The 144179-nt window shown below is 40.6% G+C and overlaps 1 protein-coding gene and 1 long non-coding RNA gene across 2 annotated transcripts; both read right to left on the bottom strand.

The window, feature by feature from the left end:
* Positions 1-54666: 54666 nt before the first annotated feature.
* LOC149119200 (protein FAM170A-like) lies at positions 54667-68878 on the bottom strand. The gene is made up of 4 exons (XM_089325296.1): positions 68773-68878; positions 58828-58968; positions 57248-57388; positions 54667-55832 (listed from the first exon to the last, which is right to left on the bottom strand). The coding sequence occupies exons 1-4, from the start codon at positions 68876-68878 to the stop codon at positions 55150-55152; spliced, it is 1071 nt and encodes a 356-aa protein (XP_089181422.1). The 3' UTR covers positions 54667-55149.
* Positions 68879-74633: 5755 nt separating this feature from the next.
* Positions 74634-108095, bottom strand: LOC149119201 (uncharacterized). Its single transcript, XR_016228643.1, has 3 exons — positions 107955-108095; positions 75506-75604; positions 74634-74708 (listed from the first exon to the last, which is right to left on the bottom strand). It is a non-coding gene; the product is annotated as an uncharacterized LOC149119201 (long non-coding RNA).
* Positions 108096-144179: the final 36084 nt, after the last annotated feature.

Raw genomic sequence — 144179 nt, forward strand, 5'->3', positions numbered from 1 at the left:
AAAGAAAGACCTAAATGAAAGATCTCTGTGAGTGAGATCCCAGTGGAAAGACAGGTCATCAAAGAAGGAGGTACCTTTCTCTGAAGGGAAGAGAGAACTTCCACTCTGACTTCAACCTTGTCTAAATATGATCAGAGTCAGTGAACTCAAAAGGCTTCCATAGCCTTGGCAACTCATGACAAGAGCCTAGGGTGATTACTGATGCCATAAACAAGAGTGTCAATTTGTTAAGTCAACAACAGGAGTCACTGTGCACTTACTCCTCATGTAGGATCTCTGTCCTAAATGTGCTGTATATTGTGATTTAATGCCATAACTAGTACTTAAACAGTATTTTTCACTTTATGTTTCTGTGTGGGTACAAACTGTTGAAATCTTTACTTAAGGTATGCTAAACTGATCTTCTGTATATAAAGAGAATAGAAAATTAATCTTGATGTGAATGGAAGGGGGGAGGGAGAGGGAAAGGGGACGGTTGCGGGTGGGAGGGAAGTTATGAGAGGGGAAGCCATTGTAATCCATAATCTGTACTTTGGAAATTTATATTCATTAAATAAAAGTTAAAAAAAAGATTTTATTTTCACAAGAGAGATTTTCTATCCTGTTCAGTCAGGATTTCTGTAGTTCAAGAATTTGTCTTTGAGAACTTCTAGATGATCTTATCATAAATTGTTTGAAATCCATATCTTGCTTTCTTTCTATCTCATCATCTTCATAATCTTGAACCTGGGTTCTAGTCCCGGTATGGTGTTGGATTCTATCTCTTTCACTTCTCTTCCTATCCAGCTCTCTGCTGTGGCCTGGGAAGGCAGTGGAGGATGGCCCAAGTCCTCAAAAAAAAAAAAAAAAAAGAATAATTCAAGACCAATTGAAAGTAATTGTTGTGAAAATTTGAAAATTCGGTATGTTCTTCTCTCTGAAAATTGTCCTTTTTTTATGGACAGGCAGAGTGGACAGGGAGAGAGATAGACAGAGAGAAAGGTCTTCCTTTTCTGTTGGTTTACTTCCTAATGGCCGCTTGGCCTACTGTGCTGATCTGAAGCCAGGAGCCAGGTGCTTCCTCCTGGTCTCCCATGCGGGTGTAGGGCCCAAGGACTTGAGCCATCCTGCACTGCATTCCTGGGTCACAGCAGAGAGCTGGACTGGAGGAGGAGCAGCCAGGACAGAATCTAGCGCCCCAACTGGGACTAAAACCTGGTTTGCTGGCGTCGCATGTGGAGGATCAGCCTATTGAGCCACAGAGCTGGCCAAGTTGTTGTCTTAATCTGTAGATTTTTAAAGGATTATTCCAATGAAAAGCAAAAAAAAAAATTATCAGATGGTACAAATGATACCTCTTGGTGAGGTGTGTTAGAAAAGAAAGAGTTTTTGTATTAAAAAGGCACTATTTCTAAATATTTTTGTCCTACAGGAGAATGGATATAATACCCTAGACCATAAAACAGAAAAAAAGATGGGAAAAATTCTTGTGTGAAGAAGGCAAAGAGCGTTTATGTAAAATATGTCTTATAAGATTTGTGTGTTAAAAGGGCTATAATTATTAAAATATCTTAATATTTTCTAAAAAATAATATTAATACCAAATGCACACTGACATGAAATTAAAATACAATCATTTTTAAAATACATCGTATGCTTGTAAATATTTATAAATAGTCTTGATAGTATACAGTTAGTCTTATGGATACAAATTTAACTGAAAACTCTGCTATGTGAAAAGTAAGAATGGGAATGGGAGAGGGAGGAAGCAAGGTGGGAGCATGAGTGGGAGGAAGGTAGAAGGAGAAGAATCACCATGTTCCTAAGTTGGTATATATTAAATGCATGGTTTGTATTAAATAAAACTTAAAATAATGAAAGAAAGAATTAGAAAAAGACTTTAAAGAAAATCACAGCATTTTCTTTTAAATAGTTTTTTGTTAAATAGTGACAGTCAATTTTCTTGCCAGCTCAAGTAATGTATCGTTTTTACTCAAATGATTTCAAGTTTGAAATGATTTCATGTACTAACTCCTCTTTTTTATTATTATTTTGAAATATTTTTATTTTTTATTTGACAGGTAGAATTACTGACAGTGAGAGAGAGACAGAGAGAAAGGTCTTCCTTCCTTTGGTTCACTCCTCAAATTGCCACCATGGCCAGTGATGTGCCAATCCGAAGCCAGGAGCCAGGAGCTTCGGATCAGCTCAGCCCCAGCCATGGTGGCCATCTGGGGAGTGAACCAGCAGTTGGAAAACCTCAATCTCTCTCTCTCTACCTCTCTCTAGCTCTACTCTCAAATTAATAAATAAAATCTTAAAAGAAGAAAAGACAGATGATAGGAGGAGGAATGACTCATATTGCATACTCTTGAGAGTGGTTTGACGCCACCTCTCTCAACCTTCATCTGGAAAGTGAGTTGAATTCATTCAACAAGCCTATAACAATCATGTGAAAAGAACCTATGAGACATAAATGCAAGCTGCAGTAAGGGTTCAACAGTCTTCTTAAAGGAACGTCCCCTATTAGAAGACTTAGGAACATGGCTAGCACTGTGGCTCACTTGGCTAATTCTCCAACTGCAGCAACTGCACCCCAGGTTCTAGTCCCAGATGGGGCACTAGATTCTGTCCCGGTTGCTTCTCTTTCAGTCCAGCTCTCTACTGTGGCCCAGTAGTACAGTGGAGGATGGCCCAAGTGCTTGGGCCCTGCACACGCATGGGAGACCAGGAGAAATCATCTGGCTCCTGGCTTTGGATCGGCGCAGCGCACTGGCCATAGTGGCCATTTTGGGGGTGAGCCCATGGAAAAGGAAGACCTTTCACTCTGTCTCTGTCTCTCTCACTGTATAACTCTGTCAAAAAAAAAAAAAAAAAGAAGATGATGCAGGAACTTGTCAGCAAGGATTAGTGGTCACAGCAATAGCATAGATTATGATTCAAATCATGATTGGTGTACTGCTTACCAAAATGGAAGGGATTTCTTGTGCAACGTAAAATCTAACTTGTATGTTCCAACATGTCTTAGCTTCCCAATTGGAAACTGCATATGCACATTAGGCAGAGATATTGGGAATCCAGAGTGGACATTTGCAGCACAGTAAGTAAGAAGGGGAAAGTGATGCAATGTTTAGGCCCTCTGTGTCCCAAGGAAATGTGAACATTTTATGCATTATGTCTACTGCCTTGAATTTAGCATTGAATTCCAGGAACCTATACCTGTTTTGATAGTGAACTACTATAAATTATAAAGAAACCAATGGATAAATTCACTGTGAAAAATAAGCTTTCAGAAAAAATTATTCACAATTTTACCAAATCCCAGATGAATTTGTAGCTGATGTCTATTTGATCTTCACCAACTATGACAGGCTTCATTAAATGAGGACAGTTTTTCAAGTTTATGCAGACACACAAGTAATTAATGAGAGAGTGACTCAGAAGTAAAGCAATCAGGGAAAGCTGTTGCATTGAAATTTGAAGATAAAATCACAGAGGTCTCCTCAGACAGGATACCCAACCCATGCCAGAGTTTGAGTAGGAACAACATGATGGGTGAGGTACCTGAGGACTCTAACGTAAGCCCAGGACACATAATTAAAAGAAAGTAAATGAAAAACCAGAAAACATTTATTATAGTGTTGCTAAATATCATTCCATATAGCTTTTACACAGTTAGATGGGAATGCTCAGAAAATACATTCTTGTCAAGAGAGAAGGAGAGAAATGTGTTTGAAACTTTAAAACAAAGCAGAAGTGAAATGATCTCATGATATATGTTACTAATGAGGATGGTTCTCCAGATGGAAATGGCAAATGTTGATGATTATATGATATTGATTGGTGTTTGATACTGGATGTGCGAGTAAATAATTTGGACTTATTTTGCTTGATAAATGGCGCTTTTGTAATAGATGCACGCTAAAATAGATTTTTGTCTCCATCTTCACACACATAAATATTGGGTTATTTTATAGTTAAAAGCTTATGCCCCTCAGATTCAATTTTAATGTCAGACCAGATGTTCACTGGAATCTGATTCTTTCTATTTTTACTTTTTTTATGTTTTATTTGTTTATTTTACAGGTAGTTACAGACAGTGAAAGAGAGAGACAGAAAGAAAGGTCTTCCTTCCATTGGTTCACTCCCCAAATGGCCACTAAGGCCAGAGCTGTGCCGATCCGAAGCCAGGAGCCAGGTGCTTCTTCCTGGTCTCCCATGCGGGTGCAGGGGCCCAAGCACCTGGGCCACCCTCCACTTCCCTCCCGGGGCACAGCAGAGAGCTGGATCAGAAGAGGAGCTGCTAGGACTAGAACCAGCACCCATAGGGGATGCTGGCGCTGCAGTTGGAGGTTAATCTTCCACTATGACGCCAGCCCCCCCTTTTTACATTTTAATAGTATTATTGGGCCTTAATTTTTAAACAGACTTAAAGATCTCAATCGTATATATTTTTTAACTTTTGCAATAATATATTTAGAATTTACTGTATAAGGCAGACTTTAAAGAGGATGTTCAACAAATAAAAAGCAAGACCATTTTTCTTTTTTTTTAACTTTTATTTAATGCATATAAATTTCCAAAGTACGATTTATGGATTACAATGGCTTCCCCCCATACTGTCCTTCCCACCCACAACCCTCCCCTTTCCCACTCCCTCTCCCCTTCCATTCACATCAAGATTCATTTTTGATTATCTTAATATACAGAAGATCAGCTTAGCATACATTAAGTAAAGATTTCAACAGTTTGCTCCCACACAGAAACATAAAGTGAAAAATAATAGATGATTTTTTAAGTGATGATGAAATTAAATCAGACCTATTGTCATGTTTAATCCCAGTGAGAGTCAAGTTGGGAATTGATAATTTCTTCTTTTTTTTTAACAGAAGATCAGTTTAGTATACATTAAGTAAAGATTTCAACAGTTTTCAGCCCCATAGAAACACAAAGTGAATATATTGTTTGAGTACTCGTGATAGCATCAAGCCTCAATGAACAGCACATTAAGGACAGAGATCCTACATGAGGAGTAAGTGCACAGTGACTGCTGTTGTTGACTTTACCAATTGACACTCCTGTTTATGGCCTCAGTAATCTCCCTATGCTCCAGTCATGAGTTTCCAAGGCTATGGAAGCCCCTTGAGTTCTCCGACTCTTATCTTGTTTAGACAAGGTTATAGTCAAAGTGGAGGTTCTCTCCTCCCTTCAGAGAAGACCCGTTCTTTCCACTGGGATCTCACTCACAGACATCTTTCATTTAGGTGTTTTTTTTTTTTTTTTTGCCAGAGTGTCTTGGCTTCCCATGCCTGAAAGAGAGAGGGTTTTTCAGCCAGATCTGCATGCCTTTAGGGCTGATTCTGAGGCCAGAGTGCTGTTTAGGACATCCGCCATTCTATGAGTCTGCTGAGTATCTCACTTCCCATGTTGGATCACTCTCCCCTTTATTTATTCTATCGGTTAGTGTTAGCAGGTACTAGACTTGTTTATGCACTCCCTTTGACTCTTAGTCCTTTCATTATGATCAATTGTGAACTGAAATTGATCACTTGGAATAGTGAGTTGGCAATGGTACATGCCTCTTTGATGGGATTAAATTGGAGTCCCCTGGTATGTTTCTAACTCTACCATTTGGGCAAGTCAGCCTGAGCATGTCCCAAATTGTATATCTCTTCCCTCTCTTATCCCCACTCTTATGTTTAACAGGGATCACATTTCAGTTAAATTTCAACACTTAAGAATAACTGTGTATTAATTACAGAATTAAACCAGTCATATTAAGTAGAACAGACAGAAAAAACTACTAAGAGGGATAATGTATTAAGTTGTTCATTAACAGTCAGGGCTATGCTGATCAAGTCACCGTTTGTCATAGTGTCCATTTCACTTCAACAGGTTTCCTTTTTGGTGTTCAGTCAGTTGTCACCAATCAGGGAGAACATAAGGTATTTGTCCCTTTGGGACTGGCTTACTTCACTCAGCATGATGTGTTCCAGATTCCTCCATTTTGGTGCAAATGACTGGATTTCGTTGTTTCTTACTGCGGTATAGTATTCTAAAGAGTACATATCCCATAATTTCTTTATCCAATCTACCACTGATGGGCATTTAGGTTGGTTCCAGGTCTTGACTCGAGGAGGAGGCAAGATGGCGGAATAGGTAGGGAGCACACTGATAGTCCGGGGAGAGACAGTTTAATAAAAGTGGAGATACTGCAGGTTCAAGGAAGAGTAGGGGAGGAAACAGCAGAGGAAACTCTTCCGGAACACGTGATTCACAGTGGACCTGCGTGGAGAGCGTGGGAGCCCACAGTTTGGGACACCAGCGGAGACTCAACACACCAGCGCTGGAACGTGAGGTGAGCCAAACCTCAATATCCCGAGCCACCGGCAGGCAAGTGGAGAGAGGAGACTAGAGGGAATCACCCCGGGGGGGAAAGTTCACCAGGCTAACTGGAAGAGAGAGAGAGAGAGAGAAAAAAAGGTGACTGGATAAAGTCCATTTTTCTATAGAAATATACACAGGGGATATAAACAGTAACAAACACAAAAATGTTTGAGTTCTACCAGGCATATAAAGGGGAACTAATTTCAATTCCTCTCAGGTTATTCAAAACAATTGAAATGGAGAGAATACTCCGACACTCTTTCTATGAAGCCTGCATCACTTTAATTCCTAAACCAAAAAAAAAAAAATACAACAGAGAAAGAGAGCTCTAAACCAATATTCCTGATGAACATAGATATCAAAAATCCTCACAATATATTGGATAACTGATTCCAAGAAAACATCAGAGAGAACATTGACCCAAAGTGGGATTTATCCCTGGTATGCACTGATGTTTCAACATTCACCAATCAATCACACATTTAACACACTAAAAAACAAAAACCAGTGCACCCAAATGAATCAAAGACCTAAATTTATGATCCAATACCAACAAATTACTAGAGAATATTGGGAAACTCTGCAAGACATTGCCACAGGAAATGACTTCTTGGAAAACACCCTAGGCAATTGAAATCACAATTAATTAACTGGTAATTAAATTACCTTGAGTTCAGAAATGGGTGCACAAAAAATGATTATCTCATTATGTGCAGAGAAAGCAGCATCTGATAAAATACAAAATTCATTCATGATAACAACCTTAAGCAAAATGGATATAAAAGGGATATTCCTAGTGCAATCAAGGCAATTTATAACAAAACAACAGCCAACCTCTTGAGTAACAGGGAAAGACTGGAAGCATCCCCACTAAGATAAGGACCCAGACAAGGATGTCCAGTCTCACTATTGCTACTCAATACATTAATGGAAATATTACCCAGAGCCATTAGAAAAAAAGAAGTTAAATGATACAAATTGGAAAGGAGTATGTCCAAGTATCTCAATTTGCAGATGACATGATAATATAGATAAACACTCCCTTAGGAAACTATGGGGACTTATAAAAGATTGGGATAAATTGCGGATGTCCAATTAACACTCCAAAATCAATAGCCTTCGAATACACAGCCAATGCCATGGCTGAGAAAGAACGTCTAAGATCAACCTAACTCACAAAAGCCACAAAAAAAAGATTATTGGAGTAAATTTAAACAGGGATGACAAGGATCTCTGTGATGACAATTACAAAGCACTAAAGAAAGAAACAGAGCAAGATACAATAAAATGCAAAAACCTTCCATATTCATGGATTGGCAGAATCAATATCTTCAAAACACCCATACTACCAAAAGCAATTTACAGAACCAATGCAATCTTGATGAAAATACAAAGGATATTCTTCTCAGATCTAGAACAATTGCTAAAATTAACATACAAGAGACCCTGAGTCACTAAAGACATCTCACACAGCAAAAAACAAACCCAGAGGCACCACAATACCACATTTCAGGCATCCTACAAGACAGTAATAATCAAAATAGCCAGGCATCTGCAGAAACAGATTTGTAGAACAATGGGGCGTAACAGAGACTCCAGAAATAAATCCACATAGCTCTTTGACAAAAGAGCTAAAATCAAACCCTTCACTAAGGGTAGTCTCTTCGAAAAAGGTGTCTGGAAATTGGATCTCTGCATGCAGAAGTATGAAACAAGACCCTCTAACTTACCTCTTACAAAAAATCCACTCCAAATGAATCAAAGACCTAAATTTATGATCCAATACCAACAAATTACTAGAGAATATTGGGAAACTCTGCAAGACATTGCCACAGGAAATGACTTCTTGGAAAACACCCTACATGCACAGGCATTTGAAATCACAATTAATTAACTGGTAATTAAATTACCTTGAGTTCAGAAATGGGTGCACTGCAAAAGAAACATTCAGCAAAGTGAAGAGAAAACCAAAATAGTAGAACAAATTATTTGTAAACTATGCAGTTGACAAAGCATTGATACTCAGAATCTGTAAAGAGCTCAAGAAACTCAATAACCACAAAACAAACATCCCAGTTATGATTTAGGCAAAAGACATGAACGCACATTTTTCAAGAAAGGAAATTCAATTGTCCCACACATAACTGAGAAAAGGCTCTGGATTTCTTCCCATCCCAGGGAATGCAAATCAAAATCACAGTGAGGTTTCATCTCACCCCAGTCAGCATAGCTGTCATGCAGGAACAAATATCAATAAACAGTGATGAGGATGTTGGGAAAAGTATACACTAATCCACTCTTGGTGGGAATGTAAACTGGTGCAGCCACTATGGAGAGTCCTGAGTAATCTGAATATAGACCTACATATGACCCAACCATCCACACCTGAGAATTTATCGATATGAATAGAAATCATTACATGAAACAGTGATCTGTATGTGTGTCTGTATAATATAATATAATATAATATAATATAATATAATATAATATAATATAATATAATATAATATACAAATATAATATACAAACATATACATTTATATACATATATATAATTTTTACACAGTGGTAAATAAACGTATGAAAACCTGTCACTTGCAGCAAAATGGATGCAAATGTAAATCACTAACACAATCACAACAGTTCATGAAATAAGCCAGTCCCAAATGGCCACATGCCATATGTTCTCCCTGATCTGTGGTAACTAATACAGCACCTAAAATGTAATCTAAAATTGACAGTTTGTGACACAAGGAATTTTAACAGCCTTTGTCTTGCCTGTTGAGGAACAGTGCTTTTTTATTTCCCTTTGTATTATTTGTTTAACCCACAAGTTAACAGAGGGTTAATCTTACAAGTATAAGTTTAACTGAAAATAAGTGTTTGTGAAAAATAAGAACAGGGGTAGGAAAAAGAGGAACAGAAGGGTGGGAGCATGAGATTGAGAAAAGGTGGGGTGGGAAAGCATCATTAAGTTCCTGAATCTGTGTATGGAACACAAGAACACGTGTAGCATATGTAAAATTATTGTAAAACTTAAGTATTCACAAAGGCACAGAAATCCTGAGTAGGATAATAACAAATGATAGAATTGTACAAGTAAGAGTTTCCCAAAAAGGAAAATAACCAAAATATTTCTGAACATTCAGATGTCAAGAATTATCCAGGCATAGATCCAAGAAATTCTGCCAGCCATTTTCAAGCTAAATGCAAAGAAAAGTATTCTTACACATTTCATAGTTTTGTTTTTCAAAATAATTACCAACAAGACAGCCAGATAAATTATCTCCAGAGAACAAAAAATTAAAAAATAACTAATTTACTTGATTTCCATTGTATCTTTTGAGATACTATACAGCAGTCAAAAACAACGAAACCCAGTCATTTGCAACAAGATGGAGGAATTTGAAAAACATCATGCTGAGTGAATTAAGCCAGTCCCAAAGGGACAAATATCATATGTTCTCCCTGATTGGTGACAATTACCTGAGCACCAAAGGGGAAATTGTTGAAGTGAAATGGACACTATGAGAAACAGTGACGTGATCAGCTCTTGTCCTGATGGTTGATATACAATGTAATACTTTATCCGTTTTAGTATTTTTTTGTTCTAGTTCCATTGGTTGAACTCTGTAATTAACACACAATTATTCTTAGGTGTTTAAATTTTAACTGAAAAGTGATCCCTGTTAGGAATTTGGAAAACATTATGTTGAGTGAAGTAAGCCAATCCCAAAGGGACAAATACCACTTTTTCTCCTGGATAGGTGACAACTAACTGAGCACCGAAAAGGAAACCTGTTAAAGTGAAATGAACACTATGAGAAACGGTGACTTGATCATCCCTCACCCTGACTGTTGATGAGCAACTTGATATGTTATGCCTCTTAGTATTTTTTTGTTTGTTCTACTTAATACTTTTGGTTGAATACTGTAATCAATACACAATTCTTCTTAAGTGCTGAAACTTAACTGAAAAGTGATCACTGTTAACTATAAGAGTGGGAATAAGAGAGGGAAGAGATGTGCAATTTGGGACATGCTCAAGCTGACTTACCTCAAACGGTAGGGTTAGAAACATACCAGGGGATTCCAATTCAATCCCATCAAGGTGGCATGTCCCAGTGCCATCTCACTAGTCCCAGTGATCAATTTCTGTTCACAACTGATCGTAATGATAGGACTAAGAACCAATGGGATCACATAAACAAGAATAGTGTCTGCAAATACTAGCTGATAGAATCAAAAAGGGAGAGAACGATCCAACATGGGAAGTGAGATACACAGCAGACCCATAGAATGGCAGATGTCCTAAACAGCACTCTGGCCTCAGAATCAGCCCTTAAGGAATGCAGCTCTGGCTGAAAAGCCCATGAGAGTATTTCAGGCATGGAAACCCAAGACACTCTGGGGGGGCAAAAAAAAAAATACCTAAATGAAAGATCTTCGCGAGTGAGATCCCAGTGGAAAGAATGGGTCATCAAAGAAGGAGGTACCTTTCTCTGAAGGGAGGAGAGAACTTCCACTTTGATCATGGCCTTGTCTAAAAATTATCAGAGTCAGTGAACTCAGGGGGCTTCCATAGCCTTGGCAGCTCATGACAAGAGCCTAGAGTGATTACTGAGGCCATAAACAAGAGTGTCAATTTGTTAAGTCAACGACAGGAGTCACTGTGCACTTACTCCTCATGTAGTATCTTTGTCCTTAGTGTGCTGTACATTGAGATTTAATGCTATAACTAGTACTCAAACAGTATTTTTCACTTTATGTTTCTGTGTGGGAGCAAACTGTTGAAATCTTTACTTAATGTATGCTAAACTGATCTTCTGTATATAAAGAGAATCGAAAATGAATCTTGATGTGATTGGAATTGGAGAGGGAGTGGGAAAGGGGAGGGTTGTGGGTGGGAGGGACGTTATGGGGGGGAAGCCATTGTAATCCATATTCTGTACTTTGGAAATTTATATTCATTAAATAAAAGTTAAAAAAAGAGAAATTTGAAAATTTGTACTGCTGTCATACATATATGTATAATCAATATCCATTATCATCTGTGAACATGACTGGGAAAATATACATGAGTTGAAAGCATATAAAATGCAATTTATATATTTTATAAAAATAAGTAAGTATAATACATAAACTTTTATATAAAATAAATTAGTAACCATAATACACACATGTTACATATGAAAGACAGTATAAAAACAATATTTTTGACTGGTGGAAAATAATCTCTCAATGATGAAAAAAGTAATGAATAGCAAAGGAAAGAAAGCTGTATACATGATGGAAAACAGACATTGGCTGAATAAAATATTTGATAAAGTTACTTTGAAAATGATTATAGATGACAAAAATAATAAAAACAAAAGGTGATAAATGGAGTTTACATACTATATTTCACCAATCAAGTTATAGTCAGTAATGGTTGTGAGTCGACATAATATATAGAAAGAAATTATATGGAGCCTAAGAATTATATGGAGATAGAACATAGTGAGCTGGAAAATTGTACACAGTTTCTGTCTCTAACCCTGCACCTTAATTCCATTCTCGTACAAGCCAAATCATATATCTACTTTACTAAGATACACCCAAGGTTCCTTCAGAGCTAGAATGCCATGATGACCACAAGTAGCTTAGGATAATGGAAAGATGCAAAATCACTTCCCTAGAGGACATCATATGCAGTAAATGCTACCCAAATTGCATCCTATTGGTAGATTAAATTAGGGCACTACTGCCTACCCCAAATAGGGACCATTGAATAGAGAAGTACTCTTTGTTACATCATTTTTTGTTTGTTTTCTCTTTGTCTAATCATAGTTCTCTTTATGGCCCTGTCATAAGAAGTCTTTCTCCTCATAGATTTGTCTGCCCTCATGCCTGAATATATATTAATTCTATGCTATAAATAATCCTCCTCTCATAACTATACTTTACTTAATATCTTGTATTCTTACCTCATATGGGAACAAGAGCTGGCAGACACATTCCTACAGAAGTAACTCAAAACCCTAAAAGAAACAGCATATATCAAGCACGATCATACAAGAGGGAACTTTAGTAATAAATGTTTTTTTTAAAGAAACAAAAAAGAGAAAGTTTAGGTGAAAGCAAAGAACACATAACACAAGCCGATGAGAGTATTTTAGGCATGGAGAGCCAAGACACTCTGGAAAAACAAAAGAGGACCTAAATGAAAGATCTCTGTAAGTAAGATCCCAGTAGAAAGAATGGGACATCAAAGAAGGAGGTACCTTTCTCCAAGGGAAGAGAAATTCCGCCTGGACTATGGCCTTGTCAAAATAAGCTCAAAGTCAGCGAGCTCAGAGGTCTTCCATGGCCTTGGCAACTAGAGCCTAGGGAGATTGCTGACACCTTCAACAAGAGCGTCAATTTGTTAAGTCAACAACAGGAGTCACTGTGCACCTACTCCTCATGTAGGATCTCTGTCCTTGATATGTAGTTCAATGTGAATTAATGATATGACTAGTGCTCAAACAGTATTTTGAACTTTGTGTTCTGTGTGGGGGCAAACTGATGAAATCTTTACTTAATATATGCCAAATTGATCTTCTGCATAAAAAGATAATTGAAAAGGAATCTTGATGTGAATGGAATGGGAGAGGGAGCGGGAGATGGGAGGGTTGTGGGTGGGAGGGAAGCTATGTGGGGAAGCCATTGTAATACATAACCTGTATTTTGGAATTTTGTATCTACTAAATAAAAGTTAAAAAAAAAAAACAAAGATACTGTAATGAGATGTCTGAGGGGATTTTATAACCTCAAACTACTGGAACTATCTTTATATAGAGATGTAATCATTTATACTGAGGTAGTCTTTCCTTTATTTCAACTCATTGAGTGCCTGTTGTTTGGGGATGTGGAAGGAAGGCTGACATAAAAATATTTTGATCAAAAGAGGTGACAAAATTAAGACCAATTGTAGAACATAAAAATATGTTAATTACTCTGCTTTGATCAATGGACATTGTATATATTTTTGAAATATCACAAATAAATACAATTATGATGAGCCAATCAAATTTTTAAAAAAGGTTTAGAGGTGAAAATGCTAACCTTTTTGACCATCACACATTTAATTCCTGTATGAAACTATAACACTATACCTCATGAAATGTATAATTAAAATACTAAAATTTAAGAACAATTTTCAAGTTTAAAAAAAAAAGATCTTCACCACGACAGTTGTAGTAAAGCTCTCCTCAGTAACATATAAAGAAAAGAGCTTAAAATGTGCGCAAGAGAGAAGACAGATAACATTCAGAGGAAAGCCAATTACACTCGCTTGGGACTTCTCATCACAAACCCTTCAGGCAAGGAGAGAATGGAGAGACATACTCCAAGTCCTAAGAGAAAACATATTGTCAACACAGGTTACTATATGCTGCAAAACTCTCACTTATGAATGAAGGAGAAATGGGGCCAGCGTCGTGGCTCACTAGGCTAATACTCTGCCTTGCAGCGCAGGCACAAAGGGTTCTAGTCCCAGTCGGGGTGCCGGATTGTGTCCTGGTTGTCCCTCTCCCAGGCCAGCTCTCTGCTGTGGCCAGGGAGTGCAGTGGAGGATGACCCAGTGCTTGGGCCCTGCACCCTGTGGGAGACAAAGATAAGCACCTGGCTCCTGCCATGGGATCAGCGTGGTGCACCAGCCAGAGCGCACCGGCCACAGCGGCCATGGAGGGATAACCAATGGCAACGGAAAACCTTTCTCTCTGTCTCTCTCTCTCTCACTGTCCACGCTGCCCATCAAATAAAAATTGAAAAAAAAATTTTTAAACTTTTATTTGATGAATATAAATTTCCAAAGTACAGAATATGGATTACAATGGCTTCCCCCCCATAACGTCCCTCCCACCCACAACCCTCCCCTTTCCCACTCCCTCTCCAATTCCAATCACATCAAGATTCATTTTCGATTCTCTTTATATACAGAAGATCAGTTTAGCATACATTAAGTAAAGATTTCAACAGTTTGCTCCCACACAGAAACATAAAGTGAAAAATACTGTTTGAGTACTAGTTATAGCATTAAATCTCAATGTACAGCACACTAAGGACAAAGATCCTACATGAGGAGTAAGTGCACAGTGACTCCTGTCGTTGACTTAACAAATTGACACTCTTGTTTATGGCCTCAGTAATCACTCTAGGCTCTTGTCATGAGCTGCCAAGGCTATGGAAGCCCCCTGAGTTCACTGACTCTGATCATATTTAGACAAGGTTGAAGTCAGAGTGGAAGTTCTCTCTTCCCTTCAGAGAAAGGTACCTCCTTCTTTGATGACCCATTCTTTCCACTGGGATCTCACTCGCGGAGATCTTTCATTTAGGTTTTTTTTTTGCCCCTCCAGAGTGTCTTGGGTTTCCATGCCTGAAATACTCTCATGGGCTTTTCAGCCAGAGCTGCATTCCTTAAGGGCTGATTCTGAGGCCAGAGTGCTGTTTAGGACATCTGCCATTCTATGGGTCTGCTGTGTATCTCACTTCCCATGTTGGATCGTTCTCTCCCTTTTTGATTCTATCAGCTAGTATTTGCAGACACTATTCTTGTTTATGTGATCCCATTGGTTCTTAGTCCTATCATTACGATCAGTTGTGAACAGAAATTGATCACTGGGACTAGTGAGATGGCACTGGGACATGCCACCTTGATGGGATTGAATTGGAATCCCCTGGTATGTTTCTAACCCTACCGTTTGAGGTAAGTCAGCTTGAGCATGTCCCAAATTGCACATCTCTTCCCTCTCTTATTCCCACTCTTATAGTTAACAGTGATCATTTTTCAGTTAAGTTTCAGCACTTAAGAAGAATTGTGTATTGATTACAGTATTCAACCAAAAGTATTAAGTAGAACAAACAAAAAAATACTAAGAGGCATAACATATCAAGTTGCTCATCAACAGTCAGGGTGAGGGATGATCAAGTCACCGTTTCTCATAGTGTTCATTTCACTTTAACAGGTTTCCTTTTTGGTGCTCAGTTAGTTGTCACCTATCCAGGAGAAAAAGTGGTATTTGTCCCTTTGGGATTGGCTTACTTCACTCAACATAATGTTTTCCAAATTCCTAACAGGGATCACTTTTCAGTTAAAATTTAAACACCTAAGAATAATTGTGTGTTAATTACAGAGTTCAACCAATGGAACTAGAACAAAAAAATACTAAAACGGATAAAGTATTACATTGTACATCAACCGTCAGGACAAGAGCTGATCACGTCACTGTTTCTCATAGTGTCCATTTCATTTCAACAAGTTTCCCCTTTGGTGCTCAGTTATTTGTCTTGAATGAAGGAGAAATGAGGATTTACCACAACAAACAGAAATTGAAAGAATTCATAACTACTTACCCGACCCTACAAAAGATGCTCAAGGATGTCCTACACAGAGAAATACAGAAATGGGAATATCACTGCAAAAGTAGATGAACACAGAAAATGAATCATGTAAAGTAAAACTGAAATCCAAAATACATAAACAGAACTATTTATGGGGGCCGGAGCTGTGGCTCACTTGGCTATTCCTGTGCTTGCGGTGCCAGCATCACATAGGGGTGCTGGGTTCTAGTCCCAGTTGCTCTTCTTCCAGTCCAGCTCTCTGCTGTGGCCAGGAGGGCAGTGGAGGATAACCCAACTTCTTGGGCCCCTGTACCCACATAGGAGACCAGGAAGAAGCACCTGGCTCCTGGCTTCAGATCAGCGCAGCACCAGCCATAGCGGCCATTTGGGGGTGAACCAACGGAAGGAAGACCTCTCTCTCTCTCTCTCTCTCTCTCTCTCTCTCTCTCTCTCTTCTATGACTCTACCTGTCAAATAAAGAAATAAATATAAAAATAAAATAAAATACAACTATCTATGGAAACCTGGCAGGGAAATGTCGGTACTTAACAATAGTCACACTGAATGTGAATGGTCTCAACTCCCCAGTTAAAAGACATAGATTGGCTAGATGGATTAAAAAAGGAAACCCATCTATTTGCTGCCTACAAGAAAAACACCTTACCAACAAAGATGCAAGCAGACTGAATGTGAAGAGATGGAAAAATATAATCCATGCTAACAGAAACAGAAAGAGTTGGGGTGGCCATCCTAATATCAGACCAAATAGACTTTAGCACAAAAACAATTAAAAGAGACAAAGAATGGCACCATATAATGATTAAAAGGCCAATTCAACAGAAAGATGGGATATTGAATTTGTATATGCACATAATTGCAGGGCACCTTGCTATTTAAAGGAACTGTTAATGTCTTTAAAGTGAAAAAAAGACTCAAATACAGTAGTAATGCAGGACTTCAAAAACCCGCTTTCAGCAATGGGCACATCAACAAGACAGAAAATCAACAAGCAAATGCAGAGTTAATTAACACTTTAGACTTAACTAACAGACCTAGCAGAGATCTGCAGAACCTTACACCACACAGCCACAGAGCACACATTTTTCTCTGGTACATGGTACATGGGACTTTCTTTAGGATTGACATCATGCTAGGCCAAATTTTGTGTTAATAAATATAATAGGTTTGAAATAGTAAAAGAATTCAAATCTTGAAGACTCTTATCCTTGCAGCAAGTATTAATCTTTGAAGAGAGTTAGCTTCTGTTAAAAAGCACTTAAAAAACCAAAGTCAGGTTAGAATGCTTTACTAGGGCTATAATGAAATCTTAAAAAAAAAAGCAGATTAACCAATTTCACCTTATCAAGTTCTTTTTTTTGACAAGCAGAGTGGACAGTGAGAGAGAGAGACCGAGAAAAAGGTCTTCCTTTGCCATTGGTTCACCCTCCAATGGCTGCCACGGCCGGTGCACTGCGCTGATCCGATTGCAGGAGCCAGGTACTTATCCTGGTCTCCCATGTGGGTGCAGGGCCCAAGCACTTGGGTCATCCTCCACTGCACTCCCTGGCCACAGCAGAGAGCTGGCCTGCAAGAGGGGCAACCAGGACAGAATACAGCACCCCACCCGGGACTGGAACCTGGTGTGCCCGCATCGCAAGGTGGAGGACTAGCCTAGTGAGCCGCGGCGCCGGCCTCACCTTATCAATTTCAAAACCAAATAAAGACTAGAAACTTAAACAGGTCATAAAAGATACCAAGAATCTTATAACAATCAATTTTATGGTTTTGATACATTAGTAGAATTTTCTGGAATGTCACTGGTATTAGTAAAATATAAACTAAAATCATGTAATCATATAAAACATTGACTTATTTTATCCTGGCTTATAAATTGTTAAGCTTCAAATACACTTATTAACATTAACATGCACATATGGAACATAATTATCAATTTATCGGTGATATCACTGATATATAGGCTGGAGTTTTAAGATCTAGCAATGTTATTGCATGTGCAAAATCACAGAATACCTGAGTAAAAGAAAAATATAATCTTCAATTTCCATTGTCTTCTTTGAGGTTATTTCAAAACATAGCATGATCTGTCTCAATTACAAGCTTATTATTTCATTATCGCAAGAGCATTCATACTCATGATGGACTCTGCCAGCTTCAACAATGAAGACTTAGTTAAGCTCATGTCTGTTTCTTCAAAGCTCCCAGCATTGACGTTCAATTCTTCTCTCCAAAAGTGCATCTCTAGATTCTATGAGATTGCAAGTTAAGACAAACCTTTTTTAGACTGGTGGGAGCAGCAATGTTGAAAAAAATTAATGGACTGAGGAGAATGCAAGAAGTGAAAGTATACAAAGCAGTGGTAATTTAGTCACAGAGACTGACAAGATCAAGCTGCTCTTTTGTGATTTGAAGAACTGAATGGGTTGTGAAGGTATTCCATGGGATAGGAAATATGGAAGTAGGTCTCGAGTTAGGAGTAGAATGTGAATGCAATTCTGGAAGCATGGAGTTTTGTTGGGGAGGTTCTAAAGAAGGAGAGAAAGGACATGGGAGCTCTTTCTCTGAAAAGCACTGCCAGTGCATTACAATGTGCTTCTTTTATTGACAAGGGTTGCATTAGTCCTTTGTATAGCACATGATTATGAATTGCGTTATTAGATATGCATGTCTGCTATAGAGCTGCGTTGGACTCAATGCTCTTCTTGTTAGCAAGGCATTTATTATCCTCAATCTGCTCCTACACAGCACCTGGTGTTCAGGAAGATTGGTCCCCACTGAGAGTGCTTCTGCAGAAACACTGTTCCACGCAGCCCCCTTTTTTATCAGTAACCATTAGTAATAGGTGGGTTTTTGGAAACAGGGAAAACAGTCTGTACAAGCATTAGTCAAAGACAGTATGCACTGATGAAGCAGGATTTCAAGCTCAATGAGGCCACCCGCATGGGAGACCAGGAGGATGCACCCGGCTCCTGGCTTCGGATCGGCGAGCGTGCCGGCCCTACTGGCCACTTGGGTGGTGAACCAATGGAAAAAGGAAGACCTTTTTCTATGTCTCTCCCTCTCACTGTCCAACTTTGCCTATAAAAAAAGGAAGAAGACAACACACTAACAACAACAAGTTCCATGTCAGTTGAGGCACTGTAAGTATCAAAGGAATCTCTGGGGTTTCTTCTTGATGTTTTTGTTGAGTCAATTGCTGAGCTGAGTCGACTAGTGACTTGATGTCTCCCCAAGTAACTGGTGGTATTTCAGGGCAAAGAAGGTCTGTGACGCCGAGATGTTTTCTCTCCCTCCTCCAACCTGAGGCAAAACTGAGACATGGAGTACTGAAGGCCTTGAAGCCAACTCATGATGCCACGCAGGGTGAATGCAATGGGCAGGAATCCGCACAGGTCCTGTAGGAGACAGACCAGAAGACATCCCCTCACTGCCACATTAGTAGTGGTTCTGGTACTTCCCAAGGCAGAGCAGGAGGTCCTTTATTATATTCTAATGGGCACGAGGCAGAAATATTTTCTCACCGGAGCATCAGCTGCCTCAAAAGTGCTTGAAGGGTCGCATAAATGATTAAGTGTAACTAAAAGAATAGACATTGTTTGATTAAACCCCAGGGTGTTTATCCCTTCCTTTGTTGTTAAAGGGTTTTAAGGGTACAATGTGCATGCTCTACAATAGGTGGCATTATAAGGGATACCATGCGTGAATTTGATGTCCAACAAACGACAGAAGCTGGAAAAGGGCAGGTGAAGTGTATGCAGGAGCATTATCAGGTTTCAATTGGCTAGGCTTACCCATGATAGCCGTTGACATGAGCAGGTGGTTAATAACATGGCAAGAAGATTTACCCTTCAGGTGGATGGCCCGTGTACCAGTGATGACGTGTAGGCAAGGAAAAGGTTTTAGCGATGGACAGTGAGAAACACCCGTTTGCCAAAGGTCATTAGCTTGCTGTCCACGTGATTAGCTGCACAAAATAATGTGGGATTTGCACTCTGCGCACAGTTGGAGATAACCAGTACACGCCTCTGGGAGAAGTATGTGAAACTGTTAATAGAAAGATTTTGGAGACTGATGGAAAATCCATGACTTTGTAAGGATCTCTGAAAAGAGCAGCAACATAAAGAGCGTGATTAACTTCTGATAATATGCTGGGAAGGGGGTGTGTGACTGCAACTATGTGCCACAAATAATGGAGGATGGTGTTTAATCAATAACGTCTGCAGTGAGGAAAAGACTGAGTAAATTAAGGCAAGTTCTATTGTAATACGAGCATAAGGCAGGTGGAGAAGTAAATTAGTGACATAATGACAAATGGTGATCAAATTTGAAGGCTGAATATTGCATAGACATAGTTAACAGTATCACAGCTAATCTGATACGTTGTATTGTTTTGGGGAGGGAAGTTTTATTTATTTATTTATTTTTATAAATAATTATACCACTAGATGGAGAACCGTCAAAAAAGACTGTCAAAGTTTGAGGAAGAGGGTTTTAGAGGTCATGGCATGGAAAGAAACAGGAAGAACAGATAGCAGGGTTAAGTGGAGGCCCTTGAGCAGGTTATATAAAAGTTAATCCACTGAATCCATTAGAGTAATCTAATAAAATAATTGAGATTGGAGTAAATGTTCACGATCCTGTTTTGAGAATGTGAGGTAGATGTTGATCAGGTCGAGACCCAGAGCATTAAGTGATCAGTTAATCACCTTTTGCATTTAAGTCAGCAACAGCTTATACAGAAGGTTAAACATTACGAGGAGGAGTGTGAGACAGGTAGAGCCATTGCATTAACATGTTTTTTTGGAAGCTTGAGCTATCAAGTCTACTGTTGGCTTTATTGGAATGGGCAGTAAAGCCAGTTGTAAAACAATCTTTGCAGGCATCCATAAAATCCATAAAATATGACATAGGGCGATATTACTAGCACCCACAGAAGATTGCATCTCTGGTGAAACAGAAATAGTGTCAGTGGATGGATCTTACCCTTCAAGGCTTCAAAAAGTGTCTGTAATTGTTATGTAGTCAGTCTGAAGAATGGATAAGCCCAACTAAGATGTCCTTTCTCTCTCCCTGCCTTCAAGAACTCCTATAACCCGAATGTTGGGTTTTCTAATAGTATCCTGAGATTCCCAACCGTATTTTTTAGATTTCTAATTTCCTCTTCTTTTCTCTGGTTTGACTGTACACTTTCCTGTGCTCTGTCTTCCAAGCCCCACATTCTTTCATCTACCTCACTGATTCTGTTTTTAAGGCCTCAAATGTGCTTTTCATTTGTTCTATTCATTCTTCAGTTCACTGTGTTTCTCAATATCTCATTTTCATGTTCTACTAAATTCCTCGTTCCATTTCGATTCCTCATTAAGATTTCATTTTTACAAGTGAGATTTTCTGTCTTGTTCTGTATTGATTCCTGTAGTTTTTGGTAACTTCTAAATGGTCTTCTCATAAATTTTTAAATCCATATATTGCAATCTTCTGCCTCATCATGTTCATAATCTTGTATTGGAGTGTCATGTTCATTTGGGAGTGTCATAATGTCTTCTTTGTTCTTGGCTCCTCGGTTTCTGCATTGGTTGTTTGGCATTGTGGAGATATCCTTTGGTTTCTTCTTCATTTGTTGTTGTGGTTGTTGGTTGTTGTGCATTCTCTCCTTGTGCTATTACTCTAGATTAAGTGGAATGTCTGCTTTTGGTGAATCTCTAGAGGCTTGTGGTGGGTGTGGCCAGAGATCTCAGCTCAGTTCTTCAGGTTAAGGGTGTGCCAAATGTGACACACTCAGATTTGGCATGGTAAATCTTCTCTTCCACTTTTTTTTAATCAGAAGGGAAGTGATTCTGAACAGCTGAGCTATTCTCCTCGATGGGGATCCGTGTCTGAGCGCTAGCCCCAGTGGGTATAATATTCATCTTCTCTGTCCCAAGGACCACGCAAAGGATCTATGCAGTCCTCAGCGTAAGCTCAGATTCCCCTGCAATGTCTCTCACTGGGTAGCCAAGGCTACCAAATTTGTGGTGTTTCACACTGAGATACTCACGTCCCAGACACCGTGAGTTCTCCCACACACCCTCAAAACTTTTTTTCACAGTTCTGGTTCATAAGCTCCACACAGTCACTATGTCTTAACTTCCTGTTATTACTCCTAACCAGATTCAAGTTTTTCTGTTTGGATGAGGGCAGGCACCCCCCAAGCTGGCGCAGCTGTTACGTATGTCCAAAATGGCATCTGTCGATTATCTCGCATGCCTTTGTAAGGAGTGTGGAGAGAGACAATCATGTCCATACTGTCTCTTTCTTGTTTTGCTCTCCTCTAATTAGGCTGGTGTACTTTCCTTCACGGGGCTTCAGGCCTCCTTCCCACTAGGCTCTTCCTGCCGCTTTTCCAGCAGTGCCTCAGGCTACTGCAGTTTCACCTCACCTCTCTTTACAGCACTGGTGTGGAGGAGAAGATTCTCAGCAGGTGGGCTCCCGAGCCATGGGCACCCCTGTCCTCCACGTAGGTCCACCGTGTCCCTCTAATTCTGGAAGAGTTCCCTCTGCAGTTTTTTCCCTAACTCTTCCCTGAGACTTCACTACCTCCACTTTTATTAAACTATCTTTTCCTGGACTATCAGTGAGCTCCCTCCCTATTCTGTCATCTTGGAGCCACTCCCATTTGGGTAACTTTTTACCTATCCAATTAAAATATGAATTAACAACAAAGTTATAGTCCATGCCAGAAATCTGTGAAGAGAGAGGTTAGAGTGAGGATGCTTAAAGTAGCAGTGATGAAATTGCCCTCTTCTCACTCACTTTCTGTCCCCAATGTCTCTGTTTTAACATTTCCACTCATATTTATTACGTTGGTTATTAACCTTTAGAAACTTTTACTTTTATTACTGTTAGGATGAATATTTTTGTTTTATTAGATGGCTTGATCTATGTGGTGTCTCTTGTGTTTCTATATGAATTTTAGTGATTTTCTGGATCTGTGAAGAATGCCATTGATAGTTTGATTGGGATCATACTGAATCTATAAATTGCTTTTAGTAATATGGCACTTTGGTGATGCTGATTACATTAACATGGAATATTTTTTCACTTGAAAGTCTTGAATTTTTTTAATATTTTGCAATTTTTCATCATAGAGGTCTTTGGTATCATTGATCAAATTTGATCAAATACAGCATTCTTTCATGATGAAAACCATTCATAAATTGTGTCTAGAAGGAGTATGCTTTTTTTTTGACAGGCAGACTGGACAGTGAGAGAGACAGAGAGAAAGGTCTTCCTTTCCCATTGCTTCACCCCACAATGGCCGCTCTGGCCAGTGTGCTACAGCCAGCGCACCATGCTGATCCGAAGCCAGGAGCCAGGTGCTTCTCCTGGTCTTCCATGCGGGTGCAGGACCCAAGGACTTGGGCCATCCTCCACTGCACTTCCAGGCCACAGCAGAGAGCTGGCCTGGAAGAGGGGCAACCGGTACAGAATCCAGCGCCCCGATGGGACTAGAACCCGGTGTGCCAGCGCCGCAATGCGGAGGATTAGTCCAGTGAGCTGTGGCGCCGGCCTAGAAGAAGTTCTATTACTAATTTTTTGAATTCTGTTTCTGGCCTTCACTAGTCCCTTCATCTTCACATTTAATAGTGAAATGTTGCTATGTTTCTTGGGGTGGAGGGTCATGATGTATTTGTTATTCTTGTTTCTTGAATTTCTGAATTTATTTCTAGGCATCCGTGGAGATAATTTTCTTCTAGCAATTGCTAGCCCAGACGTCGCCAACCCAGGCTTATGCCACGCTCTCACCCCAGCGATATCACCATGGGTTGCTGCAGTCCGGTCTCACTTCCCTCTTCAAGCGGCTTTCTGCTCAGGCTCTTGACTGCTGCAGTTGTGTGTCTTGTTGGTGTTCATGCTGCATGATCATACCCTACACACAGGTCCCTGGTGTTCCTCTTCCTCTTGTGGCAATTCCAGTGCAGATTACTCTCCAATTCTCCTCTGAGAGTGTACTTCCTTCCCTCTACCTCTCGCTCTGCCTCTCTTTCTCCCTCTCATGTTTCTTTTTACCTGTAGCCTAGCTTAGTTTGTCATTCTGTAATCCATCATCTTGGAATCTCCCCAGAAATACTAAAATATGCATGGAAACACAAAAGACTTCAAGTAGCCAAATCAATCTTGAGCAAAAGAGAATAGCTTGAATGGATCACACTATCCAACTTCAAAATATGCTACAAAGTTTAGTAAGCAAAACCACATGGACATAGATAATAGCCAATGCATGAGAGAAAACAAGATTCAGGAAACAATGGAAAATAAATCTATATCAACAACAAGCTTTTATTTTATTTTATTTAATGAACATAAATTTCCAAAGTAAAGCTTATGGATTACAATAGCTTCACCCCCCACCCTGTAACTTCTCTCCCACCCACAACACTCCCCTCTCCCACTCCCTCCCCCTTCCACTCACGTCAAGATTAATTTTCAACTATCTTTATATACATAGGATCAATTTAGCATATATTAAGTAAAAATTTCAACAGTTTGCACCCACACAGAAACACAAAGTGTAAAATACTATTTGAGTACTAGTTATAGCATTAATTAAACACCTACGAGTAATTGTGTATTAATTTTTAATTGTGTATTAATTAGTTTTCAATAGAACATAAAATATACTAAAAGGGTAAAGTATTAAGTTCATTTTTTTTCTTTTTTTATTTGTTATATAGTTATATTTTTATTTGATAAATGTGAATTTACAAAGTGCAACTTTTGTATTGTTGTGGCTCCCCCACAACCTCCCTCCCTCCTGTGGCCCTCCCCTCTCCCACTGCCTCTCCCATCCCGCCCTTCATTGAGTTTCATTTTCAATTACCTTCATATACTGAAGATCAACTTAGTATATACTAAGCAAGGATTTCAACAGGCTGCACTCACACAACCGCACAAGGTATAGGGTATTGTTCGATTAGTATTGTTGTTTTAAGTTTCATAGTAAAACACATTAAGGGCAGAGATCCCACGTGGGGAGCATGTACCCAGTGACTCCCGTTGTTGATTTAACAATTGGCACTCTTATTTATGACGTCAGCAATCACCAGAGAGTCTTGCTATGAGCTGTCTAGGCTATGGAAGCCCCCTGAGTTCACCGACTCTGAACTTCATTAGTCAAGGCCGTATCACAGTGGAGGTTCCTTCCTCCCTTCAGAGGAAGGTGCTTCTCTCCTTGATGGCCTGTTCCTTCTGCTGGGGACTTGTTCACCAGGAACTTTCATTTAGATTCTTTTTTGCCACCGTGTCATGGCTTTCCATGCCTGTGGACCTTTTAGCGAGATCCGAATGTCCCAAGGTTGATTCTGAGGCAGGAGTGCTGCCATTCTTTGAGTCTGCTGTGTGTCCTGTTTCTCCCGCAAGATCATTCTCTCCCTTTTAATTCTACACTTCATTATTTGCTTACACTGGTCTTATTTGTGAAATCTCATTGATGTATACGCTATCTTTTTGATCGGTTGTGTATTTATATTTATCACTTTACCAAGTGCACTGGCATTTACCAAGTGCTGCCTCCTTGGTAAGATTGAGTTGAAAACCCCTAGCACATTTCTAGTTCCACCATTGGAGGTAAGTCTGTGTGAGCATGTGCCGACAACAACAAGCTTTTATAAACATGCTAAGATCACATAATGGAGGCCGGCGCCGTGGCTCACTAGGCTAATCCTCTGCATTGCGGCGCCGGCACACCAGGTTCTAGTCCCAGTCAGGGTGCCAGATTCTGTCCCGGTTGCCCCTCTTCCAGGCCAGCTCTCTGCTGTGGCCAGGGAGTGCAGTGGAGGATGACCCAAGTGCTTGGGCCCTGCACCCCATGGGAGACCAGGATAAGTACCTGGCTCCTGCCATCGGATCAGCGCGGTGCGCTGGCCATAGCGTGCCTGCCGTGGCGGCCATTGGAGGGTTAACCAACGGCAAAAGGAAGACCTTTCTCTCTGTCTCTCTCTCTCACTGTCCACTGTGGCTGTCAAAAAATGAAAACAAAAGATCACATAATGGAGAAAATACAAACTCATGATGGTGCTGGACATATCAACACATTGCAGAATGACATTAGGCACTTGTCTCACAGTATACAAACAATAAAATAGATTACATACTTAAGTGGAAGATGTAAAAGTAAAAAAAAATTGAGAAGAAAAGAAAAAGTAAGGCACAGTGATTTAACTGCCATGTAAGTTGTCCAAATCTCATATCAGTGTGGCAGTTCAAGTTCTGGCTACTCTTCTGATTCAGCTTCCTGGTAATTTACCTGGTAAGGCAGTACTTAGGTCTCTGCCAACCATTAGGGATCCCTTGTCTATCCCCCCTCACCGTGCCTTCAAGTAAATATGTATCTTTATATAATCAAAGGGAATATCTAGAATTTCATCTGAAGAAGAATTTTATTTTGGTTTTAAACCCTAAAAGTACACGCGAAAACACTTATTGACAAGTAGGCTATACAAACTTAAACATGTTAACTTGCTGAAAGATGTACTACTTATATCTGCATAACTAAACCTCGGGTTCTTCTAACGGGATGATTTACTGTGATGTTCAGTAACTATTCAAAGCAGAGTGGTGAAGACTTTCATGTCTGACTCAGAACTTTGAAAGGCACACTATTTGGCAGGGCACAAGCCTGCTCTAGGAGAATTTTCAGTCATATCATCAAAGACTAAATAGAAAACATCTTTCATCTCTCTAAAACGTGGTTTTAGTGTCTACTATTCATCAACAGACTTGAAAAATATATTATTTCTTTATTTAATTCTAAAGAAATACATATGCAAATAAAATATGTTACCAGTGGTTCTTGCCTATCATTTCATTCAAATTCGAATCTGGGATAGATGGATTTAAATTCATTATTTACAAGTTAATTATTATGATTGTCTTATAAACTCATTCAAATTCCTGTTCTTTTTTCCAATAGATTATTTATGAAAATACATTCAGAAATGAATTTCTCATAATACAAGGAAAACGATAATTCAGATAAAATGTCTTTCAAGTTTATTGAGGGTCACATGAGTGCAGTCCCAGGTTTTGAAGGATTTTTGCTACACCATTGAAAACATTTTAGTTCAAACTATCCAATTTATTATATTTAAAATGAAAAATTACTTTACACATTGAATTATATCCTAATAAACATCAAGAAAGGTATATCTGTCAGACCACAACTCTCTTGTCTATTCAATAAGGGAACTGCAATTTTGCCATTATTTTTCCTTTTACATATACTTTAAATTTTTATTTAGAAAGTGAATATATACTAATGAACTAAAGCTCCTAGGATCACTAAATATAATGGAACAAGGGCAGGATGTCATTTGTTTTCCAAATATTATAAGGATTTGGCCACAATCTATAGAAAAGGCAACTTGTACACTCTATTGGCAGCAACTTAAATTAGTTCAGCCATTGTGGAGAAGAGTATGCAAGTTTTCAAGAAAGTACAACTGAGACTTTTATATAATGCAGTTCTTCAGCTACTGGGTATACATAACACAAAGAGAGTGAAATCAGTAGAAGCAAACATGCACTCTCATGTTTATTTCATTATCACAATAGCCAAGAAACAGAAACAGACGGTCTATCAACAGGTGTATAGGTAACTAAATATGCATCAACTGGTGGATAGTTAGCTATAAAATGGATGAAACTTGGTCATCTGCCACAATGTAGACTGAACTAGAGGTCATTGTGTAAAGAGAAGCAAGACACAGAAAAATAATTCTTGATCCTATGTTAAATAAAAAAAAAGATTTCCTACAAGTTGAGAGTGTAATAATGCTTTTTAAAGATCTATTTTATTATTTGAAAGTGCCAAGCAACACAGAAGGGGTACAAGTGATGAAGAAAAGGAGAGGGGATGGAGAAAAGAGAGAAGGAGACACACAACATAACCCGATGGTTCACTCTCCAAATAGCTGCAAACTCGAGATCTGGTCTGGTATAAAGCCAGGAGCCAGGGACATCATCCTGGTCTTCTACATGGGTAGAAGTATTCCAATACTGTCTGCCACAGTGGCTATACCATTTTACATTCCCACCAGTAGTGGATTAGGGTAAATTTTCTCCGCATCCCCGCCAGCATTTGCTGTTTGTTGATTTCTGTATGAAAACCATTTGAACAGGGATGTTGTGAAACATATTGTGGTTCTGATTTGCATCTCCCTGATGGCTGGTGATCCTGAGCAGTTTTTCTTGTGTCTGTTAGCCATTTGGATTTCCACTTTTGGAGAAACTGCCTGTTTAAATCCTCCTCCCATTTCTTTACTAACCCAGTGGGTTGTGTTGTTTATGTTGGGGGTTTTGATCTCTTTAGTTATCCTGGTTATTAATCCTTTAACAGCGGCCGGCGCCGCGGCTCACTAGGCTAATCCTCCACCTAGCGGCGCCGGCACACCGGGTTCTAGTCCCGGTCGGGGCGCCGGATTCTGTCCCGGTTGCCCCTCTTCCAGGCCAGCTTCCTGCTGTGGCCAGAAAGTACAGTGGAGCATGACCCAAGTGCTTGGGCCCTGCACCCCATGGGAGACCAGGATAAGCACCTGGCTCCTGGCTCCTGCCATCGGATCAGCGTGGTGAGCCGGCCGTAGCGCGCCAGCTGCGGCAGCCATTGGAGGGTGAACCAACGGCAAAGGAAGACCTTTCTCTCTGTCTCTCTCTCTCACTGTCCACTCTGCCTGTCAAAAAAAAATCCTTTATCAGTTGCATAGTTTGCAAACAATTTCTTCCACACTGTCAGTTGTCTCATCATGTTGCTTAGAGTTTCTTTTGCACTGCAGAAGCTTCTCAACTTGATGCAATCCCTTTGCCAATTTTGGCTCGGATTGGCTGTGCCACTGGGTCTTTTCCAGGAACTCATTGTCTATGTCTATGCCTCTGTAGGGTTCCCCCAATATTCTCTAATAATTAGATGGTGTCATAGATTATATGGATGTCATAGATTTAGATCTTGTGTTCATTTTGAGTGGATTTTTCTGTAAAGGTGGAAGGCAGGCATCTTGCTTCATAATGCTGCATATGAAGAACCAGGTTCCCAGCACGATTTGTTGAGGTGACTCTCCTGGATTTTAGCTCCTTTCTCAAATGTAAGTTGGTTAAAGATGTGTGGATTGATTTCTGGCATTTATATTTTATTCCATCAGTCTATGCCTCTGTTTTTGAATCAGTTGCAGGCTGTTTTGACTATAACTGCTGTATAGTATTTTTTTTTATTTTTTTATTTTTATTTATTTTTTTATTTATTTTTTTTTTGACAGGCAGAGTGGACAGTGAGAGAGAGAGACAGAGAGAAAGGTCTTCCTTTGCCATTGGTTCACCCTCCAATGGCCGCTGCGGCTGGCGCGCTGCGGCCGGCGCACCGCGCTGATCCGATGGCAGGAGCCAGGAGCCAGGTGCTTTTCCTGGTCTCCCATGGGGTGCAGGGCCCAAGCACCTGGGCCATCCTCCACTGCACTCCCTGGCCACAGCAGAGGGCTGGCCTGGAAGAGGGGCAACTGGGACAGAATCCGGCGCCCCGACCGGGACTAGAACCTGGTGTGCCGGCGCCGCTAGGTGGAGGATTAGCCTAGTGAGCCGCGGCGCCGGCCAACTGCTGTATAGTATGTCTTGAAATCTGCTATTGTGATGGCTGAAGCTATCTTTTTTGTTATATAATATTGCTGTAGCTTTGTGGGGTCTCTGCTTTTCCACATGAATTCCAGCATTAATTTTTCTTATCTGAGAATTTTCATCGGTATGGCATTGAATCTATAAACTGCTTCCAGCATTGTGGAATTCTTGATGATATGGATTATTCTATTCCAAGAAGATGGAAGTGTTTTTTGTGAATCTTCCATTTTCCTTTAGTGTTTTGTAATTCTCGTTGTATAAATCTCTGACATCTTGGTTAAATTTATTTAAAGTTATTTTTGAATGGGATTCATCTTAGAAGTTCTTTCTCAGCCATGTCATTATATGAATAGACAAAGGCTATTAAGTTTGTGTTGTTCATTTTATATTCTACCACTTTACCAAACCCTGCTATGAGTTCCAATATCTTTTTTTGGAGTCCTTTGGATGCATTAAATATAGATAGAATCATGTCATCTCCAAACAGGGATAATTTGGCATACTCCCTCCCAATTTGTATCCTTTGATTTGTTTTTCTTCCATAAGGACCTGCATAGGACATCCAGGACTCTGTTTGGCTCAACTGGCTAGAATTTTGTTGACGATTTTTGTGTCTACATCCATTAGGGAAATCTGGTCTGTAATTCTCTTTCTCTGTTGCATCTTTTTCAGGTGTAGGAATTAAGATGATGCGAGTTGCATAGAAGGCGTCTGGGAGGATTCCCTGCCTTTCAGTTGTATTGAATATCTTGAAAAGAACTGGAGTTAGGTCTTCTTTAAATGTCTGGTAGAATTCAGCAGTGAAGCCATTCCATTCAGCCCTGGGCTTTTCTGTGTGTGGATGAGCTTTATTACTGATTCGGTTTTCATCTTGGTTTATTGGTCTGTTTAGGTTTTCTGTCTTCATGGCTAAATTTAGGCAGATAAAACATGTCCAGGAATCTAACCAACTGTCTACACTTCCCAACTTATTGACAGACAGCTCTTTCTAATAATTTCTGGTAATTTTTGTTATCGGTGGAAACTACTGTTACATTTCCCTTTTCAACTCAGATTTTATTGATTTTGATATTTTTCTTCTTTTATTGGGTAGTTGGGCCAATGGTGTGTCAATTTTCTTTGCTTTTTCAAAAAAAAAAAAACAACAGTTTTGTTGATCTTTTGTATTTTGTGTTTCTTCTTTTAATTCATATCTAACCTTAACTATTTTCTCCTACAAGATTTATGTTTGGTTTGTTTTTGTCTTCTAGGTCTTTGAGATGTATTGATAACTCATTTACTTGGTGCCATTCCAATTTCTTGATATAGGCACCAATTGCTATATATGCATTCTATGATTTCAATGCTGATTTTTGAATTTGCTGGGACATGCCTTATGGCCTAGATGTGGCGAATCCTAGAGAAAGTCCCATGCACTGGTGAGAAGAATGTGTATTCTGCAGCTGCAGGATGAAAAGTTCTGTAGGTACCTGTTAGGTCCATTTAGTCTAAAATGTTAATTAACTCTTGTTTCCTTGCTGATTTTCTGTTTGGTTGATCTTCCCAATGCTGAATGTGGGGTACTGTATAATTTTATTATTGTATTGGAGTCAACGTCTCCCTTTAGATCCATTGATACTTCTTTTTTAAACTTTTATTTAATAAATCTAAATTTCCAAAGTACAACTTGTGAATTATAGCGGCTTATCCCCCCATAAGATCACGCTCACCCACAACCATCCCATCTCCCAATCCCTCTCTCATCCCATTCATATCAAGACTCATTTTCAATTATCTTTATACACAGAAGAAGATCAATTTAGTATATACTAAGTAAACACTTCAACAGTTTGCAGCCACACAGAAACACAACGTATAACATACTATTTGAGTACTTTATAGTTGTGCCTTTAATTCACATAGTACAACACATTAAGGACAGAGATCCTACATGGGGAGTAAGTGCACAGTGACTCCTGTTGTTGATTTACAACTGACACTCTTATTGATGACATCAGTAATCACCTGAGGCTCCTGTCATGAGCTGCCAAGGCTATGGAAGCCTCTTGAGGTCACCACCTCCGAGCTTATTTGCACAAGGCCAAAGTCAAAGTGGAAGTTCTCTCTTCCCTTTGGAGAAAGGTATCTCCTTCTTTGATGGCCTGTTCTTTCTGCTGGCATCTCATTCACAGAGATCTTTCATTTAGGTCATTTTTTTCCTAGAGTGTCTTGGCTTTCCATGCCTGAAATAATCTCATAGGATTTTTAGCCAGATGCAAATGCCTTAAGTCTGATTCTGAGGCCAGAGTGATGATTAGGACATCCACGAGTCTGCTGTGTGTCCTGCTTCCCATGTTGGAGCATTCTCTCCTTTTTAGTTCTATCAGTTAGTATTAGCAGACACTAGTCTTGTTTACGTGATACCTCCCTTTGACTCTTTTTTTTTGGACAGGCAGAGTTAGAGTGAGAGAGAGAAACAGAGAGACAATTATAGACAATGATAGAGAGACAGAGAGAAATATTTCCTTCTCTTGGTTCACTCCACTAATAGCCACTACAACTGGCACTGCACTGATCCAAATCCCAGTCTCCCATGTGGGTACAGGGACCCAAGCACTTGGACCATCCTCCACTGCCCTCCTGGGCCACAGCAGAGAGCTGGACTGGAAAAGGAACAACTGAGAATAATACCCAGTGCCCCAACTGAGACTGGAACCGGAGGTGCCGGCGCTGTAGGTGGAGGATTATTCAAGTAAACCACGGCGCTGGCCCCCGTTTGACTCTTAATCCTATCCTTGTGATCAATTATGAAGTGAAACTGATCATTGGACTAGTGAGATGGCATTGGTACATGCCACCTTGATGGGATTGAATTGGAATCCCCTGGAACATTTCTAAATCTCCCATTAGGCGTAAGTCAGAATGAGCATGTGCTGAATTGTACATCTCCTTCCTCTCTTATTCCCACTCTTATATTTAGCAGGAATCACTTTCAGTTAAATTTTTTTTGAGCTTTCTTTTTTTTATCTTTTATTTAATTTCATTTTATTTTAATTTTATTTAATTTAATTTTATTTTAATTTTATTTAATTTAATATTTAAATTAAAAAAATAATATTTTATTTAATTTAATTTTATTTTAATTTTATTTAATTTAATAAAAATTTCCAAAGTACGACTCATGGGTTACAATGGCTTCCCCCCCCTTACCGTCACTCCCACCCACAACCCTCCCCTTTCCCACTCCCTCTCCCCTTCCATTCACATCAAGATTCATTTTCGATTATCTTAATATACAGAAGATCAGCTTAGTATACCTTAAGTGAGGATTTCAACAGTTTACTCCCACACAGAAACATAAAGTGAAATTTAATAGATGATTTTTTTTAAATGATGATGAAATCAGATCAGACCTATTTTCATGTTTAATCCCAGTGAGAATCAAGTTGGGAATTGATAATTTCTTCTTTTTTTTTACAGAAGATTAGTTTAGTGTACATTAAGTAAAGATTTCAACCCTTTGCACCCCCATAGAAACACAAAGTGAAATATACTGTTTGAGTACTCGTTATAGCATTAAGCCTCACTATACAGCACATTAAGGACAGAGATCCTACATGAGGAGTAAGTGCACAGTGACTCCTGTTGTTGACTTTACAAATTGACACTCCTGTTTATGGCATCAGTAATCTCCCTATGCACCAGTCATGAGTTTCCAAGGCTATGGAAGCCCCTTGAGTTCTCTGACTCTTATCTTGTTTAGACACGGTCATAGTCAAAGTGGAGGTTCTCTCCTCCCTTCAGAGAAAGGCACCTCCCTCTTTGAAGACCTGTTCTTTCCACTGGGATCTCACTCACAGAGATCTTTTTGCCAGAGTATCTTGGCTTTCCATGCCTGAAATACTCTCATGGGCTTTTCAGCCAGATCCAAGTGCCTTTAGGGCTGATTCTTTCAGTTAAATTTAAAATAATAGCCAAGTGCTCTGTAATTAAGTGCCTATAAATTTATTTTAGTCATGCCTTCCTGTTACATTGATCTATACTCATTACATAGTGCCCTTCTTTCTCTCTCTATCTCCCTTTTTAAGACTTCACTACACACAGAGAGAAGCAGCAGCTGAGAGAAAGAGGTCTTCTATCTGATGATTCACTCCCCAGTTAGCCGCAATGGACAGAGCTGTGACAATCTGAAGCCAGGAACCAGGAGCTTCTTCCAAGTGTACCATGTGGGTACAGGGGCCCAAGGACTTGGGTGTTATACTCATTTCCCAGTCCATAGCAGAGAGCTGTAGCAGAAGTATAGTAATGATGAATCAGACTGGTACCCATATGGGATGCCAGCACTGCAGGTGGTGCCTTTACCCACTATGCCACAGGGCCAGCTCCCATCTTTTGCTAAAAGTTTTTGTGTTAAAGTCTATTTCGTCTAATATTAGAATGCCTACACCAGCTGTTTTTTGGTTTCTGTTAGCATATTTCCATTCTTTCACTTTCACTCTCTGTATATATTTGTTAGTGAAATGTGTTTCTTATATACAGTGAAATGTGTTTCTTATATACAGAAAATAGATGGAGTTTGCTGTTGAACCCAACCAGCTACTCTGTATCATTTAACTGAAGACTTGAAGCTGTTTACATTCCAGGTGACAACTGATAAGTAGCGACTTTTCTCTGCTATTCTCCCATAAATATTCCTACTTTTTACTTTGGATCTCCTTTGTAGATTAGCTGTGGCCTTCTCTCCTTTCCCATCCCCTTTACTCCCCTCCCCTCCGTTTCTTTTCCTTTCCTTTCCTTTGCTTTCCTTTCCATTGACAGGCAGTGTTAGACAGTGAGAGAGAGAGAGAGACAGAGAGAAAGGTCTTCCTTTTTCTGTTGGTTCACCCCGCAATGGCCGCTATGGCTGGTGCATTGTACCAACGTGAAGCCAGGAGCCAGGTGCTTCTTCCTGGTCTCCCATGCAGGTGCAGGGCCCAAGGACCTGGCCATCCTCCACTGTACTTCCGGGCCACAGCAGAGAGCTGGACTGGAAGAGGAGCAATCGGGACAGAATCCGGTGCCCCAGTTGGGACTAGGACCCAGGGCACCCGCACCGCAGGTGGAGCATTAGCCCAGTGAGCCACAGTGCCAGCCCACTGGGAGATTTTTCTGCCTTCACCTTCCTTCATAGTGATGACCATATTTCTGTTTCTGTGAGTAGCACATCCTTAAGCATTTTTTGTAAGGCTGGATGGGTGGTGTCAAATTATTTCAATTTCTGTTCGTCATGGAAGGTCTTTATTTAACCTTCATTCATAAATGAGAGCTCTGCAGGGTACAGTATTCTGGGTTGACAGGTTTTCTTTTTTAATACTTGAAATATTCCTCATATTTTCTCCTAGCCTGTAGGGTTTCTGATGAGAAGTTTGCTGTGAGTCTAGTTCTTTACACTCCCTCACCATGTCTGTTCTTAATGTTCTCCACCACACAATTTTTATTTGATCCATTAAATACCTCATTTTTGATACCTTATCTTGATTTTTCTTTTACAACTCAATTTCATGGGAAAATTTTATTCATGTCATGTATGAATTTCTTTAATTTGTGGACTTTCTTCTGATAAGTACTAACTATGCCTACCATCAATGTTTTAATTCCATTTCTGGCATTTCTTCAATCTCTTCATCTTCACATTCTAGTACAGACGTGTTGTGTTCTTTTGGGCACATCGTTTTGTCTTCCTTTCTTCTTGTTCCTTGAATTGCTGCATTAATTTTAAGCCCTGTGGAGATACATTTAGGTTTTTTTTTTTTCCTCATCTGTGGACTATGCCTCTGTGTCCTAGTGGAGTGTCTATTTCAGTGCATACCCTGAAGAATTTGCTGGGTGTGGACAGTAAGCTCTGTTCACTACTCTCTTGTGAGGGGAGTGTCCAAGGGTGAGTGTGGTAAATCCCATAGTTTGTTTTTATTTTTCATCTGAGTGGAGGATTGTTCAACTCCATAAGCATACTCTCATGTTTACCTCATCTCCTCCCAGGATACTCATGCCTTGGCACTATCCCCACTGGGTATAATGTTCATCTGTGCTGCAACAAAGGCCACACAAAGGAATTGTGCAGTCCTCAATGTGAGCATGGGTCCCACAGCATTGACCCTCACCAAGGAATCAGGAGCCCCAAGCATGTGAAGCTGCCTACAGTGACTTCCCACAGACTCAAGCCACACTCTGTGCCCTCCTCTCAATTGGTTGCTGGGCATGTGGACACCAGTTGGCACAGCAATTATGTTTGTCCAGAATGACACCCTGTCTCTCTCAGCTAGTTACAGGATTTCAGTGCCAGTTAGTTGGGGAGAGAGAAACATGCCCTCCCTTTTCTCTCCTCTCCATATCTGCAGGTATACTGTCCCCCACAGGTCTCTAGGCCAGACTCATACCAGGCTGTTCTGTGGCTTCATTGCCAGTGGCTTGGGCTGCCAGTCTGGTCTTACTTCACTCTACAAAGATGGTGCTGACATTCTCAGCTGTTGGGGTCCTGAGTTGTGCATGTCCACACCCTCCACATGAGTCCACAGCAGTTTTCTCCCAAACTCTTCCCTGAGATTGCCCTTTCTCCACCTTTTTAACTGAGTTTCCCTAGACTACAGCAGTAAGCTCCCTCCCTATTCTGCCATCTTGGAACCACCCTCCCATCTGTGTTAATATCAGCCATAAAATTACGAGTGGGGATGACACAGTGGCATAATAGGATAATCCTCTGCCTGTGATGCCTGCATCCAATATGGGTGCTGGTTCATGTCCTGGCTGCTCCTCTTCCAATCCAGCTCTCTTCATATGGCACTGTAAAGCAGTGGACGATGACCCCAGTGCTCAGACACCTTCATATAGATAGGAGACCTGGAAGAAGCTCTTCACTTTGGAGCAGCCCAGCTCTGGACATTTTAGCCATTTGGGGAGTGAACCAGTGGATGGAAGACCTTTATTTCTCCACCACTCTCTGAAACTCTACCCCAAAGAATACATAAATAAAATCTTTTAAAAATTAAATAGTATTCTCCTCTTAAATGAAGACATGAAATGTTAATTGATTATATGCTCGATGACATATTAATGTATATTTCTTTTCCATATACATACATATATGTGAAACAGTGATTATAATAGAAAAAATATTTTATTGCTCTTTTTACTCTTTAACTGTAGACATTTTGCTGTTAAAATATCAAGAGGATATGAATTACTCTTCATCTTTGATATTCATTTATTTTTTAATTTATTTTTATTTAGTAAATATAAATATTCAAAGTACAATTAATGGATTACAATGGCTCCCCCCATAATTTCCCTCCCACTCACACCCCTCCCATCTCCCTCTACCTCTCCCATACCATTCACATCAAGATTCATTTTCAATTATCTTTCTATACAGAAGATCAATTCAATATATATTAAGTAAAGATTTCATCAGTTTTCACCCACATGAAACACAAAGTGTAAAATACTGTTTCAGTACTAGTTATAGCATTACTTCACTTTAACAACACACTAAGGACAGATCCCACATGAGAAGCATGTACACAGTGACTCCTATTGTTGACTTAACAATTTGACACTCTTGTTTATGGCATCAGTAATCTCCCTAGGCTCTAGTCATGAGTTACCAAGACTATGGAAGCCTTTTGAGTTCGCCGACTTCAATCTTATTCTGACAGGTTCATAATCAAAGTGGAAGTTCTCTCCTCCCTTCAGAGAAAGGTACCTCCTTCTTTGATGGCCCCGTTCTTTCCACTGGGATCTCTCTCACAGAGATCTTCCATTTAGGTCTTCTTATTTTTTTCCAGGGTGCCTTGGCTTTCCATGCCTAAAATATTCTCATGGGCTCTTCAGCCATAACCGAATGCCTTAAGGGCTGATTCTGAGGCCAGAGTGCTATTTAGGACATCTGCCATTCTATGAGTCTACTGTGTATCCCGCTTCCCATGATGGATCGTTCTCTCCCTTTTTGATTCTATCAGCTAGTATTAGGAGACACTAGACTTGTTTGTGTGATCCCTTTGACTCTTTGACCTTTCACCTATCAGTTTGGTCAATTGTAAACTGAAATTGATCACTTAGACTTAGTGAGATGGCACTGGTACATGCCACCTTAATGGGATTGTATTGAGATCTCCTGGCATGATTCTAACTCACCATTTGGGAAAGTCCGATTGAGCATGTCCCAATTTGTACATCTCCCCCCTTATAATTGCATTTGATAGCTTAATCTTTTTAAAGATTTCACTTAGCTTCCTATTTTTTTTAAAGATTTGTATATCTGAAAGTGTTACAGAGAGAGAGACAAAGAGATAGAAATAGAGATCTTCCATTACCTGGTTCACTCTGCAGATGGCCACAATGTCTATTGATAGTACAAGCTGAGGTCAGAAGCCACAATCCCATTGAAACTCCCCCATGAGTAGTAGCTGCACAAATATTTGGCCACCCTCCACTGTTTTCCCATGAAATTGGGGAACTGGATCATATGTTGAGAAGTTGGCACATTAACTGGCACCTATGTGGGACACCAGCATACATAAACCATATATAAATTTCGCACTGTAAAGTTAAGACAGCTTTGGCATAAATATGAAGCACAGTAGAATCATTTATTAAATATCTACAGAGGTTCCACTAATCAATAAGAAGGATCAGCAATCCTGTAGAAAAGAAGAATAAAAGTCACAAAATGTGAATTCATGAAAGTAAAATATAACTTAGAGGTATGTGGAAATTTACAAAAGCCCAACAGTAATAATTTTAAAACCCTGACATACTGTTTACATCTATGAGATGAATGAGATTAAAGATGCTAAGACATTGCAATAGACAGGTGGTAGGGTCACAAGTTCTCTGCTGCAGTACAGGTGAAAGGATGCCTTCATGTATCTTTTATGCATGGCGCCAATGTGGTATGTGTCACAGATTTTAATTCACATACCTTCAACCAGTGTTGCCATTTCAAGCAATCTTTATGAGTTTTATTCTCCACACAAGTGCAACATCTGTGTTCATGGAATTATTGTTTGCAGCTGGAAAACAGGAAAGGATCAAAAATAACTGTCAACCATTTCATTATAGGAATTTAGTTCCTTTACATGGTTCTGACATACTTTAGTTAAAAATACAAGATGAAGAATGGGTATCTTAGTAACAAGTGAACTACCATGGAGGCACAGGAGACCCCAAATAGCTAAAGCAATCATGTACAAAAAAACAAAGCCAGAGGCATCACAATACCAGATCTCAGGGCATACTACAGGGCAGCTGTAATCAACACAGCATGGTGCTGGTACAGAAACAGAGGGATAGACCAATGGAACAGAATTGAATCACCAGAAATCAACCCAAACATCTGCAGCCAACTTTTATTTGATCAAGGATCTAAAACTAATTCCTGGAGCAAGGACAGTCTATTCAACAAATGGTGTTGGGAAAACGGGGTCTCCACATGCAGAAGCATGAAGCAAGACCCCTACCTTACACCTTACACAAAAAATCCACTCAACATGGATGAAAGATCTAAATCTATGACCTGACACCATCAAGTTATTAGAGAACATCAGAGAAACCCTGCAAGATATAGGCACAGGCAAAGACTTCTTGGAAAAGACCCTAGAGGCACAGGCAGTCAAAGCCAAAATCAACTATTGGGATTGCATCAAATTGAGAAGTTTCTGTACTGAAAAAAAAAAAAAAACAAGGAGAGTGAAGAGGCAACCGACAGAATGGGAAACATATTTGCAAATTATGGAACCGATACATGTTTAATAACCAGAATCTACAAAGTGATCAAGAAACTCTACAAAAACAAAATAAGCAACCCACTTCAGAGATGGGCCAAAGACCTGAATAGACATTTTTCAAAAGAGGAAATCCAAATGGCCAAGAGACACATGAAAAAAATGTTCAGGATCAGTAGCCATAAGCGAGATGCAAATCAAAACCACAATGAGGTTTCCCCTCACCCACGTCAGAATGGCCTTCAAACAGAAATCAACTAAAAACAGATGCTGGTGAGGATGTGGGGGAAAAGGGACACCAGCGCACTGTTGGTGGGAATGCAAACAGGTAAAGCCACGATGGAATTCAGTCTGGAGATTCCTCAGAAACCCTGAATATAGCCCTACCACATGACCCAACCATCCCACTCCTTGGCATTTACATAGGGGCAACTAAATTGGCAAATAAAAGAGCTATCTGCACCTCAATATTTATTGTAGCTCAATTCACAATAGCTAAGACATGGCATCCACCTAAATGCTCATCAACAGAAAACTGGATAAAGATATTATGGGATATGTACTCTATAGATTACTATATAGCAGTAAAAAAAATTAAAGCGGTCATTTGAACAAAATGGAGGAATCTGGAAAACATCATGCTGAGTGAAATAAGCCAGTCCCCAAAGGGACAGATATCATATGTTCTTCCTGAGCGGCGACAGCTATCTGCGCACCTAAAAGGAAACCTTTTGAAGTGAAATGGACACTATGAGAAACAACGACTCGATCAGCCCGTGTCCTGACATACAACTTACTATTTTATTCCTTTTAGTAGTTTTTGTTCTCCTTAATACCATTGGTTGAACTCTTTAATTAACACAAAAATAATTTTTAAGCATTTAAAATTCACTGAAACATGACCCCTGTTAAATACAAGAGGGGATAAGAGAGGGAAGAGATGTGCAGTTTGGCAGATGCTCACTCAGACTTACCCCTAATGGTAGAGCTAGAAACGTGCCAGGGGATACCAATTCAAGCACGTCAGGGTGGCAAGTACCAATGCCATCTCACTAATCAAAATGGTATGTTCAACTTCATAATTGATCATAATGATAGGATTAAATGTCAAAAGGATCACATAATAAGACTAGTGCTGGCTAATACTAACTGACAAAATTAAAAGGAGAGATGATCTAACATGGGAAGTGGGATACACAGCAGACTCATAGAATGGCGGATGTTCTAAACATCACTCTGGCCTCAGAATCATCCCTTAAGACATTTGGATCTGGCTGAAAAGCCCATGAGAGCATTCCCAGCATGGAAAGTAAAGGCACTGCGGCAAAGAAGTGACCTAAATGAAAGAGCTCTGTGAGTGACAACCTAGCAAAAAGAATGGGCCATAAAAGTGGGGAGGAGAGAACTTCCACTTTGACTATGGACTTGTCCAAATAAGGTCAAAGTTTGTGAACTGAAGAGGCTTCCATAACCTTGGCAGCTTATGACAAGAGCCTTGGGTGATTACTGACGTCATAAATAAGAGTGCCAATTGTTAAATCAACAACAGGGTCACTGTGCACTTCCTCCCCATGTAGGACCTCTGTACTTAATGTGTTGTAGTATGTGAATTAATGGTAAATCTGCTACTCAAACAGTACTTTATACTTTGTGTTTCTGTGTGGGTGCAAACTGTTGAAATCTTTACTTAGTATATACTAAGCTGATCTGTTGTATATAAAGAGAATTGAAAATGAATCTTGATGTGAATGGGATGGGAGAGGGAGTGGGAGATGGGATGGCTGCAGGTGGGAGGGAGCTTATGGGGGTAAAAGCCACTATAATCCAGAAGTTGTACTTTGGAAATTCATATGTATTAAATAAAATTTGAAAAAAGAAATATGAAATATGTGCATGTATTAGAAAGTTTAAAAAAGGTGGACATGCACCCATATTACATCTACATCTATATGGGCGCACACATCTGTGTGTGTATGTGTCACAAACATTAGCTACAAGTTATCACTGGTTTGCCCAGGGGAGGCTGCCTCCTGAAGGGAAGTGATATTATGAGGAAGGACATATTTCCCTGCATCCCCTCTTGTGTCTTGAACTTTACTTTGTGTATACATCAGTTATTCAATTATAAGCAAAGGTACCTAAGAACAACTCACTGAAATGGAGTGGCTGGGAACAGAATTCCAAATACAGAACATTTCTCTTACTAGGGATTAGAGTTTGAAGACCAAGGTGCAGTCTTTATGAATCTGCACAATTTGCTTTTGGAAATAGCATCCATCAGAGAGAGACATCAAATCTTTCATATTTCTTAACAACAGCACTGATTATACTCATGCGACTACACTCCCATGATCAGTTTGATTCCTCAAGACTCCATCGCACACTACCATAATATTGGGGATTTAAGCACCGACACAGTAATATGGAGGGGCAGAAACATTCACTGCATAGTAAAAACTAATAAACTCGGCCGGCGCCGTGGCTCACCGGGCTAATCCTCCACCTTGCAGCGCCGGCACACCGGGTTCTAGTCCCGGTCAGGGCGCTGGATACTGTCCTGGTTGCCCCCCTTCCAGGCCAGCACTCTGCTGTGGCCAGGGAGTGCAGCGGAGGATGGCCCAAGTGCTTGGGTCCTGCACCCCATGGGAGACCAGGAGAAGCACCTGGCTCCTACCTTTGGATGTGCGCAGTGCGCCGGCCGCAGTGTGTCGGCCACGGCGGCCACTGGAGTGTGACCCAACGGCAAAGGAAGACCTTTCTCTCTGTCTCTCTCTCTCTCACTGTCCATTCTGCCTGTCAAAAAAAAAAAAAAACTAATAAACTGCCTACTGTTTTTTTTTTTTTTTTTATGCTGCTGCTTTATTTTGCTCTGTATTAGGGAAACATTCCTGAGACATTTTCTTAATAACACTAAAATCTACAATATGGTAAGACATTTCTGAGAAAAATTTCTTATTGTTTTAAAAAGTGGGTGGTTACAAAATGGCATATAATGTACTTTTGGAAGAGTTAGTCACAGGGCCTTTCCAAGTATTTTATAAGCTACCATCCACCCTGATTCTCCAAGGAGTTGATTTAATAGGAGATCTTTCACATCTTTCACAAGTTGTCTATCAGGTAATCAAGAATGAGATTTATTTCCACTGCTCCATGCAGTTAGGTTATGGAAGAATGTGTGTTGAACGTTGTTCCATGCCCCTGGAGTTTTCAAAATATTTCAAAATTCTAAACAAAGAAGGTAAACATTTGGTAACACACACTATTGTCAAAAGTAATTTAACTTTGTAATATGCAATTAATCCTCATGTATTATTGTGGTAGTAGAAATAAGCAGGAAATAAAATGAGAAGTTAAACTTTTAGACTGCTCTTTTACTTTAAATGTCCCATCAGACGTTTCTAGCCTTAGATTTCTAGTCTTAGCTTTCTAGTTTTATATTTTTGGGGATTTTAGTACTAGCCTCTAGAAGTAATATCCTAAGACTGTATTACAAAACTCATTTCAAAAGGTACACTTTCTGACGAACATGCCATAGGGTGACTGAAGACACGCAAGTAACAGGGCCTTGCCAGGAAATTGAGATTTGCTTGAAACTACCTTGCTACAACTCTGGATGCCTTGTTCCAACATCTGTGATTTAGTAAATACAGTAAAGTTGCTTTCCTTTATCGAAGTGATTTTTAAAAATGTGTTTTACTTGCCCACTCAACATGAGATTTGAACAAACCTTGCTTGGAAAATATACTTCTCGTTTGTTTCTTTGTTCTTCTTTGTCTCTTATTTGTTTGACAGTGAATAGGATAGCTCAATTTCCCTTTAGCAGTCTTTAGAATTATTTTCCGCCAGCACTCTTGATCTCATTTCAAATTGAAACTCAAGACAAATGTTGAAGTTCAAGAACTAAAAAGGCAGTTGCAGTTGCAGATGACGTTGCCTGGTAATTGACCTATTATTTTCTTAGCAGTTTCTTTTTTTTTAACTTTTATTTAATGAATATAAATTTCCAAAGTACGGTTTATGGATTACAATGGCTTCCCCCACATACCGTCCCTCCCAACCACTACCCTCCCCTTTCCCACTCCCTCTCCCCTCCATTCACATCAAGATTCATTCTCGATTATCTTAATATACAGAAGATCAGCTTAGTATACCTTAAGTGAGGATTTCAACAGTTTGCTCTCACACAGAAACATAAAGTGAAAAATAATAGATGATTTTTTTAAATGATGATGAAATCAGATCAGACCTATTGTCATGTTTTATCCCATTGAGAGTCAAGTTGGGAGTTGGGAGTTGATAATTTTTTTTTTTTTTTTTTTTTACAGACGATCAGTTTAGTATACATTAAGTAAAGATTTCAACAGTTTGCACCCCAGTGTTAGCAGGTACTAGACTTGTTTATGTGCTCCCTTTGACTCTTAGTCCTTTCATTATGATCAATTGTGAACTGAAATTGATCACTTGGAATAGTGAGATGGCATTGGTACATGCCACCTTGATGGGATTGAATTGGAATCCCCTGGTATGTTTTTAACTCTACCATTTGGGGCAAGTCAGCTTGAGCATGTCCCAAATTATATATCTCTTCCCTCTCTTATTCCCACTCTTATGTTTAACAGGGATCACATTTCAGTTAATTTTTAACACTTAAGAATAACTGTGTATTAATTACAGAATTAAACCAGTCGTATTAAGTAGAACAGACAAAAAAACTACTAAGAGGGATAATGTATGAAGTTGTTCATTAACAGTCAGGGCTATGCTGATCAAGTCACCGTTTCCCATAGTGTCCATTTCACTTCAGGAGGTTTCCTTTTTGGTGTTCAATCAGTTGTCACCGATCAGGGAGAACATATGGTATTTGTCCCTTTGGGACTGGCTTATTTCACTCAGCATGATGTGTTCCAGATTCCTCCATTTTGGTGCAAATGACTGGCTTTCGTTGTTTCTTACTGCGGTATAGTATTCTAAAGACTTATTTTCTTTGAGAAGCTGTTCTCTGTGTTTCCCCCTACCTCCCTTAAGAATCCCCTTAAGGGGATTCAGTGGGGCTGTGCTCATTCTTGCACCTGCAACTGTTCCAGTTGAATCCATGTATAGCAATGAGACATCAGACATTCCAAAGGGAGGGAGGGGGCAGGCAAACCAAAATTGGAAGCTATGGGCTATATCTTTTTATTCAAAATGCTCCCTACAAATAATAATTTTGGTACTGGTGGATGGCAGGGAATTTGGGACAACTTAGTGATGCGTCAAGCATCTGTCTGTCCTTGCCTTTCACTCAGGTCCCAAAACTGGCCTCACCATTGCCTCTCTGAAACAGGTGCCTGGCTCAGGACAGAGTGGACTGCTTCTGGCTTCCTTTCTACCTCTGTGAACAGAGGAGCACTTTCACCTCTTCCAGCCCTGAATGCAGACGGAACAGAACAGAGTACCTGGCTCATGGGAGTCTATCTCTGGAACAGGATGCATTTTCCAAGATATCTGACACAATTCACTTATTTGGGTCGGTCCCTCCTGAAGCTCTGTAAGCTAAGAGCCATTTTTCAAAATCCTCCAGATTCTTCTACTGCCTATGCTAAGAAAGGAAGTTTAGGGGCTACCCTAACAAGGCTCATTTTGGAGTGGATGCTGGAAACAGAGGCCCCCTCAGACAACAAGCCTGCCCCTTTCACACCATGCTTTGCTGTCAGTGTTGAGCCAGACAATATAGGAACTTAAGAATGGGCAGCAGGTACCAGGTGTGCTTGGGACTGCCCACATTTCTCTCCCAGAAGAAGGGAATGAGGTCAAGGAGGAGAACAGGCAGGAGTTCGAGAGAAAAAGAATTAGGGAGGGGAAACTGGAGTGAGTGAGAAGAGGAGAGATCTGGTGGCAGGGGGCAGCAGCTGGGCTAACAGGCACGTGGCTTCTGTTTGTATACAGTGAGCACCTGAGCGCCACTCACTCCCTCCCAGCCCAGGTTTCATTGTTCTCCAATGTGAAGTCTTATAGCCACAACAGGAAGGGCACAGCCAGCATGCTTCACCAGGACACAGCAGCTGGGCAGACTGTGCCCCCAGGCATCTCTGTGTGCGTACTGTCTCTGTGCTCCTCAGGCAGGTGAATGGCTGGATCACAGTTGTCAACAGCCAGAGCTGCCATGCACCTTCTCCTCAAGAATTCTTTTTAAGAAACTCTGCGGGAAGACATGCTCTTCCTGAATTCTCAATTAGGCCTGGCCAGCTGCTGCTTTCCAGTGCCATCTTGGCTACCCTGCCATTTGTTGTGACTAGTGACCAGTCATGGTCATCCTGGAGGTGGTGTCATGAACAGCAGCAGCCACCTGTCTCTTGCTTGGCCTCAGCCTCTGAGACTCTCAGTTTGGCCAGGCTGAAGCGTCAGGGACTTTGCAACCTGGACAACCTGAGACACTCAAGTGGGGTGCCAGAGGTCTGCAGTGTGCAGGCCACACCACAGGTGTCAGCTCCGCTCACTGCGCAGAGGTGGTGGCTCCTCAGATGGACAGAGAAAGTGCCAGCAGAGTGTTCAGGGCTCATCAGGGAGGAGGGATTCAGGCATCTGGGAGAGATCCTGCAATGAAGGGATGCAGGAGGAGTCAGAATCCAGGAACCAGTGGTGGGGCATCTGCTGGGTGGAGCTTCTTCGGGGTCCAGAGCCATTGCAGAGCCAGCCCTGGGTATTCCTTCCCTCACTCATGTATTTCCATGTTTTTAACTTTCGTAATGACTTATTTGAATCTGCAGTTTCAGACTTAATGGTCCACTAAATAAACTGTTCAATGCATAAAAGCATAAAAACATCGGTGTTTAGCAGGAATAGAGCAAGGCTATAAACAGTAATGGTACATCTAATCACTAACTTTCTTATTGAAAGCAACTAAGAGTGCACGTTGGGGACTAGCACTGTGGCACACAGGTTAAACTCCCACCTGCAATGCCTGCACCCCATATGGGCACTGGCTGAAGTCTCTGCAGCTCCTCTTCTGATCCAGCTCCCTATTCATGTGCCTTGGAAAGCAGCAGCAGATGGCCCAATTGTGTTAGCCCTGCATCCACACTGGAGACCCTGATGAACCTCCTGAGCTTGGAGGGGCCCAGCCCCAGTGCTCAAGTGCTTGACACCCATGTGAGAGACCCATATATTGATTTCTAAGCTTCTGTCTTCAGTCTAGACCAGTGCCGAACAATATGGCCATTTGAGGAGTGCACAAGTAGATGGAACAGCATTCCCTCTCTCTACCTTTCGTGTAAGTCAGTCATAAAAAAGGGAGGAGGATGGGATCATGGGTGTGTTGGCGGGTAGCAAGACATAATGCTATGCTTCTAAATGTGTACATATGGAATGCATGAAATTAGTTCACCCTATATAAATAAAATCACACGAAAATAAAGGCACAAAGAATGCATATCCTTAAACAAATGTCAGCAAACCTAAAATTATTTGTTCTGATGGAATGCATGTGGAGATGTAAAGAAAACTGCTTTTGTAAGGAGAACAGTTAGGACTGGCACTGAAGCTTACCCGGTTAAACGAAAGCCTGCATTACTGTATTCCATATTGCCACTGGGTAAATTCCCCATTGCTCCACTTCTGATCCAGCTTCCTATGGATGTGCATGGGAAAGCAGCACAGGATAGCTCAGTGGTCGGGCCCCTGTCATTCATTTCAGAGACCCAGATGGACTCCCTGAATCAAGTTTTGCATTTGCCCAGCCTTCAGCATATGTGTTCATTTTGGGAACGAACAGCAGATGGAAGACATCTTTGTTTCTACCTCTCTCTGTGTAACACTATTGTTCAAATAAAACCAAGTAATCTTAAAAAATAAAAGTTGACATTATCACAGATACGCACACGCACACACACACACAAACACACATGGACTGACACAATTAAGAACTAGCTTTCCTCAGTGGGAATTTATAGTAAATTTTAAAAGTACTTCTTGTGGAAGTAAATGAGGATAACAGCACAACATACCAAAACTTATGGGACGCAGCAAAAGCAGTGTTAAGAGGAAAGTTTATATCAATAGGTGCCTACATCAAGAAATTGGAAAGGCACCAAATAGATGAGCTTTCAATTCATCTTAGGGATCTAGAAAACCTACAGCAAACCAGACCCAAATCGAGTAGTAGAAGAGAAATAATTAAAATCAGAGAAGAAATCAACAGGATTGAATCCAAAAAAAAAAAAAACATTACAAATAATCAGCCAAACGAGGAGCTGGTTTTTTGAAAAAAATAAACAAAATTGACACCCCATTAGCCCAACTAACTAAAAAAAAGAAAAGACCCAAATCAATAAAATCAGAGATGAAAAAGGAAATGTAACAACAGACACCACAGAAATAAAAAGAATCATCAGAAATTACTATAAGGACTTGTATGCCAGCAAACAGGGAAACCTATCAGAAATGGATAGATTCCTGGACACATGCAACCTACCTAAATTGAACCAGGAAGACCTAGAAAACCTAAACAGACCCATAACTGAGACAGAAATTGAAACAGTAATAAAGGCCCTCCCAACAAAGAAAAGCCCAGGACCAGATGGATTCACTGCTGAATTCTACCAGACATTTAAAGAAGAACTGACTCCAATTCTTCTCAGACTATTCAGAACGATCGAAGAAGAGGGAGTCCTCCCAAATTCTTTCTATGAAGCCAGCATCACCTTAATCCCTAAGCCGGAAAAAGATGCAGCACTGAAAGAGAATTACAAATCAATGTCCCTGATGAACATAGATGCAAAAATCCTCAATACAATTCTCGCCAAGAGGATGCAACAACACATCAGAAAGATCATCCACCCAGACCAATTGGGATTTATCCCTGGTGTGCAGGGATGGTTCAGTGTGTGCAAGACAATCAATGTGATACACCACATTAACAGACTGCAGGAGAAAAACCATATGATTATCTCAATAGACGCCGAGAAAGCATTTGATAAAATACAACACCCGTTCATGATGAAAACTCTAAGCAAACTGGGTTTGGAAGGAACATTCCTCAATATAATCAAACAATCTATGAAAAACCCACAGCCAACATCCTATGGAATGGGTAAAAGCTGCAAGCAATTCCACTGAGATCTGGTACCAGACAGGGATGCCCACTCTCACCACTGCTATTCAATATAGTTCTGGAAGTTCTAGCCAGAGCTATTAGGCAAGAAAAAGAAATTAAAGGGATACAAATTGGGAAGGAAGAACTCAAACTATCCCTCTTTGCAGATGATATGATTCTTTATTTAGGGGACCCAAAGAACTCTACTAAGAGACTGTTGGAACTCATAGAAGAATTTGGCAAAGTAGCAGGGTATAAAATCAATGCACAAAAATCAACAGCCTTTGTATACACAAGCAATGCCATGGCTGAGGAAGAACTGCTAAGATCAATCCCTTTCACAATAGCTACAAAAACAATCAAATACTTTGGAATAAACTTAACCAAGGACGTTCAAGATCTCTACGATGAAAATTACAAAACCTTAAAGAAAGAAATAGAAGAGGATACCAAGAAATGGAAAAATCTTCCATGCTCATGGATTGGAAGAATCAATATCATCAAAATGTCCATTCTCCCAAAAGCAATTTATACATACAATGCAATACCAATCAAGATACCAAAGACATTCTTCTCAGATCTGGAAAAAATGGTGATGAAATTAATATGGAGGCACAAGAGACCTCGAATAGCTAAAGCAATCTTGTGCAACAAAAACAACGCTGGAGGCATCACAATACCATATTTCAGGACATACTACAGGGCAGTTGTAATCAAAACAGCATGGTCCTGCTACAGAAACAGATGGATAGACCAATGGAACAGAATTGAAACACCAGAAATTAACCCAAACATCTATAGCCAACTTATATTTGATCAAGGATCTAAAATCAATTCCTGGAGCAAGGACAGTCTATTCAATAAATGGTGCTGGGAAAACTGGATTTCCACGTGCAGAAGCATGAAGCAACACCCCTACCTTACACCTTACACCAAAATCCACTCAACGTGGATTAAAGACGTAAATCTATGCCCTAACACCATCAAGTTATTAGAGAACATCAGAGAAACCCTTCAAGATATTGGCACAGGAAAAGGATTTCTGGAAAAGACCCGGGAGGCACAGGCAGTCAAAGCCAAAATCAACTATTGGGATTACATCAAATTGAGAAGTTTCTGTGCTGCAAAAGAAACAGTCAGGAGAGTGAAGAGATAACCGACAGAATGGGAAAAATATTTGCAAACTATGCAACAGATAAAGGGTTAATAACCAGAATCTACAAAGAGATCAAGAAACTCCAAAAAAACAAAACCAACAACCCACTTAAGAGATGGGCCCAGGACCTCAATAGACATTTTTCAAAAGAGGAAATCCAAATGGCCAACAGGCACATGAAAAAATGTTCAAGGTCACTAGCAATCAGGAAAATGCAAATCAAAACCACAATGAGGTTTCACCTCACCACGGTTAGAATGGCTCACATACACAAATCTACCAACAACAGATGCTGGCGAGGATGTGGGGAAAAAGGGACACTAACCCACTGTTGGTGGGAATGCAAACTGGTCAAGCCACTATGGAAGTCAGTCTGGAGATTCCTCAGAAACCTGAGTCATCCCACTCATCCCACTCCTTGGAATTTACCCAAAGGAATTTAAATTGGAAAACAAAAAAGCGGTCTGCACCCTAATGTTTATTGCAGCACAATTCACAATAGCCAAGACCTGGAACCTACCTAAATGCCCATCAGCGGTAGACTGGATAAAGAAATTATGGGATATGTACTCTTTAGAATACTATACCACAGTAAGAAACAACGAAATCCAGTCATTTGCAACAACATGGAGGAATCTGGAACACATCATGCTGAGTGAAATAAGCCAGTCCCAAAGGGACAAATACCATATGTTCTCCCTGATCGGTGACAACTGATTGAACACCAAAAAGGAAACCTCCTGAAGTGAAATGTACACTATGAGAAACGGTGACTTGATCAGCATAGCCCTGGCTGTTAATGAACAACTTAATACATTATCCCTCTTAGTAGTTTTTTTTGTCTGCTCTACTTAATATGACTGGTTTAATTATGTAATTATCACATAGTTATTCTTAAGTGTTGAAATTTAACTGAAATGTGATCCCTGTTAAACATAAGAGTGGGAATAAGAGAAGGAAGAGATGTATAATTTGGGACATGCTCAAGCTGACTTGCCCAAAATGGTAGAGTTAGAAACATAGCAGGGGACTCCAATTTAATCCCATCAAGGTTGCATGTACCAATGCCATCTCACTATTCCAAGTGATCAATTTCAGTTCACAATTGATCATAATGAAAGGACTAAGAGTCAAAGGGAGCACATAAACAAGTCTAGTACCTGCTAACACTAACCGACAGAATAAATAAAGGGGAGAGTGATCCAACATGGGAAGTGAGATACTCAGCAGATTCATAGAATGGCACATGTCCTAAATAGCACTCTGGCCTCAGAATCAGGCCTAAAGGCATTCGGATCTGGCTGAAAATCCCATGAGAGTATTTCAGGCATGGAAACCCAAGACACTCTGGCAAAAAAAAAAAAAACAAAAAACAAACAAACAAAAAAACCTAAATGAAAGATCTCTGTGAGTGAGATCCCAGTGGAAAGAACAGGTCTTCAAAGAAGGAGGTACCTTTCTCTGAAGGGAGAATAGAACCTTCACTTTGACTATGACCTTGTCTAAACATGATAAGAGTTGGAGAACTCAAGGGGCTTCCATAGCCTTGGAAACTCATGACTGGTGCATAGGGAGATTACTGATGCCATAAACAGGAGTGTCAATTTGTAAAGTCAACAACAGGAGTCACTGTGCACTTACTCCTCATGTAGGATCTCTGTCCTTAGCATGCTGTACATTGAGATTTAATGCTATAACGAGTACCCAAACAGTATATTTCACTTTGTGTTTTTATGGGGGTACAAACTGTTGAAATCTTTACTTAATGTATACTAAACTGATCTTCTGTAAAACAAAAAAAGGAAGAAAGAAGAAATTACCAATTCCTAACTGGATCCTCACTGGGATTAAACATGACTATAGGTCTGATTTAATTTCATCATCTATTATTTTTCACTTTATGTTTCTGTGTGGGAGCAAACTGTTGAAATCTTTACTTCATGTATGCTAAACTGATCTTCTGTATATAAGAGAATCGAAAATGAATCTTGATGTGAATGGAAGGGGAGAGGGAGTGGGAAAGAGGAGGGTTGTGGGTGGGAGTGACGTTATGGAGGGAAGCCATTGTAATCCATAAGCCGTACTTTGGAAATTTAGATTCATTAAATAAAAGTTAAAAAAGTACTTCTTGTACAAATTTGCTTTTATTCCTGTCTATGCATATTCAACACCCTAGCCCAGTAAGAACACTTTAGCAACTTTTCCTTCCTCAGAGTAATAATGCAGCTTCAAAAATGTAAAGAACATATAAAGCTTATTTGTGCTGCTTCATCTGTCCTGATATTTCATTAGGCCATCACAGCATAAGTTTCTTGATAAAATATAATGTTTATACATATCATCCATATGTATAATTTATATACACTAGCTCCTCAAATAGTGACACACACTGAATATGTATGAGGAAACTTTAAGCAGCTTGTGGGAAAATAGGAATAAATTTTGCTTGCTGAAAAAATTTTGAAATCTACACATGAGTTTTTCATCTGCATTTTGTACAAAACCTTTCTTTTTTGATTAGCAGTATTGCATATATTTATAGGGTACACTAGGACATTCCAAAAAAGTGTATAATGTGTACTCAAATCAGGGAAACCACCACTTCCCTGTCATTATATCATGATTGGATCTCTGAAGTTCTCTTGTAAGTGCTCAGTGAAAATAACAGGCCAAAATGGATGATAGTGGAAGATATAATGCTCAGAAAAATAAACCAGGCACAGAGACACTGCTACTGCATGTCCTCTCTTAAGGCAGCTAAAATCAAAAACCTAAACTTCAATCTGAAGAAAGACTGATTATCACAGGCTGAAGTGGTAGGGATAACAGATGCCAAACCACACTTGATTGAGGGAATATGTTCTTAGCATCAATAGCATAGTGCGGTCACTCTGGTTCACAATAACTAGTATACCTCTTATGAACAAACAGAAGTAACTCCAAACCTCCGTTCATACACAATGTAATGTAAAAGAGAAATATTACTTATCCTGATTTGATCTGCACATTTCCTGAGCTTGTGCTTAAATGTCAGTGTTCCCGTAAATATGTAGTATTGTTTATATTTAAAGGGAGGAATGAGGCTGAAGTCAGATTAAAAGTATGTCTCTGTGTGTGTGGCATTCAGATAATATGTTGTAAAAGTGCAATGATGACAGTAAAGGGTTTGGCAGTCAAAAACACAGTGGATTTTCAGTATATGTTTTAACCATTATAAATGTTAATATCCTGATTTGTGATGCATCGGCAATTAGAATGTCTAGTGTATGAAATAATAACTATGATAAAGAGGTATACTAAAGCTGTGCTTCTACCAGCCCACTATCCTCACACATATGATGCGTACTTCATCTCTGTAGTATTTAAATGAGTTGCTGAATGCTGTCATCTCCTTTCATGATGAGATACCGGGTGCAAAGCACAGTGCTGCATAAACAAATTTAAGCTCAGGACTTACTGAGGAACTTCAAGGTCAGACCGACTGTACTGCTGTCCAATTCCACTTAGATGTTCAAGCAATTTCAATGTCTCTAATCAATCAAGGGTACTGTGTATTGACTGAGCTTAAGAAAATCCTCTACTGTTTCAACATCAATGTGAGGACATCAATTGCCATTCATTTTAGGAATACAAGTCTTAAATAACCAAAATGGAAGAAATTCACATGTATGATGTTAACAGGCACAGATTAATTTGTACTACATGACAAACAACAATAAGCGACCCAGACTACATTCAAGCAGAACAAAAACTTATGGCTTGGGGTGCACCTTTATATACAGGTGTTTGTCCTGGGTCACTTAACACATATCCATCCTTCCTACTGTCACTGGAGAAGTGCGTGTTCACCTGTGTGTCTGCACAAGCTCGGAGAGGCCAAGTGGTGGGTTACCATGGCCTTTGGCTCACCCATGAAGGATCTTACTTCCTTCTTTCCATAAAAAGCCTGCCCTCCAGCCAGACAATGCAAAGACAGAGCACTGGGGGAAAGTTGGGACAAGGTCTGGGTTATGTTCAGAGAAAGATTAAGAAACATGTGATGAACTACTAGTCAACATGGAAGGACCGAGAGGAGATGAATGCAGGACAGAAGGGTATTAAAATTCATGTGACTTAAGTTCCGCATTTCACTTTTTTCCTGTGTCAAGCACATATTCATAGATGTTCTATATAGGAGACAGTAGTGTGGAAGCATTAAGTGGAATGGGTGAAATTCAGTATCTGCCTGGAAAAACTGTGAGATTACAGGTATTCAAGTATACAAGAAATTAAAGGTAGGTATTTCATAAGATAGACTAGGCCTCCACATGGGAAGAGAACGAGAATACCTTACATCTTCTCTCAATAGAGCAACCCACTACTGGATAGATCAATGTGTATAAAATTTTCTTTGTGTTCTGAAAATCTCTCTACCTATACTCTCCTCTTCACAAAGTTACCACAGAAGCCCTCTCAGTGTCCTCTTCCTGTTGTGGGATTCAGAGTATCGGGGAGTGTCCTGATGAAGATGAAGTGTGCTCTGGGTTCCCTGGGCTCCTCACAGCTCTGTGGATGTTTTGTTCAGAACTGGTTTTTCATGTTGTTGAGGGTTATTTAGAAGCAGCACAGAAAACCTGCTCCATCTATGTCCAGCCCAGCTTTGACTGTTCGTTCACTGGAATGCTGCACTACACTGGATACCTGAATTCAGGCCCTGTGCCGGCCTGGCTGTGAGACAATCAATTCAGGAAATGTTGGAAGCTTGTCTTATTGCTCTCAGTCACTCTCAAAATCTCCTGCATGGGCCGGCGCCGCGGCTCACTAGGCTAATCCTCTGCCTAGCGGCGCCGGCACACCGGGTTCTAGTCCCGGTCGGGGCGCCGGATTCTGTCCTGGTTGCCCCTCTTCCAGGCCAGCCCTCTGCTGTGGCCAGGGAGTGCAGTGGAGGATGGCCCGGGTGCTTGGGCCCTGCACCCCATGGGAGACCAGGAGAAGCACCTGGCTCCTGCCTTCGGATCAGCACGGTGCGCCAGCTGCAGCGGTGGCCATTGGAGGGTGAACCAACGGCAAAGGGAAGACCTTTCCCTCTGTCTCTCTCTCTCACTGTCCACTCTGCCTGTCAAAAAAGAAAAAAAAATCTCCTGCATGGTTTGGTAAACTGAGGACAATTTATATGAAACACTGCTTAAGTGATCTGCTGAAAATAGGAGGGCACTTGATGTGTCCATGAGTTAGTGATATAACCTTGGATATGAACCAGACCTTGCAAAAACTCTATGCTACACTTAATACTTCGCAGGCGGTCACTTGGGGCATGAAAATTTGATGCTGTAAGAAAGAGAGTAAGATGTAAGATTTATTTAAATTTCCTAAAGTGGTCATGAGAGTCCTCTAGAAGGCAAATCATAAATAAAAACAACCAGCCATGATCCAGGACAGGAGAGAAAAGCCCTGTTGTCCCTCTTATGTAGTTGCTTATATTTAAGGAAAAAGTCTGCACTTAAGGGTTCCTAGTGAATACCGTGGAAAATTTTTCCCAGAGGATAGAGTAAAGTCATCTACTCAATACGGGTCTTGGAGTAATTGGGGTTTCTTACTTGTCTCTTTCCATTCATACTCCTCAAAAAATTGGCTCTCTTTTACCTATGGAGAGGAATGGATCCCACTCTAAGGAGTCCTCTGATAACAGTGATGGTGGAGTGTGGAGATAACAGGGGGACTAGGGCTTCTTAGTGCTGATAGGCTGTCTCAGGAGGGTGTGGCTGCTCGCTAATGGGGGCTGGTAAGGGACTAGATTACTGGTGTGGGGATTTCTGCCTATCTAGCTATTTCTCCTTGTATCCAGATGTCTTCCTGGTGGACTTCTTTCTTTTGTTCCTCTTCTCCATCATGTGCCTCTTGCTTTCGAGCCAGGTGAAGGCAAGATGGAAAACCTGGCAACTAAAGTCCCCCTTGACCCCATGCTTCACATGGTCTACAAGGTCCCCCAGGCTGGAGAAGACTTGGCAGCAGGCCATGCACTTGAATCCTCTCTCTGGGGTCACCAGCCACTCAGGTGTGCTGGCCCTCGCCTGCAAATTCTCTTCTGCAGCTGACAACACTGCCTGGCAGCTGGAAGCCTCCTGATCCTGTTCTTTGTCTTCCACACTGTACGTGGAGTCATCAGTTACAAGATACTCTGAAGACTGATAGCAAAAGCTGGGATCTGCACGAATCTTGACAGGAAAAGCTACATCTTCAATTTTTGATCTCTTTCCGGGAGGCACAAGTTCATCTGGAGTGTAGCAGACAACGCTGGCATTTCTTTTCCTCTGGACTCTCGTGTAATAGACTTTCATGAGCCTCTCCTTCCTCATATGTGTTTCTGGTGTGCAGGGCTCATGAGCCAAATGGAAATTAAAGCAGCGGCACTGGGTCGGGTAGGGAGTCTGATGTTGCTTCAGATCCTGGAGTAGAGGTATCTTCCTAGACTGGATACACAGGGCCTCTTTTTTTGATTTGCAGATTTCTAGGCAAGAGAACGTCAAATGTAAGAATGCTGGCAGAACGTCCTGAAATCTGTGGGGTTCAAGTTGGTCTGAGGGTCATGTGTGTGAGAGGCACAGTCTTCTATGTGTGAGGTGAGGTGTTTGGTTACCATCTCTTAGTATGTGGAAGAGAGTGCACTGAGTCTGGTGGAGGCTGATGTGTTCTGTTATATATATGGTCATTTTTGGGTGTTGCTGAAAGGAAATTATGGTGTGTATGTATTCTCTGCCATGACATGCATTCTGTGGGGTGTGTGTGTGTGCGTGTGTGTGTGTGTGTGGTCAATGTCTTCATGGTGTAAATGTTGTGTGGTATTTGTGTATTTGTGTGTGTGTGTGTCTGGTGAACGGGCTTGTGCCTCTGTAGGTCTAAGAGATGGTAAATGAACATGTTGGAGAACACACACAGAAGACTCAGCATCTGCATTTCTTTGAGGGCTGAGGGGCATTTTAGACACAATGACATGTGAGGAAATGCTGTGCGCCTATCTGTGAGTGAACTGAGTGAATTTTGTTCAGACATAAATGTATTCTAGTGTGTGACTTTGAACTAGGAAGATCGATGTGTTATTTCTGTTAGAGGATGTGAAGGATGACTAAATGTAAAGGAACGCTGCTGCAGGAAGGAGAGTATGAGAGTGTTCACATAAAATATCATAAGAGTGAATGATGCCAGCGTCGCAGCTCAACAGGCTAATCCTCCGCCTGCAGCACCAGCACCCCAGGTTCTAGTCCCGGTCGGGGCACTGGATTCTGTCCTGGTTGCCCCTCTTCCAGGCCAGCTCTCTGCTATGGCCCAGGAGTGCAGTGGAGGATGACCCAAGTCCTTGGGCCCTGCACCTGCATGGGAGACCAGGAGAAGCACCTGGCTCCTGCCATCGGATCAGTGCATTGCGCCAGCCGCAGCTTGCCGGCCACAGCGGCCATTGGAGGGTGAACCAACAGCAAAAGGAAGATCTTTCTCTCTGCCTCTCTATCTCTCACTGTCCACTCTGCCTGTTGAAAAAAAAAGAGATGAATGAAAGGAATGGAGGTGGATTTGAGGGGACTTCCCAGAGAAACAGAAAATCTGGCCATCCATGATATGGAGCCGGAGGAACAACTGCATGAGGAGACTGCGTCAGTGTGCTAGGAGAAGCTCGGCCTACACCATCATAATGTTAGCACAGTCCAGGGCTCAATTAAAGCCATCTGAATGATGGCAAATTGTTACTGAGAACTGTGAATCATTCTTCTTACACTCCCTATGGGTCTCTTCCTGGAGTCCTCATCCTAGTCTCTGTGCCCTGAAACACTCTCATATTGTGAGCACAGTGCAGAGTGAGCAGGAGTTGGCACGGGGATCTCAGCTGCAACATTCATCAAAATTCATATTTTCCCTTAGAATCTGCCTTACCTTTTGTTTCCACAGCAATGGAATCACTCAGAGAAGAAACAAAGCAGTCAACATCAGAGTTGGAGAAATATTCTTCTGACTTAGGATGGGATGAGAATGTCGCACATGACTCAGAAGCATTCTCCAGCGCCTTAGATATTTCTGTGGAACAGGATGACAACATGACAACCCTGAGATGCAACTTCATCTGGGTTCTGCATCTATTCAAATGAACAGTGCACAGAATGCATATATTGTTTAAGGCATTTGTCCCCAAGGGGCCTTGCTGTCACAGGAATAGAGATGATTTCAGCATTCAGTGAATACCAACCAACTGCTCTGAGCTGCATAAGTACCCTGACCACAGTCTGCCTCCTGGACAAAGGTTCTAAAGAGAAGTGTTGTATCTGGGTGTTGAAGGCTAAGTGGACACAATGCATACACACTGTTTGTGGAGTCCCTTTTGATGCACCTGTTGAAAATATGCTGTCAGGGTGCAATCATTGTAAGAAATTGTAACATTCATTTATCTATGTCTCCTTCATTCTCTTTAACAATTGCATGATCGCTGTGAAAGGTTGCGTAATCCTGCCCTCACAAACTGTTCATGTCTCGATCAGGAAAGCCCCAGGATGGTCCCTAGTATGTCAAGGATGATTTTACAGATGGTACTGAATCATGGATTTTGAGGTGGGGCGATGATCTTTTACCACATATGTAGGTTATAAATGCCATCCAAAGGATACTTAATAGAGGGCATGAAGGTCAACAATGGGTGAGTTCTGACAGATGGAAGCAAGAGCTGGAGCTAAGAATTGAGAAGCTATCAATCCCAGAGTACTAAGACCATAATCCAAGTATTAACAAGCAAGGGCATTCTCCACTACAAGCAACAGGGGACTGACCAGTCCTGCAAATATAAAGAATGCGAACCTCGCAAGCCATAATTTGTGTTATCTGTCCCCCTGCTGCCGGGTCTGTAAGAGAACAGTTTACAGCATGTGTATTTCTAATAGGTAAGCTCGCGGTGATATGTAACAGTGCTTTACACGGTATAAGCTTATATACTAAGCTTGAATTAAGGCTTTTTCTAACACACGGGAGGTCCCTACATACCTAATACTCTTAGGTCCCTAGTTCATAGTTGCTGGTAGGACTAGTTTTATCCATAATCTGAACAATAGCAGGACCTTAGAATATGACTACTTTGGGTCATTGACATGGTGTTGAATTCAGCAATTTAATCAGGGCTGATTTATCAGTTCTGAATTGGTATTATTGTTTTGGGGATTTAAGCCATCGAAGCTTATATGCAGTCACATACTCTCAAAAGACTTAGCTCAGAACTTGTTCCTGAGGGCCACACCATGAGTTCTGTCGATTTTATCGTGTACAGACTGTGTCAGCTACTGTTGCACTTACTTCTTCCTTTGATAACCTTTTTAAATGTCTTTATTTCACCCCTATTCTTGTAAGAGGGTGACTGCTCTTAGGGGTACACTACTTCACTCTGGGACAAATGTTAAACAGCTTGGAGACCACACGTGTGTTTCCCTGTCCTATATACTGGTGTGCCCCACCTCAGCTCACACTGCCCTTACCAGAAATAGGGGATACATGTGAATCTGAGTGGCCGAGGTGGCAATCCATTTCATCAGATGTTACAGCGGCCTTCTTGGCCAGGGTCTTTTCCTCCAAAGAGTACGCAGGTTGTGCATCACACTGGTGTAGGGTTGAGCTTTCTGGAACAAGCAACAGTGGTCATGGGTGTACACATGTGGCAAAGCTCATTGCTTTTTCCTATTCCTGCATATTCTCAAGGTCACGGATTGAGGTCTGAGAACAGACAGGGCTCCAGACATCATACAAATTCACACCTATAATATCCTAACGCACGTGTGCACCAAAGCACCTGACTTGTCACTTGGAGTTTGATAATGTTGAGTTGTCATGCATTGGGGTTTTACTCCATCACATGCACCAAAATTCTGCTCTGGAAGAGTTAGTTTTTTCACTATAGAACTGTGATGTTCTGCCAAACTTCACTTTCAAAACTCCCGACATGCAGCGTAACTGCTTTCACAGTTGAGTTTTTTGGGGGTCTCTCTTCCATACACAGTGAAACCAACATCACTGAGAAAACTGCTCTGTTCCTATAGGGACACTGTTGCTTTTATCCTCCATCACTGCTCTCTTGCACTGAGCCCAAGCAACTCTCTGCCACACAGTGTAGACGTTTTGTCCTAAAAGTTCTATCTACCATGTACCAGGGCCTGGCATCTTTCACCTGTCTGTACTTCTTCACAGCTCTTGACCTCTAAACCCTCAAAGCCACTCTCTGTCTTGAGATGTCATATTCTGCTTGCCCACACTTCTTCTGGCAGTTTTCCTCTCTCATTACAATATGCCTAGAAGAACACTATCTCAAATGAAACAATACAATATTTTACTTTACACAATACATATTCATCATTCAAATTTCACTGTTGCTCTTCTAAGTCATCACAGCTCAACACTCGGTATTTAAATCATAAGATGTACTGGGGAGGAGGCAAGATGGCGGAATAGGAAGGGAGCACACTGATAGTCCAGGGAGAGACAGTTTAATAAAAGTGGAGATACTGCAGGTTCAAGGAAGAGTAGGGGAGGAAACAGCAGAAGAAACTCTTCCGGAACGTGTGATTCACAGTGGACCTGTGTCGAGAGCGTGGGAACCCACAGTTCGGGACACCAGTGGCAGACTCAACACACCAGCGCTGGAACGCGTGGTGAGCCGAACCTCAATATCCCGAGCCACCAGCAGGCAAGTGGAGAGAGGAGACTAGAGGGAACGACACCCGGGGCGGGGGGAGTTCACCAGGCTAACTGGAAGAGAGAGAGAGAGAGAGAAAAAGGTGACTGGTACGGACACGGGCTTCTCTCTCTCTGCTCACCTCTCAAGGGTGAGCAAGACAAAGAGCATGCGCCATCTTGGACATACGTCATAAGCAGAGCGACCTCAGGTCTGCACCGGCCCTGAGCCTAGCAGAAAAACCTGACTCTGGGCAGGGCGAATTATCAGGAGATTAGGACCTAGTAAATTTTTGGTGCTACTGAACTGAGACTGTGAAAACAGAGATGGTGGGGGAGAGAATTCACGGAATTCACGTGGGCAGTCTCCAGAGATGCTGCAATTCCATAACTTTGGCAACCCAGTGGGAGACTGAAGGAGAATTTGAGCCCACTTTGAGGGCAGAACAGATTCTCTGTGTGGTCGTTGGGAAAGAGCTTCTGATCTCTGGCTCCTGTGGGTATATCATTTGCCTGCTAACTACCTCCAACTTCTTTCAGCTGTGCGGAATTACTTCCCTTTTGAATCAAAAAAAGAAAGACAGAAAGAGAAAGAGATCTACCATGCCTAACCTGGGAGTGTCACATTTGGCACACCAAACAGAGCTCTCAGGCCACACCCATCTCAAGCCTCTAAGGCTCCATCAAAAACAGACAGTCCACTTAATCTAGAGTCATAGTATACCAAGAGAAAGCACCACAGTGAAGAAACCAAATATCTCCAATATGCCAAATAACAAACGCAAAAACCGAGGTAATAAAAACAAGGAAGTCACCATGACGCCCCCAAATGAAAAGACACCCCAATTCAAGATTATGAATATGATGAGTTAGAAGAAATGCAAGAAGCAGATCTCAAAAAATTGATAAGAACATTAAGAAGTTCTCAAAAACAAATTCTTGAACTACAGAAATCCTTAATGGACAAGGTAGAAAATCTCTCTCGTGAAAATGAAAAAAAAAAAAGAAATATTAAGGAAGAATCAAAATGAAATGAAACAACTAATACAACAGGAAACTGTGATAGTGACGAGAAATCATAATGAAGTGAAGAATTCAATACATCAAATGAAAAACACAATAGAGAGCCTTACAAACAGAATGGGTGAAACAGAAGAGAGAATATCAGACAACTTATATTTTATCAAGGATCTAAAATCAATTCCTGGAGCAAGGACAGTCTATTCAATAAATGGTGCTGGGAAAATTGGATTTCCACGTGCAGAATCACGTCACGACCTGAAACCATCAAGTTATTGGAGAACATCAGAGAAACCCTGCAAGATATTGGCACAGGAAAAGGATTTCTGGAAAAGACCCAGGAGGCACAGACAGTCAAAGCCAAAATCAACTATTGGGATTGCATCAAATTGAGAAGTTTCTGTACTGCAAAAGAAACAGTCAGGAGAGTGAAGAGAAAACCGACCAAATGGGAAAAATATTTGCAAACTATGCAACAGATAAAGGGTTGATAACCAGAATCTACAAAGAGATCAAGAAACTCCACAAAAACAAAACCAACAACCCACTTAAGAGATGGGCCAAGGACCTCAACAGACATTTTTCAAAAGAGGAAATCCAAATGGCCAACAGGCACATGAAAAAATGTTCAAGGTCACTAGCAGTCAGGGAAATGCAAATCAAAACCACAATGAGGTTTCACCTCACCCTGGTTAGAATGGCTCACATACACAAATCTACCAACAACAGATGCGGGCAAGGATGTGGGGAAAAAGGGACACTAACCCACTGTTGGTGGGAATGCAAACTGGTCAAGCCACTATGGAAGTCAGTCTGGAGATTCCTCAGAAACCTGAAGATAACCCTACCATTCGACCCAGTCATCCCACTCCTTGGAATTTACCCAAAGGAATTTAAATTGGAAAACAAAAAAGCGGTCTGCACCCTAATGTTTATTGCAGCGCAATTCACAATAGCCAAGACCTGGAACCTACCTAAATGCCCATCAACGGTAGACTGGATAAAGAAATTATGGGATATGTACTCTTTAGAATACTATACCGCAGTAAGAAACAACGAAATCCAGTCATTTGCACCAAAATGGAGGAATCTTGAACACATCATGCTTAGTGAAATAAACCAGTCCCAAAGGGACAAATACCATATGTTCTCCCTGATCGGTGACAAATGATTGAACACCAAAAAGGAAACGTGTTGAAGTGAAATGTACACTATGAGAAACGGTGACTTGAGCAGCATAGACTTGACTGTTAATGAACAACTTAATACATTATCCCTCTTAGTATTTTTTTTTGTCTGTTCTACTTAATATGACTGGTTAAATTCTGTAATTAATACACAGTTATTCTTAAGTGTTGAAAATTAACCGAAATGTGATCCCTGTTAAAAATAAGAGAGGGAATAAGAGAGGGAAGAGATGTACAATTTGGGACATGCTCAGGCTGACTTGCCCCAAATGGTAGAGTTAGAAACATACCAGGGTACTCCAATTCAATCCCATCAAGGTGGCATGTACCAATGCCATCTCACTATTCCAAGTGATCAATTTCAGTTCACAATTGATCATAATAAAAGGACTAAGAGATAAAGGGAGCACATAAACATGTCTAGTACCTGCTAACACTAACCGATAGAATAAATAAAGGGGAGAGTGATCCAACATGGGAAGTGAGATACTCAGCAGATTCATAGAATGGCACATGTCCTAAATAGCACTCTGGCCTCAGAATCAGCCCTAAAGGCATTCAGATCTGGCTGAAAATCCCATGAGAGTATTTCAGGCATGGAAACCCAAGACATTCTGGCAAAAGATCTCTGTAAGTGACATCCCAGTGGAAAGAACAGGTCTTCAAAGAAGGAGGTACCTTTCTCTGAAGGGAGGAGAGAACCTCCACTTTGAATATGACCTTGTCTAAGCAAGATAAGAGTCGGAGAACTCAGAGGGCTTCCATAGCCTTGGAACTCATGACTGGAAAATAGGGAGATTACTGATGCCATAGACAGGAGTGTCAATTGGTAAAGTCAACAACAGGAGTCACTGTGCACTTACTCCTCATGTAGGATCTCTGTCCTTAATGTGCTGTGCATTCAGATTTACTGCTATAACAAGTACTCAAACAATATATTTCACTTTGTGTTTTTATGGGGGTGCAAACTGCTGAAATCTTTACTTAATGTATACTAAACTGATCTTCTGTAAAACAAAAAAAGGAAGAAAGAAGAAATTATCAATTCCCAAATTGGCTCTCACTGGGATTAAACATGACAATAGGTCTTATCTGATTTCATCATCATTTAAAAAAATCATCTATTATTTTTCACTTTATGTTTCTGTGTGGGAGCAAACTGTTGAAATCCTTACTTAATGTATACTAAGCTGATCTTCTGTATATTAAGATAATCAAAAATGAATCTTGATGTGAATGGAAGGGGAGAGGGTGTGGGAGAGGTGAGGGTTGTGGGTGGGAGGGATGGTATGGGTGGAAGCCATTGTAATCCATAAGTCGTACCTTGGAAATTTATATTCATTAAATAAAATTTAAAAAAAAGTTCACTACGATGAAAATTACAAAACCTTAAAGAAAGAAATAGAAGAGGATACCAACAAATGAAAAATCTTCCATGCTCATGGATTCAAAAAATCAATATCATCAAAATGTCCATTCTCCCAAAAGCAATTTATACATTCAATGCAATACCAATCAAGATACCAAAGACATTCTTCTCAGATCTGGTAAAAATGGTGCTGAAATTTATATGGAGGCACAAGAGACCTCGAATAGCTAAAGCAATCTTGTACAACAAAAACAAATCCGGAGGCATCACAATACCAGATTTCAGGACATACTACAGGGCAGTTGTAATCAAAACAGCATGGTACTGGTACAGAAACAGATGGATAGACCAATGGAACAGAATTGAAACACCAGAAATTAACCCAAACATCTATAGCCAACTTATGTTTGATCAAGGATCTAAAATCAATTCCTGGAGCAAGGACAGTCTATTCAATAAATGGTGCTGGGAAAACTGGATTTCCACGTGCAGAAGCATGAAGCAAAACCCCTACCTTACACCTTACACCAAAATCCACTCAACGTGGATTAAAGACCTAAATCTACGACCTAACACCATCAAGTTATTAGAGAACATCAGAGAAACCCTGCAAGATATTGGCACAGGAAAAGGATTTCTGGAAAAGACCCGGGAGGCACAGACAGTCAAAGCCAAAATCAACTATTGGGATTGCATCAAATTGAGAAGTTTCTGTGCTGCAAAAGAAACAGTCAGGAGAGTGAAGAGAAAACCGACCAAATGGGAAAAATATTTGCAAACTATGCAACAGATAAAGGGTTGATAACCAGAATCTACAAAGAGATCAAGAAACTCCACAAAAACAAAACAAACAACCCAATAAGAGATGGGTCAAGGACTCAATAGACATTTTTCAAAAGAGGAAATCCAAATGGCCAACAGGCACATGAAAAAATGTTCAAGGTCACTAGCAGTCAGGGAAATGCAAATCAAAACTACAATGAGGTTTCACCTCACCCCGGTTAGAATGGTTCACATACAGAAATCTACCAACAACAGATGCTGGCGAGGATGTGGGGAAAAAGGGACACTAACCCACTGTTGGTGGGAATGCAAACTGGTCAAGCCACTATGGAAGTCAGTCTGGAGATTCCTCAGAAACCTGAAGATAACCCTACCGTTCGACCCAGTCATCCCACTCCTTGGAATTTACCCAAAGGAATTTAAATTGGAAAACAAAAAAGCGGTCTGCACCCTAATGTTTATTGCAGCGCAATTCACAATAGCCAAGACCTGGAACCTACCTAAATGCCCATCAGCGGTAGACTGGATAAAGAAATTATGGGATATGTACTCTTTAGAATACTATACCGCAGTAAGAAACAACGAAATCCAGTCATTTGCACCAAAATGGAGGAATCTTGAACACATCATGCTTAGTGAAATAAGCCAGTCCCAAAGGGACAAATACCATATGTTCTCCCTGATTGGTGACAACTGACTGAACACCAAGAAGGAAACCTGTTGAAGTGAAATGGACACTATGAGAAATGGTGACTTGATCAGCATAGCCTTGACCGTGAATGAACAACTTAATACATTATCCCTCTTAGTAGTATTTTTTTTTGTCTGTTCTACTTAATATGACTGGTTAAATTCTGTAATTAATACACAGTTATTCTTAAGTGTTGAAAATTAACCGAAATGTGATCCCTGTTAAACATAAGAGTGGGGATAAGAGAGGGAAGAGATGTATAATTTGGGACATGCTCAAGCTGACTTGCCCCAAACGGTAGAGTTAGAAACATACCAGGGGACTCCCATTTAATCCCATCAAGGTGGCATGTACCAATGCCTTCTCACTATTCCAAGTGATCAATTTCAGTTCACAATTGATCATAATGAAAGGACTAAGAGTCAAAGGGAGCACATAAACAAGTCTAGTACCTGCTAACACTAACCAATAGAATATATAAAGGGGAGAGTGATCCAACATGGGAAGTGAGATACTCAGCAGACTCATAGAATGGCTGATGTTGTAAACAGCACTCTGGCCTCAGAATCAGGCCTAAAGGCTTTCCGATCTGGCTGAAAATCCCATGAGAGTATTTCAGACATGGAAAGCCAGACACTCTGGCAAAAAAAAAAACAAAAAAAAAAACAAAAAAAAACAAAAAAAACAAAACAAAACAAAAAAAAAAACCACCTAAATTAAAGATCTCTGTGAGTGAGATCCCAGTGGAAAGAACAGGTCTTCAAAGAAGGAGGTACCTTTCTCTGAAGGGAGGAGAGAACCTCCACTTTGACTATGACCGTGTCTAAACAAGATAAGAGTTGGAGAACTCAAGGGGCTTCCATAGCCTTGGAAACTCATGACTGGTTCATAGGGAGATTGCTGATGCTATAAACAGGAGTGTCAATTTGTAAAGTCAACAACAGGAGTCACCTTGCACTTACTCTTCATGTAGGATCTCTGTCCTTAATGTGCTGTACATTGAGGCTTAATGCTATGACGAGTACCCAAACAGTATATTTCACTTTGTGTTTTTATGGGGGTGCAAACTGTTGAAATATTTAATTAATGTATACTAAACTGATCTTCTGTTAAAAAAAAAGAAGAAGAAGAAGAAATTATCAATTCCCAACTTGACTCTTGCTGGGATTAAACATGACAATAGGTCTCATCTGATTTCATCATCATTTAAAAAATCATCTATTATTTTTCACCTTATATGTTTGTGTGGTGGCAAACTGTTGAAACCTTTACTTAATGTATGCTGAACTCATCTTCTGTATATAAATAGAATTTAAAATGAATCCTCATGTGAATGGAAGGGGAGAGGGAATGGGAAAGTGGAGGGTTGCGGGTGGGAGGGACATTATGGGGGGGAAGCCATTCTAATCCATAACCCGTACTTTGGAAATTTATATTCATTAAATAAATGTAAAAAAAAGAAAATTAAAAAAATTTAAAAAAATAATTCATAAGATGTTTACCTGTTCAGGATTTTCTCTGGTTGAGCATTAGGCACACACGGAAGTAAAACAGTATAGAGTTTACAGTGTGCAAAGTGTTATAATGTCACATGTTGGTTCAAATTTCTCACTGAGCATAGATAACTGATTTGCTATCATCAATTAAGTCACAAGTTGAGTTTTAAATGGGTGGGAAAGTCAGGTGCGATTTGCCTCAGTGTGTGCATCATTCACTTCTCTATTTCTGTTGATGGCAGGTCCTGGGGAATTTCTGGGTGTGTGAGTGTGTGTCTGTGCGTGTGTGTGTGTGTTTTGTGCCATCGCAAATGCAAGCATGTTCTGTGCTGGAGTGGTTCACTATGATGTCAGTATACGCAAGGATGGTACAATTAGTCTGAATTGGTCTGAAATTAATATGAAATAAATTCAGTATTTACCTATATGAATACTGCAGTGAGTTTTAATTAGGTAGAAAGGAAATGTTTGGGTCTGTGTGTTTAGCACACATGGCTCTATGTCATGTCACATCACGTGGTTTTGAGTGTGTGTTGTATTATATACAGATGGGTGTTCTGTGGTGTGTGCGTGTGTGTGTGTGTTTTGTGCCATGGCAAATGCAAGCATGTTCTGTGTTGGAGTGGTTCACTATCACGTCAGTACATTCAGAGGATGGCACAACGCAGGAGGAAGCACACAGCAACTCGCAGCATATGCATCTCTTTGAAGGGCTGATTTCACTTTGGATGAAGTGCCCTGTGATGGAGAACGTGTGCTGTCTGGGCAAATCAAATCCCTTCACACACAGGATTGTCTGGCATACTGATACGTGTGAGATGGTTTGAAGCGATCGTGACCAGAGTAAGGGGCAGGTTTCTTCAGGAATGAGGGTGACAGGCTATCCCTGTGCAATGCCTCTAGGGGATAGGAAAGAAATGGTGAAAGCAGATGATAGATGTGAGATGATCTGAAAGAGGAAAGGGAAATGGCAGCCCCCCTGGTAGAGAAGACCAACACATGAGTACGGAATGGAAATCCTGCCAGTCAGTGTGCCTTGGGAGGCTCTATCTGGATTCCACACACGGGCCCACCACCCATGGATTCATCTTTAGTCCTCCGAGTGCCCACGGATGGCAACTTGATGGAGAGGATCTCTGAGCCATTCTCAGGATATTACTGGGGCATTCCTATAGCTTCCTCCCCGGGGGCTTCATCCTGGTTCTGTACCCTGAAACATGCTCCTATGTGAGCCCAAAGAGGAGTGGGCGGGAGTTGGCCTGGGGAACTCAGTTGCAACACTCACCAAAGTTCACACCTTCCCTTTGCATGTGCCATACCTTCATCTTCAATAAGAATGGATTCTCCCAGACAGCAAACAAAGCGGGCATCATCTGATGTTGAGGATCTCTTTCTTTCTGACTTTAGATGGGATGAGGCCGGTGCCACGGCTCACTAGGCTAATCCTCCACCTAGCGGTGCCGGCACACCGGGTTCTAGTCCCGGTCGGGGCACCGGATTCTTTCCCGGTTGCCCCTCTTCCAGGTCAGCTCTCTGCTGTGGCCTGGGAAGGCAGTGGAGGATGGCCCAAGTGCTTGGGCCCTGCACCCCATGGGAGACCAGGAGAATCACCTGGCTCCTGCCTTCAGAGCAGCATGGTGAGCCGTCCACAGCGCGCCAGCCGTGGCGGCCATTGGGGGGTTAACCAACGGCAAAGGGAAGACCTTTCTCTCTGTCTCTCTCTCTCACTATCCACTCTGCATGTTAAAAAAAGTAAAAAAAAAAGATGGGATGGGAAAGTCACACATGACTCAGGAGCATTCTCCAGTGCCTCAGAGCCTTCTGGGGGGACAAGATGACAATAAGACAACCTTGAGATGTGACTTCATCTGGCTTCTGCATCTATTCAAATGAACAGCACGTCAAATGCATATATTGTTCAAGGCATTTGAGCCCACAGGGGACTTGCTTTCAAAGGAATGGTGCTGAATTCCCCATCTATTGACTAGCAACCATCCTAAGAGTGCCAGTCCTATGCAGACCACAGTCTGCCTCCTGGACAAATTTCAAATGGGAAGTGTTTAAAAATATTTCCGTTGTATCTGGGTGTCAAAGGCTAATTAATTAGACACGATGTACATAACATGTTTTTGTGGAGCCACGTTAGGTGCGTTGTCTTAAAAATATGCTGTCAGGTGCAACTGACGTTAAGAAACTGTAATGTCACTTACCTATGTCTCCTTCGTTCTCTCTAACATTTGTATGACTGCTGTGAAAGCTTGCGTAATACACCCACCCCACGCTGTTCATGTCTTCATCACTGTAGCCCCTGGACATTCCCGAGATTGTCAATGATGACACTTAGATGCCATTTTTCACAGAATTTGAGGTGCACGGATGACCCTTTATCATGCATGTTGGTTATAAATGTCATCCCAAGGATCTTTGTGTGAGTACAAAAGAATTTCAGACTATAATGTAGAATAAGCCTACATTCTTTTTGTCAGGAGTATAACAAGTTAGTCTGTGCACAGGTATTTGTTTCATGTGTTTATTCTGTTCTCTGTTCTGGTTTCCGTACTTTAAGGGCATCCCATAGTCTCACCCTCAAAGCTCCCCTAGTGCTCATTCCTCGTGTCCTGTGCTGAGAACCTGTGACTTATTCTTGGAACAGTACCTCAATTTCAAATGTCACATAGCTTGATGCTTTCCCTTCGCATCTGACTTACCGTCTTCAATAAGAATGGACTCGTTCCAAGAGGAAACAAAGCAGACATCATCTGAGTTGGATGAATTCTCTCCTTCCTTGTTAAGATGTGCCAGGCCTTGCAAGCACATCTCAGAGGCATCCTTTTGAGGCTTTTGCAGTGCTGGGGAAAAACAACAAAATGACATCCTTGAGATGTGACATCATCCAGTTTCTGCATCTAAATGGCAATGTATCACTGGATATGTTGTTTCGGGCAGGTGGCCACTCATGAGACTTGCTCTCACAGGAATGAAAGCGACTTCACCCATTTAGTGAATGTCAGTTGTCCACTACATGCCAGACTCTCATGAAGACAACGAAATGTGCCTGGTCAAAGCTTCAAAACAGATATTTTTAATAACTTTCATCCTTGTCCAGGTGTTGCTGGCTCAAAAGACAGAGCACACATTTATACTATCACTTGCTCTGTGTGTCTTGAAAAAGCAATGTCACACAGAGTGCAATCCATGTGTTGTTAGTATTCATGCCCCTGTTACTGTCTAAAAATTCCATGATAGTTGTGAAAGGCTGCGCAATGCTCCACAACCAAGATCTCCATATCTTAACCACGGGAACCTGTGGATCTTACCTGGTAAGTTAAAGGAGATAATTACATACACATGCGTGAATTCAGGATCTTTGTACCTCATGAATGGGCACTTCTTACCTATTTCTCTTTGTTTCCTGAGTTCAGAACCCTTTGAGTTATTCGTTTTCACCCTATTTCAGGCAATAACAGGAGCACAGAATACTTCTGCTTCTAGTCGGCATCGCACATCCTACTGTCATTCAGCACTTTAATCACAGCTGCTCTATCTGTTGTGAATTAGTTATTCTCTCTTGGGAATTTGAATAATCAAGACCTATCTATATTCAATAATATACTCTCGGAACTCCTAGCACAAATTTGTTGCTGGTTGCCATTTGCTTTGTCAGTTTTTTTTTTTTTTTCTGAATAGACTCTTTAAATCACTACTAGTTTTCATCATTCTTTGGCATATTTAAACTGTCATATTTAATCCCTGACCTTGTATGACCGTGACTGTTCTTTTTGCCCTAAGCACACTATTTTATTCTGTGTTCATTTGTCTTCCGTGATGGTTGCTGAACATACCCACACACATTGCACTGATGTGCCCAGCTTCACCTGTCGCTGTCCTTACCAGGATGAGGTTGTAAAGGTGAAGGTGAGTGGCTGATGTGGGGTTCCAATTTATCAGATGTTTCTTCTGCTTCAAGGACCAAGGTCTTGCCCTCCATTGAGTTTTCAGGTTGTGGATCACACTGGGTGATTGAGATGTCTGCAATGTGGATCAGAGGTCATGAATATGCAGTTGATGTTTCATTCATTGATTTATCCAATCCAAACATATTCTGATGATCATGATCTGAGTTCTCAGAATATACATATTCCATAATCTCACAGGAAACCAAATACATGTCCTGATAAAAACTATAACATACATGTGCACAGCACATTTGTCTCATCATTGGATGCTGGAGTTTGGGTTAGAAGTCATATAATTGGGTTGGACTTCATGCTATGTGCTAAAGCTCTTTTTTTAATGGTGTCAGAGTGTGTGAAGGAATACAACTAGCATTTCTCTTGCTTTACCAAAGATTATGTACAAAATATCATATGTGACCTCACTTAAGTCCTGTATTGGGCCTTATCCTACCTACAGAATAACCAACATCTCTGAATATTCTGTATTGTTCCCTGCAGGGACACAGCTTCTTCTATTCTCCTTCATTGACTTTTTCCAGTGAGCACCCTTCCCACATCCAAGATGACATTTTCCTCTTAGGTTCAATTGAAAATGCGCAAGGGGGTGCTACCTTTTGGGTTGTCTATATTTCTTCCTGGGTCCAGCCCTCAGGTCTCCTCAGTACCACAGTCCTTGGCTACTGCTTTTGGCCCTGTTGGCCTCCACTAATTTGTCATGCCAATGAAACAATGGCTGAATTCTGAACTTGAATAAAATATATATTCATGATTTTCTCATGCCACTGTTGCTGTTAAATATTAACACAGTCCACTGATTGTTACTGAATTCTTAAGATTATCAAGTTGTGTCATGAATGTGGTGTGCTGTATATGATGCACTCACACATTGCAGTGAAACAGTGTGGTGAAATCATGTGCCACATGTATGTAACTTTGTAACATACTGCTTGAATTGGTCTGAAATTAATATGAAATAAATTCAGTATTTACCTATATGAATACTGCAGTGAGTTTTAATTAGGTAGAAAGGAAATGTTTGGGTCTGTGTGTTTAGCACACATGGCTCTATGTCAATGTCACATCACGTGGATTTGAGTGTGTGTTGTATTACATACAGATGGGTGTTCTGTGGTGTGGTGTGTGTGTGTGTGTGTGTGTGTGTGTGTGTGTGTGTGGTAAGGCATAGGTATTTGTGTGCTATGTGCTGGAGGGGTTCAGAAGTGTGTTACTCCATGAGACACTAGATACTGCATGTTGGAGGAAGCATGCAGCAGCTCTCACCACATACAGCACTTTGAAAGGTTGAAGGTGCTGTGGGTGCAATAAGAGTTTGTTGATATGTAAGAGGGAATGCTGTCTGCAAAAGTGAATTCTCATCAGACAGATGAGTGTTCATATATGAGCTCCAGAGCTGGGTAGTTAAAACAGGTTATCTGTGTGATGCGGTGTGAAGTATTCATGAGGTTAGTTAGAGAAAAGGGGTACATAATTGAGGGTGCAGGCATGCCCCTGTGCAATTCCACTAGGCAATGGGAAGCACATGATCAAGCAAGGAGGATAAGAGAAGATTGGTTCCAGGGGAAATTTTGGAATAGAACAGCTGAGTGAGGAGGAATAGAAAAGCAGAGTATGTGAGCAGGGGATCGTTCCCAATATTTGGGGCCACAGGTTTCCAGATGTGTCAGTGGTGCCCATGACCTCGTTTGCAGCTCTCTCCGTGACCACAGATGGTGAGTTCGTGTTGAGGAGCTGTGACCCATTATTGGGGCCACATTACCTATGTGTCACTCCCCACAGTCTTCGTCTAGTTGCTGTGACCTGAAGCACTTCATTATCTTGAGGGAAGAGTTGAGTGAGAAAGGATTGGCCACGGCAGTTCAGTTGTAACTCTCACCTAAGTTCACACCTTCCCTTTGCATCTGTCTTACCATCTTCAATAAGAATGGGCCTATTCCAGGAAGAAACTGAATGCAAATCATTTGAGGTGGGTGAACTATCTCCATCTTTCTTAAGATGGCATGAGGTCTTCAAACATATCTCAAAAGCAGCCTCTTGAGGCTTCTGGAATGCAGTGGGAAAATGACCATTTGAGATGCAACCTCATCTGGGTTGTGCATCTATCCAAAAGAAGAGTAGGAAAGTGAATCATGTTGTTTCAGGCATGGGGATACCCAACGAAGTTGTGCTCACAAAAATAAGGCCAGCTTCACCATTCAGTGAATCTTCATTTTTGCTGCATGCCACTCACGCAGACCATGACCAAAGTTTTGGAACATAAGTCTTAAGTAACTTTGAGGTTTAATTGGTTGTGCTAGGCTTGGTGCAAACAGGGTGTATTTCATTGTCTTTTGGAACCCACTTGTAATGTGTTTCATGAAACAAGGCTGTCACAAAATATGTGCTGTCACTAAATGTAAGACACTTTAGTATTCATTTATCTGTCACTGTGTTTTATGGCTCCATTATAGTTACGAAACGCTGAGTAATGTTGCCCACGAAGGCCACAATCTAACCCTGGAGCTTGTGAATATTACCTAGTATGTGAAGGGGGAATTTGCTGATGATGGAAAACCAAGGCTTTTATGATGAGAACAGCACCCTAGAGTACAATGGTGGGATATTCACTGTCACCCCGAGGATATTTAAAGCTGGGAGGCAAGAAGGTGAAAAGGATGGCGAGATATGTGACAGTGGAAACAAGAGGCTGGAGATTTTTGTTGAAGGGGAAGAAAATCAAGGACAGTGTGAATCCACAGGAAGGAAGGACACTCCTCCATCACCCAAGAAGAGAAGCCAGCCCTGGGGCTGGCACCATATGTAGTGGGTAAAGCCAATGCCTGCAGTGAGCGCATCCGATATGAGTGCCAGTCCTGTCCTAGCTACTCTACTTGCAAGTCACTTCCCTACTCATATGCCTGGGAAAGCAGTGGAAGACGGTACAAGACCTAGGGATGCTGCATCCATATTGGTAACCAGCAAGAAGCTCCTGGTTCAGATAGGCCCACCTCAAGCCATTGTAGCTGTCTGGGGAGTAGACCACCAGAAGAAGATCCCTTCCTCTGCCTCAGCCTCTCTGTAATTCTTTCCAAATAAATAAGTAAATCTTAAAGAAAAAACAACAAACCATTCCTGAAAATACCTGAGTTGTTAGGTCCATAAGATGCCACAAGGTGTAGGGGTGGGACACTGGGCAGTGATTAGGCTTATATCAGATTATTAGCACAGAGGTCACTTTACTGAATTCTGCTGTGTCTGTAAGACTGACACAGAAACACAGACTCATGTATTCTTGTTTTATTTACCTGTCTCATGACATCTGGTTCTAGGTATCACCTTGGGATTCTTGCCCATTCAAAACACAAGGACCCTAGACTCCAAATCTCGAGAACCAAGAATTAAAACAATCCTTTCCTTTAAAAAGTTAGGCTGCCTCATAGATTCCAAGATAGTACTGAAAAGGCAAGACAAACATTTTGAGATTTTTTTCTGGACTATGCAGAATTGTGTCAACTGATGAGTAGAATCATTCAGCTCATCTCTGTGCTATGAGAAAAACCTTCTACTGTGAGAAAGCTTCTACTTTCCCTGCATGAGTCTCTCCATCCCTGCCCCAGTGAGATTCTCCTCAGTTGAGAGGCAGGATAAGTAGCACGAAAGGAAGCAGCAGCCTTTGCTTTGTGGTATCAGGTTGGTATGGTCCTTTTAGGTTACAGTGCAGGTCATATTTGTAAATAAAACTTGACTGAAAAAGTTAATAAAGTAAGAGATGTGTTTCACATCTGGTGTATATTTGCATTTGTCCATACTTAAATAAGGGTCTTCTACGTGGCAGGTTCCATGACCACTCATGGCCTCCACATTCTGTTCCTGTAGTGAAATGCTGTAAGGTAAGATAGTTGTTAATTATTCCATCCGTGCATACTATGGGTGGCAGTACTGCACAGTGTCTCATTTTCAACAGAGTAGAACACATAAGCAATCTTCTGTCCACCTGTGTACCTGTTGTTTTATTTGCCTACCTCCCTTACTGATAGTTCTGAGCATACGTCTAGGTCAAAGGAAAGGAATGACAAAAGCACCTTTCAGGCATGACCATACCCACCACCCATACAAACCTCTGTATCTCTTCATGCTCTTTCCTTTTCTGTTCTTCTGGGATGGTAACAATCCAAGTTTCCTATGCAAGTTGCCTATAATGATGAGAAAGTGTTCATCAATCTAAGGCCATAATGTGTCACATGAAGACTTCTCCCTAAGGATCTCCCCATATATCCTGAAGTCTTATAAAAGCAAGAAATAGGTTGATCACAGGTTATTGATAAAAGCTTAGTCTGTTCCAAATTAAAATTCAGGTGTAATGTGTTTTTATAGCTGGAAGACGGTATGTAGGCAACACATTATATATTAACATCTGTCACCCCTGGTTTGTTTCTGTACTATATGTGGGTGCACTTGAACAGGTGGGACTATTGGATAAATCCCTTAGTAAACAAGTTCTTCACATGATTTTGAACTCATCCTTGCTCAGTTTTCTTTTTAAACTATTTATCCATTTGCTTATTTTTTATTTATTTCTTCTGCAACATAGTGAGAGAAAGGGGTTGAGACACATGTCTATATCCTTATTCAGTTCCCCAAAGGCTACCAAGGCCAGGCAGACCAAAATCAAATGCCAAGAATTTCACCAGGGGCTCCAATGAGGATGTCTGGGGCCCAAGTATTTGCCCCCGTATTCCACTGCTTCCCCAGGTGCATTAGGAGGAAACTGGAACGGAAGCAGAGCAACAGAGAGTCACCCAGCATCCTCTGTCAGAGGGTAGGATGCTGGCATCTCAACTGTTAACACACCATGTCATAATGTCATCCCCTGCTCAAACAAGTTTTCTTGCCCCAACTGTTTTAAGTGTGCTTTCATCTCAAGCAGTCACACTTGCCTCACAAAGAAAGGATAATTTACTTGTGGAAAACTTATAAGACGATCACCTACCTCTGCAATTCTTTCAGAAAGCAATCATTTGTCAAGCATAGTGCATCACCATGTCTGTGGCGTAGCAACCCACGGAAAGTCCATAAAGTAGCACAGGCCCTGTGTTGCACAGATAATAATACAGGTCATTTGAAATTCCCCTTTACTCTCAGTGACCTGGATCCTCAGGAAGACTGGTACACACACACACACACACACTCACACTCACACTCACAGGTTCTCCTTCTCTCTCTCCCTTCTTCACCCACAGCCCCTCTCCCACCTTTCCCATCTCTCCTCTCCTCTTCCACAATTAGACTACTCCCTTTCTTTTTCAGAAGGCAGTTTTTGATTACTGGTTACTAGATAATATCCTAAGACATACCTTTTGATCTCTTTGAAATCAGGAGACAGTATATGGGTTCTAAATAATTTGCCTTTGGTTTCCATTGTATGTTCCACCTTCAGAAAGTTACTCAAATCTACTACCTTCCTCTCTACAACTGGGCACCCAGCAAGTCACCTCTGATAAAGTATGAAATGGGAATACCCAAGAACAAATCGCCTGAGTCTCTCTCTTCGCCTAATTACTGTCCAGCCTGGAACACAGTACGTCAACAGTAACCAGGAATATTCTGTGACCGATTGATGACATCACTCCATTCCAGGGGTTCAGCAAATAGGTGGAGGCCCACAGATTTGCTACCATCAATAACCAAAGATGACACAATTTAAGTAATGGAAATCCTACCACGAGATTTAAGATAAATACACTATTAGTAGTGTATGTCATACACAAACAAGAAGAATGTTTGAAAATTACACTCTGTATACATATATCAAAATGACACAAAGAAGTCTTATGTTTGTTAAATTGGTGAGAAAAGTTGAAGGTTTAAATTTCAAAATTCAATCTGCATGTTGGCTTCTAGGTGAGAGTTTAAAAATATGTTACATATCAAGGCTGGGGCTGCGGCTCACTAGGCTAATTCTCCACCTTGTGGCGCTGGCATACCGGGTTCTAGTCCTGGTAGGGGCACTGTATTCTGTCGTGGTTGCTCCTCTTCCAGGATAGCTCTCTGCTGTGGCCAGGGAGTACAGTGGAGGATGGTCCAAGTACTTGGGCACTGCACCCCATGGGAGACCAGGATAAGTACCTGGCTCCTGCCATTAGATCTGCGTGGTGCGCTGGCCTGCAGCGTGCCTGCCGCGGGGGCCATTGGAGGGTGAACCAACAGCAAAAGGAAGACTTTCTCTCTGTCTCTCTCTCTCACTGTCCAATCTGCCGGTCAAAAAAATATATGCTTCGAATCTATACATCTATGTAGTTTCTGTTTCTACTGAGATCAGTGTCATGTTGGTTCACAATGAGACCTGCCTCTTCTGCCACTGCTCATCGTCACTCCCCTTTTGCTTTCAGAGAAGAGATAACCCTTGGATTTACAATTTCTGGCTCCCAGTCTAGAAAACATCTGGGCCCTGTTACAAGAAGTTCACATCTGGAGCACCTCTGTTCTGCCTTCCATCCAGTATAGAACACATCTTAAGTCATATGGTCAATATGTGTTTACTTTGAACGTCAGCAATGCCCATATGGCTAGCCTCATTCAGTCTCCCTGTCTCTAGGCTTTCTGTCATTTACCATGACCACTGATTGAAGGATAGGAGATTTATAAAGTAATAATTACCCCAGTTACCTCCCAGAAAAAGTAAAGTTAAAGTCAGCAATGGAAACAAGCTACCATATATCAAACTGATAAAAATTAGGTAAGTCCAACTACACCAAATAGTTGGAAGAACATGAACAAACGAAATGTCATGAGGCAAAATTCATATTAAATCTCTGTAACAATCTCAGAGCATGTAGACAACAACACGCCGATTTGAAGCCAGGAGCCACGTGCTTCCTCCTGGTCTCCCATGTGGGTGCAGGGCCCAAGTGGCCATCTTCCACTGTACTCCCGGACCATAGCAGAGAGCTGGCCTGGAAGAGGGGCAACTGGGACAGACTCCAGCGCCCCAACCAGGATCAGATCCCAGGGCGCTGGCACCACAGACAGAGGATTAGCCTATTGAGCCACAGCACCGGCCTTGGAATTAACTTCTAAGAGATGAGGTCAACTAAATTAAAGTCTATGCCAAGGGAGAGGAGCAACAAGAAAGAACTGGTGAGCAGAGATTTAAAAAAAAAAAGAACAACAGAATTCAAGGAAATTCAGGTGGCTTCCTGAACAGGCTAATGACCGGGGCTACTATTAAAACAATTCTGCATAAAATTTCAACAGCAAAAGAAATTAGCCTGTCAAAAATTAAACATGCCCTATATTACATCTAGATCTAAGAGGAAGGTATGTTCTGACTTTATTTCCCCTCACTAACACAGAAAAGCACTGCAATCTCCCTGGCTTAAAATAAAAGTCTGTCCCCCGTTAGTTATGGATATCAAGAGTCTTAAGATGCCAATGTGTTGCTGCATGCTTCTGGAGAACAGAAGTGCAATATAGGAATGAGGAGCTGTGAGTAGTACTGGTTCTGACTGGAAGCCCTGAAAGGAGCCTAAAGCTCTGCAGCATCCAGAGGTTGCCTGTAGCCTTTTTCTCTTATTCAGTCTTCATCTTCATACAGAATCTCTCTAACACCTGCTGCCACTGTAACCTCTTCACTCCAACTGCTACTTTCTTCGCTCCTTTCTCAAAAGGAACCCTGTGGTTATTTGACCTTAACCACATCATCCTGGAAAACCTTCTAGTTCAGAACCCTTGATTTAAATGATTCCAGCAAGTCTACATTGCCACACAATGTTTCATATTCATAAGTTGCAGGGAACTGGGAAGATGATATTTTGGGGGTAAGGTACATTTTCCAGCCTACTCTACCAAGAAAAAAAAAAGTTACCACAGAGATTGCAAGTATGGCAAAATATGATCGCCTGAACCTCATTTATGTACCTTCTCATTAAAGGGAAAGAAAAGGAAGACAATGAAGGGCAAGAATTCCAGTTCCCACAAGGAAACAACTGAAGAAAAGTCACAGAAACATACCGTTTTACCACTGCCATGCTCAACCATTGCTCCTCAGTAATGCGATTCACATGGCGAGAATGGAAAGCAAATGGGGCCAAGGGTTCAATCACCACAAGGCAAAGAAAATGCCCAGGCTTCAGTCCTTTGTGAAAACTGTGCAGCAGCCATTCTTCATCAAAGCCATGTTAAAATGTGGAGATGCCAGCGAGGATGTGGGGGAAAAGGGACCCTAACCCACTGTTGGTGGGAATGCAAACTGGTCAAGCCACTATGGAAGTCAGTCTGGAGATTCCTCACAAACCTGAAGATAACCCTACCATTCAACCCAGCCATCCCACTCCTTGGAATTTACCCAAAGGAAATGAAATTGGCAACCAAAAAAATAATCTGCACCTTAATGTTTCTTGCAGCTCAATTCACAATAGCTAAGACCTGGAATCAACTTAAATGCCCATCAACAGTAGACTGGATAAAGAAATTATGGGATATGTACTCTATAGAATACTATACAGCAGTCAAAAACAATGAAATCTGGTCATTTGCAACAAAAGGGTGGAATCTGGAAAACATTATGCTGAGTGAAATAAGCCAGTCCCAGGGACAAATATCATATGTTCTCCCTGATTGGAGTAAACTAACCAGCACCAAAAAGGAAACTTTTAAAGTGAAATGAACACTATGAGAAACCGTGACTGATCAGCGCTAGCCCTGACTGTGGATGAACAACTTAATATGTTATCCCTCTTAGTATTTTTTTGTTTGTTCTACTTAATACTATTGGTTAAATTCTGTAATTAATACGCAGTTATTCTTAAGTGTTGAAACTGAAATGTGATCCCTGTTAAACATAAGAGTGGGAATAAGAGAGGGAAGAGATGTACAATTTGGGACATGCTCAAGCTGACTTGTCCCAGATGTTAGAGTTAGAAATATACTAGGGCATTCCAATTCAATCCCACCAAGTTGGCGTGTACAAATGCCACCTCACTAGTCTGAGTGATCGATTTCTGTTCACAATTGATCATAATGATAGGACTAAGAGCCAAAGGGATCACATAAACAAGTCTAGTGTCTGCAAATACTAACCGATAGAATAAAAAAGAGAGAAAGATACAACACGGGAAGCAAGATACACAGCAGATGATTAGAATGGCAGATGTCCTAAACAGCACTCTGGCCTCAGAATCAGCCCCTTAAGGCATGTGGATCCGGCTGAAAAGCCATTGAGAGTATTTCAGGCATGGAAAGCCAAGATCTATGTCCAAAAAAAAATGAACTAAATGAAAGATCTCCATGAGTGAGATCCCAGTGGAAAGAACGGGTCATCAAAGAAGGAGGTACCTTTCTCTGAAGGGAGGAGAGAACTTCCACTTTGACTACAACCTTGTCTAAATAGGATCAGAGTCGGTGAACTCAAAAGGCTTTTATAGCCTATGAAACTCATGACAAGAGCCTAGGGTGATTACTGATGCCATAAACAAGAGTGTCAATTTGTTAGGTCAACAACAGGAGTCACTGTGCACTTACTCCTCATGTAGGATCTCTGTCTTGAATGTGCTATACAGTGTGATTTAATGCTATAACTAGTACTCAAACAGTATTTTTCATTTTCTGTTTCTATGTGGGTGCAAACTGTGGAAATCTTTATTTAATATATGCTAAACTGATCTTCTGTATATAAAGAGAATTGAAAATAAATCTTGATATGAATGGAAGGGGAGAGGGAGCGGGAGATGGGAGGGGTAGGAGTGGGATGGTAATTATGGGGGGGGCGAAGCCATTGTAATCCATGAGCTGCACTTTGGAAATTTATTTTCATTAAATAAAAGTTTTAAAAAAAGAATAAAAAATGTGGAGAAGAAACCACAGGGACTAACTACTAGTGCATCATCCTACATCCATAGGAGAATGTTTACTGTGGTGCATATTACTGGGTGTCTGAGAAGGACACAAAGCAGCAGAGCATTCAGTGTTAGAGCAGGAGCTGTGAACTAGAAGTTTCAGGTGAGAGGGAAGGAGAAATGGCTATCTGTGTTTCTATTTTAGAGAGACACAGACACACAGACCGGAGGCTCTCCTCTGCTTTTCCGTTCCCCAAAAGATCAGAAGCCAGCAGCAGGGATCTCAATTGAGATCTCCCACAAAGATGGCAGAAAATCAATTTCCTGAGCCACTACTGCTGCTCCCTCACATCTGATTAGAAAAGAGCTGCAGACAAAACCAACTTTCTGCCGGTGCCGCGGCTCACTAGGTTAATCCTCCGCCTGCCGCGCCGGCACACCGGGTTCTAGTCCTGGTTGGGGCGCAGGATTCTGTCCCGATTGCCCCTCTTCCAGGCCAGCTCTCTGCTGTGGCCAGGGAGTGCAGTGGAGGATGGTCCAAGTCCTTGGGCCCTGCACCCCATGAGAGACCAGGATAAGTACCTGGCTCCTGCCATCGGATCAGCGCAATATCTGCATTAGTGGATGATAAGTCTAACAGAGTAGGTAATGTAGCACTGTGGTGAGGCCACCATTTAGTTTGCTCTGTAGGTACTAGGCATGTTGCTGAATCTTTTAAGCTGATTATTTCGCTTGATCTTCCTCATCCTCTAAGAACAGTGTTTCAGAACTGAGAAAGCTGAGAATCAAACTTTAATGACACATCTCAAATCACATTATTAAATGGAAAGTTGCCTCGTACCTACACAGCAAACACCAATAATGGTGGTGATTATAACATGCACGACAGACTGCTAATCACACTCCATGTCCAGACTCCTAAAACTTCCCTCATTTGCAGCAAAGTAGATGCAACTGGAAACCGTTATACTTAGTGAAATAAGCCAGTCACAAAGGAACAAATTCCATATGATCTCTCTGTGTTGTGCCAAAAGAGAACTTAAAATGTAATCTATGGAAGCCAGCCTTACACTTTGAGATGTGCTGAGTCGGAACAGCCCCTGCCTTGACTATGTGGAAACGATGTTTTTCTTGTTTGTTTGTTTGTTTGTTCTTTACTTCCTTTGTTTTTTTCTTCATACCCGGTGTAGGGTTAATATTTCAAGTATATCAATTAACTGAAAATTGATCTCTGTAAAAATTAGAAGGGTATAGGAAGAAGGAGGAAGAAGAAAGAGGAAGTATGAGTGGTAGGGAGGTAGTGGGGAGAGAAGCATCATGATCTCGCATCTGTATATATTAAATGCATGGAGCGGTAGTTCTCAAACAAAATTAAAAAAAAAGAAGGGCCCAGCTTGGGTGTAAACATGAGCTGATCATTTTCTGAGGTTGTGCTGAGTGACTGCAGATGCCCAGAACACAGGAACTCAATAGCTCTGAAGCAATTAAGCTAGAGAACAGACAACATAAAGGTCTAGAAAGTGACTACTGCAGGGAAACAGGAAACTGCAAGGAGCTTTAGAGCCTTAATTCACTCAGAGCAGAAGGGAGGACTCTGAAAGAGTAAAGGCAATGATAATGATACTAGCAACAATGGTAGCAATTACCTACATATGAAATGCGTATTATGCCCCAGGGTAATGTCCTGCCCTGCACGCAGAGCTAACTGATACTCAAAGATGTTAAAAAACTTGTCACTGGTTAAGCAACTCCAAAACGTGGTTACGTAGCGTGATCTTCCACATGAGATTTTAGGAGATATCTGAAAGACTCTGTAGCATCAGTGTTTAAAAAGGATTACCTATTTCCTTTACATTTCTTATACTTCAATCATGTTCTTCTGCCTTATACTAGGAACACAGTAGGGAGATTTAGGAGAGTTATGAGTCTGAACTAATGACAATTTCGTTGAAGAGTTTGATAAAGTCCATAAAGTCCATATGGGTGATGGTAGGCCCACGGTTTTGGCACAGTAAATTAACACTGTTGCTTGTGATGCTGGCATCCCATGCCTGGGCAGTTTGTTCAAGGGCCAGAACCTCTGCTTCAAATCCAACCCCCTGATAATGTGCCTGGTAAACTAGCAGATGACGTCTCAAGTACTTGGCTCTCTCCCACTGATACTGGAGATCAGAGTGGAGTTCTTATCTCTGCTGCGACCTGGTTTATACCTGGTTACTCAGGGCATCAGGGGGGAGTGAGCCAACAGATGGAAATTTCTCCTCTTCCTTTTCCCCTCTCCTTCCCTTCCTCTTTGCCTTTCCCTCGAGAATAATACATGTTCAAAAAAAGTACTTGTGTTGCTTTCAAGTTGCAAAATTCCCCTGTGGTCTGAAGGTGTGGGAGGTGCCCACAAAAGACTTATCACTAAACTTATGACCCTGAATATTTACCTGAATCTACACACATAAGCTCAGCTATATGAAACTCACTGAAGAAAATGTGAATTCACAAAATAGAATAAAAAGCACTTATTGTTGAGAGAAAAAGCAATCTACACCAGGATCCGTTAAACTAGCAAACTGCCACCCAGGGAATTTCAATTTAGTTTCCATTTACAAAAGGACAAAAAATTGCAGTGGCACATTTATTGCACAAAGCAAAATACAGCGTTTCTGGTTTTTATATTTGAATAAACTGCTAGATATAAAGCATTCTGAAAATCACACCTTGAAATAATGCCTCCTGGAAGATAACACAGAAAGCATCCTTCAAGTCTTCAGTTGGTTCACAGGATACAAACTGTTCAGAGTGGTGAGAGCTCAGTTACATGCCAACCAAAATCACAACTTAATTTCTGCCTATAATCGTTCTGTTCTAATGCAGTTCTTGTCGCTTCTGTTACACAAAAATTAGTTAACACTGACTTCTTATACACTGTATCTCCAGAATTCAACCACAGTGCTGACAGAGAGTAAACTAAGTAATCCTCCCACTCAGATGGTAGATGCACCTGTTTGACTTGAAATATTTTTAGCTTTTTTAAGTAACTAAAATTGCTGAGGATAAGAAATGTTTCCTTCCTACTTGTCAGGGATGTGGTAATCAAAGGAAGATAAAGTTTAGATTTCTAATTCACCATAGGATAGAGAAAGTAGCCACGGATCAATGCCATTAGACCAGAGAATTTACAGCAACTCTAAATGGTAACTACGGTTAAAAATAAAGTTGACTTTACGGAGAACCCAGAGGGCTTCCATAGCCTTGGAAACTCATGACTGGAGCATAGGGAGATTACTGATGCCATAGACAGGAGTGTCAATTGGTAAAGTCAACAACAGGAGTCACTGTGCACTTACTCCTCATGTAGGATCTCTGTCCTTAATGTGCTGTGCATTGAGATTTAATGCTATAACGAGTACTCAAACAATACATTTCACTTTGTGTTTCTATGGGGGTGCCTACTGTTGAAATCCTTACTTAATACATACTAAACTGATCCTCTCCAAAAAAAAAAAAAAAAAAGAAATTATCAATTCCTAACTTGACTCTCACTGGGATTAAACATGACAATAGGTCTGCTCTGATTTCATCATCATTTTAAAAAATCACCTATTATTTTTCATTTTATGTTTCTGTGTGGGAGCAAACTGTTTAAATCCATACTTAATGTATATACTAAGCTGATCTTCTGTATATTAAGATAATCGAAAATGAATCTTGATGTGAATGGAAGGGGACCGGGAGTGGATAAGCGGAGGGTTGTGGGTGGGAGGGACGGTATGGGGGGGAAGCCATTGTAATCCATAAGTCGTACGTTGGAAATTTATATTCATTAAATAAAAGTTTAAAAATAATAAAATAAAATAAATAAAGTTGACTTTTGTCCATGCAATGATTTTTATACTGAAAAATTGTTTTCACATAATCCAAATCTCTGACATAAATATCCCTTCACCCCATATTTTAGCAGTCAGATGATCATCAGCACGCCAGTGTTGGTTAGATGTAAGCCAGTCTACACTGTGTCTTAACTACTCAGGGAATTCAGGAAGAGAGTGCGTTATCCAGAGTAGAACAAAAAGATCATGAGATGTGTGTTTTCCCAGGGACCAACTGTACTATTTTGAACCTATTTTCACCAGTCCAAGCCTGCCTTTCCAAAAAAGAAACAGAATATATGTCCATCGTCACAAACATGCAATTCTTGAAATGCCAACTTTTGTATAGCTTTATGGTTACTGATGATGCCTCTTCCCAATCAACTCTATTATAAAATATTTTTTCTGATTATCAGCATCTATGCACATATGACTTCTGTTCTGAGATTTCTAGCAATTATGAATCAAATTCTGAGAATCACTGCAACCCATACAGATATTACCATTGTTCACAGGTAGACCAACCTTCTGTGCCAAATTTGGCAGGCCTCATATGGCCCATGGTCTACTTCTGATATTAGGAAATGTGTTTTTCATAGTAGGGGCAGAATTTACAATGTGTGATGTGATGCTTGCACACTAGGATAGCTTCTGCTTTTCCAATGTCCATTTCCACTGTATGCGACTAATATACTAGTTATTTCTTTATTAGGGCATGGTAAATCAGGAGCTCTCAAAATCTAGTAAACAGAATTTTCCTCATCTCAATGGCTGCTCTGCGTTATAACATTATAGATACATTTGTAAAGGTATTCATTTTGGTGCAGTGATGGAATAAAGCTGAAGTTGGCACAGTTTTCCTAAAAGGGCATTTTCAGTTCTGTGGAAAATACAACTTCTGTCACAACTTGTCACTCTTGTTTTACTAATGTAAAAACAAGTGTACACAAAGTGCAAATGAGCTGCCATGGAAAAGTTTATGCCAACTAACATTTGGACTTTAAGAATACATTTACTGCCATATTTTAAATATAGTAATACAAAGAAAACACCATAGAATTTTGAACAATGTATCTTTTTTTTTTCGGTTTACATTGTAACCCAAATTATTGGAACCAACATGGATTGTTTATACGCAAATAAAATGTGGTAACTAAATTCATTTAACAGTCGTTTACTGAACATTTTATACTTACTGGATTCTTCATAAATCACTGTAAACACCATCTTAAATGATATAAGACCTTGTTTCTAAATAATTTTGGGGTGGTGGTGGTGCATTGGCACAGTGGGTAAAGCATTGCCTTGCAGCAGCAGCATCCTATATTGGCACTGGTTTGAGTCCTGGCTGGCCTCCTTCTGATCCATCTCTATGCTAAGGCCTGGGAAAACAATGGGCTACGGGCAAAGTGCTTGGGCACCTGTACCCGCATGGGAGACCTGAACGAAGCTCCTGGCTCCTGACTTTAGATCAGCTCCCACTCCCTCTGGCCACTGAGGCCATGTGGGGCGTAAATCAGCAGAAGAAAGACACTCTCTCTCTCTCTCTCTCTCTCTCTCTCTCTCTCTCTCTGTTGATGCGTGTGTGTGTGTTTTTTTTTCCAGGAATTACCATAATTTTCTTTTTTTTTTACAATGGCTTCCCCCCATAACGTCCCTCCAACCTCAACCCTCCTCTTATCCACTCCCTCTCCCCTTCCAATCACATCAAGATTCTTTTTTGATTCTCTTTATTTACAGAAGATCAGTTTAGCATACATTAAGTAAAGATTTCAACAGTTTGCTCCCACACAGAAACATAAAGTGAAAAATACTGTTTGAGTACTCGTTTTAGCATTAAATCTCAATGTACAGCACACTAAGGCCAAAGATCCTACATGAGGAGTAAGTGCACAGTGACTCCTGTTGTTGACTTAACAAATTGACACTCTTGTTTATGGCATCAATAATCACCCTAGGCTCTTGTCATGAGCTGCCAAGGCTATGGAAGCCCCCTGAGTTCACTGACTCTGATCATATTTAGACAAGGCCATGGTCAAAGTAGAAGTTCTCTCCTCCCTTCAGAGAAAGGTACCTCCTTCTTTGATGACCCGTTCTTTCCACTGGGATCTCACTCGCGGAGATCTTTCATTTAGGTTTTTTTTTCCCCCAGAGTGTCTTGGCTTTCCATGCCTGAAATACTCTCATGGCTTTTTCAGCCGGATATGCATGCCCTAAGGGCTGATTCTGAGGCCAGAGTGCTATTTAGGACATCTGCCATTCTATGGGTCTGTTGTGTATTTCACTTCCCATGTTGGATCATTCTCTCCCTTTTTGATTCTATCAGCTAGTATTTTCAGACACTATTCTTCTTTATGTGATCCCTTTGGTTCTTAGTCCTATCATTACGATCAGTTGTGAACAGAAACTGATCACATGGACTAGTGAGATGGCATTGGTACATGCCACCTCAATGGGATTGAATTCGAATCCCCTGGTATGTTTCTAACTCTATGCACCAAGTCAACTGCAACAAAATAGCACACAGCACCAGTATCTCACCAGAGAGGAAAGTGAACAAAGAAGGACATGAGCAAAGAAGGACATGATGCAAAAAGCAATACCTCCACCTTGGGTGCAACGGCCTGGAAGGGGAGCCCTCTTGGAGTGTAAAGTTACAAGAACATAAAAGTTGTGGACTCTGATGCAAACCACAGAAAGAAGAAATAATAACAAAATATGTTTAGTTTGGAGTGGATCAATGCAGGTTCCAAATCCAGAAATAAGATAGGGAAAGGGACACCAACTCTAGTCACAGCGGCGATTTACCTCCATCTCTCTTTTGCTCTGTTTTTCACGTGAAAATGATAGACACGCAATAAACTAAGCAAAAATACTCATGAAACAAAGCAAAGGACAAACATAAAACATGAGCACAACATCAGACTGGCATTTAAAATAATTTCCATTAATACGTTAAAGTCTGTTTGACAAAAGATGGATTATCTGGATGAGACCCTAAAGATTTCAGCAGACATAAAGGAGAAAAAAATCAAACAGAAAAAAATAAGTGTGTGAAAAACACATCAACAAAGGTGAAGAATGTGCTTGACAGACTAATCAGTAGACTTGATACCACTGAGTTAAACATCAGTGAACCTGAAGCTAGTAGGCCAGAATGCAATTACAGAAAGTGAAGCATAAAAATACATTTTGAGAAAACATTAACAAAACTAGCGTCTCCAAAAACCCACTACATACAAAATTAAATGGAGAAAAATTAATGTATTTGAAATACAGAAAGCAAAGATAAAGGGAAAGGAGAAATATATGTGGAAATAACTTCCTCCAATCATTTATAAAGAAAATCCTAACAATAAACAAACATTAATAAAGGCACAAATGAGTGCACCAATATGGGCAGTTACTAGATTGATATTCAAAGTCAATTACATCTTTACCATCAGTGAAGACACTAAGCTACAGCTTCCATGTGTATGACAAAATTCAATACCATCAAATGCCAATTCTCCTCAAACTGAACTAAGTTAGGCATCCAACAAAACTCCAATTAAAATTATGCAGGTGTGTTAGTGACTGTGTGCATGTGTGTACACGCGCGTGCGCGCTGACAGGAAAAGACATATGTGACACCTGAAAATGTAAATTTCCTAAGAATACAGGAAGAGCAATTGTGTTTTCATGGCTTCTTAAATATTACCAGATTTATCACCTTTTAGACATTTATGAAAGGTTTCACAGTAATATTTGGATGCATTCAGGATGCAAAAATTCCTTATATGAGTAATTTATAAGCAGAAATGTGAAGCTCACAATTCTAAACACTGGGACATCCAAGATAAAGACACCAGCTTATTCTGCCTTCTGGCAGCTCATCCTCCCTCTCATAGGAGATTTTATGGGACCGACTACTCCCTTGCCACTCCTACCAAGACTTTCTGCTAAGGACACTAATCCTATTCATAACATGAGAGCCTCAGCACATAATCAACCCAGAAAGAAACAGCCTTCTGATACTGCCGCATCAGATATTAAGTTCCAACCTAATATTGCAGGCATACCTGCATGCTGACAACAGCTCAAGAATAAAATGAAATCTAAAGAACTATCTGGCCTGAACCTAGTACTAGTATGTAGTCAGACTCTGGTTTACAGGGCTGATCAGAAAGAAACCTTGATATGTTTCACTACATAAGAACAAAGCTCTTAACTCTATCAAGGTTACCCTCTGAATCTGAAGTATTACTTTTCAAAGGTTAATTTATTTATTTGAAAGGCAGAGTTACAAAGAAGCAGAGGTGGAGGGGGAGAAGAGGATCGGGGAGAGAGAGACTGACTCTTCTATCTGATGGTTCATGCCCACATGGCCACAACAGTCAGAGCTGGGCTTATCCAAAGCCAAGCGATTCTTCCAAGTCTCCTATTGTGGGTGCAGAGGCCCACAGACTTAGGACATCTTCCAGTGCTTTCCTGGGTTCATTAGCAGGACGCTGGATTGAAGTGGAGCAGCGAGGACTTGAGGTGGCACCCATAGGGATGCTGGCTACTGCAGGGGGTAACTTTACCCACTATGCCACAGCACCAGCTCATGATTTGCAAAAGTATTTACAAAACTCAATTTGTGCTCATACCTGAACACTCAGGGTATTTTCTACTGTTTTCCCAGACCATAACAGAGAACTGGATCAGAAGAGGATCAGCTGCGACATGAACTGGTGCCCATATGGGATGCAGGCAACACAGGTGGAGGCTTACTCTAAGCCACAGCACAGGCCCAAGCCCACACAAAAATTGGGATTATGCGAGGCATGAGTTTGTCTCTATTGGTTATGATTAACAATGTTCCGTGTTACGGAGAAGACCTGAATATTTGAACACCATCCAATATCCATGTTCTCTCAAGAGTTTTGCAAATAAGAGAGAGTAAATATACCGTGAATTCCAAAACTATACTTCTAGAACTAGGTTACATTCCTTCAAGCTCAATGAATTATTCTATTTAGCTCTCCATAGCCTGGTCATTATAAATGATGTGATAATGTATTGACCTAGAAAAAGTATTCCTCAATGCAGAATAACACATTTCAAGCAAAATATAGTTTCCATGCTAACAACTATGAGAACGCCAGGGAAATATTAACATAAGATATTTCCCTGAAATTATCACAGACAGATTACTAAATCATTCCTTGCAGACTCTTGACTGAAATGAAACCTAAACTCTAATAAATTTCAGAAAAAAGTTGAACACTTGGGAAGAAAAGTGAGTAACTGATATAATTAAGGGCGATCCTAAAAGACAGAATTTGGAAAAGACACACAGTAAAACAGAAGAAAGGATTTTTATAGCCGGAATGGGGCTCCACACAATTTCATAGCCCATCTCCACACACCGGGAAACTTTCCACGACCATTACTGGCTGCTGCCTGGAACAGAGGGGCAGCTCATGCTGCAAGGGAAAAGAGAGTTCCCAGTTAAACAAAGCCAAGTGGGAAATGCAGCAAGGCATATTAAAACAAGAGTCCTCTCTAATGACTGAGTAGTTAGGGTGGATAACTAATGTAACAATGTCACTGAGAAGAGTAATAGCAATGAGATCTGAGGCTGTGCAAACTCTTAACGTGGATTTATTTTGGTTTTGTTTGGTTTCTATTTAGATGTCTGATGATTCTGAGAGATCACATCACACAAACTGTGGGTCTAATCAACGGCTGAGATCACTTCCTACAGCTGAGATAAGTCACTGAAAAATACAGTATGGTAATATTTCTGATCTGTGGTTTATCAGCTTAATTCTTCAAAGTTTCCCAAGTTTTCCAAGAGAAAATGTTTGTTTTTCTTGGTTTCTGGCCCAGTTTTTTTTTCTTCCTTTTTTTTCCATTTCTAGGGGAGAGTCCACTATGATCCAAATGAAAACAGCCCTTCCTTATGCTCACCTGTAAAACTTTGGAAACTTCTGCATATCCTCCCAACTATTAATTCTTACAATCTGAATGAAATGTATGTGATGATCCAATTTGCATCTCATCTGCGGGACAGCATTACTATGTTCTTTAATCTTTTTAATGCATGTGTGGCAAGGGGGACAGTTTTTCCACTACCAACAGAAAATCAAGTGAAACTGTTTCTATACTATGACTCTTCCTCATACTCCCTGTAGTTTATCTACATCAAGTCTATGAATCTTTTCCTCTGGTGACCCAAAGGAGCTTTTAACCTAGTGGCCACAACTCAGGCTTAGATTGTTCGCTATCTCCTTCTGCAACAGGAATAATAATGAAAAATAAAATGGTCAATGGAAATTTTAGTAAAAGCATGTGCATATAACAGCAATTTTGTTACTGAATTAAAGTCTTTCTAGAGCTTTCCCATTTGGATATTTTAGCATCTGGCTACACACTAGGTTATCCTCGAATTAGGTACAATTTGAAGAAACTGCCATGCATTACAGATGCTTCTTCAAGAAAGTTACACTACAGGTTGTTCCATTTTCCTAACGCTTTTACTCTTAATTGAGAGTGCTATAGCTTTCATCTCAGAAGCATCTAGTACTCAAATATATAATGATAAAAAGTACATAATATACAAAACCAGGCTTACTGTACCTCTGGCATGCCACGCTGTGACTGGAAAAGATAACAAATGGCAGAGATAATGAAAAAATGAGATTTCAACAGAATCTTTTGTGTTGTTAAAAGCAGCTAGTTATCACCATTCATTATGAAAGTATAGGATAGGATATCTTCATCCTGATTTCTAGTTTAACTGTCTCCTAATTCACATTTCAACATTTTTTACCTTGAAAAAAATTTTAAGGTATACAACCTTTCTGCATTCCATATATACAATTTTAGGAAACACTGATTTTAAACATCTATTGTGTAAACATCTCCTATTGTTCACTTTCTTCTTTAAATATTTCTTTATACTAGAAAGTCAGGTCCAGCAAGAGAGGGAAAGGGACGGGTGGAAAAAGAAAGGGAGAGAGAGAAATGGAGACGAAAATGTTTCATTCACTGATAAACTCCCCAGATGGCTGCAATGGCCGAGGGGGCCAAACCAAAGCCAGGAGGCTGAAGCTTCTTCCTGGTGCCCCAAAAGGGGAACAGGAGCTCAAACACTTGGGCCATTTGCCTCTTCTTTTCCAAGGACATTATCAGGGAACTGGATTGAAAATGAAGCAGCTTGGACATACCTGGAACCCATGTGGAATGCCTGAATTCCAAGGAATGCCTTACCTGGCATGCCCCACTAACGGCCCCTACTCTTCACTCAGCTTTTAAAAAATACTTAATCATTTATTTATTAATGTATTTGAAAGGCAGAACGACAGAATCCACTGGTTTACTCCCTCAAATATGCTACAGCAGCCAAGCCTGAGCCAGGCTACATTTAGGAGCTAGGATCTACATCCTATTCTGCCACGTTTTTGGCAGAAGCCCAGGAAGTCAGACGATCTTCTGATGCCATCGGTGGCACATCAGTAGGAAGCTGGATCAGAAACAAGGCAGCAGGGACTTGATCTGGCCCCCTCTGATATGGGATGATGTCACGGCAAACAGTGGCTTAATACAGTGCCCACAAGGCTGTTCTGGCCCCTCGGGTGTTTTCTTGTGTCACAGATGCCTTTTGGCTTAAACTTGTTGTCTGTAATACGTGCTATTAGTAATATTTTAATGGAATACTGTCACTTTAAAAATGCTTTCATATGCAGTATACAGTCAAACCAAAGACAAGAAGAGGGAATTAGAAATCTAAAAAATATTGTTGTGAAGCTACAGGATACTATTAAAATACCCCACAATCGGGTTCTAGGAGTTCCTGAAGGCATGGAGAGAGAGAAAGGGTTACAAGGCCTTTTTAGTGAGATACTAGCAGAAAACGTCCCGGGTTTGGAGAAGGACAGAGACATCCAAGTACAGGAAACACACAGAACTCCCAATAAACAAGACCAGAAGAGATCCTCGCCAGGACACGTTGTAATCAAACTCTCCAGGTGAAATGGGAAGTAAAGATTCTAAAATGTGCAAGAGAGAAGTGTCAGATTACTCTCAGAGGATCTCCAATTAGACTCACAGCAGACGTCTCATCAGAACCCTTTCAGAAACAGCAGACTTCATCAGAAACATCAGAACCCCTACAGGCTAGCAGGGAATGCCGAGATATAGCCCACGTACTGAGAAAAATAAAACCGCCTTACCAGAATATTATATCCTGCAAAGCTCTCATTTGCGAATGAAGGTGAAATAAAGACCTGTCATAGCAAACAGAAATAGCAAGAATTTGTCACGATTCGTCCAGCCCTACAGAAGATGCTTACACGTGTGTTACACACAGAAACATAGAAACCCAGTCATCAATACGAAGGTAAAGGAAGAATCTCTCAATAACAGACCACAGGAGGGCCAAAGCATAGATTAGAAATATCTTTGGAAAAATGGCAGAGCAAAGTCACTACTTATCAATAGTCACATTGAATAGTTCATGCCTCAACTCTCCAATTAAAAGGCACAAATGGCTGAGTGGGTTAAAAAACAAAACCCATCTATTTGCTCCTTACAAGAAACCCATCTCTCCGACAAAGGTGCATGCAGACTGAAAGTGAAAGGTGGGGAAAAAGATATTCCATGCCAACAGAAACCAAAAGAGAACTGGCGTAGCCATCTTCATATCAGAAAAAATAGGCTTTAAAACAAACTCTGTCAAGAGAGACAAAGAGGGGCACTATATCATGATTAATGGATCATTTCTCAGGAAGATGTAACTATTATAAATGTATATGCACATAATTGCAAGGCACTTGGATATTTAAAAGATATGTTAAGGGACTTAAAGGGAGATTTGGATTCCAATACAATAGTATTGGGGGATTTCATACTCCACTTTCAGCAATGGACAGATCACCCAGACAGAAAATCAACAAGGAAACAGCAGATTTAATCGACCCTACAGACCAAATGGATCCAACAGATATCTACAGAACTTTTCATCCCACACTTGAAGAGCACACATTCTTCTCAGCAGTGCATGGAACTATCTCTAGGACTGACCACATAGTAGGCCATAAAGCAAGTCTCAGCAAATTCAAAAGAATCAAAATCACACCATGCATCTTCTCAGACCACCACAGAATGAGCTGGAAATTAGCAACTCAGGAATCCCTAGAGCATATGCAAACACATGGAGTCTAAACAACATGTTTCTGAGTTAAGAGTGGGCCACAGAAGAAATCAAAAGAGAAACCAAAACTTTCTGGGAGCAAATGAAGGTAACAACCCAACATATCAGAACTTATGGGATACAGCAAATGCAGTGTTGAGAGGAAAGTTGACAGCACTAGTGCCTACATCAAGAAATTGGAAAGACACCAAAGAAATGAGCTATCAGTGCATCTCAAGGATCTAGAAAAAATACAGCAAACCAAACCCAAAGCTAGTACAAGAGAAATAATTAAAAGTAGAGAAGAAATCAACAGAATTGAATCTAAAAAAATTAGCAAAGCTCAGCAAAACAAACAGCTGTTTTTTTTTTTTTGACAGATAGTAAGAGAGAGAGGTAGAGAAAGGTCTTCTTCTGTTAGTTTACTCCCCAAATGGCAGCTATAGCCAGTGCTGTGCCAATCCGAAGCCAGGAGCCAGGTACTTCTTCCTGGTCTCCCATGCAATGCAGGTGCCCGAGCTTTTGTGCCATCCTCCACTGCCTCCCCGGGCAAAAGCAGAGAGCTGGACTGGAAGAGGAGCAACCAGGACTAGAACCTGGTGCCCCTATGTGATGCCGGCACCACAGGCAGAGGATTAACAAAGTAAGCCACGGCGCTGGCCCCCGAGAAATGGCTTTTTGAAAAAATAAACAAAATTGACACACCAGCAGCCCAAATAACTAAAAAAAGAAGAGAGAAGAGTCAAATCAATATAATCAGAGGTGAAAAGGAAATGTTAACAACAGACACCACAGAAATAAAAAAGAATCATCAGAAATTACTACAGGACTTGTATGCTAGCAAATTGGGAAATCTTTCAGAAATGGATTGATTCCTGGTCACCTGCATCCTACCTAAATTGAACCATGAAGACACAGAAAACCTAAACAGACCCATAACTGAGGCAGAAATTGAATCAGTAATAAAGCCCCTCCCAACAAAGAAAAAAGCCCAGGACCGGATGGATTCATTGCTGAATTTTATCAGACATTTTCAGAAGAACTACTCCAATTCTTCTCAAACTATTCAGAACAACTGAAGGAGAGAGAGTCCTCACAAATTCCTTCTGTGAAGCCAGCATCATCTTGATTCCTAAACCTGAAAAAGATGCAGCAGAGAAAGAGAATTACAGACCAGTTTCCCTGATGAATATAGACACAAGAATCCTCAATAAAATTCTGGCCAATAGAATGCAACAACACATCAGAAAGATCACCCACTCAGACCAAGTGGGATTTATGCCTCGTAGGCAGGATGGTTCACCATTCGCAAAACAATCAATGTGATACACCACCTAAACAAACTGCAGAATAAAAACCATATGAATATCTCAATAGAGGCAGAGAAAGCATTTGATAAATGACAACACCCTTTCATGATGAAAACTTCAAGCAGATTGGGGATAGAAGGAACATTCCTCAACACAATCAAGGCAGTTTATCAAAAAACCCACGGAGAGCATCTATTGAATGGGGAAACGTTGGAAGCATTTCCTCTGAGAACTGGTACCAGGCATGAATGCCTTCTCCCCACTGCTATTCAATATACTACTGGAAGTTTTAGCCAGAGCCATTAGGCAAGAAAAGGAAATCAGAGATACAAATATGGAAGGAAGAAGATGAACTACCCCTCTTTGCAGATGATATGCTTCTTTATTTAGGGGATGCTGAGGACTCTACTCAGAGACCACTGGAACTCAGAGAAGAGTTTTGAAAAGTAGCAGAATTAAAATCAATGCACAAAAATCAACAGCCTTCGTATACACAGATAATGCCACGGCTGAGAAAGAACTTCGAGATCAATTCCATTCACAACAGCTACAAGAACAATCAAACGCCTTAGAATAAACTTAACCAAGGCTGCCAAAGATCTCTAGGATGAGAATTTCAAAATCTTAAAGAAAGAAATAGAAGAGGATATCAAAAAATTGGAAAAATCTTCCATGCTCATAGGTTGGAAGAATCAATATCATCAAAATGTCCTTTCTCCCATATGCAATTTGTAGATTCAATGCCATACCAATCAAAATACCAAAGACATTGTTCTCAGATCTCAGAAAAATGATGTGGAAATTCATATGGAGGCACAGGAGACCTCAAATAGCAAAAGTAATACTGTACAACAAAAACAGAGCCGGAGACATCACAATCCCAGATTTCAGGACATACTACAGGGCAGTTATATCGAAACAGCATGGTACTGGTACAGAAACAGATGGACAGGCCATGGACAGAATAGAAATACCAGAAATCAACCCAAACATCTACAGCCAACTTATATTTGATCAAGGATCTAAAACCAATTCCTGGAACAAAGACAGTCTATTCAATAAATGGTGCTGGAAAACAAGAATCATGAAGCAAGACCCCTACCTTACACCTTACACAAAAATCCACTCAATATGGATGAAAGATCTAAGCCTATGACCCGACATCATCAAATTATTAGAGAACATCCAAGGTACCATGCAAGATGTAGGCATAGGCAAAGGCTTCCTGGAAAAGACCCCAGAGGCACAGGCAGTCAAAGCCAAAATTAACAATTGGGATTACATCAAATTGGCAAGTTTCCCTACTTGAAAAGGAAAAGTAAGGAAAGTGAAGAGGCAACCGACCAATGGGAATAATATTTGCAAATTATGCAACTGATAAAAGATTAATAACCAGATTCTATAAAGAGATCAAGAAACTCTGCAACAAGGAAACAAACACCCACCTAAGAGATGGAGCATTGACCTAAATAGCCAGTTTTTACAGGCCCAGCTGTTGCTGGGACATGAGGAATAAACTAGCAATGAAAAAATGTGTGTGCTTGCGTATGCACATTCACCTGCATTCTTCTCTGAGGCCAGCCATTTAAACAAATGCAATGAAAGTTCAGAAAATGGCATACCTTAAAAATGAATAAACTATGGAAAAGGACTTAGAAGACTGAAACTAGCAAAGACATATAGCATCGTTCCAACTATAAAAATCAATATTGGGGAACTGTCAGTACCCTCAAATATGATCTAGTGAGTGATCAACCACAGTAAAACTTCCAACATGTTGTATGAAAGAATTTACAATTTGTTTTACGGTACTAAGCGTTACTCAAATAATATAAAGTATTATTGGTCACATTTATTTCCCTAAACATTAGAAAATTATGTGTCTCATGATTGTTTCTTACTGCTTTTTTGTTCACTGATGAATAAACCTAGAACACAGCATAGAAAAATTCAGTAGTATACATATATATGTGCTTTTTGAGAATAAAAAAAGTTGTTCTTATGAACATACTAGTTAAGTAAATAAGATATAATAGCATTCTTTCCCATATCATGAAAAAGATGCCACTATGAATTTTGGAATATTTCCTAAAAAGCCTTCTTTTCTTTAAAGATTTATTTGTTGAAAAGATAGGGAGGGAAAGAAAGAGAGAATGAGAGAGAGAGAGAGAGAGAGAGAGAGAGAGAGAGAGAGAGAGAGAAGGGAAGTTTTTCATCTGCCGGTTCATGCCCCAAATAGCCATAACGCCCAAAGTTGAGCTGAACCAAAGCCAGGGGCCTCTTCTGGGTCTCTTACATGAGTTCAGATGCCCAAGGATTTGGGCCATCCTCCACTACTTTCCCACATACAACAGCAGAGAGCTGGATTGGATGTGGGCAGCTGAGACTGCACCTGCGCACATACGGGATGCCAAGGCTGCAGGTTGGGGCTTTCACCTGCTGCACTACACCGCTGGTCCCAAAATAGCCTTCTTTACTTGTTGTCCAGATAAACAGGAGAAGACATTTTGAGACAACTAGTTCAATGTGGTTCTTGGTAGTGGAGGCTATGAATAAGAGCAACTTGCTGACGCTGAGCTAATGACAATTTTCATTTCTCACCAGTTATGGATTAGTGTCTTAAGTGTCCAGATTGCCAGAAGGCTCACATGCAGTGATATCAATACCTCTAGAAACTCCTGCAAATAACAGTCTCCCAAGCTACATCTTGCTCATCTTCCTCAACTTCTGTTTACTCTGCTCTTCCCTTTAAAATTACTGTCCCGACACAATGGGCAATCTCCGGGAGAACATATTTGGACTTATTTTCACTGTGCCTATTTCCACTGCTCTGCCCAACGTAATTACTCTGACTCAGCATTCAAAGGTCACTGCTCAAAGAAAAATGATAAGGGACAACTACCTTTTTTAAAAAATTATTACTAAGGCACCTAGCTTCATCATTCTCATCTCTTTCTGGATCCAAATGGCTGTGGAATCTGGCCTGTAACCTCTCTTCTTTATGATGCAGAAGCACATTTTGATCATGGTCGTAGTATCACCATGTGCAACGAGGTTCAGTCACTGTTTTCTTCTCTGCCATGGGATACCTGTCACTCGGACCTGGGAAGTCACCATGGCTTTCCCAGTCGGGAACCTGCCCGACAGATTTCATGAAACCAAGTTCCTGACATTCAGCATGATGGTGCATGTCTGAGTCACTTTCCTGCCTGTGTACCACAGGGCCAAGGCGAGGGTCAGGGTGATTCAGGACATCTTTTCAATTTTGGCCTCCAGTTCCGGGCTACTTTACTGCATTAAATCTCCAAGTGATACATTATTATTGTAAAAGCTATCAGGAAACATATGTGCTTTGTGCTGGGATGACTTGTGATTTCATAAAACAAACCCACACAATTTTTGCAGTCAGGTATTACAAGATGTCATGTGTTTCGGAACCCTGAATCTATTTCATTGAGATTTTCCCCAAGGAAGCTTTATACTTTTAATATTCCGAAAGTAGCATGTGTTGACAGTGGTACAATACTGTCCTACTGATTCATATGTTTATTTGTAATTTTCCTAAGGATAATTCTGCGAATTTTCTTTAATGTGGTCTTTATAATTGGCCCACCATATGGCATATTACAAATTTTCCTCAATGTGTGCCATAAAGTATTGAATTTATAATTTAACTTGAAGGAATACTAATCAATGTTCAATAGTGAATTTTCAAACTCACAGACAGATACACCTTTCCAATTACCCTTCTATCATCATCTTTTCTCAACATTACACATTTGTACCTTATTTTATATACAACATACATACGATTTATGGCTTTATGCTTATTTTTATATTGCATATACACACACATACAATGTATTTCTTATCATGTTTTTGCTTACCCATTTGTAGGATGTCTTGTATACTGAAGGAACTGTTAGTTCCTATATTTGATAATGGAGTATCTTGGACTATCAAGATATGTGATCTCTATCTTCTCTGTCTCCTCCTTTATCTCTTGTATTCCCTCTTTAATTTATATTGCTAATTCAATGCCTGACTGCAGTGTGGAGAATGGGCTTCCTTCTGTTACATGCTTTTATACATGGGAAAGCTGCTGATTATTTTACCATCACAGATGGGACAAGCTTTCCATTTTGAGGCTACATGCTTTATCAAATTAAAACATTTCCTTCCATTACAAATATGTAGCAAGTTTAAAGAGATATGTTCAAAGCAGGACCAGGGACGTGGTCAGGAAGTTTAAATCACCACACACAATGTCAGCATCCCATAATGGAATACAGTTTGAGTCCCAGATCCCCTGCTTCTAATCCAGCTCCCTGCTCATATACCTGGGAAAGCAATGTAGTAGGGTCCAAGTACTTTTACCCCTGCTTCCTATGTGAGAAATCTGGATAGAGTTTCTGGATCGATCCCGGCTCCTGCTTGGACCAGCCCTATCTACTGTGACCACTGGGGGAGTAAACCAGAGAACCTGTCCCTCTCCATCTCTGTTTTTGCAGTAAGTAAATATATAAATCTTCTTTTCATTTTTATTTTTTTAAACTTTTATTTAATGAATATAAATTTCCAAAGTACAGCTTATGGATTACAATGGCTTCCCCCCATAAAGTCCCTCCCACCCGCAACCCTCCCCTTTCCCACTCCCTCTCCCCTTCCATTCACATCAGGATTCACCCTCGATCCTCTTATATACAGAAGATCAGTTTAGCATACATTAAGTAAAGATTTCAACAGTTTGCTCCCACACAGAAACATAAAGTGAAAAATACTGTTTGAGTACTAGTTATAGCATTAAATCTCAATGTACAGCACACTAAGGACAGAGATCCTACATGAGGAGTAAGTGCACAGTGATTCCTCTTGTTGACTTAACAACTTGACACTCTTATTTATGGCATCAGTAATCACCCTATGCTCTTGTCATGAGCTGCCAAGGCTATGGAAGCCCCCTGAGTTCACCGACTCTGATCATATTTAGACAAGGCCATGGTCAAAGTAGAAGTTCTCTCCTCCCTTCAGAGAAAGGTACCTCCTTCACATTTTATCAAGTTAAGTCTTAGCATTCATTGAAGTGATTATTTTCATTTTACCTTGTACTTTTAAAGATTTATTTATAATGTTACACATTTATTGACAGTAAAACAATTGCTTATCATATGCTGTTCCGAGTGTTTTTTGACTATCTGTGGATTTAGGAATTTTGCATCTCTTTTATCTGAGTTCACCTATACTTGTCCCTTTGTAGTGCCATCCTTGTTTGGTGTTTAATTACCCATGTTTCCTAATTAGAGAGAAGTAGGAAATGGATGTCTAGATGAATGGATGGATGGGCATTTTGAGTGTAAAACAAGATAGGAGGAATTTATACTATGACAATGGAGGGAATGATGAAGGGAGAGACAATGGGCACAGGGATAAAATGGAGAAATAGAGAGACTAGCCAGCTAAACAAATGGGGACACTGAATGAATGTATAGACAAGACACCAAAGGGGAAAAAAGACAAATAAAGAAGCGGGTAGTACAACTACATATTCTTTCATATTCTTTGTTATTCCATATCTTCTCTAATAAAACTTGCTGTAAATTTTGAGCAATATAAACTGTGTTCCTCATAAAAGACCTAAGTAAACCTCATAATTTACAAATAGAGTTTCCAAAAAGTAGATGGGCCCCACCCAGGTCAGCAAGCTCAAAATACACTCAACATGCTTCAGGATTTTAAGATGGATCTAAATGAACCAAAAAAGTACTGAAACCATGATCAGTGGTCTTTATATGAAGATAATCTTGCCGATAAATTAGCATAATCTCTTCCCTATGTGAGGAAAATAAAAAATAAAAATAAAATATGCACCACTCTTCAGAGAAAATATTATATCTATATGTATTGTGAATATAATTGAGAATATCAATAACTCTTATAGAAAACAGTTTATTTCAATCAGTAAATTTTTTTTTTCCATTAGCTTTCCTTAACACTCATGTATTGGCAATGGAAATTCAGACATTTGAGACCCCAAAGTATCTGTGTTCATGCAATCATGCCAAATCAGAATTGAAAACCTGGGGCCAGCACTGTGGTGAAGAGTGTACAGCCACCCCTTTCACCACTGGATCCCATACGGGCAGCGGTTCATGTCCCAGATTCTCTAGCTCCAATTCAGCTCCCGGATAATGGCCTGGGGAAAAGTAGTAGAAGTTGGCCCAAGTGCCTGTGACCCAACTACCCTCATGGGAGACTAGGAAGAAGCTACTGGCTGCTCCTGGTTTTGGCCTGGTACCAGCCACTGGCTGATGCATCTATCAGAGAAGTGAGACAGTGGATGGTAGATTCTCTCTCTTTCTCTCCCTCTCTCTATCTATCTCTATGGCTCTAACTCAAACTTTCAAATCAATCAGTCAATCAATCCTTTTGTTGCCTTCCTTCTCTAAAATACGAGACTGATACTCCCTCGCATGATGAGTAAAACATATAAGCTAGTGTTAATTTACTGTGGTTATTTTCATGTTAGGTGATGAGAAGTTTGTTCCATTTGCCCTAGGATTTAAATCACAAGCTGAGAAACTTTCATGAAGGACAGATATAAAATATTTCAGGCAAGACAGTGCACACAATCTCTGTTGTGACTATACATACATGTCTGCGTTGTACTGTGAAAGGAACTCTAAGCAAAATGTGAATAATTCTGCATGGATGTTTCCCAGTTTTCTCTAATTCATACTGAATAGCTATGTTCTAAAGCACAACACTTGATGTCATTAGATGAAAATCACAGGATTTAACATCCCTTACGGTATCACCTATCCTTACACAATGATTACTTGAGTTGCAATTAAAAACACTACTAATAGAAATGGGGTAATCGCAATCATCTGTACGAAGAATTTTGTAAATGACAAATGTGCATCCATGTCAGCCTTTATGTGTCAGGTACTAGACAGCACTTTCAACATGTTTGTGTAGGCAGGCTCCTATCCAATGTTTCAACAGTTTCGAACTGGAAAGATGGTGTCTTCTGGAACCGAACTAAACTGCCTCTCCTGTTCTAGTTCCAGTGCTTCTACCACATCTGTCTTGCCCTGGGCTAATTGTGGATCATATTACAGCACTCCTATTCTCCTCTCCTTATCCACTTGGTATTGTTCATCCCAATATCTTGTTTCTGATCCTGCCTAGACCATCTTCCCAGCCCCGCCCTCCTCTCTTTCACTCTATATATAGCAGTAGAAGACAGCCAGGACTTTGGGTCCCTGCACCCAAGGTGGGAGTCCTCGAAGAAGCTCCTGGCTCCTGGCTCCAGGCTTCCTTTGGCCGTTGCAGCCAGCTGGGGAGTGAAGCAGCAGATGGAAGACCTCTCACTACCACTTTTGCTGCTCTCCCTTCCTGATACATCCTTTCATTGCTTAGACAGTTGGCATAATTCTACGAATCCTTTAAAACCTGCCATCTGTTACATTCCGGAATTTTCCTTATAAAACTTCCCCTCTGCACAACACTTCTAGAAGTAAGCCATTATAGGTAGATTACCAAATTAACGCCTGAAAAGTAAAACCTTAGAATTAGTAAAAGGAAATGTAGGAAAACATCTTTATCTCCTTGTTAAGGAAACATCTGAGATAAGATACAGAAACAATTGAATGCCTTGGAATAAATGTAACCAAGAATGTCAAATACTCTTACAATAAAATTACAAACTATTAAATAGAAGACATACACCAAAAAATGGAAAAATCGTCTCTGTTCATCGCGGATTAGAGGAGGTAATATCATCAAAGTTTTCAGAATACCCAAAGCAACTTAAGAGTCTTAGTGTGATCTCAATCAAAATACCAGTGGCATTCTTCTCAGACCTAGAAGAAAAAATGACTCTAAAATTAAAATGGAAACATAAGACCTCAGATAGCTAAAGCAATCTTATATACAAAAACAAAGCCAAACGCATCATAAAATCAGATTTCAAGGCTTCCACAGGGCACTTAAGATCAAAACAGACTGGTAATGGCATACAAGCAAAAAACACAAAATAGATGTGTGGGCAGTGGGACAATCAATCCACACATCTACAAACAACTTATTTTTTTAACTTTTTTTAATGAATATAAATTTCCAAAGTACATCTTATGGATTACAATGGCACAACTTATATTTTTATGATTTTATTTATTTATTTATTTGAGAGGTGGAGTTACACACAGAGAGAGTGAGAAGCAGTGAGAAAGGTCATTCTTCCACTGCTTCACTGGTTAATGGCTACAATGGCTGTAGCTTAACTGATACAGACACAGATCAGTTGGGCTTTCTGCCACTGCCTTCCCAGGCCATAAGCAGACAGCTGGATCAGAAGAGGAGCAGCCACGACACAAATTGCTGCCAACATGGGATTCAGGCACCACAGCCAGAGGTCTAACCTATTATACCACAGCCCAGGCTTCACCAATTATCTTTTTTTTTTTTTTTGACAGGCAGAGTGGACAGTAAGAGAGAGAGAGAGACAGAAACTGAAATCAGTCCCTAGATCAAGGACCATCTCTTCAACAAACGGTGCTAGGAAAATGTGATCTTCACATGCAGAAGTATGAAACAAGACCCCTACCTTACACCTTACACAAAAACCCACACAAATTGCACCAAGGTCCAGAATCTACGAACTGATACCACTGAATTAATAGAGAACAGTGGGGAAACTCTGAAAGACAAACATTGGCATAGGCAATGACTTCTTGGAAAATAACCCAAAAGCACAGCCAATCAAAGCCCAAATTCACAAATGGGATTGCAAAAAACGATGCATCTGGACTGCAAGAGAAATATTTAGCAAAGTGAAGCGGAAACCAACAGAATGGGAGAAAATATTTGCAACCACATAAATGATAAAGGATTACTATCCAGAATCTATTAAGACCTCAAGAAAGTCAACAACCACAAAACAAACAACCTAGTTATGAAATGGACAAAGGATTAAACAGGCATTTTTCTGAAGAGCAAATCCAAATGGCTATCAGACACTTGAAACACTGACCAGGATCACTAGCCTTCAAGAAATACAAATCAAAACCACAAGGAGGTTTTGCCTAACACCAATGAGAACAGCTCTCATATATAAATCAACAAATAAGAAATGCTGGCAAAGACATGGGGGGGAAATTACCTTAATCCACTGTGAGAGGAAATGTAAACTGGTGCAGCAACTGTGAAGACAATATGGAGATACCGCAGAAGTATGAAAATAGGGACCGGCGCTGTGGCACAGTGGGTTAAAGTCCTGGCCTGAAGCACTGTCATCCTAAATGGGCACCTGTTCTAGTCCTGGCTGCTCCTCTTCCAATCCAGCTCTCTGCTATGGCCTGGGAAAGCAGTAGAAGATGGCCCAAGTCCTCAGGCCCCTGCACCCAATTTAGGACACCTGGAAGTAGCTCCTGGCTTCCTTTGGCTGTTGCGGCCAACTGGAGACTGAACCAGTGCATGGAAGTCCTCTCTCTCTCTCTCTCTCTCTCTCTCTCTCTCTTTCTCTCTCTTTCAAATAAATAAATCTTTAGAAAAAAAGAAGTATGAAAATAGATCAAATGATCCGATACCTGGGAATTTGCCCAAACAAAACAGCTTCAGCATATGAAGGAGTGATCTGTACTCTAATGTTTATTGCAGCCCAATTCACAATACCAAAGACATAGATTCAAGTCAAATGTTCATCAACTGAGGACAGGTAGAGAAATACTATGGAATACTACTCAATGATTAAAAAAAATGAAACCCTGTCTCTAGCGATTAAATGGATGCAAGTAGACCATTACACTTAGTGAAAAAAAAGCTAGATACACGAAGAACAAAAGTATGTTTTCCTTGATCTATGGTAACTAACAGAGTACCTAATATTAAAACACACACGATTGAAATCGACGTTTTGCTATTTGACGATCGTTTACAGCTTTAGTTTCTATTGTTGAAGAAAAGTGTTTTGTATCATTGTTTTTACTATTGTTTCCTACTCTTTTTGAATGCTTAATCTTAAGAGTCTGAAGTAATCTGAACACAGATCCTTTTAAAAACTAAGAATGAGAAGAGGTGATAGAGGAGGGAAAATGTTGGAAGTGTGGGAGCATGGGATTATGGGTTCAAGGGCGCAACGGGGGCAGGTTGGAAAATATCACTGTGTTCCTAAATATATGTATATGAAATTTGTATTTCATGGGAAATTTGTATTTCAAATTTAGACAAATTGAACTTAAACAACTTTAAACTAGGTTACTATAAAGACAATGAAAATGAAATTCTAAAACTAGAAAATGACTTGCAACACATTTATTGACAAGATATCGATGTCCAGAACACATAAAGGAGTATTAAGACTAGATAACCAATTAAAAGATAGAGACTGATGCAATACATGAGGAATGAGACTTAACACACTACTGTGTCCAAAAAACATATGTTTTAAGAATAAAGGCCAGTGCCGCAGCTCGCTAGTCTAAGCCTCCGCCTGCGGCACCAGCATCCCATATGGGCGCCGCGTTATAGTACCAGTTGCTCTTCTTCCAGTCCAGCTCTCTGCTGTGGCCCGGGAAGGCGGTGGAGGATGGCCCAAGTCCTTCAGCCCTGCACCCACATGGCAGACCAGGAGAAAGCACCTGGCTCCTGGCTTCTGACTGGCACAGCACAAGGGCTGCAACACACCAGCTGTAGCGGCCATTTGGGGGTAAACTAACAGAAAAGGTGACATTTCTCTCTCTCTCTCTCTCTCTCTCTCTCTCTCTCTCTCTCTCTCTCTCTCTTTCACTGTCTAACTCTGCCTGTCCAAAAACACAAAAAGAATAAAGACACACAGAGGAGTCAGATTTGAGGCCATGTTATCAAAAGGGTGGTAAATTTCATTTATATCAGAGTAAATTAAGGTGACCTACGGGGGTGGGCGCCGAGGCGAGGTGAGTGAATCCTCCGCCTACAGCTCGGCATCCCATATGGTGCCGGTTCTAGTCCTGGCTGCCCCTCTTCCAATGCAGCTCTCTGCTATGGCCTGGGAAAGCAGTAGAAGATGGCCCAAGTGTTTGGGCTCCTGCACCCACATGGGACACCAGGAAGAGGCTCCCGGCTTCAGAACGCCACAGTTCCAGCCGTGTGGCCATCTGGGGAATGAACCAACAGAAGGAAGACCTTTCTCTGTCTCACCCTCTCACTGTCTGTAACTCTACCTCTCAAATGAATTGATAAAAATCTTTAAAAAAATCAATAAAGTGACCTATTGTACAACATGGTGGCACTGTTTAACAACAGTGTATTCTACAGAAACTCGCTGGGAGATTACGTATCAAATTTTATTTTGATAAAACATGTGTATAATACACACCAAAATTAGCTTGATTTAGCCATTCTGCATTCTGGATGTATTTACTAGCTCCATCTTTAACCAACAAATATATTCAATATTTGCTGCTTTGAGACATACAATTACATATTTTAAATAATAAAAAAGAATCAATTAGGTTAAAATAAAGGTGAAGAGGAAAAACCATTCTAACAGCAGCTCAAAGAAATGGATTGGTGACACTGGTTTTCACAAATCATGCATTAGAAATTATAACGGTATAATTATAAACATTATTGAAATTAGATAAAAATAAAGGAGAAAGTTCTCCAACCTAGAAAAATGCTTATATGTATGCACCTACACAGGGAAGAAATTGCATAAGGCAAAAGCTTACAGAATTACAAGTGAATTTACAGACACATTAATGACAAACAGCCTAATTAAACAGCACTCCATAAATACAAAAGTAGTGGTGAGGAGTATTTAGCAATGTTTTATCATAGAGTGAAGCTACTTAAATTATATGGAAAGGATACATTAGACCACTCCAAGTATTGGTAATTCACAAGAATAATATACCTGGATATTATTCTCTATACTGACAACACTTCCTACTGAATTTAAATTTATTTACAACCTACAACCTGATTTTCCTCAGAACATTAAAAAAATCACAATGCACTGTCATGAGCAAGAATGGCACTACCAACACCTTCAAAAATAAACCTGAAAGAAGCCAAGTCCCCTAAACACTTGAATCAGTGAACTAGCTAAAGCACAGCCTGAGACACACATGTGTGTAAAAAAGGGGGAAAACTCTTTCCAGTATAATAACAATAATTCCTAGCAACTTCTTCAAAATTTGCAAAATTACTCTTTGGTAGAAATGGCAATGTTTATTATAAAGTACAACAAAAGGGGAAAAAAACAGGATTGGGTCACCTCTGGGTGCAAAGGTGGACAGGAATAGGAAGTCATTTGAACTGACCCAAACTCACTGAGCTACCAGGGTGGTCAATCCATGGGTGCACCTATTCCTACTAGAAGACAGCAGAAAACAATGACTTCACGAATTTTCCCTATCATCCTTTCTACTCAGGTTAATCCTACGAAATCAAACAATCATGCACAAAGCATGGAACTAATTCCAAAACGGATGGGCTCAGAGAAATCAAACAGCAGCATGACTCTGTTAAAGAAATGAAAGAAGATGGCTACGGGATGACACCCATCTGAATTTCTTGTGAAAATTTAATTTCCATTATCAGAAAGAAAAAGGAGGTTCTTTAAGGGCCCATCGGCTCTTTCCCTTAAGAATACCTGAGGAAACTCAGCAGTGTCCCTAAAAAAGGCTAACTGGCTTGGTGTCTCCTGCTGATCCTTTCTGACTCCACATTAGGTCCTGCGAAGTTTCAGGCCTCCTCCATGTAGAGGACCATAACTTGCAGCTAAAATAAAAGTTTTGTTTCCAACTTACTCTGTCTGTGGCTCTGTGTCAACAGGCAGAGAAAAAGGACTGGACCCTTAGGAAGGCTATTCTGCAGGGACTCGGGACAGGAAACTCAGGGGATTCCGATAACCACTACCAGGACAGGAGTGACTGACGGCCCCACAGACAGCAGGTTTTCTCTGCGTCAATCCCCGCTTGCAGTCCTGGTTTTCCTTAGTGACCACCGTGGCCTCACTGTAGACACGGGCTGATGGTACAAAGCTGCTCATACTGAGCCAACGCCGCTGCTTGCAGGAAGGGGTTTGGGATGACTAGGGTCCTCGGTGTTGGCCCATTCTACACGCCATGGATGGGGCGGGATCCAGGTAGCTGCTGCCCCAGCACAAAACTAGGCTCTGAAACTTATGAAACTGAGCACGGGGAGCCCTGTGGCTCACGTTAGTCATTTCCAGTGTGTTGCCACCGGTTACTCACTCATCCCCATGAGAGGCCCAGCCTCGTGCACTCACCACTTTCCGGCTTCCAAGGGATCCCAAGCTTCTCCTTTGCTCCGCCCCGCGCAGAGGAAGGGCACCAGAAAGGAGAGTTTGAAGCGCTAAGCGCTGTTCAACGTCTATCAGCCAAACCCATGCGCAACTATGGCGTCTTCTCAAAGGGATCCCGCGGAGTCAGAGTACGTATTGGTGCAACTAGCGTGCCTGCTGATTGGACAGTTTGCACGCCCGTTGTGTGCGTATGCCATAGCGAGTGACTCAGCCAATCAAAGCCCTCTCCGTCACAGTGGGGTCACGTGGAGTTGTGCCGGGTGACTGGGGAAGTGAATGTCGAGGTTTGAGGTCTGATTTGAAGCGGCTGCTTTCTGTTTTGTCCCACACCTCTCAAAAGATGGAGGGTGCTCACTTTTCTGTTCGTCCCACTTCGTGCTCCCCTCTTTACCTCATGTGTCTGAGTTCCCGCTAGCAAGTTATGATCTGCAGTTTGCAGTAACCTGCTGAAGGTGCCTTAACAGTCCACTGAACATTCAGTGGCCTTTGGACCATTTTTAGTATTGCTTTCTGCATATGCTCGATCTATTTTTCTGTTAGGTCTTCCTAGTCTTTTCTTAACGTACCGTTTTCACTGATAGATGTTTACATATATTACATAGATTAGACCTTTTTTGGTTCATTCTTTAGATATGTAGTTCCTATTCTGTGTTTTGTCGTTTAGTTTTATTTTCCTATTGTGTTTGTTGCTACATAGTAATTCTGTGAATTTCAGTTATTGATATTGCATCCAGTAAATTGATTTAGCTGGGTTTGGATTATGTGGAGTTACCTTTCATCCGAAAGTGTGACTCTCAAATATTGTTCCTTAAATGTCGGTCCTTAAAGCGTATTTCCAAGAGTGCACCACTTCAGTGCAATGTCAGAGGCAGCTAGTGAAAAGAGGAGAGCTTGTCTGAGTCCATTCCCAGGGAAAAAGCTTCCAATGATTCTGTATTACTTGTTTGATGTAAGTTGGTTTTAGGCATTCTTGGTCCGAAAAGCAAGTTACTATTTCTTTTTACTCTTCTGTTTATTATTATAGCCAGGTAATACAATTTGTTAAGTACTGTTAAATATTTAATATTTAATCGAAGCATGCAGATTTCTTTCTTAAATATCTAGAGTCCCCCTCAAGAATGGACCCGAATTTTTTTTAACTTTTATTTAATGAATAAAAATTCCCAAAGTACAGCTTATGGAGTACAATGGCTTTCCTCCCATAACTTCCCTCCTACTGCAACCCTCCCCTTTCCCACTCCCTCCCCCCTTCCATTGTCATCGATTCATTTTCAATTCTCTTTATATACAGAAGATCAGTTTAGCAAATATTAAGTCTAGATTTCCACAGTTTGCACCCACATAGAAACATGAAGTGGAAAATATCATTTGAGTACTAGTTGTAGCATTAAATCACACTGTACAGCACATTAAGACAGAGATCCTACATGAGGAGTAAGTGCACAGTGACTCCTCCTGTTGACTTAACAACTTGACACTCTTGTATACGGCATCAGTAATCACACTAGGCTCTTGTCATGAGTTGCCAAGGCTATGGAAGCCTTTTGAGTTCACCGACTCTGATCCTATTTAGACAAGGTCATAGTCAAAGTGGAAGTTCTATCCTCCCTTCAGAGAAAGGTACCTCCTTCTTTGATGACCTTTTCTTTCCACTGGGATCTCACCTGTGGAGAACTTTCATTTAGGTCATTTTTTTCCCCCAGTGTGTCTTGGCTTCCCATGCCTGATATACTCTCATGTGCTTTTCAGCTGGATCCACATGCTTTAAGGGCTGATTCTGAGGCCAGAGCGCTGTTTAGGACATCCGCCATTCTTGAGTCTGCTGTGTATCTCGCTTCCCATGGTGGATCGTTCTCTCCCTTCTTATTCTATCGGTTAGTATTTGCAGACACTAGTCTTGCTTATGTGATCCCTTTGGCTCTTAGTCCTATCATTATGATCAATTGTGAACAGAAATTGATCACTCAGACTAGTGAGATGGCATGGGTACATGCCACCTTGAATTGGAATCCCCTGATATGTTTCTAACTCTACCATTTGGGGCAAGTCAGCTTGAGCATGTCCCAAATTGCACATCTCTTTCCTCTATTATTCCCACTCTTATATTTAGCAGCAATCACTTTTCAGTTAAGTTTCAACACTTAAGAATAACTGTGTATTGATTACAGTATTCAACCTAAAGTATTAAGTAGAACAAACATAAAATATACTAAGTGGGATAACGTATCAAGTTGTTCATCCGCAGTAAGGGCAAGGGCTGATCAAGTCAGCGTTTCTCATAGTGTCCATTTCACTTCAACGGGTTTCCCCTTTGGTGCTCAGTTAGTTGTCGCCGATCAGGGAGACCATAATAAGGTTAAAAAACACAAAATCCACAACTTTCTGTTCTTTCTGAGTTTTGTCAGATATATCATGGCTCTGCCACTACAGCAATATATGTCACCCTACAACCATTCCTTTTCAAAATATGTATTATTCATTCATTTGTTAGTTCAAGAGGCACAGAGATAAAATGAGCTCCAACACACTGGTTTACTCTGCACATGCTCCCAACTGTCCCTAGCTGAGCCTGAGGCCAGGAGCTAGGAACTCAATCCATGTCATAAGTGGTGTGGACCTATGTACTTGAGCCATCACCACTGCCTCCAAAGGCATGCATTGGCAGGAAGGTAGAGTTAGGGTCAGGGATTGAACCCAGGCACTCTAAAATAGGGCAGAGAAGTTAAACTTCTAGATCAAATACTACCCCCACAGAATGAATGTCTGTTTTTGGCCATTCATGCCGTGCCCTACTCCAGGCCTTGGGAGTCCTGAACTTCTTTCTGTTGTTACTTTGTCTTTTTAAAAGCTTCATGGAAGTGGATTCAAGTGGTATTGACCCTTGGTGTGTAGCTCTTTTCACTGTTCCAGGTTACCACATGGATTCATCCAGCTATCTTGCATGTGTCCTTGGAGCACTCCTGCATTAAGTTATCTCATGTGCATGTGCCATTGATAATGGGTTTAGCGAGGGGTGAGCAATTAGGCTCTTCATTTTTCACCTGTTATGAGCAAAGCTGTTACAAACATTTCGGTAAAAGTCTTTGTGTAGACATGCTTTTTTGACCTAGTAATTACCTAGGACTGGCGTTGCTGGGTTGTATAGTAAGTGAATGTTTACCTTTAGGGGAAAACTGGCATACCAATAAGTGGCTGTACCACTTTTTTATTTCAACTAACAATGAGTGACAGTTTCATTAACTTCATATCCTCCTGTAAACTTGGATGATGTGCTGCTATAGCCTTTGCAGAGTAGAATGTGTGTGTAATGGAATCTCAGTGCAGTTAATTTACATTTCCTTGAGAGCCCAGAGTGTTCATCATCTTTCGTGTACTTATTAGCCATAGTATATCTTCTGGTCCTGGTGTTCTCATAGCCACGGATTGGGTAGGTGGTTTCATTAGATATTCTGAAGTTCAAACTTCTGTTTTACAGTGATGGAGGAACTTACCGCTGTTGTGAAAGAAAATAGGGTAGAAGCAAGGTGCTCATGCCGAGGTTCCCAAGGGGTTCTTGAGGGTTTCTATGATCTGTACAGTTTTATGTTTTTAATTTTAACGAAAGTTTTTCTTTTTAAAAATGTATTTATTTTAGAAGTGGAGTTAAACACACACACAGAGAGAGAGAGAGAGACAGGGAGAGAGAGAGAGAGAAAGGTCTTCCATTCACTGGTTCACCTCCCAGATGTCCCCAACAGCTGGAGCCGGGTCGATCTGAAGCCAACAGCCAGGAGCTTCTTCCAGGTTTCCCATGTGGGTGCAGGGGCCCATATATATTCATATATATGAACATACACATACACATATATTGCAGCTTTTGGTATTTTTGGTATTGGTAGATTTAAGCACAACTGTATCAATTATAGCATGATATGTAAATGATCTAAATACTCCAAAATGTAGCTTTTGTTGAAACGGATGAAAAGGCAACACGAAATGATATACTGCCTACACGACACCTACCTTAGACACAGACACAAATAAAAGGGCAGAGAAAGATAGGCCATGCTAACTTTAATCATAAGAAAGCTTGGGTTGCTATATGAACATCCAAATAGACTTTAAGTAACACTAGGGATATCCCAAGTACTGGTTATTTGTTTAAAACATTATTTATTTGAAAAGGAGAGTTGTGGAGAGAGGGGAAGATAGATCTTTCTGCTGGCTTACTCTCCAGTGGCCACAACAGCTATGGTTGGCCTAGACAGAAGCCAGGAGCAGAAGTGGAACAGCTGGGCCTCAAAACTAGCACCCATATAGGATGCCAGCATTGTAGGCAGCAGCCCGACCAATTGCACCACAATGCTGGTCCCAGTGCTGATACGGTTATGAAGAATAGTAGTAGGGAGAAAGTGTCATTTCATAATGATAAAGGGGTCAATTCATCAATAAGCCAAAATAGCTCCTGTCTTGGTCTGCATAGGCTGCTTTAGGCAAATGTAAGGCATCTTCAAAAAGTTCATTAAAGCAAATATTATGGAAAAAACTGATGATGGTTTTTAAATGGTTTTGCACCAAAATAAACTTTTCAAGATTATTTATTTGTGTTTTTTTTTTTTTTGTTTTTGTTTTTGTTTTTGTTTTTGTTTTTGACAGGCAGAGTGGACAGTGAGAGAGAGACAGAGAGAAAGGTCTTCCTTTGTCGTTGATTCACCCTCCAATGGCTGCCATGGCCAGTGCGCTGGAGCCGGCGCACCGCGCTGATCCGATGGCAGGAGCAACGTACTTATCCTGTTCTCCCATGGGGTGAAGGGCCCAAGGACTTGGGCCATCCTCCACTGCATTCCTGGGCCACAGCAGAGAGCTGGACTGGAAGGGGGGTAACCAGGACAGAATCCGGTGACCCGACCAGGACTGGAACCCGCTGTGCCAGCGCCGCAAGCGGAAGATTGGCCTAGTGAGCTGCTGCACCGGCCCAAGATTATTTATTTATTTGAGAGCGTAAGACAGAGAGAGAGAGAGAGAGAGAGAGAGAGAGAGAGAGAGAGAGAGACTGGTAGAGTGCGCCCATCGATTAGTTTCTTTCTGAAATGCCAACAAAGGCCAGGGCTGAGTGGGGCTGAAGCCAGGAGGTGGAAATGAAATCCAAGTTTCACAGGTGCATGACAGACACTCAGCTAGTTGAGCCATCATCTGCTGCCATCACCCTCTTCCCCAGCACTTACACACTCTCCTCCACTTAGAGTACTGTCCCAGCTTCTTCTTGACCCTCAGCTTCTCCACTGCCACATCAACAAGTACTTCTCTTGTGTCTTTATCCTGGAAGCTCTCCTTGACACTCCTCCTCTCAAGGAAAGTGATGTACTTCCCTTGGCCTTCCAGTAGTGCCTAATGTTGTGGAGTTTTCTATCAGATAGAACTCAGAGCCTCAGTACATGCCAAGGGCCAAGCCAGGTGTTGGAACTATAGAGGTGGGAAGATGGGACAATACCTGTGCCATTGTGAAGGGAATGGCGAGACATAGCCCAGGTACTAACAGAGAAAAACTACTAGCCCAGATTATTATATCCTGCAAAGCTCCCATTTGTGAATGAAGGTGAAATAAAGACCTTTCATAGCAAACAGAAATTGAAAGAATTTGTCTCTTCTCATCCAGCCCTGCAAAAGATGCTGAAAGATGTGTTACACAGAGAAACACCGAAACACGGTCATCAGTATGAAAGAAGGTAACGGAAGGAAACCTCACAGCAAAAGATCACAGGAAGTTCAAAGCATATGCTAGAAAATATCTTTGGGAAAATGGCAGGGCAAAATTACTCCTATCAATAGTCACATTGAACGTTAATGGCCTCAACTCTCCAGTTAAAAGGCACAGATTGGCTGAATGGGGCAAGGTACAAAAACCATGTATTTGCTGCTCACAAGGAACACATCTTTCCAACAACAATGCATGCGGACTGAAAGTGAAAGGCTGGAAAAAGATATAAAATGAAAACAGAGCGGGCATAGCCATATAATATTGGACAACATAAACTTTACCACAAAAACTGTTAAGAGAGACAAAGAAGGGCACTATATAATGATTAAGGGATCAATTCAACAGGAAGATATAACGATTATTAATGAATATGCACCTAAATATAGGTCCCCAGTTTATTTAAAAGATATGTAAAGGGACTTAAAGGGAGACTTAGACCCCAGTACAATAGTACTGGGGGACTTCAATACTCCACTCTCAGAAATAGACAGATCAACAGGGCAGAAGATCAACAAGGAAACAGTAGATTCAAAGGACACCATTGCCCAAATGGATCCAACAGATATCTACAGAATTTTTCATCCTACACACAAAGAATATACATTCTTCTCAGCAGTACATGCAACTTTCTCTAGGATTGACCACATACTAGGCCATAAAACAAGTCTCCACATATTCAAAAGAATTAGAATCATATGATGCAGCTTCTCAGACCATAGTGGAATCAAGTTGGAAATTAGCAACTCAGGAATCCCTAGAACATATGCAAACACATGGAGATTGAACAACATGCTCCTGAATGAACACTGGGTCCTAGAAGAAATCAAAAGAGAAATCAAAAACTTTCTGGAAGTAAATGAGGACCACATCACAACGTATCAAACTTATGGGATACAGCAAAAGCAGTGATAAGAGGAAAGTTTATAGCAATAAGTGCCTACATCAAGAAATTGGAAAGGCACCAAATAAATGAGCTTTCAATGCATATCAAGGATCTAGAAAAACTGCAGCAAAGTTTCGGCAAAGCAGCAGGATATAAAGTCAATGCACAAAAATCAACAGCTTTGTATACACAGGCAATGCCATGGCTGAGAAAGAACTTCTAAGATCAATCGCATTCACAACAGTTACAAGAACAATCAAATACCTTGGAATAAACTTAACCAAGGACGTCAAGGATCTCTACGATGAGAATTACAAAATCTTAAAGAAAGAAATAGAAGAAGAGACCGAAAATGGAAAAATCTTCCATGCTCATGGATTGGAAGAATCAATAACAACAAAATGCCCATTCTCCCAAAAGCAATTAAGAGATTCAATGCAATCCCAATCAAGATACCGAAGACCTTCTTCTCAGATCTGGAAAAAATGGTGCTGAAATATACATGGAGGCACAAGAGACCTCGAATAGCTAAAGCAATCTTGTACAGCAAAAACAAAGCCGGAGGCATCACAATCCCAGATTTCAGGACCTACTACAGGGCAGTTGTAATCAAAACAGCATGGTTTTGGTACAGAAACAGAGTGATGCCGGACGCTCGCCCGCGAGAGTCCAGTGTAGTAAAGACACGATCACTGTTTACTTGGTTCTCATGGAACTTTATTCATCCAGATGCAAGGCAAAAGAAAAGAAGCCAAGCCCTCCTCTTCCTACACAATCCTATCCCCATTATATACCCTAGGTTCCCCTAGCAGGATGCTCCCAGACAATGGCTAGTCTGTTCACATGCAGTCCATGCAGGCACAGTCCAATCAAGTTGAAGGGCACATAGTGCCTCAGGTTGAAAGTTCATCTTGCTCCCATCGGGGTTGTTTGTGTCTTCAGGACATCCTGTGGTTAGCACTTCCTTGACTTGTTTTGCTCAGCAGCCAGCACTTCCTTAACTTGTTTTGCACAAGTTATTACAACAGGCAAGGCAAACAGCAAAGTGAGGAAGTTCCCACAGGTGGCCAGCCTGCGATTCCCCACAGAGGGATAGACCAATGGAACAGAATAGTCAAAACCAGAAATCAATCCAAACATCTACAGCCAACTTATAGTTGATCAAGGATCCAAAATCAATCCCTGCAGTAAGGAGAGTCTATTCAATAAATATTCTAGGGAAAATTGGATTTCCACATGCAGAAGCATGAAGCAAGACCCCTACCTTACACGTTACACAAAAATCCACTCAACATGGATTAAAGACCTAAATCTAGGACCCGACACCATCAAATTATTAGAGAACACTGGAGAAACCCTGCAAGATATTAGTACCAGCAAAGACTTCTTGGAAAAGACCCCGGAAGCACAAGCGGTCAAAGCCAAAATTAACATTTGAGATTGTATCAAATTGAGAAGTTTCTGTACTGCAAAAAAAAAAAAAACAGTCAGGAAAGTGAAGAGGCAACTGACAGAATGGGAAAAAATATATGCAACCAATAAAACAGATAAAGGGTTAATAACCAGAATCTACAAAGAGATCAAGAAACTCCACCACATCAAAACAAACAACCCCCTTCAGAGATGGGCCAAAGACCTCCACAGACATTTTTCAAAAGAGGAAATCCAAATGGCCAACAGACACATGAAAAAATGTTCAGGATCACTAGCCATCAGTGAGATGTAATTCAAAACCACAATGAGGTTTCACGTCACACCAGTGAGAATGGCTCACCTTCAGAAATCTACCAACAACAGATGCTGGTGAGGATGTGAGGAAAAAGGGCCCTAACCCATTGTTTCCTGGGAATGCAAACTGGTCAAGCCACTATGGAAGTCAGTCTGGGGATTCCTCACAAACCTGAATATAACGCTACCATACAGCCCAGCTATCCCACTCCTTGGAATTCACCCAAAGGAAATGAAATTGGGAAACAAAAAAGCGGTCTGCACCTTAATGTTTCTTGCAGCTCAATTCACAATAGCTAAGATCTGGAATCAACTCAAATGCCCAACAACAGTAGACTGCATAGAGGAATTATGGGACATGTACTCTATAGAATACTATACAGCAGCAAAAGCAATGAAATGCGGTCATTTGCAAAGGGACAGATATCATATGTTCTCCCTGAGCGGCGACAGTTATCTAAGCACCTAAAAGGAAACCTGTTGAAGTGAAGCGGACACTATGAGAAACAGTGAATTAATCAGCCCTTGTCATCACTGTTGATGTACACTTTAATACTTTATCCCTTTTAATATTTTTGTTCTACTTAATACTATTGCTTGAGCTCTGTAATCAACACACAATTATTCTGTACTTTGGAATTTTATATCTACTAAATACACGTTAAAAAAACAAATATACTGTAATGAGTTGTCTGAGGGGATTTTATAACCTCAAACTCCTGGAACTATCTTTATATAGCGATGTAATCCTTTATACTGAGGTAGTCTTTCCTTTATTTCAACTCATTGAGTGCCTGTTGTTTGGGGATGTGGAAGGAAGGTTGGCATCAAAATATTTTGATCAAAAGAGGTGACAAAATTAAGACCAATTGTAGAACATAACAATATGTTAATTACTCTGCTTTGATCAATGGACATTGTATATATTTTTGAAATACCACAAATAAATATAATTATGATGAACCAATCAAATTTTTAAAAAAGGTTTAGAGGTGAAAATGCTAACCTTTTTAATCATCACACATTTAATTCCTGTATCAAACTATAACACTATACCCCATGAAATGTGTAATTGAAATACTAAAAAATTTTAAGAACAATTTTCAAGTTTTTTAAAAAAAAGATCTTCACCACACAATTGTAGTTAAGCTCTCCTTAGTAACATAAAGAAAAGATCTTAAAATACATGCAAGAGAGAAGACAGATAACATTCAGAGAAAAGCCAATCAGACTCACTTGGGACTTCTCATCACAAACCCTTCAGGCAAGGAGAGAATGGAGAGACCTACTTCAAGTCCTAAGAGAAAAAATATTGTCAACCCAGGTTAGTATATCCTGTAAAACTCTTACTTATGAATGAAGGAGAAATGGGGCCGGCGCTGTGGCTCACTAGGCTAATCCTCTGCCTTGCGGCGCCAACACAATGGATTCTAGTCCCGGTCGGGATACCGGATTCTGTCCCGGTTGTCCCTCTTCCAGGCCAGCTCTCTGCTGTGGCCAGGGAGTGCAGTGGAGGATGGCCCATGTACCTGGGCCTTACACCCCATGGGAGACCAGGAAAAGTACCTGGCTCCTGCCATTGGATCAATGTGGTGCACCAGCAACAGCGCGCCAGCCATGGCGGCCGTTGGAGGGTGAACCAACGACAAAGGAAGACCTTTCTCTCTGTCTCGCTCTCTCTCACTGTCCACTCTGCCTGTCAGAAAAAAATTGAAAGAAAAAAAATTTTTTGAAAAATATTTGAATGAAGGAGAAATGAGGATTTACCACAACAAACAGAAATTGAAAGAATTCATAACTACTTACCCGACCCTACAAAAGATGTTCAAGGATGTCCTACACAGAGAAATACAGAAATGGGAACATCACTGCAAAAGTAGATGAACACAGAAAATGAACCAGGTAAAGTAAAATTGAAATCCAAAATACATAAACAAAACTATTTATGGGGGCCGGTGCCGTGGCTGCTGTGCCTGCGGTGCCAGCATCCCATAGGGGCACTAGGTTCTAGTCCCGGTTGCTCCTCTTCCAGTCCAGCTCTCTGCTGTGGCCCAGGAGGGCAGTGGAGGATGACCCAACTGCTTGGTCCCCTGTACCCGCATAGGAAACCAGGAGGAAGCACCTGGCTCTTGGCTTTGGATCGGCGCAGCACCGGCCATGGCGGCCATTTGGGGGTGAACCAATGAAAGGAAGACACCTCTCTCTCTCTCTCTCTTTCTCTCTCTCTCTCTCTCACTGTCTATGACTCTACATGTCAAATAAAGAAATAAATAAAAAATAAAATAAAATACAACTATCTATGGAAACCTGTCAGGGAAATGTCGGTACTTAACAATAGTCACACTGAATGTGAATGGTCTCAACTCCCCAGTTAAAAGACATAGATTGGCTGGATGGATTAAAAAAGGAAACCCATCTATTTGCTGCCTACAAGAACAACACCTTACCAACAAAGATGCAAGCAGACTGAATGTGAAGGGGTGGAAAAATATAATCCATGCTAATAGAAACAGAAACAGAGTTGGGGTGGCCATCCTAATATCAGACCAAATAGACTTTAGCACAAAAACAATTAAAAGAGACAAAGAAGGGCACCATATAATGATTAAAGGGCCAATTCAACAGAAAGATGGGATATTGAACTTGTATACGCACATAATTGCAGGGTACCTGGCTATTTAAAAGAAATGTTAATGTATTTAAAGTGACAGAAAGACTCAAGTACAGTAGTAATGCAGGACTTCAATAACCCGCTTTCAGCAATGGGCACGTCAACAAGACAGAAAATCAACAAGCAAATGCAGAGGTAATTAACACTTTAGACTTAACTAACAGACCTAGCAGAGACCTGCCGAACCTTACACCACACAGCCACAGAGCACACATTTTTCTCTCTGGTACATGAGACTTTCTCTAGGATTGACAACATCCTAGGCCAAAACACAAGTCTCAGCAAATGAAAAAAAATCAACTTCATACCTTGCGTCTTCTTGGACCACAATGAAATGAAGCTAGAAATCAACAACTCAAGAATCTCTGCATCACGTGCAAACACATGGAGAATGAACACCATGTTCATGAACGAACAGTGGTTCATAGAAGAAATCAAAAAGGAAATAAAAACATCTCTGGAAACAAAAGAAGTGATAATACAACATACCAAATTTATGGAATACAGATACACACCGATTTTATCATCTGATTACGGTTATCTGACATAGGAGACATTTAGCTTAAATTCCAGAGACCTTTCCATGGCACTAACTGCTTTGAATCATTATTTTCCCCATCAGGAAATAGAGCATAAATAATCAGGACATAATGTAAGAAACTATGCAAATTTATCCTACAATCTATAATTTTATAGATTTTATAGCCTACGACTTATAGTCTACAATTTCATAATTGTATATATAAGCCACAATTTTGTTTTAATAAATATAATAGGTTTGAAACAGTGAAAGAATTCAAATCTTGAAGACTCTTATTCTTGCAGCAAGTATTAATCTTTGAAGAGAGTTAGCTTCTACTAAAAAGCACTTAAAAAATCAAAGTCAGGTTAGAATGCTTTACTTAGTAGGGCTATAATGACATCTTTAAAAAGAGCAGATGAACAAATTTCACCTTATCAATTTATTGTGTTTTTTTTTTGACAGGCAGAGTGGAAAGTGGGAGAGAGAGACCGAGAAAAAGTCTTCCTTTGCCATTGGTTCACCCTCCAATGGATGTGGCAGCCGGCTCGCTGTGGCTGGCACACCACACTGATCCAAAGCCAGGAGCCAGGTGCTTCTCCTGGTTTCCCATGGGGTTTCCAATGGGGTGCAGGGCCCATGGACTTGGGCCATCCTCCACTGCCGTCCTGGGCCATAGCAGAGAGCTGGCCTGGAAGAGGGGCAACCAGACAGAATCCAGAACCCCACCCGGGACTAGAACCGGGTGTGTCGGCATCACAAGGTAGAGAACTCTACTAAGAGAGTATTGGAACTCATAGAAGAGTTTGACAAAGTAGCAGGATATAAAGTCAATGCACAAAAATCAACAACCTTTGTATACACAAGCAATGCCACGGCTTAGAAAGAACTGCTAATTCATTCCCATTCACAATAGCTAGAAAAACAATCAAATACCTTGGAATAAACTTAACCAAGGACGTTAAAGATCTCTACGATGAAAATTACAAAATCTTAAAGAAAGATAGGATACCAAAAAATGGAAAAATCTTCCATGCTCATGGATTGGAAGAATCAACATCATCAAAATGTCCATTCTCCCAAAAGCAATTTATACATTCAATGCAATTCCAATCAGGATACTAAAGACATTCTTTTCAAATCTAGAAAAAATGATGCTGAAATTCAGATGGAGGAAAAAGAGACCTCGGATAGCTAAAGCAATCTTGTACAGCAAAAACAAAGCCGGAGGCATCACAATACCAGATTTCAGGACATACTACAGGGCAGTTGTAATTAAAACAGCATGGTACTGGTACAGAAACAGAGGGATAGACCAATGGAACAGAATTGAAACACCAGAAATCAACCCAAACATCTACAGCCAACTTATATTTGACCAAGGATCTAAAACCAATTCCTGGAGCAAGGACAGTCTATTCATGAATGGTGCAGGGAAAACTGGATTTCCACGTGCAGAAGCAAGAAGCAAGACCCCTACCTTACACCTTACACAAAAATCCACTCAACGTGGATTAAAGACCTAAATCTACGTCCTGACACCATCAAGTTATTAGAGAACATTGGAGAAACCCTTCAAGATATTGGCACAGGCAAACAGTTTCTGGAAAAGACCCGGGAGGCACAGGCAGTCAAAGACAAAATCAACTATTGGGATTGCATCAAATTGAGAAGTTTCTGTACTGCAAAAGAAACAGTCAGGAGAGTGAAGAGACAACCCATAGAATGGGAAAAAATATTTGCAAACTATGCAACAGATAAAGGGTTAATAACCAGAATCTACAAAGAGATCAAGAAACTCCACAAAAACAAAACCAACAACCCACTTAAGAGATGGGCCAAGGACCTCAATAGACATTTTTCAAAAGAGGAAATCCAAATGGCCAACAGGCACATGAAAAAATGTTCAAGGTCGCTAGCAATCAGGGAAATGCAAATCAAAACCACAATGAGGTTTCACCTCACCCCGGTTAGAATGGCTCACATACAGAAATCTACCAACAACAGATGCTGGCGAGGATGTGGGGAAAAAGGGACACTAACCCACTGTTGGTGGGAATGCAAACTGGTGAAGCCACTATGGAAGTCAGTCTGGAGATTCCTCACAAACCTGAAGATAACCCTACCGTTCGACCCAGCCATCCCACTCCTTGGAATTTACCCAAAGGAATTTAAATTGGCAAACAAAAAAGCAGTCTGCACCCTAATGTTTATTGCAGCACAATGCACAATAGCCAAGACCTGGAGTCAACCTAAATGCCCATCCACAGTAGACTGGATAAAGAAATTATGGGATATGTACTCTAGAATACTATACCGCAGTAAGAAACAACGAAATCCAGTCATTTGCAACAAAATGGAGGAATCTGGAACACATCATGCTGAGTGAAATAAGGCAGTCCCAAAGGGACAAATACCATATGTTCTCCCTGATCAGTGACGACTGACTGAACACCAAAAAGGAAAACTATTGAAGTGAAATGGACACTATGAGAATCGGTGACTTGATGAGCAAACCCTGACTGTTAATGAACAACTTAATACATTATCCCTCTTAGTAGTTTTTTTTGGTCTGTTCTACTTAATATGACTGGTTTAATTCTGTAATTAATACACAGTTATTCTTAAGTGTTGAAATTTAACTGAAATGTGATCCCTGTTAAACATAAGAGTGGGAATAAGAGAGGGAAGAGATGTACAATTTGGGACATGCTCAAGCTGACTTGCCCCAAATGGTAGAGTTAGAAACATACCAGGGGACTCCAATTCAATCCCATCAAGGTTGCATGTACCAATGCCATCTCACTAGTCCAAGAGATCAATTTCAGTTCACAATTGATCATAATGAACGTACTAAGAGTCAAAGGGAGCACATAAACAAGTCTAGTACCTGCTAATACTAACCGATAGAATAAATAAAGGGGAGACTGATCCAACATGGGAAGTGAGATACTCAGCAGACCCATAGAATGGCAGATGTGATAAACAGCACTCTGGCCTCAGAATCAGCCCTAAAGGCACTCGGATCTGGCTGAAAAGCCCATGAGAGTATTTCAGGCATGGAAAGCCAAGACACTCTGGCAAAAAAAAAAAAGACCTAAATGAAAGATCTCTGTGAGTGAGATCCCAGTGGAAAGAACAGGTCTTCAAAGAAGGAGGTACCTTTCTCTGAAGGGAGGAGAGAATTTTCACTTTGACTATGGCCTTGTCTAAATAAGATAAGAGTCGGAGAACTCAAAAGGCTTCCATAGCCTTGGAAACTCATGACTGGAGCATAGGGAGATTACTGATGCCATAAACAGGAGTGTCAATTGGTAAAGTCAACAACAGGAGTCACTGTGCACTTACTCCTCATGTAGGATCTCTGTCTTTAATGTGCTGTACATTGAGATTTAATGCTATAACGAGTACTCAAAAAATATATTTCACTTTGTGTTTCTATGGTTCTATGGGGGTGCAAACTGTTGAAATCTTTACTTAACATATACTAAACTGATCTTCTGTAAAAAAAAAAAAAAGATAGAAATTATCAATTCCCAACTTGACTCTCACTGGGATTAAACATGACAATAAGTCTGATCTGATTTCATTATCATTTAAAAATTCATATCTTATTTTTCACTTTATAATTCTGTGTGGGAGCACACTGTTGAAATCCTTACTTAATGTATGCTAAACTGACCTTCTCTATATTAAGAGAATTGAAAATGAATCCTGATGTGAATGGAAGAGGGGAGGGAGTGGGAAAGGGGAGGGTTGCGGGTGGGAGGGACGTTATGGGGGGGGTAGCCATTGTAATCTATAAGCCGTACATTGGAAATTTAAATTCATTAAATAAAAGTTAAAAAAAAAATCTTTCAAGAGAGTTATCTTCTGCTAAAAGCACTTAAAAATCAAAGTCAGGTTAGAACGCTTTATTAGGACTATAATGAAATCTTAAAAAATAAGGAAATGAACCCATTTCACCTTATCAATTTCTTTTTTTTTGTTGTTGTTGACAGGCAGAGTGGACAGCGAGAGAGAGACCAAGAGAAAGGTCTTCCTTTGCCGTTGTTTCACCCTCCAAATGCTGCCATGGCTGGTGCGCTGGCGCCGGCACATTACACTGATCCAAAGCCAGGAGCCAGGAGCTTCTCCTGGTCTCCCATGTGGTTGCAGGGTCCAAGCATTTGCGTCATCCTCCACTGCACTCCCTGGCCACAGCAGAGAGCTGGTCTGGAAGACGGGCAACCAGGACAGAATCCAGCACCCCACCCGGGACTAGAACCCAGTGTACCGGCATCACAAGGTGGAGGACTAGCCCAGTGAGCCGCGGCGCCGGCCTTACCTTATCAATTTCAAAACTAAATAAAGACTAGAAACTTAAACAGGTCATAAAAGATACCAAGAATCTTATAACAATCAATTTTATGGTTTTGATACATTAGTAGAATTTTCTGGAATGCCAGTGGTATTAGCAAAAATATAAACTAAAATCATGTAATCATGTAAAACATTGACTTATTTTATCCTGGCTTATAAATTGTTAAGCTTCAAATACATTTATTAACATTAACATGCACATATGGAATGTAATTATCAATTTATCGGTAATATCACTGATATATAGGCTGGAGTTTTAAGATCTAGCAATGTTATTGCATGTGCAAAATCACAGAATACCTGAGTAAAAGAAAAATATAATCTTCAATTTCCATTGTCTTCTTTGAGGTTATTTCAAAACATAGCATGATCTGTCTCAATTACAAGCTTATTATTTCATTATCACAAGAGCATTCATACTCACGATGGACTCTGCCAGCTTCAACAATGAAGACTTAGATAAGCTCATGCCTGTTTCTTCAAAGCTCCGAGCATTGACGTTCAACTCTTCTCTCCAAAAGTGCATCTCTAGATTCTATGAGATTGCAAGTTAAGACAAACCTTTTTTAGACTGGTGGGAGCAGCAATGTTGAAAAAAATTAATGGACTGAGGAGAATGCAAGAAGTGAAACTATACAAATCAGTGGTAATTTAGTCACAGAGACTGACAAGATCAAGCTGTTCTTTTGTGATTTGAAGAACTGAATGGGTTGTGAAGGTATTCCATGGGACAGGAAATATGGAAGTAGGTCTTGAGTTAGGAGTAGAATGTGAATGCAATTCTGGAAGCATGGAGTTTTGTTGGGGAGGTTCTAAAGAAGGAGAGAAAGGACATGGGAGCTCTTTCTCTGAAAAGCACTGCCAGTGCATTACAATGTGCTTCTTTTATTGACAAGGGTTGCATTAGTCCTTTGTACAGCACATGATTATAAATTGCGTTATTAGATAAGCATGTCTGCTATATAGCTGCGTTGGACTCAATGCTCTTCTTGTTAGCAAGGCATTTATTATCCTTAATCTGCTCCTACACAGCACCTGGTGTTCAGGAAGATTGGTCCCCACTGAGAGTGCTTTTGCAGAAACAATGTTCCACACAGCCCCCTTTTTTATCAGTAACCATTAGTAATAGGTGGGTTTTTGGAAACAGGGAAAACAGTCTGTACAAGCATTAGTCAAAGACAGTATGCACTGATGAAGCAGGATTTCAAGCTCAATGAGGCCACCCACATGGGAGACCAGGAGGATGCACCCGGCTCCTGGCTTCGGATCGGCGAGTGTGCCGGCCCTACTGGCCACTTGCGTGGTGAACCAATGGAAAAAGGAAGACCTTTTTCTATGTCTCTCCCTCTCACTGTCCAACTTTGCCTATGAAAAAAGGAAGAAGACAACACACTAACAACAACAAGTTCCATGTCAGTTGAGGCACTGTAAGTATCAAAGGAATCTCTGGGGTTTCTTCTTGATGTTTTTGTTGAGTCAATTGCTGAGCTGAGTCGACTAGTGACTTGATGTCTCCCCAAGTAACTGGTGGTATTTCAGGGCAAAGAAGGTCTGTGACGCCGAGATGTTTTCTCTCCCTCCTCCAACCTGAGGCAAAACTGAGACATGGAGTCCTGAAGGCCTTGAAGCCAACTCATGATGCCACGCAGGGTGAATGCAATGGGCAGGAATCCACACAGGTCCTGTAGGAGACAGACCAGAAGACATCCCCTCACTGCCACATTAGTAGTGGTTCTGGTACTTCCCAAGGCAGAGCAGGAGGTCCTTTATTATATTCTAATGGGCACGAGGCAGAAATATTTTCTCACCGGAGCATCAGCTGCCTCAAAAGTGCTTGAAGGGTCGCATAAATGATTAAGTGTAACTAAAAGAATAGACATTGTTTGATTAAACCCCAGGGTGTTTATCCCTTCCTTTGTTGTTAAAGGGTTTTAAGGGTACAATGTGCATGCTCTACAATAGGTGGCATTATAAGGGATACCATGCGTGAATTTGATGTCCAACAAACGACAGAAGCTGGAAAAGGGCAGGTGAAGTGTATGCAGGAGCATTATCAGGTTTTAATTGGCTAGGCTTACCCATGATAGCCGTTGACATGAGCAGGTGGTTAATAACATGGCAAGAAGATTTACCCTTCAGGTGGATGGCCCGTGTACCAGTGATGACGTGTAGGCAAGGAAAAGGTTTTAGCGATGGACAGTGAGAAACACCCGTTTGCCAAAGGTCATTAGCTTGCTGTCCACGTGATTAGCTGCACAAAATAATGTGGGATTTGCACTCTGCACACAGTTGGAGATAACCAGTACACGCCTCTGGGAGAAGTATGTGAAACTGTTAATAGAAAGATTTTGGAGACTGATGGAAAATCCATGACTTTGTAAGGATCTCTGAAAAGAGCAGCAACATAAAGAGCGTGATGGTAGCACTGATTAACTTCTGATAATATGCTGGGAAGGGGGTGTGTGACTGCAACTATGTGCCACAAATAATGGAGGATGGTGTTTAATCAATAACGTCTGCAGTGAGGAAAAGACTGAGTAAATTAAGTCAAGTTCTATTGTAATACAAGCATAAGGCAGGTGGAGAAGTAAATTAGTGACATAATGACAAATGGTGATCAAATTTGAAGGCTGAATATTGGATAGACATAGTTAACAGTACCACAGCTAATCTGATACGTTGTATTGTTTTGGGGAGGGAAGTTTTATTTATTTATTTATTTTTATAAATAATTATACCACTAGATGGAGAACCGTCAAAAAAGACTGTCAAAGTTTGAGGAAGAGGGTTTTAGAGATCATGGCATGGAAAGAAACAGGAAGAACAGATAGCAGGGTTAAGTGGAGGCCCTTGAGCAGGTTATATAAAAGTTAATCCACTGAATCCATTAGAGTAATCTAATAAAATAATTGAGATTGGAGTAAATGTTCATGATCCTGTTTTGAGAATGTGAGGTAGATGTTGATCAGGTCGAGACCCAGAACATTAAGTGATCAGTTAATCACCTTTTGCATTTAAGTCAGCAACAGCTTATACAGAAAGTTAAACATTACGAGGAGGAGTGTGAGACAGGTAGAGCCATTGCATTAACATGTTTTTCTGGAAGCTTGAGCTATCAAGTTTACTGTTGGCTTTATTGGAATGGGCAGTAAAGCCAGTTGTAAAACAATCTTTGCAGGCATCCATAAAATCCATAAAATATGACATAGGGCGATATTACTAGCACCCACAGAAGATTGCATCTCTGGTGAAACAGAAATAGTGTCAGTGGATGGATCTTACCCTTCAAGGCTTCAAAAAGTGTCTGTAATTGTTATGTAGTCAGTCTGAAGAATGGATAAGCCCAACTAAGATGTCCTTTCTCTCTCTCCCTGCCTTCAGGAACTCCTACAACCCGAATGTTGGGTTTTCTAATACTATCCTGAGATCCCCAACCATATTTTTTAGATTTCTAATTTCCTCTTCTTTTCTCTGGTTTGACTGTACACTTTCCTGTGCTCTGTCTTCTAAGCCCCATATTCTTTCTTCTACCTCACTGATTCTGTTTTTAAGGCCTCAAATGTGCTTTTCATTTGTTCTATTGATTCTTCATTTCACTGTGTTTCTCTTCAATATCTCATTTTCATGTTCTACTAAATTCCTCGTTCCATTCCGATTCCTCGTTAAGATTTCATTTTCACAAGTGAGATTTTCTGTCTTGTTCTGTATTGATTCCTGTAGTTTTTGGTAACTTCTAAATGGTCTTCTCATAAATTTTTGAAATCCATATATTGCAATCTTCTGCCTCATCATGTTCATAATCTTGTATTGGAGTATCATGTTCATTTGGGAGTGTCATAATGTCATAATGTCTCCTCGGTTTCTGCATTGGTTGTTTGGCATTGTGGAGATATCCTTTGGTTTCTTCTTCATTTGTTGTTGTGGTTGTTGGTTGTTGTGCATTCTCTCCTTGTGCTATTACTCTAGATTAAGTGGAATGTCTGCTTTTGGTGAATCTCTAGAGGCTTGTGGTGGGTGCGGCCAGAGATCTCGGTTCAGTTCTTCAGGTTAAGGGTGTGCCAAATGTGACAGACTCAGGTTTGGCATGCTAAATCTTCTCTTCCACTTTTTTTTAATCAGAAGGGAAGTGATTCTGCACAGCTGAGCTATTCTCCTCGATGGGGATCCGTGTCTGAGCGCTAGCCCCAGTGGGTATAATATTCATCTTCTCTGTCCCAAGGACCACGCAAAGGATCTATGCAGTCCTCAGCGTAAGCTCAGATTCCCCTGCAATGTCTCTCACCGGGTAGCCAAGGCTACCAAATTTGTGGTGTTTCACACTGAGATATTCACATCCCAAATACCGTGAGTTCTCCCACACACCCTCAAAACTTTTTTACACAGTTCTGGTTCATAAGCTCCACACAGTCACTATGTCTTAACTTCCTGTTATTACTCCCAACCAGATTCAAGTTTTTCTGTTTGGATGAGGGAAGGCACCCCCCAAGCTGGCGCAGCTGTTACGTATGTCCAAAATGGCATCTGTCTATTATCTCGCATGCCTTTGTAAGGAGTGTGGAGAGAGACAATCATGTCCATACTGTCTCTTTCTTGTTTTGCTCTCCTCTAATTAGGCTGGTGTACTTTCCTTCACGGGGCTTCAGGCCTCCTTCCCACTAGGCTCTTCCTGCCGCTTTTCCAGCAGTGCCTCAGGCTACTGCAGTTTCACCTCACCTCTCTTTACAGCACTGGTGTGGAGGAGAAGATTCTCAGCAGGTGGGCTCCCGAGCCATGGGCACCCCTGTCCTCCACGTAGGTCCACCGTGTCCCTCTAATTCTGGAAGAGTTCCCTCTGCAGTTTTTTCCCTAACTCTTCCCTGAGACTTCACTACCTCCACTTTTATTAAACTATCTTTTCCCGGACTATCAGTGAGCTCCCTCCCTATTCTGTCATCTTGGAACCACTCCCATTTGGGTAACTTTTTACCTATCCAATTAAAATATGAATTAACAACAAAGTTTTAGTCCATGCCAGAAATCTGTGAAGAGAGAGGTTAGGGTGAGGATGCTTAAAGTAGCAGTGATGAAATTGCCCTCTTCTCACTCACTTTCTGTCCCCAATGTCTCTGTTTTAACATTTCCACTCATATTTATTACGTTGGTTATTAACCTTTAGAAACTTTTACTTTTACTACTGTTAGGATGAATATTTTTGTTTTATTAGATGGCTTGATCTATGTGGTGTCTCTTGTGTTTCTAATGAATTTTAGTGATTTTCTGGATCTGTGAAGAATGTCATTGATAGTTTGATTGGGATCATACTGAATGTATAAATTGCTTTTAGTAATATGGCACTTTGGTGATGCTGATTACATAAATATGGAATATTTTTTCATTTGAAAGTCTTGAATTTTTTTAATATTTTGCAATTTTTCATCATAGAGGTCTTTGGTATCATTGATCAAATTTGATCAAATACAGCATTCTTTCATGATGAAAACCATTCATAAATTGTGTCTAGAAAAGAGTATGCTTTTTTTTTTGAGAGGCAGACTGGACAGTGAGAGAGACAGAGAGAAAAGTCTTCCTTTCCAATTGGTTCACCCCACAATGGCTGCTCTGGCCGGTGTGCTGCAGCCGGCGCACCACGCTGATCCGAAGCCAGGAGCCAGGTGCTTCTCCTGGTCTCCCATGTGGGTGCAGGACACAAGGGCTTGGGCCATCCTCCACTGCACTTCCAGGCCACAGCTGAGAGCTGGCCTTGAAGAGGGGCAACCGGCACAGAATCCAGCGCCCCGATGGGACTAGAACCCGGTGTGCCAGCGCCGCAATGCGGGGGATTAGCCTAGTGAGCTGTGGCGCCGGCCTAGAAGAAGTATTCTATTACTAATTTTTTGAATTCTGTTTCTGGCGTTTCACTAGTCCCTTCATCTTCACATTTAATAGTGAAATGTTGCTATGTTTCTTGGGGTGGAGGGTCATGATGTATTTGTTATTCTTGTTTCTTGAATTTCTGAATTTATTTCTAGGCAACCGTGGAGATAATTTTCTTCTAGCAATTGCTAGCCCAGACGTCGCCAACCCAGGCATATGCCATGCTCTCACCCCAGCGATATCACCATGGGTTGCTGCAGTCCGGTCTCACTTCCCTCTTCAAGCGGCTTTCTGCTCAGGCTCTTGACTGCTGCAGTTGTGTGTCTTGTTGGTGTTCATGCTGCATGATCATACCCTACACACAGGTCCCTGATGTTCCTCTTCCTCTTGTGGCAATTCCAGTGCAGATTACTCTCCAATTCTCCTCTGAGAGTGTACTTCCTTCCCTCTACCTCTCGCTCTGCCTCTCTTTCTCCCTCTCATGTTTCTTTTTACCTGTAGCCTAGCTTAGTTTGTCATTCTGTAATCCATTATCTTGGAATCTCCCCAGAAATACTAAAATATGCATGGAACCACAAAAGACTTCAAGTAGCCAAATCAATCTTGAGCAAAAGAGAATAGCTTGAATGGATCACACTATCCAACTTCAAAATATGCTACAAAGTTTAGTAAGCAAAACCACATGGACATAGATAATAGCCAATGCATGAGAGAAAACAAGATTCAGGAAACAATGGAAAATAAATCTATATCAACAACAAGCTTTTATTTTATTTTATTTTATTTTATTTCATTTCATTTCATTTCATTTCATTAATTTTATTGAAAGAACATAAATTTCCAAAGTACAGCTTATAGATTACAATAGCTTCACCCCCCCCATAACTTCCCTCCCACCCACAACACTCCCCTCTCCCACTCCCTCTGCCCTTCCATTCACATCAAGATTAATTTTCAACTATCTTTATATACAGAAGATCAATTTAGCATATATTAAGTAAAGATTTCAACAGTTTGCACCCACACAGAAACACAAAGTGTAAAATACTATTTGAGTACTAGTTATAGCATTAATTAAACACCTACGAGTAATTGTGTATTAATTACAGTGTTCAACCAATAGTTTTAAGTAGAACATAAAATATACTAAAAGGGTAAAGTATTAAGTTCTTTTTTGTTTGTTATATAGTTATTCTTTTATTTTTTAAATGTGAATTTACAAAGTGCAACTTTTGTATTGTTGTGGCTCCCCCCCACAACCTCCCTCCATCCCGTGGCCCTCCCCTCTCCCACTGCCTCTCCCATCCTGCCCTTTATTGAGTTTCATTTTCAATTACCTTCATATACTGAAGATCAACTTAGTATATACTAAGCAAGGATTTCAACAGGCTGAACTCACACAACCGCACAAGGTATAGGGTACTGTTCGACTAGTAGTGTTGTTTTTAAGTTTCATAGTAAAACACATTAAGGACAGAGATCCCACATGGGTAGCATGTACCCAGAAACTCCTGTTGCTGATTTAACAATTGGCACTCTTATTTATGATGTCAGCAATCACCGGAAAGTCTTGCTATGAGCTGTCTAGGCTATGGAAGCCCCTTGAGTTCACCGACTCTGAACTTGATTAGTCAAGGCCGTATCACAGTGGAGGTTCCTTCCTCCCTTCAGAGAAAGGCGCCTCTCTCTTTGATGGCCTGTTCCTTCTGCTGGGGTCTTGTTCACCAGGATCTTTCATTTAGATTCTTTTTTGCCACCGTGTCATGGCTTTCCATGCCTGTGAGACTCTCATGGACCTTTTAGCCAGATCCGAATGTCCCAAGGTTGATTCTGAGGCAGGAGTGCTGCCATTCTATGAGTCTGCTGTGTGTCCTGTTTCCCCCGCAGGATCATTCTCTCCCTTTTAATTCTATCCTTCTTTATTTGCTTGCACTGGTCTTATTTGTGAAATCTCATCCACGCATACCCTATCTTTTTGATCGGTTGTGTATTTATACTTATCACTTTACCAAGTGCGCTGACATAGGTACCTGCCTCCTTGGTAAGATTGAGTTGAAATCCCCTAGCACATTTCTTGTTCCACCATTGGAGGTAAGTCCGTGTGAGCATGTGCCGACAACAACAAGCTTTTATAAATATGCTAAGATCACATAATGGAGAAAATACAAACTCATGATGGTGCTGGACATATCAACACATTGCAGAATGACATTAGGCACTTGTCTCACAGTATACAAATAATAAAATAGATTACATACTTAAGTGGAAGATGTAAATGTAAAACAAATGAGAAGAAAAGAAAAAGTAAGGCACAGTGATTAAAACTGCCATGTAAGTTGTCCAAATCTCATATCAGTGTGGCAGTTCAAGTTCTGGCTACTCTTCTGATTCAGCTTCCTGATAATTTACCTGGTAAGGCAGTACTTAGGTCTCTGCCAACCATTAGGGATCCCTTGTCTATCCCCCCTCACCGTGCCTTCAAGTAAATATATATCTTTATATAATCAAAGGGAATATCTAGAATTTCATCTAAAGAAGAATTTTATTTTGGTTTTAAACCCTAAAGGTACAAGCAGAAAAGCATTTATTGACCAGTAGCCTGTACAAACTTAAACATGTTAACTTGCTGAAAGATGTACTACTTATATCTGCATAACTAAACCTCGGGTTCTTCTAACAGGACAATTTACTGTGATGTTCAGTAACTCTTCAAAGCAGAGTGGTGAAGACATTCATGTCTGACTCAGAACTTTGAAAGGCACACTATTTGGCAGGGCACAAGTCTGCTCTAGGAGAATTCTCAGTCATATCATCAAAGACTAAATTGAAAACATTTTTCATCTCTCTAAAACGTGGTTTTAGTGTCTGCTATTCATCAACAGACTTGAAAAATATATTATTTCTTTATTTAATTCTAAAGAAATACATATGCAAATAAAATATGTTTCCAGTGGTTCTTGTCTTCCATTTCATTCAAATTTGAATCTGGGATAGATGGATTTAAATTCATTATTTACAAGTTAATTATTATGATTGTCTTATAAACTCATTCAAATTCCTGTTCTTTTTCCAATAGATTATTTACGAAAATACATTCAGAAATGAATTTCTCATAATACAAGGAAAACGATAATTCAGATAAAATGTCTTTCAAGTTTATTGAGGGTCACATGAGTGCAGTCCCAGGTTTTGAAGGATTTTTGCTACACCATTGAAAACATTTTAGTTCAAACTATCCAATTTTTTATATTTAAAATGAAAAATTACTTTACACATTGCATTATATCCTAATAAACATCAAGAAAGTTATATCTGTCAGACCACAAATCTCCTGTCTATTCAATAAGGGAACTGCAATTTTGCCATTATCTTTCCTTTTACATATACTTTAAATTTTTATTTAGAAAGTGAATATATACTAATGAACTAAAGCTCCTAGGATCACTAAATATAATGGAACAAGGGCAGGATGTCATTTGTTTTCCAAATATTATAAGGATTTGGCCACAATCTATAGAAAAGGCAACTCGTACACTCTATTGGCAGCAACTTAAATTAGTTCAGCCATTGTGGAGAAGAGTATGCAAGTTTTCAAGAAAGTACAAATGCAACTTTAAATAATGCAGTTCTTCAGCTACTGGGTATACATAACACAAAGAGAGTGAAATCAGTAGAAGCAAACATGCACTCTCATGTTTATTTCATTATCACAATAGCCAAGAAACAGAAACAGACTATCAACAGTTGTATAGGTAAACTAAATATGCATCAACTGGTGGATAGTTAGCTATAAAATGGATGAAACTTGGTCATCTGCCACAATGTAGACTGAACTAGAGGTCACAGTGTAAAGAGAAGCAAGACACAGAAAAATAATTCTTGATCCTAGGTTAAATAAAAAAAAGATTTCCTACAAGTTGAGAGTGTAATAATGCTTTTTAAACATCTATTTTATTTTTTGAAGGGCCAAGCAACACAGAAGGGGTACAAGTGATAAAGAAAAGGAGAGGGGATGGAGGAAAGAGAGAAGGAGACACACAACATGAACCCAACGGTTCACTCTCCAAACAGCTGCAAAATCAAGATCTGGTCTGGTATAAAGCCAGGAGCCAGGGACATCATCCTGGTCTTCTACATGGGTAGAAGTATTCCAATACTGTCTGCCACAGTGGCTATACCATTTTACATTCCCACCATAGTGGATTAGGGTAAATTTTCTCCACATCCCCGCCAGCATTTGCTGTTTGTTGATTTCTGTATGAAAACCATTTGAACAGGGATGTTGTGAAACATATTGTGGTTCTGATTTGCATCTCCCTGATGGCTGGTGATCCTGAGCAGTTTTTCTTGTGTCTGTTAGCCATTTGGATTTCCACTTTTGGAGAAATTGCCTGTTTAAATCCTCCTCCCATTTCTTTACTAACCCAGTGGGTTGTGTTGTTTATGTTGGGGGTTTTGATCTCTTTAGTTATCCTGGTTATTAATCCTTTATCAGTTGCATAGTTTGCAAACAATTTTTTCCACACTGTCAGTTGTCTCATCATGTTGCTTAGAGTTTCTTTTGCACTGCAGAAGCTTCTCAACTTGATGCAATCCCTTTGCCAATTTTGGCTCTGATTGGCTGTGCCACTGGGTCTTTTCCAGGAACTCATTGTCTATGTCTATGCCTCTGTAGGGTTCCCCCAGTATTCTCTAATAATTAGATGGTGTCATAGATTATATGGATGTCATAGATTTAGATCTTGGGTTCATTTTGAGTGGATTTTTCTGTAAAGGTGGAAGGCAGGCATCTTGCTTCATAATGCTGCATATGAAGAACCAGGTTCCCAGCACGATTTGTTGAAGTGACTCTCCTGGATTTTAGCTCCTTTCTCAAATGTTAAGTTGCTTAAAGATGTGTGGATTGATTTCTGGCATTTATATTTTATTCCATCTGTCTATGCCTCTATTTTGAATCAGTTGCAGGCTGTTTTGATTATAACTGCTGTATAGTATGTCTTGAAATCTGCTGTTGTGATGGCTGAAACTATCTTTTTTGTTATATAATATTGCTGTAGCTTTCTGGGGTCTCTGCTTTTCCACATGAATTCCAGCATTAATTTTTCTTATCTGAGAATTTTCATCGGTATGGCATTGAATCTATGAACTGCTTCCAACATTGTGGATATCTTGATGATATGGATTATTCTATTCCAAGAATATGGAAGTATTTTTTGTGAATCCCATTTTTATTTAGTGTTTTGTAATTCTCGTTGTATAAATCTCTGACATCTTGGTTAAATTTTTTAAAGTTATTTTTGAATGGGATTCATCTTAGAAGTTCTTTCTCAGCCATGTCATTATATGAATAGACAAAGGCTATTAAGTTTGTGTTGTTCATTTTATATTCTACCACTTTACCCTGCTATGTGTTCTAATATTTTTGGAGTCCTTTGGATGCATTAAATATAGATAGAATCATGTCATCTCCAAACAGGGATAATTTGGCATACTCCCTCCCAGTTTGTATCCTTTGCTTTCTTCTTCTTCCCTAAGGACCTGCATAGGACATCCAGGACTCTATTGTAAAACAATGTTGAGAGTGGGCACAATTGTCTGGTTCTGGATCTCAGTGGGAATGCTTGAAAAATTTCCCCATTCAATGGGATGCTGGCCATATGTTTGTGTTAAAGTACCTTGATGATGTTGAGGAATGATGCTTCCATACTCAGTTTGCTTAGAGTTTTCATCATGAAATGGTGTTATATTTTTATTAAATGTTTTCTTTGCATCTATTGAGATAATCATACAATTTTTGGTGTTCAGTTTGTTGAGGTGTTGCATCACATAGATTGATTTTTTTAATTTATTTAATGAGCATAAATTTCCAAAGCACAGCTTATGGACCACAATAGCCTCCCCCCCCACCCCGTGTCTTCCCTCCCATCCACAATGCTCCCCTCTCCCACTCCCTCTCCCCTTCCCCTTCACATCACGATTAATTTTCAATTATCTTTATATACAGAAGATCAATTTAGCGTATGTTACGTAAAGATTACCACATTTTGCTCCCACACAGAAACAGAAAGTGTAAAATACTATTTGAGTACTAGTTATAGCATTGATTAAACACCTAAGAGTAATTGTGTATTAATTACAGAGCTCAACCAATAGTTTTTTTTTTTTTTTTGGACAGGCAGAGTGGACAGTGAGAGAGAGAGACAGAGAGAAAGGTCTTCCTTTGCCGTTGGTTCACCCTCCAATGGCTGCCGCGGCCGGCGCGCTGCGGCCGGCGCACCGCGCTGATCCGATGGCAGGAGCCAGGATCCAGGTGCTTTTCCTGGTCTCCCATGGGGTGCAGGGCCCAAGCACTTGGGCCACCCTCCACTGCACTCCCTGGCCACAGCAGAGGGCTGGCCTGGAAGAGGGGCACCCGGGACAGAATCCGGAGCCCCGACCGGGACTAGAACCCGGTGTGCCGGCGCCGCTAGGCGGAGGATTAGCCTAGTGAGCCGCGGCGCCGGCTCAACCAATAGTTTTAAGTAGAATATAAAATGCATCTTTTGTATTGTTGTGGCTTCCCCCCGACCTCCCTCCCTCCCGTGGCCCTCCCCTCACCCACTTCCTCTCCCATCCTGCTCTTCATCACTTTTCATTTTCGGTTACCTTCATATACCGAAGATCAATTTAATAGATACTAAGCAGGGATTTCAACAGGTTGCACTCACACAACCGAACCAGGTATAGGGTATTGTTCGACTAGTAGTGTTGTTTTTAAGTTTCATAGATAAACATATTAAGGACAGAGATCCTGTGTGGGGAGCATGAACCCAGTGACTCCCGTTGTTGATTTAACAATTGGCACTCTTATTTATGATGTCAGCAATCACCCGAGACTCTTGCTATGAGCTGTCTAGGCTATGGAAGCCCCTTGAGTTCACCGACTCTGAATTTGTTTAGTCAAGGCCATATCACAATGGAGGTTCCTTCCTCCCTTCAGAGAAAGGCGCCTCTCTCTTTGATGGCCTGATCCTTCTGCTGGGGTGTTGTTCACCAGGATCCTTCATTTAGATTCTTTTTTGCCACCGTGTCATGGCTTTCCATGCCTGTGAGACTCTCATGGACCTTTTAGTCAGATCCGAATGTCCCAAGGGTTGATTCTGAGGCAGGAGTGCTGTTTTGGGCATTTGCCATTCTATGAGTCTGCTGTGTGGCCTGCTTCTCCCGCAGGATCATTCTCAACCCTTTTGATTCTATCTTTCATTATTTGCTTACACTGGTCTTATTTGTGTACTCTCTTCGACACTTACTCTATCTTTTGGATCAGTTGTGTATTTATATTTGTCTCTTTACCAAGTGTGCTGGCATTGGTACCTGCCTCCTTGGTAGGATTGAGTTGAAATCCCCTGGCACATTTCCAGTTCCACCATTGGAGGTAGGTCTGAGTGAGTATGTGCCGTCCTATATATCTCCTCCCTCTCTTATTCCCACTCCCATGTTCCACAAAGATCAATTTCCTATTAATTTTTAAATGCTTAAGAATGGTTGTGCATTGATTGTAGAGTTCAACCAGTGGTCTTGTGTAGAGCACACCGAGCAACAACAACAACAACAAAAATACTAAAGGAACAAAATCGTAAGTTGTTCCTCAACAGTCTAGACAAGGGCTGCTCATTTCATTGTCTCTCATAGTGTCCATTTCACTTTAATTTGTATCATTTTAGGTGCTCGTTTAGTTGCCATCGATCAGGGAGAACATGTGATTTATCCCTTTTGGACTGGCTTATTTCACTCAGCATGATGTTTTCCAGCTTCCTCCATTTTGTTGTGAATGCCCGGATTTCGTTGTTTTTTACTGCTGTATAGTGTTCCATAGAGTACATATCCCATAGTTTCTTTATCTAGTCATCCGTTGATGGACATTTAGGTTGATTCCATGTCTTAGCTATTGTGAATTGAGCTGCAACAAATATTGAGGTGCAAATGGCTTTTTTCACCCCTTTAATTGCATTTGGGTATATTCCAAGGAGTGGGATGGCTGGGTCCTGTGGTAGTGCTATATTCAGGTTTCTGAGGACTCTCCAGACTGTCTTCCATAGTGGCTTTACCAGTTTGCATTCCCACCAACAGTGGATTAGTGTCCCCTTTTCTCCACGTCCTCGCCAGCATCTGTTGTTGGTTGATTTCTGTATGTAAGCCAATCTAACCGGAGTGAGGTGGTATCTCATTGTGGTTTTGATCCGCATTTCCCTGATGGCTAGGGATCCTGAGCATTTTTTCATGTGCCTGTTGGCCATTTGGATTTCCTCTTTTGAAAAATGTCTGTTAAGGTCCTTGGTCCATTTTTTATTGGGTTGTTTGTTTTGATGCTGTGGTGTTTTTTGATCATTGTGCAGATTCTAGTTGTTAATCCTTTATCTGTTGTGTGGTTTGCGAATAACGTCTCCCATTCTGTTGGTTGCCTCTTCGCTTTCCTGACTGTTTCCTTTGCTGTTAAGAAACTCTTCAATTTTAGGTAATCCCATTTGTTTATTTTATCTTTGATTACCCGTGCCTGTGGGGTCTTCTCCAGGAATTCTTCGCCTATTCCGATATCTTGAAGGGTTTCCCCTATGCTCTCAATTAGTTTCATGGTGTCGTGGCGCATCTCTAGTTCTTTGATCCATGTTGAGTGGATTTTTGTATAAGGTGTAAGGTAGGGGTCTTGCTTCATACTGCGGCATGTGGACATCCAGTTTTCCCAGCACCATTTGTTGAAAGGGCTGTCCTTGTTCCAGGGGTTGGTTTTAGGTCCTTTGTCAAATATGAGTTGGTTATAGATGTTTGGATTGATCTCCGGTGTTTCTATTCTGTTCCATTGGTATATCCATCTGTTTTTGTACCAGTACCAGGCTGTTTTGATTATAACTTCCCTGTAGTATGCTTTGAAGTCTGGAATTGTGATACCTCCGGCCTTGTTTTTATTGTAAAGGATTGCTTTAGCTATTCAGGGTCTCCTGTTTCTCCATATGAATTTCAGCATCGTTTTTTCTAGGTCTTTGAAGAATGACTTTGGTATTTTGATTGGTATTGCATTGAACTTGTAAATTGCTTTTGGGAGAATGGACATTTTGATGCTATTGATTCTTCCAATCCATGAGCATGGCAGGTTTTTCCATTTTTTTGTGTTGTCTTCTATTTCTTTCTTTAGTGTTTTGTAATTTTCATCATAGAGGTCTTTGACCTCCTTGGTTAAATTTATTCCAAGGTACTTTATTGTTTTTGTGGCTATCGTGAATGGGATTGATCTTAGTAGTTCTTCCTCGGTCCTGGCATTGTCTGTGTATACAAAGGCTGTTGATTTCTGAGCGTTGACTTTGTATCCTGCTACTTTACCAAACTCTTCTATGAGTTTCAGTAGCCTCTTATAGGAGTTTATTGGGTCCTCTATATATAGTATCATGTCATCTGCAAACAGGGATAGTTTAACTTCCTCCTTTCCCATTTGTATCCCTTTAATTTCTTTTTCTTGCCTGATGGCTCTGGCTAAGACTTCCAGGACTATATTGAATAGCAATTGTGAGAGTGGGCATCCCTGTCTGGTGCCAGTTCTCAATGGAAATGCCTCCAACTTTTCCCTATTCAATATGATGCTGGCCTTTGGTTTATCATAGATTGCCTTAATTGTGTTGAGGAATGTTCCTTCTAACCCCAATTTGCTTAGGGTTTTCATCATGAAGGGGTGTTGTATTTTGTCAAATGCTTTCTCTGCATCTATTGAGATAACCATATGATTTTTGTTTCTCAATTTGTTAATGTGTTGGATTACGTTGATTGACTTTCGAATATTGAACCATCCCTGCATACCAGGGATAAATCCCACTTGGTCCGGGTGAATGATCTTTCTGATGTGTAGTTGGATTCGGTTTGCCAGAATTTTATTGAGTATTTTTGCATCTATGTTCATCAGGGAGATAGGTCTGTAGTTTTCTTTCTCTGCTGTGTCTTTTCCGGGCTTAGGAATTAAGGTGATATTGGCTTCATAGAAGGAATTTGGGAGGATTCCCTCTCTTTCAATCGTTTGGAATAATTTGAGAAGAACTGGGGTTAGTTGTTCTCTAAATGCCTGGTAAAATTCGGCAGTGAAGCCATCAGGTCCTGGGCTCTTCTTTTTCGGTAGTGCATTTATTACTGATTCAATTTCTTTCATGGTTATGGGTCTGTTTAGATTTTCTATATCTTCGTGGCTCAGTTTAGGAAGGTTGTATTTGTCCAGGAATCTATCCATTTCTTCCAGGTTCCCCAATTTGTTAGCATACATCTCTTTGTAGTAGTTTCTGATGATTCCTTTTATTTCTATTGTGTCAGTTGTTACATTTCCATTACTATCTTTGATTTTACAGATTTGGGTCTTCTCTCTCCTTTTTTTGGTTAGTTGGGCCAATGGCGTGTCGACTTTGTTTATTTTTTCAAAGAACCAGCTCCTGGTTTTGTTGATCTTTTGTATTGTTTTCTTGGTTTCAATTCTGTTTATTTCTTCTCTGATCTTTAGTATTTCTTTCCTCCTTTTAGATTTGGGCTTGATTTGCTGCTGTTTTTCTAGTTCCTTGAGGTGCATGGAGAGTTCATTTGTTTGGTTCCTTTCCAGCTTCTTGATGTAGGCACTAATTGCTATAAACCTTCCTCTTAGCACTGCTTTTGATTTGTCCCACAGGTTTTGATAGGTTGTGTTATCATTTTCATTTGTTTCTAGAAATCTTTTGATTTCTCTTTTAATTTCTTCGATGACCCACTGTTCATTTAGGATTATGTTGTCCATTCTCCATATATTTGCATATGGTGTAGAGATTCTTGGGTTGTTGATTTCAAGTTTCACTGCACTATGGGCTGAGAAACTGCATGGTATAGTTTCAATTTTTTTGAACTTGTTGAGGCTCCCTTTATGGCCTAGTATATGGTCAATCCTAGAGAATGTTTCATGTACTGGGGAGAAATACATGAACTCTGTGTCTGTGGGGTGGAGGGTTCTGAAGATATCTATTAGGTCTATTTGGTCTATGGTGTCAATTAGCTCAGTTGTTTCCTTGTTGAATTTCTGTCTGGTTGATCTGTCCATTGGTGAGAGTGGGGTGTTGAAGTCCCCTGTTACTATTGTATTTGAGTCTATATCTCCCTTTAAATCCTTTAGTAATTCTTTCAGGTAGCCAGGTGCCCTGTAATTAGGTGCATATACATTTATAATAGTAATGTCTTCCTGTTGGATAGATCCTTTAATCATTATATAGTGCCCTTCTCTGTCTCTTTTAATAGTTTTTATGTTAAAGTCTATTTTGTCTGATATTAGGATGGCCACACCAGCTCTTTTTTGATTTCCATTAGCTTGCAGTATCTTTTTCCATCCTTTCACTTTCAGTCTGCATGCATCTTTGCTGATGAGGTGTGTCTCCTGAAGGCAGCATATAGTTGGATCCTCTTTTTTTTTTTTATCCAATCAGCTAGTCTGTGTCTCTTTGTCATGGAATTAAGACCATTCACATTCAATGTGATTACTGTTAAGTACTGTCTTTTCCCCTTCATGTTTCCTGAAACGAGCTGTTTATGTATTTTGAACTTTGTTTGTGGGTTATTCTACATTCGCTTTTTTTTTGCAGTGAAGTTCTTGTTTTTGTGTTTCTGTGTGCAGCGCATCTTTGAACAAGTGTTGCAGGGTTGGACGCGTGGATACAAATTCTTTCAGTTTCTGTTTGTCGTGGAAGATCTTTATTTCCCCTTCATTCATAAATGATAGCTTTGCAGGATATAGTATTCTAGGTTGGCATTGTTTGTCTTTTAAAACTTGAAATATATCATGCCATTGTCTCCTTGCTTGTAGTGTTTGCGATGAGAAGTCTGTGGTGAGTCTGATTGACTTACCCCTGAATGTGATTTGTCACTTTTCTCTGGCACATTTTATGATTTGTTCTTTGTGTGTCACTGAACTGAGTGTTGCCACAATGTGTCGTGGTGAATTTCTCTTCTGGTCTACTCTGTTCGGAGTCCTGGCTATCTGTTGTATTTGTGTGTTGTTATCCAGCTGCCTTTGTTTAAAGTTTTCTGATATTATTTCGTTGAAGACACCTTCTAATCCATTCTCTCTTTCCACCCCCTCAGGGACTCCTATTATCCGAACATTACACCGTTTGATTGAATCTTGTAGGTCTCCGACCGTGTTTTTTAATTTTTTTTTTTAATTTCTTCTTCCTGCGATTGAACTGACTGTATTATTTCTGGAAGTTTGTCTTCGAATTCTGATATTCGGTCTTCTATTTCATCTGTTCGATTTCCGAGGGATTCCACGGTGTTTTTTATATGGTCAATTGAGTTTTTCAGTTCTAGTATCTCATTCTGGCTTCTCTTTAAGATCTCTAATCCTTGGGCTTGTTTTTCATTCAGCTCTTGACACTGTTTCTCATTATTTCTAAGTATGCTGATTATTAATTTTCTGAATTCTTTTTCTGGCATGTTTTCAACTTCTTCTTCTTCTGCCTCTGTTATGGTTGGTTTAGCTTGCTCCATTGGCAAATTTATATTATCTTCTATATTTTTTTGGTTTTTGGTTTTGTTTTTTGGCATTCCGTCTGGGTGATTTTTCGGGTTGATTTCCCGCTACTATAGGCCGCTGTGAGTCTCTACCAATATCCAGTGTAACCAGGCTGCTCTACACAGCCCGCAGGTAAACAGACAGGATGGCTGCTCTCTGCCCACTGCAGCTCTGGATCCTGTGCTTTTTCCCCACCAGGAGGCGCTATTCAGTAACTTGAGTAGTCGGGTCTCAGGGCTTTGGGCTGCCCTCCCTCGAGCACCCTCAGCTCCACCTTTGAGCTCCGCCTCCGAAGGTTAGTGTGGAGGCAAAGATAGTTCTCCTTTAAGCCTGAATGTAAACAAACAAAATGGCTGCTTCCCGCCCGCTGGAGCTCCGGGGAGGTGCCAAGAGATACTGGCTTACTCAGTCTCTCAATTAGTATCCCTGAATCGTGCACACTCTCCGCCGGCGCCACTCACTCTGTTCCGTTTTCTATTTCCTCCCCCACTCAGTCGTGCATGTCTCAGTGTCCGTCCCAGGGTGTGTTCGGGGAGGGGTGGCGGCAGCTGTGCTGCGGTGCTGGGCAAGCACCCAGTCTCACCTCGGCTTCCAGCACTGGTGCGTACACGCTCCTGTTGGTGTCCTGAGTCTCACGCGTCCACGTCCTCCTCGCGTGTCCACCCTATCACCCCAGTTTCAGGAAGGGCTTTAAAACTACAAATTTTCATCCCTCTTTGAACCTTCCCTTAGTGGAGCTTCGCTGTGCTCCCTCCCACTCTATTCCGCCATCTCCCCACATAGATTGATTTGTAAATGCTGAACTGTCCCTGCATACCAGGATAAAATCCTGCTTTGTCTGAATGATGATCTATCTGATGTGCTGTTTGGCTCAATTGGCTAGAATTTTGTTGAGGATTTTTGTGTCTACATCCATTAGGGAAAACTGGTCTGTAATTCTCTTTCTCTGTTGCATCTTTTCAGGTGTTGGAATTAAGGTAATGCTGGTTGCATTGAAGGCGTCTGGGAGGATTCCCTGCCTTTCAGTTGTATTGAATATCTTGAAAAGAGCTGGAGTTAGGTCTTCTTTAAATGTCTGGTAGAATTCAGCAGTGAAGCCATTCCATTCAGCCCTGGGCTTTTCTGTGTGTGGATGAGCTTTATTACTGATTCGATTTTCATCTTGGTTTATTGGTCTGTTTAGGTTTTCTGTCTTCATGGCTAAATTTAGGCAGATAAAACATTTCCAGGAATCTAACCAACTGTCTACACTTCCCAACTTATTGACAGACAGCTCTTTCTAATAATTTCTGGTAATTTTTGTTATCGGTGGTATCTACTGTTACATTTCCCTTTTCAACTCAGATTTTATTGATTTTGATATTTTTCTTCTTTTATTGGGTAGTTGGGCCAATGGTGTGTCAATTTTCTTTGCTTTTTCAAAAAAAAAACAGTTTTGTTGATCTTTTGTATTTTTTGTTTCTTCTTTTAATTCATATCTAACCTTAACTATTTTCTCCTACAAGATTTATGTTTGGTTTGTTTTTGTCTTCTAGGTCTTTGAGATGTATTGATAACTCATTTACTTGGTGCCATTCCAATTTCTTGATATAGGCACCAATTGCTATATATGCATTCTATGATTTCAATGCTGATTTTTGAATTTGCTGAGACATGCCTTATGGCCAAGATGTGGCAAATCCTAGAGAAAGTCCCATGCACTGGTTAGAAGAATGTGTATTCTGCAGCTGCAGGATGAAAAGTTCTGTAGGTACCTGTTAGGTCCATTTAGTCTAAAATGTTAATTAACTCTTGTTTCCTTGCTGATTTTCTGTTTGGTTGATCTTCCCAATGCTGAACATGGGCTACTGTATTATTTTATTATTGTATTGGAGTCAACGTCTCCCTTTAGATCCAT

Source organism: Oryctolagus cuniculus, chromosome Y (genome assembly GCF_051225735.1).
Source record: "Oryctolagus cuniculus isolate XC-2025 breed Fujian yellow rabbit chromosome Y, ASM5122573v1, whole genome shotgun sequence".
Taxonomy (NCBI): domain Eukaryota; kingdom Metazoa; phylum Chordata; class Mammalia; order Lagomorpha; family Leporidae; genus Oryctolagus; species Oryctolagus cuniculus.

Bases quoted from the DNA above. Each gene is read 5' to 3' on its own strand.
- LOC149119200 (XM_089325296.1), bottom strand. From the start codon at position 68,878: ATGTCCAGGGGCTACAGTGATGAAGACATGAACAGCGTGGGGTGGGTG. The intron at 57,389-58,827 runs GTAAGGGCAGTG...CCTGTTCCACAG, and splicing joins ACATGTATCCCCTATTTCTG to AAATATCTAAGGCGCTGGAG. The intron at 55,833-57,247 runs GTAAGGCAGATT...TCTCTTGCCTAG, and splicing joins CATTGCTGTGGAAACAAAAG to AAATCTGCAAATCAAAAAAA.